At 35.5% G+C, this 121752-nt stretch overlaps 12 protein-coding genes across 15 annotated transcripts; 2 read left to right on the top strand and 10 right to left on the bottom strand.

Annotated features, from left to right (window-relative positions):
* Positions 1-24020: 24020 nt before the first annotated feature.
* Positions 24021-45035, bottom strand: LOC113504283 (growth arrest-specific protein 1-like). Of its 2 annotated transcripts, none has more exons than XM_026886526.1 (3): positions 43867-45035; positions 32733-32972; positions 24021-27134 (listed from the first exon to the last, which is right to left on the bottom strand). In XM_026886526.1, exons 2-3 carry the CDS (start codon positions 32967-32969, stop codon positions 26643-26645), a joined length of 729 nt encoding a protein of 242 aa, XP_026742327.1. In that variant the 5' UTR covers positions 32970-32972; positions 43867-45035; the 3' UTR covers positions 24021-26642. The 2 variants fall into 2 exon arrangements, with proteins under 2 accessions (XP_026742327.1, XP_026742335.1); XM_026886534.1 differs by lacking the exon at positions 43867-45035 and adding an exon at positions 42693-43847.
* A 2266-nt stretch (positions 45036-47301) lies between these two features.
* On the bottom strand, positions 47302-59821 carry LOC113504311 (peroxisomal multifunctional enzyme type 2-like). Its single transcript, XM_026886570.1, has 15 exons — positions 59718-59821; positions 59334-59524; positions 57511-57656; positions 56530-56681; positions 54905-55076; positions 54419-54525; positions 52810-52939; positions 51716-51812; positions 51234-51394; positions 50664-50790; positions 49403-49586; positions 49034-49156; positions 48706-48863; positions 48097-48300; positions 47302-47846 (listed from the first exon to the last, which is right to left on the bottom strand). The coding sequence occupies exons 2-15, from the start codon at positions 59521-59523 to the stop codon at positions 47632-47634; spliced, it is 2166 nt and encodes a 721-aa protein (XP_026742371.1). The 5' UTR covers position 59524; positions 59718-59821; the 3' UTR covers positions 47302-47631.
* Positions 59822-60280: 459 nt separating this feature from the next.
* Positions 60281-63073, top strand: LOC113504327. Its single transcript, XM_026886592.1, has 5 exons — positions 60281-60470; positions 60547-60755; positions 61139-61351; positions 61609-61763; positions 61967-63073. The coding sequence occupies exons 1-5, from the start codon at positions 60386-60388 to the stop codon at positions 62223-62225; spliced, it is 921 nt and encodes a 306-aa protein (XP_026742393.1). The 5' UTR covers positions 60281-60385; the 3' UTR covers positions 62226-63073.
* Positions 62312-72469, bottom strand: LOC113504336 (ras-related protein Rab-2A). The gene is made up of 6 exons (XM_026886601.1): positions 72269-72469; positions 71165-71324; positions 66949-67104; positions 65012-65192; positions 64337-64493; positions 62312-63687 (listed from the first exon to the last, which is right to left on the bottom strand). Exons 1-5 carry the CDS (start codon positions 72312-72314, stop codon positions 64392-64394), a joined length of 645 nt encoding a protein of 214 aa, XP_026742402.1. The 5' UTR covers positions 72315-72469; the 3' UTR covers positions 62312-63687; positions 64337-64391.
* A 332-nt stretch (positions 72470-72801) lies between these two features.
* On the top strand, positions 72802-82170 carry LOC113504293. 3 transcript variants are annotated; one of them, XM_026886562.1, is made up of 8 exons: positions 72802-73744; positions 73835-74377; positions 74581-74741; positions 75636-75785; positions 76055-76140; positions 76427-76584; positions 77315-77593; positions 78067-82170. In XM_026886562.1, the coding sequence occupies exons 1-8, from the start codon at positions 73090-73092 to the stop codon at positions 78258-78260; spliced, it is 2226 nt and encodes a 741-aa protein (XP_026742363.1). In that variant the 5' UTR covers positions 72802-73089; the 3' UTR covers positions 78261-82170. The 3 variants fall into 3 exon arrangements, with proteins under 3 accessions (XP_026742363.1, XP_026742350.1, XP_026742357.1); XM_026886556.1 differs by having other exon boundaries at positions 72804-72896; positions 72996-74377; XM_026886549.1 differs by having other exon boundaries at positions 72803-74377.
* Positions 82171-83358: 1188 nt separating this feature from the next.
* Positions 83359-87139, bottom strand: LOC113504320 (farnesyl pyrophosphate synthase 1-like). The gene is made up of 5 exons (XM_026886580.1): positions 85272-87139; positions 84927-85067; positions 84569-84772; positions 84011-84253; positions 83359-83836 (listed from the first exon to the last, which is right to left on the bottom strand). Exons 1-5 carry the CDS (start codon positions 85479-85481, stop codon positions 83501-83503), a joined length of 1134 nt encoding a protein of 377 aa, XP_026742381.1. The 5' UTR covers positions 85482-87139; the 3' UTR covers positions 83359-83500.
* Positions 87140-88986: 1847 nt separating this feature from the next.
* On the bottom strand, positions 88987-92021 carry LOC113501402 (farnesyl pyrophosphate synthase 1-like). Its single transcript, XM_026882536.1, has 5 exons — positions 91702-92021; positions 91128-91268; positions 90582-90785; positions 89896-90142; positions 88987-89441 (listed from the first exon to the last, which is right to left on the bottom strand). The coding sequence occupies exons 1-5, from the start codon at positions 91897-91899 to the stop codon at positions 89062-89064; spliced, it is 1170 nt and encodes a 389-aa protein (XP_026738337.1). The 5' UTR covers positions 91900-92021; the 3' UTR covers positions 88987-89061.
* A 2454-nt stretch (positions 92022-94475) lies between these two features.
* LOC113501412 (farnesyl pyrophosphate synthase 1, mitochondrial-like) lies at positions 94476-96498 on the bottom strand. The gene is made up of 5 exons (XM_026882544.1): positions 96258-96498; positions 95604-95855; positions 95343-95346; positions 95010-95134; positions 94476-94811 (listed from the first exon to the last, which is right to left on the bottom strand). Exons 1-5 carry the CDS (start codon positions 96420-96422, stop codon positions 94476-94478), a joined length of 882 nt encoding a protein of 293 aa, XP_026738345.1. The 5' UTR covers positions 96423-96498.
* A 972-nt stretch (positions 96499-97470) lies between these two features.
* LOC113501422 (farnesyl pyrophosphate synthase 1-like) lies at positions 97471-99132 on the bottom strand. Its single transcript, XM_026882554.1, has 3 exons — positions 98491-99132; positions 98032-98274; positions 97471-97950 (listed from the first exon to the last, which is right to left on the bottom strand). The coding sequence occupies exons 1-3, from the start codon at positions 98674-98676 to the stop codon at positions 97615-97617; spliced, it is 765 nt and encodes a 254-aa protein (XP_026738355.1). The 5' UTR covers positions 98677-99132; the 3' UTR covers positions 97471-97614.
* A 1483-nt stretch (positions 99133-100615) lies between these two features.
* LOC113504364 (farnesyl pyrophosphate synthase 1-like) lies at positions 100616-108932 on the bottom strand. Its single transcript, XM_026886623.1, has 6 exons — positions 108610-108932; positions 107907-108069; positions 107246-107386; positions 105904-106107; positions 104853-105092; positions 100616-103748 (listed from the first exon to the last, which is right to left on the bottom strand). Exons 1-6 carry the CDS (start codon positions 108681-108683, stop codon positions 103413-103415), a joined length of 1158 nt encoding a protein of 385 aa, XP_026742424.1. The 5' UTR covers positions 108684-108932; the 3' UTR covers positions 100616-103412.
* Positions 108933-109127: 195 nt separating this feature from the next.
* LOC113504348 (farnesyl pyrophosphate synthase-like) lies at positions 109128-114084 on the bottom strand. The gene is made up of 6 exons (XM_026886622.1): positions 112735-114084; positions 112210-112375; positions 111206-111346; positions 110441-110647; positions 109805-110041; positions 109128-109524 (listed from the first exon to the last, which is right to left on the bottom strand). Exons 1-6 carry the CDS (start codon positions 112809-112811, stop codon positions 109189-109191), a joined length of 1164 nt encoding a protein of 387 aa, XP_026742423.1. The 5' UTR covers positions 112812-114084; the 3' UTR covers positions 109128-109188.
* A 432-nt stretch (positions 114085-114516) lies between these two features.
* Positions 114517-121443, bottom strand: LOC113504341 (farnesyl pyrophosphate synthase-like). Its single transcript, XM_026886613.1, has 6 exons — positions 121090-121443; positions 120494-120662; positions 119573-119713; positions 117402-117605; positions 115535-115774; positions 114517-115123 (listed from the first exon to the last, which is right to left on the bottom strand). The coding sequence occupies exons 1-6, from the start codon at positions 121284-121286 to the stop codon at positions 114788-114790; spliced, it is 1287 nt and encodes a 428-aa protein (XP_026742414.1). The 5' UTR covers positions 121287-121443; the 3' UTR covers positions 114517-114787.
* Between the last annotated feature and the right edge of the window lie 309 nt (positions 121444-121752).

The following is a 121752-nucleotide window of genomic DNA, read 5'->3' on the forward strand; positions in this document are numbered from 1 at the left end:
ACTGAGAAATCTATGACACAGCATGCAAAGGGTACTGAACCGAAAAAGCAATTTTTAAGAACAATAGTATTTTGCACTGACATAACACGGTTTTACGGTGGAGGGAGGTGGGAATTAGTCGTTGTTAGTTAGAGCCGCGACTTTGTACGTGTCATTTCTCGTCAAAAATATGTCCAAAAAACATCCCGCACGAAAATTATATATATTAGGCTACGATTACCCGAAGTTGTGAAAAGGGAATCAGATTCATTCCCTTTCCCCAAGAATAATGAGGTTTTACCATGAATATGTAAGTCCAAAACCCAGTAAGGTTCAACAACCTCTATGAATCTTAACCTCAATTAAGAAGTATCATTGTTTGCAGATGACAATGTGTCTGCTCTCACAATGGACTCCTCAACGCCTACTCGTTTGGAGGGCTTGAGTAATAAGCAAAATAAGATTATCCGTCTTCGAAAGTATACATAATGTATACTTATGGGATGGGTTCTTTACATTTTTAAGTAGTAAGAACCCTTAAGGAGTATGGACTATCCTATAGGTCTGTTAATAACAGTCCGTATGAACATATGTACATGTATAGGTATGTGTCAGCGAATTCGCTACACCGATTAGAAGCTAAGTTTACCGTTCAAGTTTGATGTACAGTTAAAGATGCCTAAAATATAACTCGAATTATCTCTTTATTACAGTACACTTATTCACTATTAAAGGCTATAGATACTTACCCTTTAGATTAATGCAACTCCTTATAACGTCGCTTTATGTAATTACCATGTGCCTTATGTAAAGAGAAGTAGAGTTACATTAATCTATAGGATAAGTTTCATGGCAGCATTTTTAACGTTTTTGAGCCAAGAATTGCAGACTCCAGTCCGGTTTAGGGTTTGTATTCTTAGTGTATTATTTGTATTTACTTTCTTTGTTGCAAAAACAACAATATTACGAACACTTTCGCATATCGCGAAAAAACATGAATTCATTATCAGAAATGGTAAACATAATTGACAGAGGTAAAGAAACACCTTGCGTTTCAAATGGAATAAAATTTTACAATAACGGGCAAGGTGTACTATACAAATTGTAGATTATGATAATACTAAAGCACATTGTATAACTTACTGCAATAACCATACTATTTGGCGAAGACAGTAAAAGTTTTATTGTCCCTCTTAAAAAACTGTCAGAAGTTCAATGATGCCGCAGGTGAAATAATCAAGAATTGTAAGAACATTTCTTTAGTATACAAGTTTCTATTCACGATACAACGATGATAAGGTTGGTCTAATAGAATGATTAATCACTCCATCGGTAAGTCGGCTACGGCTTCGAGGTATACCATCGTATATTAAAGTGAGACTGAAGCAGGTGTGGAAGCGAGACAGCACGTTACATGACATAGAGCCGCGTCTCTTTTCCACAGCCGCAACAACCTTACTCTAAGAGTTGGTGTTGGCTCACTGGCCACCTTAAAAAAAAGCAATTTGTACTTTATTTTAAGAACGGCTGAGATTGTTCTTTTTTTATTATCTATCAATATATCGGTTGACTTGGACGTTCTTTTTTCATGTCCGTCACAATTTTAAATTTCAAATTCGAATTGTTAGATTGAGGTCGGATTAAAAGGCTTTTTATTTTCTTTTTTTGTAAGCGTTAATTATTATGTCATGGAATTACGAGCGTTTTGGAACCTCTTTCAAAAATCTGTCACAGTTTTCTAGTAAAGTACTTTGTGTTTTTGTGACTCTATATTTTTTACTAACTTAATTCTTAATTGGATATAATTTTAACCTAATTTTGTAGCTAATTTACTGGAACTAAAAAAATAATACTCACGTAATTATTTTAAACCAAATCTACGAATCAACTGTTCAGAAGACATCATATCCTGTATAAATAAGACTTAGAAATTCTTATCAAAATTAAAACCACATTCAGCATACTACAAACAATACCTAGCTCAAGTTATTTCCGGCTCTCCGTGAATAAGATAATCCGCCAGTCTCAACATGGCTCAGATTACTCTCCTGTTTGACTGCTACTTCACAAATATTTACACAGAGCTCTGTAAACTAAACTATAATATTACAAACTTATTTTGCCATGACTTTTCAACACTCAAAATCAAAGCAACCTTATGGTGCTAAACATAAAGTTGAATTTTAAATAAGGTAGAGTTCTGAGGTGTAAAAAGTTTTCTATCCTTATACAGGTTGACAGCTCCTGTTTTGGGAGCATTTCTTTGTTTTTCTCAGTAAGTCGCTAATCTGTATTTATTTTTTATGTTAGTATTGTTGACACAAGTACGTAAGTTTGAGTGATCGTGATGACACTATTGCATTTGTTTGCTTGCTACCGTAGATCATGGAAAGGTTTGTTTCGGGTTTTTTTTACTTCATAGAAAAGTAGACTATTAAAAAAAAATATGCTTTCATTAGCTGAAACCAAATTGTGAGTTTAAACTACTGCGACTCTCTTTATTTCATACATAAGACATATAATAAATATGCACTTATAAAAAAGCTCCATCTGAGCAACAGGCTCTGGCCTGTTGCTCAGATGGCTTTTTTATAAGGTGAAAAATAATGGGAGTATTTTCTTAAAAACCAGAGTTTTTAAGAAAATACTCCCATTATTTTTCACCTCACACCACAAAAAACTGAATAATCTAGCACCACTCATACAACTCAATAACACACTGGCATCTATTAAATACAAGACAACCTCATCTCTTGATATCCCATAAAAACACACACCTATAACATAACTTTCTTCCTCAAGGTTAGAGCCGAAGAAATAAACATATTTATTTGTAACTGCAGGAACTCGACAGAAATAAATAAAACCTTCAACAAAAAAAATGTTACAAACCTTACTAAGCTTTCCTACAGAGTCCACAAAAGGGAAAGAGATGGGGTTAAGGTTTAGTGTGGGTGCGAGCGAGAGGCATAGAGTGGGACCACGTGACACCTGCCGACCGCCAAATGAAGATATCGCAGCTGGATGCGAGAGGACCGCGCGCAGGTATCGTCAACATTTTTATGCTTTGAAATATTTATTGGAGTTAAAAATATATTTTTTTTAGTTTAATCTATAACTTTCTGGTATTAAATTTGACACAAATTTGTGTTTATGAAGTGATAACCTTGTTAGAGATAATACAGTAGAGTATTTAATGTGAAATAAAATCTGTCGCGGGGATTTCACAAAGTGATGCACTAAGAAATCAAGACTCAAGACAAGCATTCGTGTCTCACAGAAATGTTTATCCTATACGGGGATTGAACGGACATAACAAGCATCCACTAAAATATACCTCCAAGTTAACAAATAATTATTAAAACAAAAAATAATAATAAACATTATACAAATACAACCAAAGATTGAAAACCTGCGTACGCGCAACATGAAAACGTGTACAGATGCAACGACGGCACTAAGGCTGGCAGTGTTACCGGGACTTATAAAACGAACACAATAGTTTCTTCGCAGGATATAACTTTATGTTTTTATCGACGACACACAATGTTGCACCGCGTCGTAAAACTAGCCAGCTTCAATAGACCCCTTTAAGCTAAAACACACTACAAATATTTATTTCTAGTTATTCTGGTTTTCGTTTTCCTGCAATAAGGTCTTAACGAGCAACGTTTCCTAGTCTAATGAAAGTCCGTATTATATTGTGATTTAGATGTAAGCTGAGTTCGAAGCAACGAGCTTTGCAATTTGTACTGTCTGTGGACTATAATGTTACTTCTTGTAATTGCATTGTAACATAACACTGGGTACAAATACTCTATGTTTACGATGAGTTGTATACTTTGTAAGAAGCGTTTTTCATCACACGACTGAGTTAATCGTTTAAAATTTAAATATAAGCATATTTAAATTTGAAGAGTTTGTTTATTAAAACGCGCTTATCTCAACAATTAATAGTCCGATTTTTTTAAATATTTCAGTGTTAGATAGTTCATTTACTGGGGAAGGCTAGAGGATACATACTATCACACTATGACTAATACTAGCAGAGCTGTAATAAAACATGTTACGAAAACAAGCAGAATATGTATGCGTTTTAAAACTCTGATTCTAAACATTCTTTATTTATATTTTAATAGCGATCTAAAGATGTCGTACGCAACTGTTTTGTTAGTTGTAATTTTAGTGAAGCTTTTTATTTCAAATCGGGCTTACCTACATAAAATATATCTTTCACTAATTTATTGATACTCAAGATACCTTTTAGATGAACTAAAACTATTTTTAATCAATATCAATCACAACCACTCCAGTGACAAGAAAATGATTTTCCGAAATAACAACATAAATGAACAAAAATTTTAATTTTATGTTATTATTTTTATTGGAACACTTTTTTTCAAATAATGAAGACGTAACAAAAAAAGCAGTTCTGAGGTTTAAATATTATATGAGCCATACGTTACCATAAAACCGATTGGGGCAATTTAATGGCGAACGGTCGACGTCGTAAACAATCCTTCAAATAAAATGATTAAGCTATCAAACCAGTAATATTGGATGCGGCAATCAAATTTATTACTGTATCTTTTATTAGCAATATAATTATACAAAAATAAACCTTATTTTAAAAGCAGTAGATCACAAAGTATCATAAAAATAAATTAATGTAAAAGTGGGTATAATATTGTCCTTTAACGTTGAATTGTTATTCCCTATTTTGGTTGTCATTTATCGCTTAAGTTAATGAGAATAGTCATTAAGGAAGTTCATGTTTAGTCCTAAAATATACACTAAAAGAATCCGGTCTAACGAGATATTTTGACACTTAGTTGTCAGTCATGTAAAAAAATAGACTGGAAACATTAGTATCAATACTGAATATAACGTCGTTGCTCCTATGAAATTATGTAGAGCCAAGAAGACGTGAATCTCACTGGCGCAAAAAAATGTAAGAAACAAAATATTAAAACATCTAACCTACTGTTTTATGTATGTTAAAGTGAAGTATACCTTTATAATAAATAAGTACCTGTAGGTAGTTTTCTTGCTTCATCTTCTTCCTACTACCCTACTAATATTATAAACGCGAAAGTTTGTATGTATGAATGTTTGTTTCCCTTTCACGCAAAAACTACTGATCAGATTTTGACGAACCAGTTTATAACCAGGATTAACACATCCGATAGCTTTCACCCCGAATTCATAATCACGTCAGATCAGTTCGATTTGCAGCGAGCGCACCCGCGTGCACTAGTTAGTATCCTCATATTCTTGAAACTTGTTCTTACATCGATAAGCGGTAGACACTTAGAACTGGTCTGCGCTTCGTTAGGCCGAAGTTAAGTGTGAAGGAGATACACGCAACACCTAGGGCTTCACCAACATCTCTTAGAGCAAGAATGTTGCTATCGTGGAAATGAGTTCACGCGCTACATAGCGTAGAGCCTTGTCTCTCTCCCACAACTTGCTTTGAGGTAATGTTCTGTTGCTAGACTTGTTTGAGCACGTATTTAGTTGTTATTGTACTGTAAACTTAAGCTTTAACCCTAGAAATAGCGGCGGAAATCACAGCGGTATGTAATAAACTAGCTTTTTTATACACGTGTTTTTGCATTTACTCCTTCTGTCACGGGGGTTTCTCAAACATTCAAGTCACATGCACAAAGACACCCAGACTCAGAGAAAAGTATTCGTGGATCACACATACGCTTGACCTACGCGGGGAACGAACCGCGATACGTCGCGCTCAACGGGCTTAGCGAAGTGACCCCAACCACTCTGCCATCTGTGCAATGTCTGCTATATTTTCTTCAATCTGCCAGTTTGCCTACCGCCTCTACATTAAGCTATAAGGTAACCCTTATAATCTTACTAGACTTGGTACTACACAGTTTAGGTGAAAAAGTCGTTATCGAATCGTGTTACTGTGTACATAGCTCACAGTATATTACATGTAGCTATTAACATCCCATTGTTAAATGTACATTCGTATATGGCGTTACTTCGGATTTGGCAACTGTGTATTTGCGAATATATTATAGTGAATATGCGATACAATAACCCTAATGGAATCCACAAATACTTTTGTTGTCTAGTAGTATCTCATACTATTGTCTTTGCTTGTGATACTCTTTTTGAACTACACCAACCGTGTAGACAATAAGAAAAAAAAATTAAGATTTAGTTGTTAAAATTGAAATTTACTACGAATATACTTAAATTTTACTATAAAAAAAAATCTGCCTAGAAATATCACGATTCACATCTAAAGGTCCAACCAAACAAGCGCTCTTTAAGACGCTGGCTGAAAAACAACAAAAACCTAAACTCTCTATTTAACATACACGTACTAGCCCAACACATTAATTACAGAGCCACATTAATGAGAAAGCGGGACACATGATTTTTTTTTTCTTTTTTCTTAGTTTATAAAGCGGCTCCTAAGAACGGGTCGCTCGTTAGCGCCGATGAAGTTGTTATACGCGTCGGATCGCGCCTACTTTTTGTTCTACACCCTGTTTTTGTAAGCCAAGTTCAGGTAAGAGGAAAGCACGTCGTGTTTATACTTACTTCGTATCGGAAATTGTGCTGAGAAATGAGGTTTGTTCATTTGTTCGTGATTTTGTTTTCTGTGTTAACAAATGACTCATTTTAGAGCGGGGTCAAAGGCCCTTAACACGTTTAATATTCAAATTAAAAGTATCTCGCAATAATGTCGCCTCTTTCGCTGTCTTTCGATACCTTTATTAAATAACAACACGAAACTACTCGTGTGAATAAAAGCAAATTATAACAGCAATTAATTTAATTATTGTGAATATAACTGTGCCTTAATAAATGCTATATTTTACGCTTTACGTAATTATGATATTTTCTTCCGCAGTTTATGGACTTATAATAATTTCGTGGAAGCTTAGTACTTCGTTGTCTTGTAGGGAATGTTAATGCGGCCATGTTCGTGGGCCGAGCAAGGTAAGCCCATAAATGTTCAATACTGAACATGGCGAAAAGAGCACATTACTTGGTAAACTACAACTATTATAGAGTCCACTTAAGTTTACATACGGACCGAAAATAAAAGCAATTTTTCGGCACAAAATTCACAGATTTCAAATTATCCTGAAATGGAAACTAATATTTGGATTGTTAATATAAAAAAAACTACAAGATACCTAAATAAACTCTGCCTTAATTAGAAAATGGCGCCTCTATAAATATTTTCTAGCCACGAGGTTCTAAGAACTATTCATCAATTTAAATAAATTCTTTAATTCATAAGTCAGAGTGGATTACCAAAATATTGGTCACCGAACACGTAAACTATTGCCTCATTGTTTGTTAATTATTCTCTACCTTATTAAGGCGTACTAAATACAAGTCATATGATAGGTTTCCAATAAGATATTTAAAGTCATTGTGCGTTTGCCAATTTTGAAATTCTATACACTCCATATAGGACGATAGACGAATGACACGTGTCACTAATGCTTTTATGTAATAGAATTTTATTACGCATTAAATTAAACCTCCTGTATAAAGTAAACACGAGAACGCATCAGTCCAAGTACATAGATATCTAAGATCGAAGTTTTATCTTAAAGGAAGCTGGCGTATAAAAATAAAATAGTATTTTTTTATATACAACGACTCCCGGCCTAGGGAATCCTTATGTCGCAGGGGATTTCAGAAACACTCAAGTCACATGCACAAGGACTCAAGGTATTTGTGGATTACATAAACGCGTCCTACTCGCGACACCAGGTGTTACATAAAAATAATTCCATAACATAACATGTTACTTAGTTTATAAGATAACAGAAATTATAATAGGTGTAGCCTGTAAGGATATTTGTTAACTTTTGAATAATAATAAATTAACATTTTCTTGATTCTAAATACAGACGGTTTTCCCATAATAAAGGTACGCACACTCAGTTTAAACTCTATTTCTGCCATCAATGTGTAAGTTAATTTCACAGAAATATAAAACTAAGACAAATACAGTCACAGCAGAAAACAATTTTAAAAATATAGTTACATAAATCAGCAACCGGACTCCAACCACATTTCAAAGTAACACTTGCGGTTGTCGAAACGAGATAGCGCTCTACATCATGTAGAGCTCTATCTCACTCCCTCATCTACGACATTGTTAGCTAGGTTATGTTAGGTCCTTTGAACTATTACCGCAGCAGGAAATATTACTTGTTGTAGTTGTCGACTGGAAAGCCAATTTGCAACTATGTTGTAGGCGGGAGCATCGAGCATGCCCAGGTTCACGGCCTGACCTTTCAAATATAATTGCTGCAGCATTGTATCATGTTATTAAGCCATTTAGTGAAGTTCCTTTAGGGCTAATCATAGGCAACTGCCGCTATTTTTCTTTTGATCCTAAAACAAAAGAAAGCGGTCTAGTGTAAGTTGGTCTCGAGACCGGGGATTTCGTGTCATGGTTGCTTAACCTTCATCTTTATTTCTAGTATTTGTTGTTATAGCGACGGTAGAATTACATCACCTCTGAGAATTGCAACTGTAGCTATTACGTTTCATGAGATACGGCCTAGTGGTGGATGGACCGACGAATAGATAGCAGTTCCGTTTTCAACCTTTGTTTACGGAACCCTCCAAATATTGTATATAAGCTCTACCGAAGCTCTCATAATTACACGTATTTGAAAAGAAGGGACTTTTATTACATTTCAGCGATTTCCATGATCATTATCAAGGGCAGGCAGTGTAATTGTGTAATAAGTCTTTTCCTCCAACTTTCAATTATCTTGCAACTTTGGAGTCGACTCACTGGTGTCGACTGAATATTACTTTACATAATACTAACAAAATACTAATTGCCACAGCCTGTTAAAATGCCTGACCAAAACACCCAACTTAAAAAAAACTCGTGTAAACAATAAGCTCTACATCACGCAAATATCAGTCAAACTTTCTAATCACACAATCCCTTAATACCATAATCCAAGTCACAAGTACCCAACAGTTCAAAAAAAACTTCCAAACGATATCTGACCAACAAAAGGACCCATTTACATAAGTTTAAATCAATTGTGAGGGTTAACATCCGGCACACGTGTCAGATACGTATTACGTAGGCTGTTGTCCACCCACACTGTCCCTTCAAATGGTCCTAACTGAAACATAGAGACGACGCAATTGTATTTTAATTAGCCCGTGAGGCCAAGAAGCCTTATCTTCAGTATGGTAAGTGGTAAAGCTAAATAACTGTTTAATTATGTAGGTATATTCTATTGAGTCTGTTATTTAAAAGCTTTGAAACGAACTCTACATTACATTAGTATTTCAATTATTTTCAATACAAATTTTGATTTTAGTAAAATACTTGCCGACCCAGCAAACTTCTTTTCCGTGCTGCAGAAAAAGCATTATACACGAATGAAAAACGTGAAAAATTGATGTCTTATTGTTTTCAGACCTACCGAATATGTACATAAAATTTCCTGTTCGGAGGAGTTTAACTACAAATACCACGACACAGCAAATTTTAAGATCGAATTATGTTTTTCCAAACATTAAGTAAGATCTGAAGGAAAGATAATTAAGAATATATTATAGAGCTTTTCGTGTTTTAATCAAATGCACTGTATTGTAATGAAGGACAAAATGTAATTACTGCGCACGACTGTATAAAGTTCTTTACTATCCATTAGTGTTCGGTTACAAAGTATGCTAAAAAGACTCTACATTAAACCTGAACATACTTATCATTCCCAATTACTAGAACACGCAAGGCAATATTTTTACCAACCTTTGTAAATGACATCAGTTTCCGCTAAAATTACCAATTATCAATAGTCAAGTTGACCTTTATGGAAAGTCATTTTATATCGCACTCCAGCTAGATAGGAGAGCGGTAAAAAAGGCAGCCTCGAGCGAAGGCAGGAAGAAAATGATATACATTATGGTTGGGGGCAAACGTCCCCCCCGCCCGACAGGCTCGCGGCGCCCGCGCCCCGCGCGACGAGTTAATCAGCCAACCAATGGACTAAGGATCCCAAAGTCGGTATTTTGTTTTCCCTATGCAGTGTTGCATGTATCGTAATTTAAATATGGCCGCGGTCCGACTGAATAAGTTGTATACAGTTTAAAACTACAGTGTCCTTATTACGTTATCTCCGCTCTATATTTTGTTCATTACTTAGAATCCGTATGTAATGACTATTTGATGAACACTGTTCGTTTTTCATCGACAATTTCAGAGCACTTGGCGTCGTTTTGCATGTGCCATACTGCCATGAGTCCTTCGTCCTACCTCATTTCAAGGGTAGGTACCTACAGGGGCTGGTTTTTATAATATTCTGGAGGATAAACACATCAAAAAGTTTCTAAAAACTTCGAGTCTCATCTCATTTTCGTTATTTAAAAAGTTTCTCTTAACACCTCACAATTTCATCCATATTTAAATTTAAGTAGGTACTATGTAAATAAACAAGTGATAAATATTTAAAACAAGTAAGAAGAGAGTTCAGAAAGTTTGAGCTCCAGTGTAGAATAATGGAACATAATGACTCTATCGGCGGCGGCGAGGCGGCGCGCGGCGGGGCAGCGCTCGCGGCCGGCCTTACCTTTTTCTACTACCAATGAGTAAGTGCTTATTCTCAGAATAATGTGCCTGCCCTCAAAGTCCAGACTTCTGAATAGCGAAGCGCACGCAACGGGATTGTATGTTAAGTGCGTTTAGAGTTTCATATGAAACATTATAACTTGAAAGTAAGAAAATGTACTTTCAAAAAACACAATATTGTAAAATGGAAGTAAGCTTATATCGATTCCAATTAAGTTCCCACGAAATCATAAAAAAAACGAACACCAATTTACACATACTAACCAAAATAACCAAACATAATCGTACACCCAACACTCATTATAACCACATTCAGACAATTACCCAAACGTCAAATACAATAATACGAAGCGATCAAACACGTAACCGAATGACAGATCAAAGCTAAGCTTTTTAATGAAGACTTCATAGGCGCGGGCGGCTCTACAAAGGCATGCGGCGCTTTGATGTCGCCGACACGCCGCCGCGACAGCAGAGGCGATGATGCCTTTATAAAAACTGAATGATTTATTCCGACTTACCGAAGTTACCATTGAGTCTTTTGACGAGTCTATTGGCTGCGACTATCCGCACCCCTGAACTATAAATTATTGTTATAATCGTATGGCGGCAATCGCGATTTATGACACCAGTTCCTTTTACAACTAAAACGTGTCGAGGTGTTGCATCCAACGCCTTTGAGTTACAATTTATAGGATAGGTTCGAAGAAGCTTTATAGCTTTTAGGTTTATTTACTGAACTTCAATTGAGTTTTAGGTAAAGGAATGGATTAACAGAATTGACTCTACAATTGACATTAAATTCCATTTTAACGATACAAATTGAATTGAATTTATCGAGTCAAAACGTGGTTTTACAAACTTGGGATGGCTGAAGAGACACTACTGCGAATCAAAGTAATTAAACCTATTAATACCAACTTTTTACCTTCATACATAAATAAAATATCATTAGTTCCTTATAGCTGTTCTTATATTATAAATATAATCATTCGCCACGGTCATAAAACCAAATGTGCAGGAATTAAATTAATACAATTAAATTTAAGTTGTCTCTCGTTTTCTCATGAAATCACCTTTTAAAATAGTATTCTTGGGATTGTGGAAGCGTGACAGAGCACTACGTGAAATATAGCGGCTCTCTTTTCCACAATTTTAAGAATGTTACTTTAAGTCGTGGTGGAAGGTCTCAGTTAATTTGTATGCGATCCCATGTCCCATACTTGTTTTAGCAGCAACCAATAATCACCATTGGGGTTTATTAGTTTGCATAATTCAGTGCTAAAAGACAGGACATGTCATTAATGTCTCAAACCAGTTGTATTATGACGTTACCGCTGTCTTGATTCTTAATTGAGTTGTACGACTAACCTCGTGTACAAGTTTTTTGTATCTAGTTTAATTGCTCTTGAAAACTTACCCGTAGTTGAACATATTAAATAATTCAATTGGAGAACACAGTGTGTAAAAAACATTAAAGTAATAAGAAACGAGAAGTAAATAATAAATAAGAAACTTCATCAATAGGTACTTACACCTAGTATACTTTTTACAATGATCTGTTTTGTCTTTTGCTTAAAGCTTAATTTAACCGGTCATATAACAAAGCTAAAAACGAACTTTAAAATTTTGGAGATTAAAACTTTGATTGTTGTCATACGAATAATTCCATATCTGGAAAATAAATCTATCCAAAAAAAACACAAGAAAATATTATTCTACAACCTACAATAAAAACCAAACTCTCAGTTTTTATAACAACACAAACGGTCCGCAGATTATTGGTCTTAATTGTTTATTTTGTATTGTTAAACATTCTCGGAAGGGTGCACAAGATACTGACAACATTCTAGTGGCTCCTTATCACAACAACAGATGCAACCCCGTCTGTTTGGTAAATTGTTATTTTAGTTTTTTGAAGCTTCTTTTATTGGACAATAATAATAAATATAGTGATTTAGCAATGAAAAGAACAATGTTTTTGATTATGGCAAAAAAATTTTTTGGTCAAGCTGTAAATTATTATTTATAAATACTGTACAATCCATCGATCTACGAATTGTTAGGTTTTTCTCTAAAGAGTATAGATCGCCACGCCACTGCACTGTACGTAACGCAGGTTTTAATCCCCGTGATCACATTTGTGTGATCCACAAATGCGTGTTTTCAGTCTGAGTGATTTTGGGCATGTAACTTGAATGTTTGTGAAAACCCCCGCGCCACAAGGATAAATTCCTTAGTGTGGGATCTGACGATCAGAACATTTCTTCAACATTCGATTTTCTGCCAGTCTACCTATATCTATTTGTTTATTATGCCTACAAAAAATTATGCGCATCTACCATTCCAAAATTTGGTGTTTTAAGAGCTTACATTGTGTGTTGTTATCACTAGCGCTGAATACACGATTTGCGCTTCAAACATCGCAAACATAAACTTCATTGTTTGCAAGGATTACCATCCTCTGCCCTCAAAATTGCAAAGGACACATTTACAATGTTAAGTACTCAATTATAAACGTTAAGAGCCTCTACAAAAACTCTTTAGAACAATGCATTAAAACCTCTAAAGATTAAGCCGTAATCTTCAAAATCGTCGGCGTTTTGTAACAAAAAACAGGAAACAATATTGTTGTTAAGTGCAAGTTATAAAGGAGCATAACCCTCCTTTTTTCCGGCATTGGGTAATAAGTAACGCCGGTAGCCGGACAAGTCGGTAGCGGATTGAGGTCGAACGCCTAAGAACATCGTAATTTATTATCCGAAGATTATAGCCGGGAAGATGACATAAACGTATATAATTTTTGATTTTTATTAACATTTCTATGCATTCTTGGGTATTTTTTAGTGCCGGCTCTTTTTGTAAGATTATTTTTATTTGAATCATTGAATTAAAGATGCATTCCGCTTTCTAGTCGTTTGTCAACTTTAATTATGAGTAGGTACTATAAAGGAAAGCCAACGTTTGGTAATAGATTTACAGTTAAAGAAGGATACAGATTTTATTTTAAAGTGCGGTAGAAATAAAATCAATCAAGTGCGAGTTGGACTGGCAAATAAGAGATTTCCGTACAAATAGGCATACATATATACAAATCAGTTGTATGACAAATACATTTTGTGTGACTCGTCGCCAAATTTATTTGCCACCCATTAAAAAAACCTCTAATTCTGTGAATATATCAACTGTCCAGCTATTATCAGAGTTCATGAGATACAGCCTGGCGGCGGAAGGACAGACGGACAGACAGCGCCGCCTCAGTAATTGACTCCCGATATTTAACCTCCTTTGATATTAAGCACTAGCAGCGTCAAAATTCCTAATCCAATTTAAAGACTGATCTACCTACCTATCTATGCAGTACCGAATCTATCATGAATCCAATCTCCCTCTAGACAAAAAAAAACATGTTACAATCAATCTCAGCATGATGCATCGACACTACAGCTCGATCTATCAACCAAAGAGGTCTGATAACACATCCCTTACACGAAACTCGTCCAAGTTACGATGAAACTTTACTCCATCATAAAATCTGATGTAGACGGAGTGAGATGTATCATCAAGCTGCTATACGTTGCTGGCTTTGAAGTATCACTGTTGATACCAGTGCTGTCTGGCTACGCAATGTATTCCAACTCAAACGATATTTCATGCAACGTTAGAAAACACGTGAGTAGGTATCGTGTTTAAAAGTTCGAATAGGTAAATTTCTAGTACCTTTCTAAACGTTTTAGATTTGTATATGTGTGGAATCGTAATGTAGCAACGTAAAAAGCAGCTAAGTGTGCTTTAGTCTGTTTTATTTCAGTATGTAACAGGGTTGTCTAACATTAACTAAATAGTAAATGCTGTGTGAATGATTTCTTAAAAATATTTTCAATGTCTTGATTAATTTATTGCAGGTTCAAAGATTATAGGGAACTAGCTGTTGCCCGCGACTTCGTCCCCGTAGGTAAAAGATAAAAGTTATGATATATACCTGCCCTTTTCTTTCACATTTTCCATTGTATCTTCGCTCCTATTAGTCGCAGCGTGATGGTTTATAGCCTAAAGCCTTCCTCGATGAATGGTCTACTCAACACAAAAAGAATTTTTCAATTTGAACCAGTAGTTTCTGAGATTAGCGCGTTCAAACAAACTCTTCAGCTTTATATATTAGTATAGATTTGGCCTAAAGGTTTGGCAGGAGATACTAACACCTTGGATTAACACAGGTTACATTTATCCAGCTGCTTTAAAATAATTAGAGGCAGTAGAAATCCAGGCTGTCGAAGCCGCAAGCAAAAACGTTGGGAAAAATCTTTTTATAACAACTGTTAAACAAAACTCAACTAACTATGAAATCCTATATTTACATGATTATATTATTACTAGTTTTCCAATATCCTTGTGTTATGTTCCAATAAGGTACATGCCAATACTAATTCCTCTCTTAACTTGAAAAATTACAGGATTCAATTGACAAACTCCCATCCTTGGAAGCAAAAGAAATTCACAGTGGTCTGTGATTTAAGAAAACGATTCTAACATTTATTGCACCACTAAACACTGCTGTTAAGTACTACACGATAAATGATTGAGCGAATGTATCTGAACGTCTGGATATGTACGTGCACGTAAGAAGGTAATTAGAGAGGTAATTAACTTCAATTTATTTCGATTTTATTCGTTTCTGTTAGAATCGATAACATCTCTCTCCTGGTTTAAGTAGTACTTACAATGAAGTTCTAAATCGATTTATAAAAAGCTTACTTATTTTTGTTCAGGAGTATACAATTCTACGAAAGGCATTTGGAACTGGATTTCCTATCAGTTATATATATCTTAACACTTGACAGAGGTTCCTCCTAATCTCCCCTGTCGTCAGGGTGTTTACTATTGCTTGCAAAGTTTTATTTAAATTAGTACAGTAGTTTAGCTGTAAGTAACAAACAAGCAGCATTAGAAGTTTAATATTCCCATTATTTTAAATATTAGCACTTAAATTTTAAAGTTTATCCTGGTTCTCTTCCTCTTTTGTTTTTAATGGCTATCTTGTTTCACTTATACTTCACTTAATAGAAACAGGACATTTCGCAGTTCTTCCAAGAGAAGTTTCATTCCATTCTTTATCATTTTCATTTTTTGTTAAATTGTGTCAAATTAATTAATAAAAAGTTCCTTAAGAACACTTCATTTCTACCTACTAAAAAAGTGAAGAGTGTTATCTACACTGCGGACATACCGGATAATCTCAGCCCAGCTCATGGATTAAGTTTTATCCTCCTTTTGGAACTTGTTGATAGACTTTTATTATCACCAAGGCAGGATTCATACCTATATCCTAAAAAGTATGTATAAAAAGCAGACTCTCAAACAAGTCCGAATTGAAAATTCAAAATTGCTAGTGAACCAAAGCGTGAGTTCTCTTCCTTTTATCATTGTAATTAAGTCTTTCGCCTGAAAAGGATGAAAATGAAAATGGATGGGACAGCAAAGTGGACTTATCAAATCTGCAGTACGATGATATGATGCACGCATGATGTACCACTTCTCTATCTCCTTGATGACGGTACTCAACACAACCATCAAAACGTTCCTAATGTCCCAGTTCTGACCCACGCCACACACGGAGCACCAAACGGCGTAACCACGATCCACGTTACTATTCGTCCGGCATAATTACTGACAATATCATCAGAGGTCATTACACACTGGATAATGCACGGTGACGCTCCCAGACCACCCGCAAACGACCATCTCAAAATGACCTTTAATTGAAAAAAGTACATTATTGATTTCGCACAGTAAGAAAATGGAGACAGCTTGGACAAGTGACGTTTTAAATGTCGGCAGAGATAAAGTAATCTTCGTTACCAATAAATTAAAATAAAAACCCCATTTTCTTCTTCGATTGAAATCGTAATGAACACTAAGATTGACATTGGTCATTAGTTATTTAAACTATAATCGATTTGCGAATAAACTCTTAAATCGTTTCAAAATGCTTTACGATGAAATACGGAATATGGATTTTCGAAATGTATGTAAGAATTAACACCGCTGGTCTTATTCCCAACAATGACTAATACGCAAATATTAATAGAGACACGAAAATAGATGACCCATTTATGTTTCATAGTTCACAATTAACACTATTCATTCTATTGTTTAATACATAACACCAGACCATGCTTCAAAGAAAATTGTCCGTAAAACGAAGTACAAGTTCATGTTGTTGCAAGACAAGTGGACATTCAGAAAACGTCTCATTTAAACCCATGAAATATACATGAAAATACCGGCTCCATAGACCTTTGTATATTTTGCCCATTGAACATAAGAAACACTATTGATTATACAAAATGTTTCAACCATTTGAAATTACAAGTTGCGGAACTTATGTCATTGAGATGAATGCAAATTCCTTTGTGAAATAATTGTAAAGTAAGCAAATGTGCTTAAAAATGGCGGTAAGTTACAAAACGTTGGAGACGTGTGAAAGAATATATTTACATGTCAAGTGTTTGGCAAGCCTACGGAAATACCGATGTGGGTACTAATTGCGTTCCTAGTTGTATCTGGCTTGACAATTTAAGAGTTTGTGTAAATTTCTTTTGGCGTGTCAATGCAGGGTGAGCTGGCATTAATAATCTTTTTTTTACTTTTGAATTGAAAGTGGTTGTTGTTTTGTAAACAATAGGGAGGGTAGGGAAAAAGTGTATTCAGGGCAAAAATATTTTCTCTATTGGAAACCATATAATATACGCAGAAACGCAGAATGAACTCATTATTCAAGTGCCAGTTTTAAAACTTCACAAAAACAACGAAACCTATACAAGTAATACAAAAATACCATGACAAATAGATATTTTTCAAAGGAAAAGGAAAATATCAAAGGAAACCGGTACCATCTAACCCGATCATACGATCATTTTCTAACAAGAAATAACACATCCCTGACCAGATTAGAACACATTAACAAAAACACATTTCCACATACTCGTATACGTAAGTCCGCAAGTCCATCGACATCGTTCCCAAGCCTACAGGAAGCAGTAAAACTTACGGACATTGAAACTGGAACCGAGAAACAACATATAATTGAGATTACAAGATAAATACCAAACAAGTTTTAACATAAGGTATTTTTTATTTCATCATTAAGACTCGGATTGACATAAAAACTAGTTGATAACTCACTAAGGTTTTTTCTCTCGCTTCTAGTAAAGTGACAGGTAATCACGCAGTTTTAATGAGCTCATTCAGAGTCCATATTTATTGATGAAGCAAGTGTACCTACCTATCTAGTTTTTTTAATAATATTACCTGTTAATTTCGGGATTTTCTCATTTGAAGATATGGGAATAATTAATGTCTGTTTTCGACGAAAAATATCAGTTTGGATTAGTTTTAAGACAGTGCTGAAATTACAAAAAGCCCCACTAGATCTACATTAAAATAAACTTCGTATTATTTACATCTGTCTTAAAAATATTTATAGCCAAGTAACTTGAGCTTGAAAGTTACAAAACACCAAAACATTCGAGTCAATTTAGCTTATCCCGCGGTTAATACTTTTCCATCCAAAGTTATGAACATGTAAACGTCGCGTCGTGCATTGCGCAAGAGACGCGGATTAGAGGCGTGGACCGTTCGTGCGCCGGCGCGGGCGCAGCGGAGCGAGCGCGGTGGTCCGACGGCTCCATTGCACCACATTTTAATCTCGCTGATGATTCACTGCCTCTAAAAACTTTGATAGACATAGAACTGTAATTAAAGTAATATAGACATCAGCTTGTGTCCATAATGTATGTTTGGTGAATTAATTCGAGGTAACTTACGATTTGAGAACCGTTTAATAAGAGGTCTTCAAAATATGGATTTGTAATTTAAATTAAATCGATTACAGTAGTTAAATATCGATTTTGTTTTATTGGTTTAGATTAGTGTATTTAGAATTAAATAATGGTTCCAAAGTCAATAGAGTTTCGAGCTGGTTTGACGACGCAATGATGACGCGTTTATGAAATGTTTTTCTTTTACATTATTTATGTCATGATATTTCGCAGTTTTGACGTTGTTACATAGTAAATACCTTAGATTATATACCTACATCAATGTTACGTTAAATTTTACCTCTTACCAAATAGCTAAATAGTGTAAAATTAAATAACCAAAAAATACTTGAACACGTCAATGACCATATTGAGTTTATGAATAACCGCTAATGGCGGCGTAGCTTGTCATTCAACATTATTACAACATATTGATCGTTTTTCATAATATGCCAAGCAAACCTGAAGAAGACTCAAAAATAATTGACTATCGCCAAATAAGTACTCACTTTTTACCACCACTAATTGCTGGCTTGAAGCAATAACTACGCTTAATTATATACTATGCCCATCGATACGCTGACCAAAATAGGAGTGATTGAGCCGTTGTAAACATTAAATAAAGCTTCGGCATTTGAAAGAACCGTCGATAAGTTCAGATATGCCGTGAGCGAGGACTTTAGGAACTAATTTAGGAATTCTTTCAAATCGTCTAATCATTATATATCATAGAACACGCACAATTTTGGATGGTTTTTTGTCTACCGGCGTTCCATCTATACAAATGGTCATTTTTACTTGGAGTAGTAATAATTAAGGTTACGTAAGATGTACGTGGAAGGCACGCTACATGTAATTGGGACCACCCGTGAAGCCCTGGGGCCGCGCTGCCGGCTCCGAGGAAAACAATGCATTATGCGAATTTAGAGCGCGCTCTGATTAGATAATATCGTCATGAGCAATAACTGTTTCTGTTGAACTGTGTTTGAGTAATTTTCTGCTGTTAGATCTTGTAGTTGTGGATTAAGCTGCGTTTGATACAGTGGGTCCGAGAAAGGGTGACCATCTACGTCTAAAGGAGTTACTCTGTGTTTCGGAAAGCAAGTTGTTGCCGGCAATCCCGGCTGCTATTTATTATACATCTTTGATAGTCGTTACGGGTAGTTAGAAGATAGAAAGGCTGTCAACCAGATTATCGTGTTTCTCAGGTAGTTGGGTTGAGGACACAGTCGCTCCTTGCAAAACACTGTTACTCAGCTGCATCTGATTAGACTGGAATCAAACCAAAACATACTTGGGAAAAGGCTAGGCTGATGATGACTTCTTGTAGTTGTGGACTGATTAGTTGGCATTTTCTGATAAAAGGTATCTTAAGGTATGTCCTACGTAACCTGGAGTGACCCGTGCTCATTTTGGATGCGGTAACCATGCAATTATACTTTTTTCCAATACATTACTTTAGGTGTTAAAGTAAGACCACAAAACCACAGGATGTCAAGAACCACTCTGGCTTGAATTTAACGCAGTAATCGAAACTCGAATATCTCAAACCGCATGAGAAAAAAGAGTTGTAATATTATCTTTGGTGCTCTGTCAAATACATTGCGTGGTCTAGAGACTGAAAATTTACTATTTTTTTTTATATAAATTGGCTTTTTCGCGAAGACACGAAAATGTATAAAGGGATGGTACTTAGGTTCTTAAAGTGAAAAAAATAGAACCCCCAACAATAACTCACCACCAATTTACGCAAGTAATGAAACTAAGAAGTTCCTAGATTAATTCATCAATATTCTGTTTCTGTGAGCTATCATTTAAGTCCATACTCGAGTATAGTTGCAGGTCCTGCCTACTTACACCCCCATAACTTTTAAAGACTTCTCAACCGACTTGACTTTTTTATTAAACATCAAGAGCACATAATTAATATCCGATATATATTATAAGCTATTCTATGATGCCAAAGGTAGACGGACACGTCAAACTTCCTTCCTTTTGCGTAGGGGTTTAAAAATCGAACGAGTCGAACATAAAATCAAAACACATCATAAATTCGTACCACAGAATAAATAACAAAATATGATTTATCGGATCAATGACAATGAGTTTTTAATTATGTAATCACAACAATAAATAAGACTAGATCTCGTGTAGGAGTGGCCACCCAAACTGTTGTAGGTGTCGCAAGGTGTTGGCGAGACCTGATTTGGTATACTTTGATAACGCACATCAAACTCGAGCATTTGAATAACAGAATTATGTAAAACATAAAAAGACAATGTGGTTTAAAAGCAATCTTGTCGTTTTTAGGTGCGATTGAGACATAAAGACATGATTTAAATTATTTGAATTTAAATAAGTGGCTTTTTTTAAACAAATAACAGCCGATGCACAAGGTGTGGCATCAGTAGACTTACGTTATTGTAAATTGTATCTTTATGCAAATTAAATCAAGTTGTTTTTTGGTATTTTTTCTAATAAATACAACGACAGTGGGGTTCCATACTAACCTGAATTGTATCTAAAGGGTGAGTGGTAGAAAGTGTCTAAAAGTTACATCAAAAATGGCTACCAAACTTTTTTTAATTTAGTTAGTAAAGCCAGCAACCAACTTTACTGTAATCTAAAAATTTATTCTCATACTTTCTCACGCTCCTCATATCAGCGGACACATCCACTAAGGATGCACCCTCTACAGGAGTGCTAATCCGCAAGTACCTCTCGACACTACGCACCTCATTTTAGAACCTCTTTTGATTCAAAAAGGCCGAACGTGATCAAACCGACTTTACAAAACTCTTTGCTGGAGAACTCTTTCGCAAGCTTGGGAACGGAAGTGCTGAGTTGCGTAACACTGTTGGGGGTATTGCAAAAAATGTATCCGGTAGTTATGAGTCTGTGGGACCTTTGGCTTTGTAGTTTAGGAGACGTGATGCATTAAGAAGTGAGTATAGGTTGTAGAGTGGAGGGATCATTTGGGGCACTGACGATCTATGCAAAGCAAAAAGTGTGGTGGACATGTGTATGATTGTGTTGTTTGTTTACAGAACCAATAGTAATTAGTGAAAACAGTAAAGTACCCATACTATAATTAACCATTTAAATAATCAGGAGATACTACGGAGAATTTTACATTTTGACAACCAGGACCGCATATTCCACCATTTACAATTGCCGATGAAAGAATTCTATTAAAATGTCGCTATTGGTATTCCCTTAAGCATTTAGGAGCCAAAACAATAATTGGAAATTCATTATTCGATATTAGGCTCTTAGATAGATTTTTATTAATATCGGATACGTATTGTTTTCGGAAATATTTCCGTCCCATGCACAAAGACACCCAGACTCAGGACAATACTTCGCGGATCACAAAAATGCTTGTCCTACGCGGGGACCGAACCTGCGAAAACGTCGCGCTCAGTGTACTTAACGTGGAGGCTGCAACCACTAATAGTTAGGGCATGTACCTTACTATAGGATTATAGTAAGTAAGTATTTCTAACTTTTTTCATGACGTTATTTCCAATCTTATTTGTTACAGATTAAAACAACTGCATAAGTTGATCGATCACAGGTTAAGCTACGCCTGACACGGTCTATCTGTGGATGAGTGACTATTAATGTCATTACGAGTTTCTCCGTGCTTCGGGATGCGCCTTAAATTGTGGCTGTGATTTATTCATATTTTACAGACGTTTTGGGTCATCAGAGGCTAGCATGTTTGACAACTATTCCAACTACAATTACAATACGTTCAATCACACAATATGAGCTCCAACCGTCAGTTGCAATTTCATAAGTGTGTGAATATATACCGATGTAGTAGCAAAACAACTCTATTATGCCTCATAGGGCCTTAAGTGGCACGTATGCTGCAAATTTTTCTCACGGCCAACCGTATCGGTATGCCTATATAAAGGACATGACACCAGTTTGCATCACTTGTTTAAGACACAAGCATGACGCCTAATGCACTTATATGAGGTAATACAAGTATATAACACTCTCCTTCATTTGTTTTCCTCCAAGTTTGTTTGAAAATTTAGATCGTCATGTTTCGGAAATCTAGGTGTCGTCGTGTAAGAAAATTTGACTGTTTGGTCGACCTCATAAATGAATACCGTTCAGAGGCGTGCTTAATTAACATTGTAAATTATAAAAGTTTTGAGTTCGAAGCTGTATTCGAATTCTTAGTACCTATATTCCGAATTTAGTGATTTTTTGTGTGGGTTGAAATTTTGACTTCTGAAAAGATTTAACAAATTTTCTTACACAAATGTCCCTTGATTCGGCCCGTTTTGCTACACCAACTTATAAATACCTTTTCAACCGTCTTCAAAAAAGAGGAGGTTCTCAATTCAGCTGTTTTGCTTTTTAATATTTGTTACCTCTGTTCCAATAAACAAAATTTTGCTGATTCTGTTTTCTTTTAGCGTCTAATATCTGTCATTAACAAGGTACACACTCAGACACAAAACAGGACTTAACCTTCCATCATCCCGCTTAAAAATACATTCTACAAGTCCTCTGGTAATGTCTGTAAAAATTTATAATGTATTACCAGAAAATATGAGAAATGAAAAAAAACTCTATTTATTCGTCAATAAATTAAAAAAGCTATTACTAAAGAAATGCTATTATAGTGTAGAAGAATTGTAATATACCTATAATTTTAATTTTATCTAATGTTAATACTAATGTCTGTATTCTTAAAATAAGTTTAATTGTTTATGTTTCTTAAATGATAAGTCCTCTCCACTCACATTTATAATTATTATCTTTTGCTGTGCCCGACAGGGTCCACGATTGTTACCTACCTATCAAAAAATGTTTACCACCTAAGCCTACATTGTGGAATGCAATAAAGAATTGAGTATTGAATTGAGTCATTTAGTCCCATTAAATTGCATCAAGGTCGGCTCAGAAATTTTCCTTTTAAGTCGGGTGTATATTTTCCTAATCTTTTCTCCATAAAAGCTCGTACTAAGATGAACCTCATCTATTTTACAAGTCACTGTACTGGTCGATAGGCGACACCTGCAGACCCGACTTACAAGTTACACTAAACCAATGGGAATAGTTACGAAAAACCGTTGCGTTTACCGTTGAACCGTTTATGCTTGGTAACCAAATATTTTTCTCAGGTATACTCTGCTTCATATAGCGTTTTACTGGTTCAAGAAAATAATGTATAGTTAACTTAGGTAAGTCTCTTACTGATATATAGTTTGGAATTATAGAGAAAAACCGGTGAAGTGCAAGTCCAACTATTGACTCTTAGGGTTCCGTGCAAATAGGCTAAAAACGAAACACTTGCTTTCTGCATAATCTGTCTGTAAGGTTGGATAACGAAGAAAGAAAACAATACATTAGAAAACAGAAAATTTATTGCAATTTTGTAAAATAAATACAATTAAAATCCTTAAAATAATTGTACAAAACGAAACAAAATACAACAATACCTACAAACTAGATTTATGTAATTCAATAAATTATTCGTTTTTAATCTAAAATACTTTGTACGAATTCATAGTTAAACAATTATATTAAAACAATCATTAAAACTAATTACAAACTAAAGCTATTTACAATTCTTGTACTACTTCTAATAATCTCACTTTGGTAAACTGTGGTTAATGAGTTTCATCTCTTACAGTTAAACTTAACTTAGTCACCTAATTAACCTAACTGGAAATTTTGAAGAGAACTCAATTATCAAAACACTCGAAATTCGCATTTTACAATTTACGAGTGCTTTCAGAATCGACCTCTCGCTCTTTACACTTTAACACACACACGCAAACATATCTTGACAAGCTAATGAACACATACAAACATTTAGCAATGAGGTATAATCTATACTGAAAGGCATTAAAATTTAAGCTTAGAGATTACAGTGTAACACACAGGATGAATAAATACCTATACTAAAATGGTAAACTAATTGGTCAAAGCATAAGTTAGGCATAGGCTACAAGCGATAGACTCTTTAACTGTCTATCAATTCTTTAGACCAGTGGGCTTAGACAATCTGACATCTTAATAGAAAAGAAAGCGAGAGGAAAAATCTATGAAGATGTCATTCAATTTCGGCAAGTGACGTAACTGTCTTGTATCAAAACACACACGTGTCGGTACACGAAAAAATAACTTGTCGACAACAAACAATTAATGTAATTCTGTCAAAAACAAAGCACTAATCGATTTACCCAATTCGAACCACAAAAAACGAATCGTTTGAATGTGATCAAGTAACTACGAGTACATCACTAATTCTCGCTTGTTTCAGCATGTTACTGTAATGACTGCAATCCCAGCTAATGTAACGTGTTAACAATTTACAAACATGAACGGTTTTACAAACTCCGTATCGTATACAAAGTTAAATCTCGAGTAGTTCGTATTCCGCGCATTATCGTTGCATTATGCATAAGAACATGATTCGGGCGACGAAACATTAGTACGCCGTCGTTTGCGAGATGCATACAAAGTGTTGGCTGACACTTGTATGAGAAGATGTATGGCTGTGACGTCAGTATTTCTTGGATGACAGTTGAGCATCGAATGTAGTCCGTTTTATGCAAAGGAACTTGATTGATACACCGCTCTGTTGATATTTAGATCGTATCTAGTTATGAGAGTTCTGAATTGTATGGGAAAATGTACTCTGGGAATGTAGTGTCAATACTTGTTATACAATAATGTTTATAGAATAAGTATGATTGTAGAAAAAAAAACTAGAATGTTAGGTCAGAATAAGACTATTTAAAAGATTTTGAAATACGAAGAAAAATTACGATACGAGCAGATAAAATATGGTCAATGTACGTTTTAAATAAATGTTTTTTGCATAAGTGCTCTAAATTAACAACCCACATGAAATTAAAAATCCTCGCAAAAGCAAAGTACACTGGTACTAAAATGTTAACAAAACAAACTATACATTTAATAAAAACAGAGAGAAACTATTTCATTCACGTTGCTCTGATTTGATCTGTTGCTGGCGCTGGCCCGACCGGTTTCCTCGTCTTCATTACCGGTACCACGACACGGATTTACCAACAATACGCACATTTAACTTCGCACAACTTTACGAGTCACTCGACGGCTCTTAACATTTTAAATGAGATACTTCAAAAAACCAATGGCTTTGTGGCAAGAGAGACAGTAACTAAACCGAAAATAAGACTATTGTGGGTGTGGAAGCGGGACGTCGCTCTACACCTTGTAATGCACTATCTCCCTTCTACAATTGCAACTCTTATACTAAAAGCTAGTTGTAAGGCCACAAGCATCTCATTTTTAGTACGTTCTATTCTGTTGTACCCAGAAAAATGTATTGCTTTTTGGAATTTGTACGTTTAAGCTATTTTTATGTCTAGGATAAAGTTTCTTACGACATATTTGATGACGAAGTGTTGACCAGTTTACACTGTTTCTCTATTAACCTACTTAACCTCAAGACATTCAACTTTTTCTGACAAGCATACTATCAATTTAAGAGGAAACTGTATTCACAAAGATCACATATATTCTTCACTAGCTACAAATCTACTTATAAACGACACGCTATTTTAAACGGATGTCAAAGAAAGGGATCATAAGACTGCCTGAAAAAACTCTGGCATCGAATACCGCATATTTGTAAAACATTAACCGACGCCCTGCATCACCGGGGCGATTAGTGCCGCCCACCGGATTCAGCTTCTATGTCATTAGATCAGCCACTTCCCTAATTCACTACACATCTCATACTATTTCTCAACTCGCATTCCGTCCTTTTCAAATTGGTGCCAAAGAGAGAGATAAAAGAATTTCTCTTTGACGTAAATATGTGAGGATGATGGTGTAACCGGAACAGTCGTTAGATCAATCGGCGTGGCGCTACATCGGGAACAGGCCAGCATTTGTCACCGGACCACCGGCGCCGCCGTATTTATAGCGTCGCCTGCGCAGCCCGTGGGCGGCAACACATCCACTCTCATATTAAGACAATAGTTAAAATATAAACAACAATCTACGTAATTACCCTTGATTCCCTCACGTAAGCTTAAGTTAACTAATACTGTTTTTACATATGTACATTGGATTGTACTTTAATTTATCGCATACTTACACATCAACAATTCTACTTAAAAGCACTAGAAAAGTTTCACACGAATAGTCTCTTGTATGGCAGTGTCTTTAAGTCCTCGATATACACAATATGTAACTTTAATTTATGATGGAGTGGCCTTGTATCACGTGATGAAGCTGACGCTGGTCGCAGCCATCAGCGCTACGATGCTTGTAAGTTGTGCCACATTAGCACCACTGACGGGAACTTCTTCTACCGGCGCAGGTGGTTTCTTATGCCTCTCTCCGTGCCTATCATGATTCTTCGTATGATTCTTCATTTTATGATAGCAGAGCCTCGCTAGATTGTTCTGCATTCGAGGACAGTCGTAATCATTCCCGTCACACGTGCAAGCTGTGAGGGCGGCGGCTTTGTCCTGCTTTCTTAATATCTCTATGGAGTTGAGGCACTTGTTGGAGCATTTCCTTCCCCGGAACATGGACCGGCACAGGCGGTGGTAGTACTCCAGTGCGGTGGCACACTGGGCGTCCGCAAGACAGATCAGCTGCGACAGACTGCAGGAGGACGTCGCGTTGGCCGCCCCCCTCAGCACCAGAGGCCTACAGACGTCAATCTTCTGTTTCGCCTCCAAGCAGTACTTGTCCTCGCATTCGCACTGTAACAAAACAAAATATATTAGTTTTATTTGTTTCAAAATCAAAAGCAACCTTGAATACGAATGATAAATAGACGGGATACGGCATTTAAGTGGTATAAAAATAACGATCAATCAAAAATTATTCAATGTTTTCAATGACTATTCATGACAGTATGAACAATGAGCACGCATGACAGTATGTACGTACTCCGTATATTTGAAAACTTGTAAAGGAATATAATAAAACAGCGCAGCACCTAGTAAAAATACCTTAAGAGTTGTGTAAAAAAGTAAACTAACAGACGTGCACGCTCGCTACCAACGCTCTACGATAACCAACTGCATTCAATCGTGAAAAAATCTCTTCATACAGAAATTCTATTAATAATTCAATGTAATAAAGTTTTAGGGAAACTCGTAAATCCTCGCGGTCTATAGCGCATAATAATAACGTTGTACGGACGTAAAATACGGTTTACGACGCCAAACATTCCGGAATCTATCCGCTATCAAAACATGGTGTGATTTGTGAAATTTATAACTCGACCGTTTATACGTGAACATTAATTCAATATAAATAAATAGTCCATTAGTTAAGCTTACAAAGTTACATATTGAGTTATAATTCCAAGGCCCGTTCTCTTGTACAATGGGATGAGACACGCAAATTTAAATCTCGAATTTAAATTGCCAACATTACCAGTACATGTAACAAATAACAAGCTGAGTAACACTGGTCTCATAAGAATGCACTCATGAATAGGTAATGGCGTACAAAATCGCTAAATAATGTTACTCGCAGAGAAACGACCTCGAAAAATGGCAGTTCGTTAAGATGTTACCATCATCCACGCTCCAAAATTTAAGGTCAATTTACCGGATATCTAGCTCGGATTAATGAAGACACGGCCGCCCGTCTTACGCTTAGGTTTTTTTTGTGAGAACGCAGCAACACCTGCGCAAGAGTCGACGCTGCGGTAGGTCCCGATCAAGACGTCAAATCTCAAGGTTGTGCGCGGCCGCTCCTTTGCTCTGCCTTTCGATATACTTTGTCCACCGACCATCGTAGTACTCGTAATCACACTCGCTACTACAATATAATTAAAGGTCCGACCGGTTTTACTTCAAATTACTTATTTATCTAGAACTGGTTGTACAGAAAATATAGAAAATGTTTTACAAATCACAGCTGTTTGCGTTAGTGTAGAAGGCAACAGGAACTTAATGGAGATGTAATTTGTCAGTACGAAAGTGGCTCTTAAGATCGTTAAATTATAAGTGCAGCATGTAAATAAGTTCAAATATGGTGTAATGTTTTCTGTAATTTAGTCCGCGGAAAGCACCTGCGTGTCTGGGGGGTCCGGCTGTCAAGACTCAGTTTTTGTTGACACAATTGTTAATGGTGCTACAATTTCATTACAGACTTTAATGAAATACTTAACAAAGAAGGCAACGACTTCGACTTGAGTGTCATCGGCGTTTTTATAAATATTATTGATCTTTACAAACAAACAAATTACAGATGCACCTGCATAACAACTGTTCATTAAAAGAAAATAGCAAAAGTCTTAATTATTAAAAAAATAAAACTATACAACTGGCATTTTATGAGATAGCGTTCTTAGCTGACAGTTCATTAAAAAAACAATGTTGCGTTGAAACAAAGTAGTACTGATAACAGTCTAATGAGAACGTCTGCAGAAAACAATATGATTGCCTGAAAATCGTTTTATGATGAGCACTGAGTAAACAGTCTTATTGAATTAGGTGTAGGACGTCGTAATGTCGTAATTATGCTGTTTTAGTCTCTATTATCATTTATTTATCTCTCGAATTGTATTGCGGCAATGACGTACGTGTTTCGAGTTGTGTCAGGTGACTGCGGTTCGTTGTTACGTATGTTTTACATAATTTTAGGATTTGTGTATTGTCAAGATTACTTCACTGCATGGAGAGACGAGTGATATAAGTCGATGTGGGTTCGACCCCCCGCTTAAGTAAAGCATTTGTTAGTTTTGATTCTTGGTGTCTTTAAGACGTGAATGTTTGCGACACTCCCATTATAGATGAAGTAGGTATTTAGATATATTAATAATAAATGCTTTGGCTGCAATTACTAAAACCTTATACAAATTGGATATTAATTATACTTCCAGTGCATTAGCACCACTTAAGGCCAGACCAGTGATACGAATTATAGCTCAAACAGATCTCCACCTACGCAGTGCGCACAGCTGCAAGCCCTTACAGACGGACTACTATCACCTCTTAAAGTAAGACCGTAGTTGTGGAAGCAAGAGCACGCTCTATAGATTGTAGAGCGCTGTCTCGCTCGCACGTTCGTCTTGTTTCTATTAGACTTTGGGAGCCATCCTGATATGCGAAGCTGCCATGTAGCCACTAGACTAGCCATTCAGTAAACACGATTGACCTCTTTGTGCTTGTGTTGTTGTTTAATTAAGAGTTCTTTTACGCTGGTTCTTTTTTAACGCTTTGTAAATGATTGAATGAAAGTGTTTTGTTCTGATAAGTTGGTTGTTTTCAGGTTATATTTTTAGAATTAGTTGTAAAACCATCAATAATTTAATTAGCGAAATTATTGGGATCATAATTGGACAAGGAAGATACTTTGGACACATGTAAGAATTCAGATACTTCGTTTTCTTACCATCTATCAATAAAATCAACCCATATTTAGCAATTTCAACACAATACGATTCAAAGATTTGGCAAATCAGTTACATGGGTACGTTCCACAAACCTCAAATGTTAGTTTTGGCTACGTCAAACGGCGGAATGTTACACATTCGATACACAAACGTTCAATAAAGCTTCATGAAACAATAATAAAGGCAAAACTAGTCCTGTTTATCACGTGTAGTTCACACGTGAACCAAATCTCGGATACTTCAGACGTTCATCCCAGTTTATTCTCATGGAATTTTTATATTAAAATTTAAAGGTGATGATAGATGGATTCGGAAATATTTTATCGGAGAAAATCAGCCGTTTGTGATAGCGATACTTAGTTGAGTGACGTTTCAAAATTTATATTCCTTTCTTTTCTTCTAATGAAAATGATAAAGATAGCATGTCAATTGACACCTACCTAAGGGTGATATTTTTCTAAACGTTGTTTTTGTACACGGCTTGTATTATCTTAAAGGCAATTACAGTTAGTCGTAATGACTGCTCATGTACCCTTTGTTTCCAAAATTCGGACTGAAAGCAGACGTACCTGACAGTTATTTTTGAAACGGGTTTTTACCAAACCGTGGTAATTATTTTCGAACGGTAAATTATAATTTGTCTTGTTCTTACATTGTGATAAACATCAAATAAGATAACGTCAGTGATTTCGCGAATTGAATTCCGAAAAAATATAGCAAAAAGTACGAAAGTTCTACGAAAATAGATGTTATTGGTAATAGAACGAGAATACTTAACAATGAAAATTGGGCTTGGCACAGACTTCAATGTAATTAGCAAGAATATTGACTTCAAATTAGATAGTTACAGTTTTTTCGAAAAATATTATTTTCTGTCACCTCTTTCATAAGATATCTATAGTAGTTCAGTTTTTATTGGTCAATTGATCAAACTTGTCGTGTAATCCGGAGCGAGGTGCTAGCGTGGTCGTGCTAGGTACCAAGTTAGCTCGTCCGAGGTCGTCAACCGCGACCCCCGACGTTCCCTCGTGTCGGACAAATCTGCCCACAACGTCTAAATTAGATTTTATTGCGGGCCGTCTGCTGCATGCACCTAAACAACACCGAATAAGCAAGACCCTCACACACCTTCCTATTTGGCGAAAGAGTAGTTCTAAGTTATTGGTCACCTCCCCAATTGAGTGAGAGCCGTAAACAGCTGTTATGAGCAGTAATTGCGACAAGTCTCAACTGTGAAATATCAATCTGAATTGAATCCGAGTGCAGTTTATAAATAGATGATGATTGTGCGTTGGTGTTCGTGTAATTGGTTTATTAAGCTGAGATCTCAATTGTACCTCAGTAAACGGTATGTTCGTGACTTTAGCCCGTTTCTGTTAAGGTGAATGAATCAATTTTTACCAGATGAAGTCATTAAGAGAAGGCCAAGCAAGGTATTTTGTTTCGAAATGTTTTGTTAATTATGTAAAGACTGCAATTTTAACTTGAGTGCAATTTAATAACTATTCAATTTAAGTTTTCATCTATATGTTTAGTCTTGCGTTCCTTATAACAATAGCCAATTATTTATAAATGAAATCATAGATATTCAAGAACATGAGATTGTAAATAGCGTAACGTATTTAAATGCATGTTATATACCCTTCATAATAATATCGTGTAGCTAATAAGTATGTAAACAAGCGATGCATTTGTTATGGTCCACATATGCAAAATAATGCACGTATCTCTATGAAGGTTTTAAAGATAAAGGTTCTATACTTAGATGAAGGTTGTATACAGTTTATATCTATAGCATAAAAGTACCTATCATCGATGTAACACAATCGTCTAATTTTGTTTTTATTATAATGTTGGTAAGCACGTTATGAGGGAATTTGGGAAGCCTTTTTAGAGTACCGTCCCCAAATGGTAGAAACTGATTACTCTTATATTACTAAGATCCGCTGTCTACCTGCCCAACAGTCACCAGGCTGCATTTCATGAACTGTTATGAATAGACACATAGACAGTTGGTATTATTGTATACTATTAAACAATTACCAGAGACCATTTGGTTTAGAAATCTGATTGTCTTAAGACCTTTTTACTTTCAATGTTTTCACAGAATGAAAATCATGAAATAGCGTAAAACTAATACACTATTTACAAAGCGTCAAACAAGAAATCTTTATCCGAATAAAATGCGGGAAACGTAAAATATTATAAGCCTAAAATCTTTTGAATTAAAAAGGTGTAAAAAAGAGAGTTTATCACTAAATATTATCATTAACGCGGCTTATTCTAGTCATCATAAGACAGCTTCCTTATTTCACATTAAAACCCGTTAACCTACCAACTTGTCACTATAAAGTACCCTAAAGTGCACCAATCTGATCGTTAAACTGTATAATATATTGCTGGATGTCCGCCAAAGCTGCCCACGCGATTAAGAGCGCTATAATTTTAATTCAGCTCATAAAATTAGCTGATATGTAACGCAAATTAATTGGTTCATTCATTGGTTTTTACTAGCCTATATCATTTATAATATATATTCGTTATCTGTGTCGGCAACGATTGGGATAGGCGCCATATTATTTTAATATAAGAAATAATAGAAACACAGCAAAATAAATTATAGTATTAGTTGTAACGGATTCATTTTCACCAAGGAAATTAATGGGATATGACATTCTTTATAACCTTTCTGAAATTTGATGTATGAAACTGGAATAAAACCTATATTTCTTTAGGACTAATGATTTCCACGCGGTATTATAAAAAGCTAAAAAGTAGAGTCAGTACTTGTAACAAGACAAAGGAGTTCAAAATCGTCGTGCTATGATACCACATTATGTTACCGGAGTAAATAATCAAATACGAATACTGAATAGTCCTGACTTGAGAACCTTCAATAAAACATCAGCAGAGACCATTAAGACCATTGATACGACTCTGAACTTACATTCATAAGCTGTTTCCCTTCTTCAGTGGACGTGAGAGCTATCAACGCATTCCCGCACTCCCTGGGGCAGCTGGTCGGGGAGGCAGACTCCGCCAGCACCTCTTCACACATCATCATGTAGTTCCCGAGCGCGGCGCCGCAGCCGGTGCGGTAAGCGCAGCGCGTGCGCGCCTCGTTGCACGACATCGCGCCCGCCACCGCAGCGAACGCGGCTAGCCACGCCGCTGCCAGCCACATCACCTAGGGAACAAGAGAATATAGTTTAAAAAGATCTGCAGTATGTAACAGTATCATATTCTATAATTGGACGCGTAACTAACTACTAACGTAGCCTTTATGATTTAGATTATGTTTGTTTAAAAAGTGACGTTTTTTTCCACCTCAAAATATGGATATTTTGTACCATTTGAGCCTTATTAAAATCAATAATATTAAACTCCAATATTTTGATGTGTCCTAACGGTTCTTGTAACTGTCTGAAACTTAAAAAGTGCTACGCAAAAACAGCAAATAAGTAGAGTCGCTACGAAAAGGCACATTAACTTAGTTCTTGTTCAGTTTTTCATGTGGATTAATTTTAAAACACCTACTTAAATCATACCTATAGTTAAAATCTATTGCTACAAATATATAATATACTTGAATTACCTCAACCAACACAGCATGTTAAATAAATTAAGCCAACGACAAGCGCACTCGTGAAATGCAAATTAAGCTTTTCAAGCGCTGCCTACAATACAATGTTCATAATTAAGCAGTATTCTAGCATCTCATCTTCGGTAACAGTCGGTAAACTTCGGTAAAAGTCGGTAACTCTCGGGTGAGCTCGTGTGTTCTCGGAAGAGTTACGGCTCGAGTCGGTTCGTAAACAAACAGAATCGCGTCACGTCCACTCGTCACTCGCTACTAACTTACACGTTTACCGTAACATTGAGATAGGGTTGGTGATTATTTCTAGTTTGGAATTTTTATTATTATGGATCCTTCATCGTGAGTAAACTTATCACGAAACAAGTCATCATTAAACGCTTGGATAAGAGTCAAGCTTTTTAAATTTGACTTGAAAAAAAAGTAGTGAAATTTCATCTAGATTATTACTTTCTAAAGGCTTAACTAAAATGCTTACAGCTCCTTACAGCTGCGCAACATTACACTAAGCTTTTGAACTTAAGATCCGATTACACGCAAGATTTAATTTCAACAAATGCGGTATAAAAACGAAAGTAAATCTTGACACCCCTAATAGTAGGAGACAAGAGCATAAGGTCGTCGTCCGCCGAAGAGTTCCCGATGCAAAAAGAAAACAAACTGACAACTTAAGATGTCCACCACTCACTGAGTGTTACATTACAATAACAATTGTTACCTGCATTTAAACATCGCCCTTATTTACATTAGAATAAGGACGAACACGGTAGCTTAAGATAAACAGCGTAGCGTCTACGTGAGCTGTTTGCTTTGGTAATTGAATTATATAATAGAATTACTATCGAGTCCAATATTTGACTTGTCCTTAGCGTATAATTCCTAGAGACTGGGTTTAATTTGAAAAAACTTGGAGATGAAACCTTCAAGTGTTTTATGGTACTCGGTGATATTCTTTTATTCATACAGTCATAGCTCTTTTTATTTTCATGTTACATGACTTCATTCATTGTGCCATTACTTATGCATTTCGAACCGGCTCGGCCGGGAATGAAAGTGCCATTGCCTCAATAATCATGATTCGTTCAGCTGTAACTGGAAAACGCAAACAAATTCTGTCCATTTCTTGGTAAGAGATGTGTGAAGACAAGAATAATAGAGTAATGATAAAATCATGCGTCAATACACAGAACGAGTCGTGAAACCCCGTGGTCGTGACAACTGACAGATAAGTAAACCCACACCATATCTGTTTGGCACCGACCCCAGCGTGTTTAAACATTATCTAAATCGAAATCCGAGAAAGGCATCGCTGCGACATTTCTACCGGAGTAATCCAAAGCGAGCGGTTAGCGGGCACATGTGAAAAGCGCCGAGTAATGGCTCGCACACACTCGACCAAGCGGACAACCAATATGACAGTTAAAATGTTCAACTTTATTATGCAACTGACCACGCAACCGTACATCGACATGAGTACATTGTTGCGGCGAGATTCAAATCTGTCAAATAGAACAAAGACCTATAGTCTCTGATCTACACAAGCATCTTCATTCCATAATATTCAAAATGACGTTCTAAAAACAAAATACTAACGTGAATTAACAAAACGTACTAGGTCGTTTTAGCATAAACGGTGTATGATTTAGTGGGGCTGCGCGCGCCGCTCTAACCACTAACACAAACAAGTCGTGTTCCCGCGCAACTCATTATTGCATGTCGTTAGGCGCCAACGACGAGGACAAACAGCTACCGAACACATACAGACTTTACTGCATACTTTTTGAATACCAGTTTACGAAGGAAATTCCTTGAAGGCCTCACTTTGACATGCAAACTGCTTGCTTAGATTAGTTCACGGAATTTAGTTCAATCGGAAACAAGTTGGCAAGTTTAAGTCAAGTATCTAATTAGGGTAAGTATGCTGCATGCTGTCAGGTTTATTTCAAGCGAGATTTATATAGGTAAAAGTGTGTTGATTCAGTATATTTTTATTTTTTCTTATTTTAACGCCTGAAAAATGTTGATGGATGCAGCCTATATAAATACAGGTTTCGCAGCAAATCCAAAATAAACGTGACCAAAACAGCGTTGAGAATGTATTAAAATAAATAGCTCAAAATCCGGCAAACCAAGCCTCAGTACAAACATTATGATAAACTGTCTTAAGTTATGTGCAAAGCTCTAAACTAGCTTTGCTGGCCTCATAAATATGACATGGAAGTAATTTACTGCTTGTGCAAGTATTAATAGCGATTTCAACTGTTTGGACGGCTTCAGGACGCCTAACATAGCACTTCAAAGTAATATTATTGTAGTTGTGGAAGCGTGACAGCGCATTACACGATGTAGAGCGCTATCCCTCTCTTACCACGGCAATTTATAATATAACTTTGAATGGTGGTTGGTGGTACGCCCTCAAAATGGAATTGATCGGAATTCTATCAAAAGGAATGTTTTGAAGCTAATTAAGGATAAATTCCATCTAATGTATGTTGCCGTTAGTGAGTCATCGTGTTATAAATGCATTTTCTTCGACTTCGAAGTAGTTCTGACAGCTAATTAACGTTGAAGAATGTTTGTCTTGTCATTTTCCTTCACGTGGAACCTGGTGAACCAGTTTAGTTACAGAATCTGATGCGGTTTTGCGAATAAATGACATCAAGATTATAATGTACATTATCTGTTTTAAATTTAGACTTACAAAAACCGTAATACAGATAAAAATGTTCTTCAAACCAAGAGTAAGAAAATCTAATCTACAAATTACGTGTTTTATGTTCATTGATTGAAATATCGATGCGGACGATATTTGTAGTAATTCCTACCTTTCTTTAACGCTGACTCTACGTTTCTCTACGTCTAATTCAACTCAATGCTTTATTATAGAGCGACCAGCCTAGCTGACGTCTAGCCGACGGTTAGCCGAATGCTTTAAGTCACCAAAACCAAACCCCACTGGGTCCCCGCGCAGGAGAAGCATTTGTGTGATCCACGAATGCTTCTCCTAAGTCTGGGTGTCTTTGTGTGTAGGACTTGAATTTTTGTGCAATCACCACGACACAAGGATTAAATTCCTCGACTCCCCCATGGAGTCGTTTTATTTTTGAAACGCATTCTACCATTATCTCAAAATTTGCCCTCTTTTCATTACAATTACAGTTTAAGCTTTTAAGATCTATGACTTTACTTTATGAAGTACGAGATTTAACGGTACTATATAAGTACCATTTGATTTATTACAACAACACAGAAATTGATGATGGAGAATATACCATTATACCAATATCTGCTGATTTACGATTCCGGTTTCTATAGAGTCAGTTGTACGTTTTATTCGAATATAAATGGTTATATTAAACCTGCTTTCTAAACTTGGGAATCATCTATGGAAAATTGTAAATGTTTAATGCGTTGATGTTGGGCGTATTTAACCTGTAAATTGATTTCTCAAGTTGAGTTCACTAAGAGCTAAATGATGGTCGATATTTTTAAGTAAGTGATGAAAACATTTTAGTTGTCTACTGTTTTTCTCAAAAGTCCGTAACTGCCAACCTTCAGTAAGAATCTAAGCAAGTCTAGTGATTGATACGCAAACTATCTTCTTATAGCCAGTGCTTTTGTTCAACAGGGGGACTATTTCTGGCTCGTAAAAACTTACAGTCAGTGATTTTGCTTAAAATTAATTATATATTATATACATTTTAATGAATTAAGAAAACCGTAATATGACATAAAACAATGGTTCAATTAAGATATTACTGAACTAAATAATTAAAAACTATAAAAGTCCTCCCACGACATTTTAATTAAGTTGTTAATGAAATCGTATCGTCACTGTCTTATTTTAACTCCCTGTAATAAAAATATCCCCTTTATATTCCAACTAAACTAGATAATAAATATTTCTATTTTTGAACAGATAAAAAAACATTATTCATTATCAATATTAATAATGTTATATTCCTAAGAAAAACATGCGTTTACCATATTCATAAATAATTCATTAAGTAGAGACATGGATTAAGTCATTATTATGTAAAGAGTGATTTATGTATTGCAAGACAAAAAATGTTTTACTAAATCATTCAGTTCATTCATTCAATAACTGACAGAAACTTTGATTGCCAGTAACAATACGTCAAAGTAAACAATATATAACACTTGCTCTATCACTAATTGTCTTACAAATACTAAATCAAACTAAACGCACTTACGCAATACATTGTGGACTAATTACAAGAAAACAAGTGATTTAGATAAGGTATCACGAGTTTCCGATGTCTGCTAGTGTTATCAAACGACCAATATTGTAAGACCCTTGCAACGACCCGTGTGAAATTATCTCACTGAATAATAGGGCGCGTCAAGTGTCAATTAAGGTTAGAATTGCTTCTTCAGATTGACAGTTGTTACTGGCTGGTTTAGACTGTTGAAAGTTTGAATTTAGAACATTTTTTTTTTGTTTATTTTTTTTTTTATAAGTTTTAAGACATGTTACTAATATAAGCCTTCTTTATATCAATTTTTTTAAGTTTTATCAAGTTCTAGTTTTTTAATTATATAAAGAGGTTGGTAGTTTAAAATTAGTTATTTTTATCGCTTACTTTACAGACACGAGTCTTTATAGATAACCCAATAACCCGAAAATGTCTTCATTATTAGCTTTTTCCTCATCATATCTAAGATTGTGCACTGTTTTAAAATTATAATTATAGCCCTGATTTACGCATCCGTAGCTAACAAAAGAAATCGTTAAGCTGCTTTAATTAAAATAACCTTTAACTTCTTCATAATATTTCCATTATTATAAACAACTTTATCTTAACTGTTGTATAATTGAATTAAAATGCAGTAAGCGACCAGTAATATTATTTATACAAATATATATTAAAACAAAGCAATAAAAAAAAATACTTTTTAATTAAGTCACCATTTTTCCTCATTATTACATAAAACGTACACTTTTCCAGTACTTCATCAATGATAACATTTTCAGACAAAAGTGACCTAAATTGACACAAATCGTGAAGTAGCCAATAACTTGTGGTTTTCCCGAAATTAAGAATAACTACATCGTTCTTATGACAGGACCATAAGGTTGCTTTTCGTTAAATGATTGCCGCTGGCATGTTTGATAGTAAATATTTGACTAATGTTATAATTGTGTAAACTCTTTTGTAAGTAATAATGAGGTTATCGCAAACTTTGTCTTTGATTAACGCAATTATGTGCCTCGAAGATAAGGGCTATTGACTCAAAGACTTTAAAATTTATCAGTAATAGTTCTATCGTTACTGCAATCATGTCATATTAGATATTTTGGAGACTAAGTTCATAATTTTTACCTAAGTTTTGCTTGCAACTGTTATTACATAGGTACATGGGTGTTCATTGTTCTAGTTGGTGACAACACAGAATATCGCAAAACGTCAAAGGTTTTGATTAAAAGTGAGACGAAAATATTTTTTAAAATTTGAGGGATACAGTTAAAGGTAAATCTCTATTCAGCCCAAATAAACTTAATAAAAACTTGAAACCGAACCTAACAAAGCCTGGGGAAGATGAAATACCCAGATGAAACTTTCAGCTTTCAAACTTTACTACTCATAGCAGTTTTAACTAGTAGATACTAAAACCTAGGATTCCTTTGGATCAAATCCGTACCAAATATCATATGGCTAACGCAAAGTTGCGATATAAGTTGACTTGGTCACAATTCCTGGTAATAGTTCAAGATCGTCAGTCGTTCGAATGCCGCTAGCCTTGTTTCAGGGAACGCATAGCAACAGGACACCTATTACGGACGTACTCGTATAAAATGCAAGCATACCGACGCCTGCAGATAGTGTACAGTGCAACGTTGATAGCAAGTTTTATATTAAGTGGCTATAGCATCAAGTAGTTAATTAAACATAAATCATATTTAGGAAATTCCATAAAATTCGACGTCAAGGCAGGCAAAAAGGTTATATACATTAAATACTTTTTATTCGATTCGGGTCATAGACTCAAATATTTTTCTTTCTTAACAACAGTATGCCGGTCATGAAAGTTTAAATTTAGAATTCTCCGATCGTAATAAAGTATTAACCAGTCAATGCACCTATTTTTAAATTCCGAAGACTACAGAAACAACACTCGGATACAGACTATAAAGTTATTATTACTATAAATTATTGTGATAAAGATAATGATATTATTAAGAAATTGATTTATTAATAATTATTGCAGATTAGTTGCCTTTCACTATGAAATATGGATGTTAAAAGTATTTACGTACGTTCAATTACAAATTCTTTTTGCAATATTTTTCCAATACATTGCTTTAACAAACATCGTTGACAAGTGATTGATTTTTAAACCAACGTGATTAATGGCCCGTCTTCGACGAATGTCTTAAAACTAAAACTTCAATACAGTTCATTTTGGCTTCATTATTTTAGCCGAAACAAGGATAAAATAACTGACGGAATATGCGGGTCACACTAAAGAAGTTCGCTTTCACACAATTCTCGTGTTACCCTTATAATTCACACAAATCAATGAGGCTCTTAGCAAGGAGTACCTTTTATACTCAACTCAATAGTTGATAAGTGAGCGTAAGTATAGTAAAAAATATTTTATGAAGCCATTTACAGAATATAACTAAGCACCAAATATGAATATATGGATACTCATGTTTAATAATATTTAAACTCATACAAAAACAAATCCGTCACAAACAGCCAACACTCAATCCATTCAAAGAAATTTGAATTTTGTTTATTGTTACAGGAACGGAAGCGAACTGATTGGCTCCAATCCAAGGGACGTCCGGCTCAAAACGAATCCAACCACTTGAACTCTTGTTTTTGCGGAGAACTCCAAAACATGTCAGCATACATGAAACTTTACTACAGAAAACATCTGATTCTACTTATAACAGACATTTGAAAAAGAACAAATGTCTGCACACAACACATGTCGAATCCATTCGACATTTGAATTACTTAATCGTGGCAAAAAAATATAAAGCACATCTCACTCAAAACTTGCGTAACCTTAAGCAATAAAGGGACATCGTAATACTTATTTCACGCAGGTAAGATTCGCTTGATCTCTTCGACAGGACATGGTAAAAATAAAACTAAAAAAAATGAACAGTAGCAAGTAAAAAAGGACGAGTCAAAAGGGCCGCAGGTAACTTCTCTTAACACTTTATTATAATTGTCTATTTGTGCCTTCAACTAGAACATATTAGCTACTATTTCGGATTTAAAGATGGGATGAAAATCTTTGTTCTCTTTACTAAGTACCCAAGAGTACTCGAAAAGAGGTGCTTAAAGAACAATGCCTGCAAAATACAAAATCTGTAGACGAAACAAACTAAATAGCTCGGATTACCGAACTTCAAACAGTAAATATAAATCGTCTGTCTCAATTTGGAAACTGCCCGGCATCTACAAATTGAAGGGATTTCAGACGCAAAGACGAACCAAGTCGTCCATAAATCATCAAAAAGGTCGGTTTGGGAGACAAATTAAGACATGTGGCTTGCAGCTGCAGGGGTCAGAATAGTTAATGCACCACATTTTTTGTTTCTTAACATCGAAATGAATTTAGAAGTTCTAAATCAAGTGTGGAGATCATTCGCACGCGTGACCATAATGAAAACAACGTTTGTATAAGGCGATCGGTTTTGGTAAGGTTGCGATAAAACGGTCGTAACCGTTCAGACGTGTTACCGTTTCGCAACGAGACACCTCGTAAATACGTTTTGTTATTCTTATTCAAAATTTTTCACTCCACTTATTTTCGTTTTACAATTTAATATAAGGACAAAGGCGTCAATAAAAAACCTCATTTGGGTTTATGCTCTGTATTTCAATTGCTTTATAACCAGCCAGCAACTGTTTTTTTGGAATTTCTGATCCCGAATGTCTCACTACCCACGCCTATTAGTTTTAACCAGATTTTATGCATACTTTAGATGAAGTCTTCGACTAGGTATTTCTCAGTGTTCCAGTTTCGTTCTACATATGGCACGTTTTCAAACGAACGTATCAAAAGCCAAGTCAACTTCAGTTTTCTGAAGTAAACAACATTCAAATAAGTCAGAAATAACTCCATAGATCTAGATCCAGTTGTTTTCCACATGGTATACATTGTCGCCAACACTTATAATACCAAATAACACAAACATCTAAATGACTACTAATAACATGCGCCTTATTCTCGGGATCTCGGCTCATGTCATATCATGTCACTATCAAATCATATAAAGCTTAGACAAACAAAACTAAGATGAGATGAAGTACTGCCTGCAATACTAATCCAAATAAAAGCACGTTGGTAACACAATACTCTTGAAGACAAATCATCCTCGGTTAATTACGAAGGTAAACATAGGTTTGGGACATCTGACGCTGCAGATCCAATTTCTCGCATCGTCAAATGAAAATAAACATTCGTAGGAATTCATTGTCTTAGCTGAATATATGTTCGTGTGTTGAAATATTTGATGACAACAGTGAATGCTGATTCTGTGAAAAGTTGAACAAGATGGAAAGATTATTTTTTGACTTTGCCAATTTATTCTTATTCTTGGATGTCTGTTTTTTTACTAAGTAGATCTAGACTGATGGTTATATGATGATTTTCAGATGCAACCTAATAATGTTTAAATACTCTTTCAAATTTCATATTTTCTAGTAGCCAAACCCGTCCTCCTGCTTGACCAAACACAAGATGTCATTCGGTTCCTTGATTGGAATTCGCCAAAGGATCATTAATATTCTTATAGGTTCAGATTCTTTAAGATATAGATCTTCTTCTTGTAGATTTTATGATACCTAAATCCTTCTTCAAGATCGACGATAACAAATAATATTATAATTCAGTTGTAAATTATTCTGACATCTGCCACATCGCTCGTCTATTGTGGGATACCGAAAACGAAATTATCATAATTTTCCGCTCGCCACTCGTTCTGCGAAATCCACAGACGTTTCGGTCGTTAAAATAAAATACCTTTTTAAACTGTTGACGGGTTGCTCTGACATTTGTGTATTGTATTTTTAAATGGTCTAGATGTAGCTCACTCAAGTTGCGTTACAAATTGCGACTTATTGATGTTTTACAGCCGTAAGACTCCTTGAAGTTCTTTTAGAACTAATTACCGTCTAACTGCGTACTATGTCGGAATCGGTTCGTTTAAGTCCATTTGTCACATAGACTTCTATGCAAACTATTACACGTAAACTTACAGTAAAGTTAAAAGGTTCATCCGTTATTTCCCGCTAAAGAACATCGTCATCGTATCGTTATACTTACAAATGAACAAATATCCAAACAGTTTCGTTACTGGCTTGCTACACATTGCTGTTATTTATACATTTGTCCTTGAATGGCACCACTTTACAGGTAAGAAGGGAAGGAACATTACTATGGACAACGTACGGTAATAAATCAATCACAGGCCATGAATACAGCTTTATGTGCAGAACGTGCGTCCGTCTAGATTAGAAAATTGTCATGTAATGACTAATTCATACGCTGACAATTGTCTGACACCTAAGAACCATTCTTGACATAACACGGACATAAAATCTCAATCTTCTCATGCGTTTAGAATTTAAATTCTGTTTTGTTTGTAAGTACATTTTACGGACATCAACCGAAGTATTGTTGGAGCCGAGAAGTCAGTTATAGATATTCAGATAGAGATGGCCAACGGACAAATTTAGACACAGTAGAAGTGCAGTCCGACCGCAAGTCTTGAATCTTTTATTTTTGAAACGAAAACTTCACAAGCGCGAAAATAGAAGTCGCTAACATTACAATTCCGATTGCGATCGTGTACCTATGTCCAATTGTCAACTCGTAATCATGAAACGTCGGCAGGCTATTCTCAAGCGATATATTTACGTCAAACATTTAATAGACCATCTCATTAGTTCAATACACGTTCGTGCTACAGCTAAGGACACGGGAAAGGCGAGGACAATACTGTTTTGCCTTCCAGTACATACTTGATCAATTGGGTTATTTCTATGCGATATCACGAGTATGCAAATGTGTCTTACTATGCGATGAATTAAGTTGCGATCCCTGTTATTGGTGCTACGTACCGCATTCGTTGTGTAAATCATGACAAGTGTGACCTTAAACCTTACGGTAAACAATTGATTACAATTCGATATTACAGTGATCTAGATCATATTTTGAAATTATATTTGATATTGAAAATTATCATTGGAGATTTATTATAGGGCAGAATAATTAAATTATTTATGTACATAAATGTTAAATATAGGTATTTCGCAAATAATAAAATATGATTTATTTTAATTGAAGATAATCTTCTTAAGGCCTTGACATTAATCAATTACAGTTAAAACAAGCAAAACAATTGTATCAACAAACGAATAAGTGAACAAAAAATAAATCATTGTTCTCTATTATTAGAAACGTTACAATAAAGTTAAAATAAGATAAATGCACATACAAATCTTGCTTCGCCGTTCTCGCCGTAGTCACATGGCTTGTGTTCATTGGAAAGTTTAGAACTCCCTGTTTTTGTTAAACTTTTACGATCTTACACAAAAATATCACTGTATAACAACGTCACGGGGAACCATCACTGTTTTCTAGAATTAACACGTAGAGTTTAATTTACAAAACACCGTTTTCGAGTCCGCGTTATTACGATAACTTGTGTTGTATTTGTTTGCGTTTTGTTTATGCGGAACGCAAGGCCGAGCGAGTGGGTGCGTCCATGCGGTACGCGCGCGCGCCTCCGATTGAGTTGTGTTTAGAGCCGAGTCCCCGCCGGCCGCACCGGTCCCGCCACACCGCCAGATGACAGCTTCATATCTTCTTCCCTTCCCGACCCCACCCACTCCCACCTCTTGTGTCTCTTCGGAATAAACGTATCTCACTGAACGGAATAGACTTGTTGCATTTTTATTTTATTATAATATTCCACGGGCTCCGAGCGAGCGAGCCCGAGTGAACTGTCTTCGGCCCTGTCGGATCTGTAGAGTTAAGATGAATGATTAGGCTCTACATAAATTGTACTTGTCGAAAGGTGTTGTAATCGTTGGGTAGGCAAGTAAATTGACCAGTAATTTAAAATTAACTGTATTTCCGACGTAAGACCAGCATAGATTAAAACCATTACAATACAAAAATATTATAGCACCCGAGTGTATCTAATCATATATGTACTTATTTCGAATCTCATCCAAACTTCGAATTAATCTGTTACTGATTAAATTCATACACATAAGGTCGAGAATAGCCTGTTTCTTAAAGCTGCACATACGCCTTACCTACGCTGTCCATATGTAACAAGTTCTCGAGAAAGTCATTATTAAGACCTTCGCCGAGAAATATTTTTTGTTCAAGGCGGCCAGTGTTTGTACGGTATAAAAAAAAGTTTATTTTAAAATTGCGTTGATTGAGTTGTTATGGGTCGGCTTTGAGCATCGGAGTGATTTCATGCTTGCAGTCGCTTTATAAACGACTGATTACGTGTTGATGCGGATGGTATAATTGCGCTGGTAATCTGCCTTGAATATTTCTTTGGAGTGTGCTTTTAGTGAGTCATTAATTGGTACCAGTTGGATAGCATTGTTTTGGGAATCAGCGCAGTAAGTGCCTACATTAGCTGTAGTAAGGTTGAAACTATAGTGTAACTATTGAAATGTATATATTTAAGTAATAGAGTCATGTCATAAAGTCGTCTTGGATTTCTTTTTTTTTTTAAGGATTTTGCATTTCGGGAATATAGACAAACATTATAGTAACTTTGAAGTAGTCACATTTTTAATTTTCCGTACCCAAAACCAATTTTTTTCCAATTGAACCCTATCAGTAAGACTCCGATGTCTGTCCGTCTGTCACCTGGCTGTATCTAATAAAACGTGATGGCTAGAGAGTAGAAATGTCACAGATTAGGTCGTTTGTCGATTATGTATTTCAGTTGCGGAAACCATGAGGTTAAGCAATGCTTGGTATGGTTATAAATTTGATAAATTATCATTTTTTCTATTATTTTTGTACTTTCTTCTATTCGTACGTACCCTTAGCGTAACGTGTTCAACTTGAACTTGACTAGCTTTTATTACTGACTTCAATTCAAAATTGTAACCACATGCATATGTTAAAATCAAACCATTAAACCGCAACCATGACAGTATCAAAATGGCTCTACCTAAGCTCTGCCTTACTTCACCAAAATGCTAGAAAATTGTTTCTAGCATTTTGGTGAGGTATCTCAAAACTACCTACATATTCATACAATTATTTATCAAGTAGGTGCCTATTTACAGTTCTCCAAAAATGGTAGTTTGATTTAATTTTTAATAAACTTCTTGACCTTTGATAATATTATCATCAGCTTGCACAAATATAGAGCAAAACAGTCACGTAATGTTACAATTTTGTTGCAATTTGGTAGAGTCCATTTATCTCACAATTTCCTATAACATATGCAAGGGGAAGGTGTTTTTTTTTGTATTCCATAGAAACCAGTCATTCCGTTAAATAATCGGATGCAAGTTTTGAAATGAAAGTATGAATGTTACGTGAAACTTCGAATAAATCACTAATTTTTCTAGGCCTGAGTTCAAACCTATGCAAACCGGCATTGAACCACTGGAATCCCGACATTGATATTATGTTAACTGTAACTGTTAATTAATACCTAATATTTTTATCTGTCATTTCTATATTTTACGAAACCGACTGTGTTTGTTACTATTAACGGGCTAAAAAGTTTAAATAGAGATAGTGCGGTATAAAAAATAAATCTAGAATCCTACTTAAATAAAGAGCCGTTTCAGATTGAAATAATTCACAATTCCCGAGGGATATTCCACCCTGTGTCTCGTAAACTATAATAAATGTAAAACTGTTATAATTAAAGAGTAAGACAACTATAAGAACAAAAAGCTGAATATGTCACTACTTCGATGAATCCCCCTAATACAAACCTTAAAAAATTACAAAGTACATTTAAATATCAACCGCCTTTTCTAATTGGCAAAGTCCATGAAACAAAAATAGTAACATTTTAATGTTGATCAATTTTTAAGTTGGCAACACACAATGAATATTGTCATTGAAATGCCAGTGTCAAACAAAAAGTTGAGAGAATTTTGTCAAAACCAGTCAAAACAAAACTTTTGAGATGTATGTTTTGAGTTCGATTTCTTGTTATTAATAGTGTAAATGGCTACCAATATAAAAATATGGCTTTAAATCCTAGAAAGTATTTAATAAAAGATTTAGTTAATAAGCCTTGTCCGGTAGATGTTTGGTTACAAGGAACCATAGAACAAACAGTTGGCGCCGATATTTTGATAATATCTGATACTACCGGCCGAGCAAAAGTAACAAAATGTGAGACCGCACACGGTATTATAGACAAAACTTCCTTACGAAAAGGTAACTAGATATTAAATACCTTATTATACCGATCTCATCGTACAAATAAACTGAAATAATTAGTTGATTTTTTTATACGTGTGTGAATTTAAGTTTAAATGCTTTGAAGTAACATTTCAAATATAGAATCTAACTTTATTTGTTCCGGGGAGGAGTAGTTAATCTCATGATATTTTTTTATAATTTCTCTAATAATGGTCTAGTCTATTATTTTGTATGATCCGTTTTAATTGCTAATTAATTTAAAAAAATATTATGCCATTTGTACTTGCGTATAATAAATCATGAACTACATAATTCATTGCAGGTACTTATTGCTGCATATTAGGAACAGCTATAAGAACCAAAGGGTTGCCAGAAGTTCAAGCAAGCAAATTCATTGACTTAACCACACAACCTCATATGAAAATGGCTTGGGAAACTGAAGTAAAGGAAGCAAACTTGTTTTTGGAGGGGAAATTATTGCCAGAAATATAAATAAAAACTACAATTTATAAAATTGGTGTTTAATTCCATCACCATAAAATATATAATACATTCTCTCTATTGTGACAACAAAAATGCGAATGCCAGAAATTGCTGTCTGGTTGAACCATAAATAATTTCATATGTCTTCTTCATATCACAGATCGCCATCAAATATAACTTACAACATAAATGCAATTTCTGGCTGTTTGAAGTAAGTAAAAAAAGTATTTATTACATATTGCTTTTAATACTTGCAAGTTACGCTTATTACTGGTATTGCTTATACATTCTTCCATTACAGTAAATAATTAATTAATATATCCATTTCCATGACCATTACATGATATATAACTTAAATCTTGGCTGGGGACTTAAGGAGTGGGCCAAGTTTCTGTGCAAGCATGATGTTGCCAGCAATCTTGAGCTTTCCCTTCAAGTAAGCAACCTGGGGCTGAAGTGTGCCTGCTGCAATGTCTACTAAGTCTCCGTCAGAGACGGTCATAGTAGTGTCAGCCTTTCCACTCTTGGGTTGACCTTCGTATACGGCAGGAGTCTTGAGGTCCAAAGCTGAAGAGGAAGCAAAAGAATTACATCAGAAATGTTTTCTAATCTATAACGAAAACAAAAGGTGTAGAAATTTAAATGTTTCTGATAACTCAGTATGAATATGCTGCTAGCTCTACTTTTTGCCAAAATGGCTATATGTTACTAGCTGAGAAAACACTAATCTTTCATTGACTGTGTTACGACACAAAAAAACCTTTATCAAATCAAAGTAATAGCTTTTTTATTAAATTTAGTTTAAAGATTTACTTACTCCAAGATTTAACAGTCTTTCCGTTCTCAGTAATGTTGTAAACGAACACGCCGCCGACGCTCTTAGCCATGTCTTTGTTCTTGTTCACCTCTTCGGTGATCTTGGCGAAGAGAGCGTCGCTCTTGAGGGCACCAGAGGGTGCGGCCGCCGCGGGGGAAGAGCTCGCTCCACCCGATACTAAGTTCTTTAGGTCGACGTATGCACCTGGGATACGAAAGGCACGTTATAAAAGTGAAATTACCAGTAGAGTCAAAAGACTGAAATAGTGTTATAAAACGTTATGTGACAAAGGCTGCAAAGAGAAAATAAATAAGTCAGGAACTTGCAATAAACTGTAATATTTTTGTGGGGTGGTCATAATCTATATGATTTTTTTTAGACAAGTGCATGGGAATGAACACAATCTACCGAAACTATGTTTCTGTTTGTAACGTCGTAACTACGGAGTGAGTGAATCGATTTTGTTGTTTTTTTTTTCATTTAACGTGAAATATCTGCCGTGTAGACCCATAAAAATCGAAGCATGTTTGGCTTAGAGTTTTTAAGTCTATGATCTGTTTTTGTTGTTCAAAACATTATATGCCTTCTATCAGTCAACAATATATTTACCAGCGATAACAATGTTGCCGGTCTCCTTGGTCTTGGTCTGGAAGTGCACGCGCTTGCCCTCGAGCCACATCTCGGTGACGAGGGTCTGTCCGGGCAGCACGGGCTTCACGAAACGAGCCTTCAGCGCCTTGAAGTTGCTGGGGTCGTTGCCGGCGTACCTGGGATAATGGGGACATATTAAACATTGACCAGAGAGACGGTTAGAAGCTTAGAGCGAAACGTGGAATCATAAATGTTAAAAATGTTACGTTTTAGTAACAAGTTCTACAAATTTCGCGTGTAGTTTTCAACTGAATAGGGAGTTAATAAAATTCATCTATGAACTTACTTGGCGAGTACGTGTCTGGCGGAGAAACCGAGAGAGGCGAGTCCATGGAGAATGGGTTTCGGGTGACCGCTGACGGTGGCTACATTGGGGTCGATGTGCAGCGGGTTCAAGTCTCCGGACAGCCTGAAATAATCACGCAATGTTTAATTACAAAAAATATAATGCACTGACAAACAAAATGCGAAAATAAAAATTAATGAATTTTCTCGTCATAAATCTGGAAAAATACACTTTTTCAACGGCAACATATTTTACAGAGGTGCCATAAATCGAATTTGAACAAAATCCTAAACTGAACCCCATCACCTCCACTTATTTTATTCGTACAGCGAGCCTGCAAACATCAACTCAACTTGAAATACTCTATACCTGTAAAGTGCCGCCTGATCCTCAGCCGTCTGCTGTTCAACAACAGCATCGGGAGCCCTCTTGGGAGCGGGCTGGACGTCGACAGCTTGCTTGCTGTTGCGGGGGCCGCCGAACCCACCCTGACCGAGCACGAAGATGTGCTGCTGTGTGCGAGCTACCAACTGCTTGCCTTGGAAGATCTCGCCTAGGGAATAATACATTTACTGTAGATATTTAAAGATGAATGATGGGCGTGTCGGTCTAGTGGTTAGTGACCCTGACTGCTATACCGGAGGTCGTGGGTTCGATTCCCACCCAGGGCAAATGTTTATGTGATGAGTACGATCATTTGTTCTGTCTGCGTGTTATTTATCTATATTATGTATGTGTTTAGAAATATTTAAGTATGTTCATCAGTTGTCTAGTACTCACAATACAAGCTCAGCTTAGTTTGAGACTAGATGGCTTTGTGTAAAAGTTGTGGAGTATTATTATTATAATGGTTCATTTTGTTAGGAGTATTTGTATACAAAATTGATATGAAGTTATGTAACAAGTGGTTTATTTCTTATATAACTTTCTTATCGTAGTAAAGTATAAATTGAAATCTTTCGAAACCCCGTCAGTCGAAGCAAGAAACTTCGATCACTACTCCCTAAAATAAGATGCAAGGACTCAGAATCAAATCATGAATATGACATAAAATTATTATTATAAGAGGTTTAACTAAAATTAATATGCAATGCTGATGACAACCACCAGATTATATTACCACTAAAAGATATAACTACAAATGATTAACAGACTTAATGAAATTAATCATTTAAAACTAATAAGTTAAAACTGTCTTTAAAATAAATAAGATGTTTTGTTTGAATATACCTACACAAGCCCACAGATTCCAGAGCCGGTATTTAAAATGATAATTTACAAATCCAACATAATTACTTTGTAATCTAATCGATTATAAATGAATTATGACAGTATGCTTGGAGATATGAAAAAATATTTTTAGTAATAACATGAGTTATCTAGGTGCAAGTGCACTTAATATCGGTGCTTCTGCATAAGTCTAAATCACACAAGTGCAAAAGTCATCCTCCAATAAATTACAAACTCTAAATACATGACTTTAACGTTTCAATTTGCACGATAGATTATTCTAGCTGCTTCAGATAAAATGTCACAACATCTTATAGAAAACGTAAACAAATATAGACCTCAAACACTCAACTTTAAAGTTCAAATTCGCCTTTGTCATGCTTATTGTATAAATACTCACTGTTGACAATGGACACGGCGCTGGATCCCTTGTCCAAGACATCGGTGACGTAGCTACGGACGGTGAACTCTCCCTCGGTACCGGGGAAACTGTCCACGAACTCGATGTATTGTTCCCCGTGGAGGATCTAGAATAAACAAGTACCAACGTTATTGGATTTCCATTATAATTTGCTTACATTCCGCGACTCTATCGATTCTATAGGGAGATGATCGGGAATGTTTTTAGTTGGTGTAGGTGGGTAGTCTCTAGAGCTTTTCATTTAGAATTTATTGTCATTTTTGCAAAAGGCAAAGTTCATGTTTTTTAATTTGTTTTAAAGTTGTAATTATTTCTGATCAATTTCGTTGCGGGTTAAAAGGCAGTTAATTTTTTCCTCAAGGCCACATCGAACTTAAGCGTTTCAGTGGTTTTCGTGGATTTCATTGTAGATCCTGGCTTACCAGAGTTGCAATGACGGGCATGTATAGCGGGCTAGTCCCATAAAAAAGGCAAAGGAAGGAAAATTCTTCCACTTTTCTCCCACTTGTTTCTCATCTTTATAAACTAACAACTGTCCTGTGTACTCACGTTGGTGAAGTCGGCGTGCTTGCCGGGCGGCATGGAGTTGGCCACGAGCGGCGACTCCAGGCACATACCGGCGAGGATGAAGTAAGTCGGGAGGGCTGAGAAGTTCTCGTGGCTCTCGTACAAGAACTTCAGGTCGGTCTCGTTGTGGACTGACGCACCGACTGTGGGTAGGTTATGGTTCTTTAGATACTAGGTCAAGATTGGAGGATTTCGTTTGTAGTTCAATGTCAAAACAAAGTGTTAAAAATAATTTATGACTATGGACTTTGTTATTTTTGAAACCTTTATGGTTACATCATGCATAGAAATAATATGCAAAGAGCAAAATGGAAGTAAAAAGGGCAATGCAAAATAAAATAATAATAATATGCATATGCAAATAGAAAGCGATTTCGGGTCGGAATTCCGGTTCTACCATACCCGTAGAGAAAACAGGACTAAACTTATGTCTGTTAAGTATTGTGTACGTTTATGATACTTACTTCCGAGGGCATACAGAGCCAAATCTTTGGAGTTGTAGCTGTATTTGGACCAGTAGGATTCGCGGTCTCCATCCAACTTGGCACGCTCTTGGAACTCCTAGCAAAATAGACAAAAAAATGAACTTTAATAATATGAGGCATAAAGACTTAGAGAAAAAAGGATAGTCATGCGAGAACTTTATTCTCGCTGTTTTGAGTCAAAATTTATGGGAGTTGTCGGACTCAACAGAGAAAAATGTTCTAAAAGTTTTGCAAGCAAATATAAACATGAAGAAATTGTAATTAAAAACTGCATGCAAAAAATATCTCTACAATAATGCAATTACGATGAAAACCTACTGATAACCTTGAACATTTTAGGTTTGAGTATTATAGGTACATTATTTGACTAACTAAATTATCTATTCAAAAATCCATGGTTACATAACAATAACCATAACATTGGTATATCAAAAATTGAAATGTAACATCCCAAGATAAACAAAATAGCACGATTAAGAAAGTGTTTTCAATATAAACAACTTATACTTGAATATGTCAAACGTTTGCGCTCGATATCGTATCATCGCGTTACGTATTAAGATAACAGTTTATATACATAATATAGTACCCCTAACTGACAATTTGTGATAAGGTTATTGACGCAGGGCGTTAACGTAAGATAAATAAAATAATAAATAATGATTCGGTAGAAATTGTATGTATTATTTTACGTTCTACCACGGAATTACTGTGTTGCCCAACATAGTAGAGCGACTACTTTCTAACGTATGATATGGGTAGAGAGACGTTGCTAGGTCATGTAGGACGCCCTCTTGCTTATACAACTGCAAACTTCAGTGTTTTTACTTTAAAAATGACCATATTTAGGTGGAGGTGAACCTCTACATCCAGATCGCTCGAAAAGTTCAGCTTAATCCTTAAAAATGCAAGCCAAATCCAATATAACTTGAAAAAGGTTGCAGCGAAAGAGTACCATAATAAATACGAATCAACGAGGTTCATAGGCATCAAGTTTCATCATCTTTGTATTCATCACGTATACGATAAAAATAAGCAAGTATATAAAGTTTATAATATGCCTATGTACCCACCTGCAACTTCTCGACGAGGTCCAATGTGACGTCGGCCATTTTGTCGACGTGGACGGCGTCCTTCATGTTCACGGCCTTCGACCAGTGCTGCTGCACTGACTCCAGAGTCACGGGGTCAGAGGGCTTTGACCTGATAAGGTTGTTATAATTGGTTAATATTAAGAGTATTTGTTAGCTTGAGTCACTTTTCGAATATGAGTTTCGGAAAGTGACTGAAAAATAGAGTTATCTTACTTTGTTGCATGAAACAACATTATCTATATAAATATCTAAATAACTCTTATTTTTTCTTTCACTTTAAAGAAAAGCTTATTAGGCGACTCCCGCATTAATGCATTTAATCCTTGTGTCGCCAGCGACAGGAGTTTCACAAACAATCAAACCACATAGACAAAAACACCGAATTCATGACAAGCAATCGTGGATCACAAACGCATGTGTGTCGCGGGGATCGAACCTGCGACACGTCGCTCTCAGTGGGTTTGACGAGGTGGCATCAACTCGGCTACCCGTGCAATCATTTTTTTGTTGTTGTAGAACGTTATGTATACATTTTACTCATACAACACATTGCTAAATGGACACAAATATCAACAACGAATACATCGCAGCTATGAACCATTGTTCTCAAGCATTTATGAAAGAAGAATGAATAAAGGAGAATAAAGATATTTACAAGGTATATAAAAACCTTCGTATGACAAATTCTTACTGCTATAATTAACAATGAAAGAATAATACAGAATGGGAATCAACAAAACATTTCCTAACAGAAGTCGATTATTAAATGTGTTTATTATTTAGTTATCATTCAGACAATTAATTATAATATTGTGACTACTTGTTTTGACATAGCTGTGAACTAAGTTTTATCACGATAATGTAAAAGCTATGTGCATAATGCACAATATCAAATTATAATTGATGTAGAGTGTGATTGGCTTAAGGAATGAACAATTTGCTTCATGATAATTTATGAAATAATAAGAAATAGACAATTTATATTATATCGACCCGACTTAGATCAAAATCTACTCTCAAAATGATTATCCCAAAATTAAAGTTTAAATACTTTATTCATGCCCCATAGCATTCTAAACCGACTATTATTTATGGTATAGAAACAAAATTTATCAACGTAAGTTCTGATAGGCAAGATTATAATTTTATTTACAATATAAATTGTACATTGCCGATATGATAAACACGGTATTATAAATTACTGCAGATCCAATGAACAATAAAGTTTGATAGTAGAATATTTTATTGTTTTGCCCGTTGACCAGCTAATTGGGTTAGTAACGTCAGCAAGGATGATACGAAAAGTATTTTAGGTCTACGCGTGTTTTGAAATAGAGCAGTCTTGTTTCAAAACCTAATTCAGTGCACAGAATCTGTCAACTTTTTCATGGAGTTTCTTACTGGTTCTTATCCATAATATTTTAGAATTAATTATTACGTTTTCGAAAGTGCCTGAAAAAGGCCCACATTTTTCGAGTAAACTTAGTATTTTACCTTCATTTTTACTCATAACAATACGAATTTACACTCTTCTGTCAGCGTTGACCTTTTCAACATAAACATGTTTATTGTCTAAAACTTGTCTCACCTGAGTGGGGCACCATATCCTCTGACGAAGTGGGTTTTGGTGGCGAATCCCAGGGTGGAGTCGATGATGGCACCGGTTTCAGGGAAGGATTCGTGAGTCATGTATACCTAAACAATAGAGGGTTTAGTTAGAGTTAAAAAGTTAGTTAATAGTTAATAAAATTTTACATTTTTTTAGAGCAGATTGTCTCTATGAGTTCCTGTCAAAGTTGAGCAAAAACAAATCAACGATACATCAATACGAATTACGATGTACGAAGACCATGTCCCTAGACAGTAATTCATATGTATGTGTAGGAGTCTTAATAATTCGTAGTTCATAATATGTAAGTATTTCAAGAACCACGTAATTTTTTTGAACCTGCTCCATCTTCAACCACCAGGTGGCTCCACCAGCTAAGCGAAATGCAGCATTGACCTGCATTCCTGGCAACTCTGTATCTTACCCACTTGCAGTATAAATCATCTAAAAGTTACCAATACTTACAACAACGGGAGCAACGAGTTCGGGCTTCATTGCCTCGAACATCTCTGGGGGGAGGATGTCTTCGGTGAGACGTGACGCGGCGGTGGGCGCGATGGTGTTCACCTTGATGTTGTACTTAGCACCTTCAATAGCGAGGGTGTTGGCCAAACCGACCAGACCCAGTTTAGCAGCACTGTAAGAGAAAATATTGTTTATTTGGTGATCACGGGGCTTAGGAGAAGATAGCCAGCTAGAGACGCGCAGAGCGAACCCGTGGTTTTGGATCAAGCAGTGCCTAATGATATCATCCTAATTTTACTTATGTAAATAGATTTTTAGCTTAGTATTACTAAATACCACAACTGCTTTATGAGGTCGCGGTAGCCTTGTACTAAATAACCTTAAAAGCAGGATTGCTGCCATTATGCTGAAAGTAAAATGGCGCAGAACATTCTGTGCATCAGTCTTTCTTTACTACGCTTCTGTAGTTAACAGGAGCGCATACTTTAATATCCATTTTGTGGGCTTAGTTTGAATTTTCTTGATTGAATGGATTTGCTGTATTTAGTTTTCATCTTTAATAAAAACTTAGTTTTCTTTTGTAACATAGATGCTAAATACTGGGAAATTAGATGTGGTAAGTAAACTTTCCAATATTCGGTATTGAAATCATTTACACAAACGTCCTGTGTGGAGTTACTCAGAGAAGAAAATAAAAATATGTAGTCAATCATTCGAAGGAAACAGCAACTCGTTACTAAATACGATATAAAGTAGAAATGGTAGCGATTGAATGGGTGACCTTTAACCCCGAGCTTGTTATTTCCGTTGCCACCAGAATATTTATTAACAGTCTGTAGTGCATACGAACCGTACTTCTTTTATAAGTATTCTACCTTTATTAAAGTTGCAACTCATTTCTTTAAGATAGATCTCGCTTTCAATCATAATTCAAATATTATCAGAAGTCTGATAAAGACTACGATATTATGGATAAGTACTTGCGACATTAAGACCACACTTACGCTTTATCAGAATCTATAATAAAAAAATAGCGTGTAATCGCAACTATAAAATTCTTTGTACGTACTAAATTTAAAGGAGTTTAAAAAAAATCGAATATAGCAGTAGGTATGAATTTACATGTAATTTCTATACAATATTTTTTATTAGGAGCCCAGCCGTAGAAATTTAACAGACTAGACGATAACGTCGCACCAATATTATGAAAATACGTGAGTGTTTTAGTATGCATGCTTGTTAATGTAAGTTTAGCTTTTTTGTAATTGCATGCATTCTTTGCATGTAACATGAATTTAACGTTACGCAGAGTTGAAGTCAGAATAAAAAGGTTGATTGCAAATGTATGAGTGACTGGTTTCATGTTTCTTTAGCGCATGCAAAGAAGGGGGTATTTATAACCACAACCACACAATTATGTATTTTGCGCGAAATATTCGGCGCTCAGGCCGACAGCGTTAACGAGTATTCAGTATTTAGCAATATCACTATAAGTGCCAACTCTATTAGTACATTTAGTACTTCTTAAAGTACGGACATGCCTCGTAAAAAAACACACTACTAACACAAAATTAATCTACAGATCACTATAATCTTAAGTTTATTTTAACGATGTAGGTACTGACCTGTAGTTAGCCTGTCCGAAGTTACCAAAGATACCAGCGTTACTTGAGGTCATGATGACGCGGCCATACTTCTGTTTGCGGAAGTACTCCCATGCGGCATGTGTGGTTTTGAAGGCACCCTTCAAGTGCACCAAGTGGATAAGGTCCCAGTCCTATGGAAGATACAATGGTGCTATAATCTTCATATATGGTGTTACTAGCATTATTTTAGACTGTCATGGACTTACGAGTTTATTGCTATGGTAGCAAATAGAAATCCCCAGTGTAAACTATCGACCAGAAAAGAAATTCAAGCTAGATAGGTTTCGTTGAAAATTATCAAAAAAGCATCCATACCCCATAATAACAAATATTTCAGAATATAAGGCCGATATTTTTTAATTTAAAAACTAGTCAATCTTAACGTACGCAAGTACGGTAAATATAGGAATAGACTACACATGCATTCCGATGCTTATGCACATATAGAAATGTTCATACAAATTAAGAATTTGTTGTCTACTTTAGTCAACACAATAAGATGATAATACAAAACATCATTACTCATCGAGATTCATCGGATGTCATTGTTTACTATAGGGGAAATTCATTGTTTGTGATTATTTTAAAGCATCGTGTTTATTTATAAACTGTATACAAGGGTTGTGTATACAAACTGTATACAAACTTTGTCACTGTGTTTCTGTACTTTACATTGTTGTATTTTATGGGATATTTCCTATAAACAGGTTTTAAACATAATAAAACCTATTTATTAACTATGAAATCATAAACCCCTGTTGGACATCGCCCATCAAGGATCAAGGATCTATTTCTATTATCTGTGCACCATAAATTCAACAGATTAAAAAAAGTACAATCATAGACAAAACCATAATCAAATCATAAATAAATAAAAACGTATAATCATCTAAATTTCCGTGGTTTTACTGCAGGGCTTAAGTGTACCTAGTAACCTAGAGATAATTTATGTAATAGTACCTGGTCGGACATTTTTGTGAAGCTCTTATCACGCAGAATGCCAGCATTGTTGATAAGGATATCGATTCTGCCAAAGTTATCGATGGCTGTTTTAATAATCTTCTCTCCTTCAACTACATTGTTGTAATCCGCTACTGCGATACCACCTGTGACAAAACATATGTTTATTAGTATGTATTTTTATGCATACAAGTTTCTGTACATTTTTACGGCCTTTAAAATGAATGATTTGGATAAAACTTGAGTTATCGCCTATGGGCTATTGCTGGACACTAAAATATGCTCGGAAAAAATATTTATCAAGACTCACACTCTTACTACCCTTACCTCTAAATATGTAACAACATTTATATGGTATAGAACGGAAGAGGTTTCAATAAAGAAGTTGTAATGGTCAACCTACTATTGTTTTGCATACTGAATTTAAACACTTGCAATGAAGAACATAGCAGGCAAAATCTTTAACAGCTTAACTTATTTTATATTTATTTATATCATCCTATATCACTACTGTAACATGTATGACCCAATTCAATAGAGGTTGTACAATTTTTTTGTGGACCTGGATTGTTCCTCATTTTCTATTTCAACAGTCTCTCCTTGTACTGTTGTACTGGCCTGTTGGTCTAGTGGTTTGTAGTTCTTTTTTGTTAAGGAGGTGTAATCCTCATGGACACCCAATCTCTCGGGGGAGGAAATGCGTAGTGTCAGACTGTTACTGACTAAACCTGAACCGCTGTGCTACGTCATCCGCGTTTTTGTGTTGATGTATGGCAATGCCTTGCAATCCTTCATACTAGTGGTTAGTAGTCATGCCTACTATACTAGAGCTCATGGGTTCGAATCCCACTCAAGACAAAATGTTGTGTGAATGAGCATGATCATTTGTCTGGATGTATGTTAGCTATAATAAGTATTTTTATCAGTTGTCTAGTGGGTGGTAGGTACTCATTACACAAGCTCTGCTTAGTTTGAGACTAGATAGCATTGTGTGAAAGATGTGAATATTACTATTATTCTAATACTTTTTTTCTCATCTGATTATACATTACTAAGGTCTTACAAGTTTATGAAACAGTATAAAGATCATGTACATCTTACTGTCCTCTTTCATCACATGCACTCAATATTGTTTGTTACTTTCCTTTTTCAAATGTTTTGTATATTTTGAAAGTTAAATAACCCATTAATCTTCTCATAAGCGATAAATGTAAAAAAAACTCTAATTCAACGTCATGAGATCAAATAAAGCATTAACAAATATTATTATTTTCATGCATAACTAAAATATAACTTAACAAAATCCTTGTTAAGTATTACACGTAAATAATAGCTTTCCTACACACATACACTTTTTACTGTAGAACCATAAAGAATTAAAACTTAAAAAAATATGTTTTCTAATAACAAATAAAAACAGCATTTTTAGGTAACTTATTTGTTTTTGTAATAAGTACATCTTAAACTTTACATATAATTCCAAATTATATTTTTCTTCGTTAGAAATATTGTTCAAATCTGAACTAACACAGAAACAATAGAGTAGATAATTTATAGATAACATTGCACAAACATGTAAATTTTATTCAACTTTGCCCTAAGTTCAAAGTTACAATAAGCTAGAGTTCAAAGTCAAATTATAAAAACAATTATTTTACTCTTTACCCAAAATAAACTGATGACTGACAAAATTATATGCTAAATAACTATATTAAGTCAAAATGTTTAGTATAAATATATTCACTGAACAATAACTAACTAATTAAGTATTTTAATTATATTACTAAGTAAATTACCATAAAAGTATGAATTGCATTATTTACCTTTGTCCTTGATCTCTTTAACAACGGCATCAGCAAAGTTTGATTTTCCGACGCCATCGCGAGCGCCTCCGAGGTCGTTGACGACCACCTTAGCGCCCCTCGCTCCCAGGAGCAGAGCGTACGCCTTGCCGAGACCGCCACCGGCACCGGTCACAACCGCAACACGACCGTCAAAACGTAGCTGCTCCATCCTTCACGACGAACGAATCGTAAATGAAACAAAATCGAGTCTTAACTCACTAACATTAATTATCAGTATCAAAGTCCAGCTTAAACTCGACTTTCCAATAAACAAGTTACGTGCGTTCTACAAAAGATAAAGTTTGATAATATTGATCATTCGTTCAATTGTTGTTGTTCGATCCAACACAAACTACAACATACCTTCACGCTGTCTGAAAACTTTCTTTTGGCGATACACAAGCAATTACTGACCCGTAGAATTTCTTACTAGAGTCAAACTATTCACAATGAACAATCTGTATATTATTATGAGGTAAGAACAGAAAACAGACAGTCACAGAACAACAAGTTTTGTATGGGGCTACGTCACACAATCACTTTGACAGTGTCAAACTGTCAATCAGCTGTTTGACACATTAATTTAAGAATTGCCAGTAGTGTTTTTAGTTTTTCTATCATGAAATAGAATACATCTTTGCTATTTTTCAAATTCTGTAAATGTAATAATTTAAAAACTTACAAATCCAAAGCCACTTTATTTCATCTTACTGAACGTCATGGTTGGCGTGATGCCAAAATTTTCATTCGTTTACCGCCATTGTACGCTAACACTCTATGTTTTGAGAATCACTGCTGTAATTCCATGGTGAACAACAAAGAATATTCTAATCTAATCTTATCTTATCCCTAGCATGTTTATTCTTACCATCGATCGAATAAGCACTTTAAAAATTTCTAACTGATTGTAACTGGTAACCCTGATCACTTGTCCAACCGTCAGTTTCTTTGAAAGTTATAAGTCCGTGTTCATTGCGTGTTTATTTTCTGAATAAACAAACAATAAACTACAGAATATATCAAATCAAACGATGTCTCGTTTTCGTACAGATTCTTCGTGGCAGCGGAATAACAATTCAACCTCAAAAAATATCGTTACGGGCGATCCATTGGCCAGTAAGTTATTGCAAACAGTGTTGTTTACTATTTTTGTTTTCGTAGTAATTTTACTAAATATTTAATAATTCTCCAGCAATATACAATGAAGGCTTGTGGCGACTAAGCAAAGTGTCTCCTCTATACGACTTACAGTACGGAACGGTAAAACTGAAGCAGTATGCTTCGAAAATTCGACAAGCTGTTGTAAGCGCAGTGACGGCTAATTCATCTACAAAGTATGTTGTACAGATCGAAGAACACGCTAACTTGAAATATTCTGAGGATGACGCTAGTGCCTTGATCGTGAGTATTTCTGTTAATAATATTTTTGTTAGAATTTCACTTTTTAGTTAACGAAGGAAGCTTGATAAACTGTTTTCGGCATAAACTGCATATACAAGAGATATTTCTTTAGAAACCCGAAGCAATGCGACATGCATTGCTTCGGTTTTTTGTCCAGTAATGAGAGATGCCAGTCTACAAGCAACTGTTACCGTGAATAGGATATTATGATCATAAGGTAACCATTGAGGTTCATTCATATACTAACCATAGTTAGTATAGGAAAGAGTGGTGCCATGTTCGAGGTACTCCACTCCTAAGATGACTCACTGACTTGTTCTCCTTTTAATTGTAAAGATATCCATCTTAACTTTACTTCTACTAAATTGTTAAATCTGTTTTAGATTAATGTATTATCAACAAGTCAAGAAAACAGTAGTAAGAGTAAAGTATCATACTCTGCAATTCTTTTATCATGGGGTGTAAGCATAAGCCTCGATAATGCAACACATCTGCCATACATGCTGGAGAGAGGTGAACAGAGACTCGGCACTGCCGTGAAGGCTACACTACAGACCATGTTTGACTGCCAGATCAAACAGTTTTGTTTTACACAGGTATTGTTCAAAGTTTATTTTTTAAAATATTAGGGATATACTTCTGAAAATTCAATCAATGCTCAAATTCAGGAAAAGATTTGTGCCCAGCAGTAGGGCTAAATAGTAAGTGACTCAAAAAAGGCATTTTTTTCATTTTGATTAAGCCAGCATTTCGTTAAGTAATAGAGTTTTATCAATTACACTACACAAAATTGTAATAAAACTGTTTCTTTTTTACTTGATAACTCTTAATTGACATTATTTTTTGTTTCCAGCAACACCTCCTATATTTTGGTTTTAGTTTTGTGGAGAATGACTCGTCTCGGAACACAGATCCCTTTACACTCATGTACAGGACACCACAAGTTGACCACAAGGATAAATTAAATTTATCCTTTGAAGTTGGAGACATCCAAATTATATGGAATAGGTATGATACAAATCATATTGTTTATTGTTTTTAATAGCAATCACTAGACTAAATATTTTTTTAGACCCAAATGTAGGAATTGAAAGACTTATTTGACCAATGAAATTGACAACAGCTTGAATGAAGGACAATACATAAGAAAGGGAGTTTCTTGTTGACCGTTTGTTGGTCTCATATATCAACAAGTGTTCTTTCTATTTCAGAATAAATGACGAAGATGGCAAGAAATCAGATTTAGTAACACTAGCATATCAGATACTGCAAAACCAAATTTTCTACATGATCAAATTGGACATCACAGTTTTTGATCTGTGTGAAGTGACATTGCCCAGAGCAGAGGTAAAAAGTAATGGAGTTGTCAAAATGAAAACACCAGAGATAGTCAACTCTGTGTTCACTGTCCTAAATGAAATAAGTAACATTTACACCAGTAACAATACAAGCAGTGCTTCAGATACATAACAGTATTTAACATAGTTGAAGTATGATTTCATTTGTTTTAAAATGTTGAACATGTAAATAAAGGAGTTAAATAAAAAACAACAATATTGTTTTTCAACATTTACTCTCATGAATTACACCTTACAAATGTGTCTGCATATTGTAACCTTACAAAATATTATATCATTACAATGTGCTAAACTTAAAAATAACCTATTTTGTAATCATGTCTTTCAGTACCTTGCAAGCAGTCCTTTTTTAAGTTTACAATTTCATCATTTCCGAACCATTCCAAAATTGGTATCTTGTGCATAACTATTTATATTAGGCCACCACCTAAAAGCATACTTGGTATTTTGATCTAACAGCTGACAAATTGGTCTCAATTCTTCGATGCAAGGTAAAGAAGGTACCAGAAATCATTTATAATTAGATGAAATCTAAAAATATACAACATGTTCACCTTGATTCACTTAACAGGATCAAATTTTCCCAATTTGTACAGATGAATCTCCATAAACTAAAATGTTGACATAAATAATAAAAATATTTTCTAATATACCAATATATTATGTAAACCTAAATATATAATGTATGTACCAGTTAAACATTGTAGCTCAGGCTACAAAATATAATACAAGTGAATGTTTTGTCGCATACTGTGGCAAACATTCAGTCGCTACCGATCGACGAGGCGTTGGTTTACTGCTGTTTCTATACCAAGATCTGTGGCGCATACACTCCATCCATCGAGTGCCATTTACTCATACTCGTCACTAAAACCCATAGGCATGACCATACCCAGTGCAGTACTTCGTATAGAAACCGTAGCATGATAAACTTGCCTGTCGAATACCACAATTGGCCAACACAGACAATAATGAGACTACGATGATATACAACATATAACACGATCTTTTAAATAAATGCCAGATTACAAGATAATTGTGAAATATTATTTATGAAATTTGCAAATTAAATATACACAGAATTACATACACAAAATTACATAAAAGCTTAGAAAATCGTATGAAGGATCTATTTTATTATTACAATATTACATACGACTATTTAATTTCTCACATCTGGTCCATTCGACGTAACCATTATCTTCCATATTTGAACGCGTTCGAATAAAACTTATGTGTACAGTAAATAGATGCCTATTAATAAAGAGATTAAATTTTAATTGCCATCGTCTTTGGGGGACCTAATATACTGCAAACGGGAATAGTAAATGGATTGAATGCTAGAATTTGATCTGTATTTATTGTTGTTCATTTACAAATCAAGTTTTTTTGAAAGATGGCATTAATTTAAGGTAATTGAATATTTCCTACTAAGTATAGAGGTGCCTTAGCGGCGTATTATATTATAACGTGAGTCAGACGCAAGCTATTCTGTAGCATATATAAAATAATCCTATTAATCCGGCATGCGTAAGTTTCGTACCAATGTTCGTTGCACACAGCTGCACCTCCTCCTGCAACAAAACAAACATTTGCATTATTCTTTCTCTTATTTTAACGTTACGTAAAGCTTTTGTCTAAAAGCCCGTTTAAATACCCGTTTTCCCACACGAGATAGTCTATCACAACGTAGTAAGTGTAGTGCTTGTGGAAGCGTGACAGCACACTCGCAATAATATTACTTTAAAACGTGGCGGTTGGCCCCAAGATATTCTATAGTCCTGCAGTAAGGAATTTGATCCCTGGGTCGCGGCCCGGGGTTCACAAACATTTACATAAAACTATGTTGGGGTCGTCTTCCAGTCTAAACGGCTTCAGCTTAGTACTAAAGTTTTGCAAGGAACAACTGCTTATCTGAACTCCTCAACCCAGTTACCTGGGCAACACGATACATCCTCGTTAGACTCTCAAGCTTGACTACCTGTAACGACTGTCAAAAGTGTAGGAATAATAGCCTGGACCCACAATTTAACTTCCTTCCAAAACACGGAGGAACTCTTGATGACAAAGATGGTCACCCATCTGCGGACCAGTTGCGTCATGCGAAGCTTAACCTGTGATCGATTCACTTTTGCGGTTATAGCAAGCTACTCCTCTTGTCTCATATATGTACATATAATGATCCCGTTTCGAATATATCAGTAGTACATGTAGATGTGTCACCTCGTGAGCCCGGTGTGGGGGCCGCGCGCCCTCCTCAGTGTGTGCAGTGCAGCACCTAACAGCAGCCGCCGCCGGCCGCGCCGCCCGCGCCCGCGCCGCCCGCGCCCGCCGCGCCGCCCGCCGTCGAGTGCTGGGGACCGATCTTGATGCCGTTCGCCTAAACAGATGTACTATGTATTAGTGTCTATATCATTTTTCTTCTTAGCTTTTCGATATACCAACTATTTCATATGCAATTATGATTTGTTGTGCTTCAGAATTTACGGAGAACAAAATGTACTAAAGAGGAGTTGGATGAAATTTTGTACGAGAATTTCCACCACTGACAAAGTTTTGTAAAGCTTGATGATGATAATTATTTTTTCATTTATTGGACATGCATCATAATTATCACCATCATCTCAGCCTGTAGCTGTCCACTGCTGGAAATAGGCCTCTCCAAAGTTTCCCAGCGCGACCAGTTCATGCATGGGAACTTTAATTATAAATTTATGCGTTCATTGCAATTATAGGTTGTAAAACTTAAAACACTCATTAGTAAACTTTTCGAACATTTTCGCATACAATGTTATCACACAAAAAATCCCCAAACAATACCATTCCCATCACCCCATTCAATGGTAAACTCCCATTCGAACATAGTATCGATTATAAGATAAGCGAATCGCATCTGACCTCATTGTTGATATCGAACACGCCCTCCTGTATTTTCTCGTAGATCTCTTTGGCAGTGTTGATGAACGCCTCCTCGACGTTGGCCGCGGTCTTGGCCGAAGTCTCCATGAAGACCAGTCCGTGCTCGCGGGCGAAGGCTTCACCCTCCTCCTTCTTTACTTCACGTCGTGATTCCAAGTCACTGGATAAAAAAAGGTTGTAAATCATGAGAGTCAACTGGAAGAAAGTGGAGTGGTCTTTGGAAACTTTAGGATACTAAAAAAAATGCATTATGAGGCCAAATTATCACCAACTCTACACGTTATGGTTCACTACAATCGAGCATAGACTTCCTCAAGTAGCACCATCTTCCCGTCTTCCGCCTTCCGCATTTAGACCGACCAGTAACATTATTTAAAGCAGACTTATAATTTTAACAAAGGGCCGGTGTTGTTAGTTTATATCTGAGTACTGGTTACGCAATATCTCTTACTATATAATTTAAAATAAGTGCTTGCGACAGTACCCTTCAATGCTCATCCAAATGTAAATTTCCATGTGGGTGCTTTACATACCATTAAGAATCTATTTTAAACCAATAACAATCCGCAAGTAACTTAAAACAACGCTCATTATCATAAAATAATACGTATCAATTAAAACAATAAATAATATAGATTCTTGAAGCCCTTCATTTTATACACAAACAATCTATACTAATATATAAAGCTGAAGAGTTTGTTTGTTTGTTTGTTTGTTTGTTTGAACGCGCTAATCTCGGGAACCACTGGTTCGATTTGAAAAATTCTTTTTGTGTTGAATAGACCATTTATCGAGGAAGGCTATAGGCTATATAACATCACGCTGCGACTAATAGGAGCGAAGATACAATGGAAAATGGGGAAAATTCTAACCACGTGGACGAAGTCGCGGGCAACAGCTAGTTGAATATAATTATCTATGCGCTGAATTCTATGACCCAAGGATGAATAATAAACAAACTACGGTAACTTACAAACAATAACCCGTCCGTTTCGAGTTTCCGTTCAACTATAACGGTGAACTAGCTAAGGAGAAACATTAACAAACTGCTAAGTCACAAAAGATAACGGCTGCTACACAATGCACTTTGTTCACACAGTTAGCATAATATGACGAGCACGAAATTCAAATGTTTCGGACGGAAAAGCGGAGCCTACTACCATATCACGGAATATTATTGCAGTTGTTGAAGAGTGAGAGCGCACTACACGGGATAGAGCGGCGTCTCTTTCGAAACTAAAATAATAGTCCTTTAAGATGTGGTAGTACCCCCCCCCAGGAATATTTCACAGAAACTTTACATACAAATGTTTAACGTATTTCGTTCCACATGTCATGTTTATTTTACATGCTACGGTTTAACAAGAATAGGTTTTTACGCCTTAATAGTGGAAAGCGTTTTGTAACTCTGTTTCGTATTACAGGCGAAATTGGTTGCTAGTATGTAAAAATAGCCTCAAGTGTGAATGTGAATTTGAAATTAGGCTCGTTTTCGATTACAGCTGAACAAATATCTACAATTTCTCAGGAAGTAAATAGTAACTTGTCATTTCATGCGGTTTATACTATACAAATAACTTATTTAAATGCCGGTTAAAATTGAAAGAGTACTAATGGGATCATTAACATTTATATAGATACGGAAATCCCAAAAGTGATATGAATAAATGTACCCAATGACGCACATAGTTTCCCTAGTGCCTAAAACCCATTGAGAAGATACCTATATTAGACCTAGTTTAGAGCTATATTGCAACAACCTTCTATTAGTGTAAAAGATGTCAGCCATAAGACTCCAAGAGCCAATTTTTGCGCATCCGTGAATTTAAGTCTACCATCTGTAATAGCTGAGACAACTCATAAAATTACGACAGCTTGTGTCAACATTCAAGTGGTAAATGACTGCGAACCCTTACCTCTTATTTCCAATCAACATGATGACCATGTTGGAGTTAGAGTGCTGGCGCGCATCCTCGAGCCAGGTGGTGAGGTGGTTGAATGTGTCCCGCCTGGTGATGTCGTACACGAGCAAGGCGCCCGCCGCGCCCCTGTAGTACGACCGCGTGATCGATCTGGAAGAGACATATATTATTTAGTTTGGAAGCTTAAGCAGGGACGTATGATTACTTCTTAAAGGAAGTACGACTGTCAACGTTGTGGACGTAGGATGACGCTTCAAGCCGAGCATTGCGCCGTCGCTGGCGGCCATACGTCATCAAAGTCGCCTCTCGACACTCTCTAAGGAAGAAGTCGGCATCTACTGGCCGACGGTGCCAGACGGTCGGGGCGCGTTGAATTGCTATGTATTGCCGAGCACCGATTAAATGCGGGGACGCTGTTTAGCGATTCAGGTTTAGTCAGTAAGAGTCTGACACTACCCGCTTCCTCCCCCGAGGAGGTGGGTGTCCATGAGGATTCCCACGCCTAACCAAAAAGCTTCTTAAAGGAAGTAGGACTGTCACCGTTGTGGCTGTAAGACGAGGCTTCAAGCCGAGCATTGCTAGGTCGCTGGCCGCCATACGCCATCTAAGTCAATAGTTTTAATGTCTGTCGAGATAGATTTACACGTAAAAGTAGGGCTGGCTAATATTTCAAGGCAATTTTGGCCTATATAGCTTTAGTTTTGGTAACAAAAACCTACGGCAGCGATTAAGTTTATTCGAGAGTCCAGGAATCATAAACACGATACTTATGCATTATATCAGATGATCGAAATACAATAATATTGTGATTCATATAACACGAGACGACAAAACAATGGCGTATATTATATTACCTTATGTATTGCGCCCATAAAAGGCCAAGACAAATCTATGAGGAAACATAGGCAACATAAGTAATTAACTGGATTAAGCCGATGCACGATGATATAGAAATACGATGTAAGCAGCTTTCTTTAAGCTTTATCTCAAAACTAAATATAGACGTGTTTTATTTCCCAGCGGAACAAAATGATTGAAATAGAAATAATAAAGGATCCGGATACCTCAAGGAAGCTTAAGATGGATAGTAAATAAAAATATACCTTTATAAAAGAAAAATTCTTTTTATGGACAGAAAAACGAAATAAATTTGGTGTGGGTAGATCTTATTATATTTACGTTTTTCCTTAAGCTTGATTGTGTTATACCGAGAACTTCCTTTTCACGTAAATAATGTAGAATGTTGTTTATTTAGGGGAATTACAGCTTAGTTTGTAAATCCCTATTGGTACAAGTCTTCGAAGCATAACTTTTTCCCATACCCTGTTTGGCCCGGTACCTAGTTTTAATCCAAATCTGACATCAACAAACCATCTGATTGGAAAATATAGCCAATACTAGCTTTAAAGTACTAGTGTTGATTTCATCCTTCTAGTTTTAAACGGGGAAAAGCCTATTGCAAGTCCTTTATTCAAAATTGTAATTAGGTGACAGTAAACCAAACTGGATATTGGACATCTACTTACGTTATCGTTCTCTTATCAGTATATCCGATCTATCACCTCATCTACAAATTATTCTACTTTGACCCATAGATACATGTGTAAGTAAGTGTTTAATTCAAATTTAAAAAAAGCAACCGACTCCAAAAAAATATACTAAAGAGAAAACTTGTTTAAATTTTATGAGACCGAATTGCAGCTATTTCAGGTTATGAAAAAAGAATCATCAAAATCTGAATCCGAATTTCTGAAGTAAGAAATATAAAGACTGAGACTGAGAAAACAGAATGATTTGTTTCTAATTTATCGTTACCGCAACTTAGGTTCGGTATTGAGTAGGTGGTAATATTAAAGGTTAAAAAGGGTCTCATCTATATACGCTGTAACGAACAAAGCTTCTCATAAAATGAGAGTATCGTATATGCGTGAATTAATTATGTGGTATCAAGGTTAATCGGAGTAACAATAATGTTCACAACTGATAACATGACCGATATGAATTTAGGTGAATACATGGTCTGATTCAGATATTAGGTACTTTTGCCGACTAAGTATAGGATGTCGATTATCGCTAAATATGTCTTGTATGAATACAGGACTTCACGATGTCTACAGTTGGGGTGCAGATAAAGTTCCATTCTATCTGACCTTTGACTTGAATGGACTATCCGAATGTTCTATCTGAATAGTAAAAAAAAATCCCAAGCAAACTAGGTAAATGAAGAGTGTTTGACAGCTTTTGTCATTAGAAACCGCTGAGATAAGAGTATATTACCGTTTCCAGATTTTCCAGACGGTAAATAAATTAGTTTCTAGTGCAAAAAATACGTGCTAGGTCATTCATTCGATTACCCCTCTTGAGTTGAAAGCTAAAACACTCATTCACGCGCCTAGTTAAGCACGAAATCGTTGGCTATAGTTGTATTTAAATATATTCTTGTTAACCAACTGAATTAACTGTATCTAGGTTAGTAGCACAATGGATCAAAGTTAGGACTTTATTCTTGCTCTAAATTGCTCAATGCTAGAGCAGATGCTGAATGTATATTTTACCCTTGAACGATTAGCGAGCAATACTCATTTGTGGTTATACTTAACTAGCTGACTCATAGGGACCAGAGTACATGAGGGAAATATTCGATCGTATTGTCAGCCTGTAGTTTAGGAGCTGTATTTAATTTTCTAGGATGGAAATAGGTAAAAACTTTCTTCAAGAAAGTAACGAAGTATGGTAATTATGCAACATGTAAAAAGCTAATGCCGACTAGTGACGTGGTAAGTGTGTGCGATATTGTTATGTTATAAGTATGTTGTATGTTGAAGTGGAAACAAGCACTTCACTGGTCTCTATAAAGAACATTCTTACAGAATGTTTTTTATTTCCAGTCAAAGTATCGGGTGGTTTTTTTTTATTACCTATGCTTAATGTTGAACCATGCGAAATAGTTCAGTCATTTTTGTGGACTACCTGCACATAAGTCATTCCTTACGAAAGAAGTCTATACAAGGGTTGTCTGTAAAAATAAAACCGCCCATCGTGGCACCATGCCCATATTAATAGGTATTTGTTAAATCCTCATCATATGGTGTGAGTAGGTACACCTCACATTAATATTCTACTTAAATACTTAAAGTTCAATGAATGGAAGTGACATTTCAACAAGTTAATCTACTTTAATCCAATGTAAAGAATTACATGCAACCATTGTGTAACTATGTATGAGTACCAAAATGGCACAAGAATGAAATTATTCTGTAACATTAAAAGTTGACCACAGATCCAGTCTCTACAGACATTACTTAAAGTGAGCTACAGAGCATACATAATGTATGAAAACCACAGAGCACATTAAGTCTCTAGACATTCCATTTGGATGTATGATAAGGGACTATGTATGCATGAATGAAATGAATGTTTGATGAGTTGTCTAGGCAGTCAACCTTCACTAATTGCTCTTGCTACATTTGTCAGGGTTAAATAAAGTTAGATCTCAGATATTTATGAAGACAACTCGTTTATTTTCTGACTTCTCATCTCAATGAAGATATAAATAAATGAGTAAGGATGGATAAGTATAATAATGACTTATTTTATTAAAAATTTATACTGTCAACTATGGCATTTAAATTTTATTAAAATACAGAATATAAACAGTAGTAAGACACTAGATTAGTTAAAGCTGATTAGTTGTGAATTACGAGGGTAAAACCACACATTCTAATAGTTGAAACTATTTTTAGAATGACCACTCACATCAAGATTACTTAGCTAATAATTACTCCTTAAGAACCATGTTACTATGGTTTCAATAACACCAGTCTTCATTTTTAAACACTCACTGAATACATAACATCAATTCTGTCTCAATTGGATTTAAAAACAATGTCGGTCTCTTTTAAATAAATATTTTAAAATGTTCACCACAAATGACCTTTTCTTTAAATATGCTTATTTTGTTATAAATGCAGTTTTTGTGTTTATTTTTCACAGACCACTGTTTTTTTTGACGATTCAATAGTAGAATAAAATTCATTAAATGACTATTACAAAATGTGTATGTAAATAACACTGTTCCCTCAATTTCTTGATTTGTCTTATTGCAGGTCCACTTGAAGTTATTTTTTAACTAGCAACACCTTTTTACTACTATATGTAGTGCTGTCATCATCCCTTTATTTATGTAGCATCTACTGTAACAAGGACTTACCGGAATGCCTCCTGACCAGCCGTGTCCCATATTTGGAGTTTGATCTGCTTGCCGTCAATGGTGATCATGCGAGCACCAAACTCTACACCGATTGTGAGATCATGCACGGGCTGGAATCTTTTGTCAGTGAACTGGAGTAGTAAGCATGACTTGCCTACACCTGAGAAAAAAAAGTTAATTTAATTTTCTGTTAGCTATGGATAGCATTTAATGTTTTCGTAGGATCTCTCATTGACCTCACAGCTAAACAGCAACCTAAAGCTTTCCTGAGTCTAATCATTCATTAACAATAATTATATCAGTATATTACTCTACAAACATTTTTTTTAATCCTTTTTTTTCAATCAATATTTCTGCTTGTTTTCTAATCATTCAGTCTTAAAGTATTGTTCCTTATCCTTAATAAGCAATTTAAAATATTTTATTTATTCTTTTTTTGTTTAAAAACATGTGTTTTAAGTCATAAAAACAGCATTAACAATAAATTTAATATAGTTTATCTACTAAGAGGAACTGTCACAAAATGAGGTCATATAATAAAATGAGACAAAGGAAAACAGGTGATGTCTGTATAAACAGATCATTAAGTAGACACAGGAGCTTTGAACCCTTATCTTGTGAACTAATCAGCAAATTCAGACCACAACAACAAAGAATATACTATACAATATAATATGTTTACATGTTAACTATTTATAACTATGAAATAGGTACATATAATTAATAGACCATTAGACACGTTTTATGAATTAAACCTCTCAAAAACAAAGCAAGACCTTGAACTAGGTCTATTCAACAGACATTTGTATTTTTGTTTACTATAAATTAATCCTCGATAACACAATGATTACACTGAGAATTAAGCACACAATATCTGATGTTGTGCGCATTAGTCCTTACTTGACGTAGTTCCCAAACAGCGTAGGTGGAAAAATATATTATCACAAACATTAATTTTCACGACAATTAGACGAGTAGCGACAAACTTCGTCGATGTGATTGAAGTTTATCGAAATCATAACATCCATTGCACAATAATAACGTAATGCACTACACAGAAACTCAAAAAAGTCTAAATAAAATATCAGGAAATAAAATCAATACCTGTGTCGCCGATGATGATGTATTTGAACAAGTAGGCGTATGCCATTTTATCCGCAGTTCTTCGTAACTATTGCAAATTACAATAAATAACGATTGCAAATAAAGGTTCAAGGAATTAATTTATATTATTACAAATAAGACGCAATTTTTAGAAATCACACAGCTGGTTGAATCAATTTGTCATTGTGAAATGTATGAAAGAAAATTTGACAATCATAGCCCATACTTTTAAGGCATAGTACATACTAGTTAAAGGAAACACGAAAACATGTCATCGATTTTTATTATGGGAATCCACATATGAAAACCAAAACTATGTTATTTAAATAAAGTGCATTCATAACACGGATTTGCAGCATAGTGAGGTTCAAAACATTTTTTCGGGATAAATGGGAATCGTCGAGGAAATCAAACGGAGTTCGTGTATTAATAGCTTTACTACAACGAAAAAGCAAGAATATCGCGCCATAAATACGAGTGTTGCCAACTAATAAAACAAATATCTTTGTTTACTTACAGATAAAAACAGAAACCGAATGAAACTGGACTCTACTCGGCACTGTTTTCTCTTAAACTGTCAAGTCTGTCATATGTCAAATTAGGATTTTGATCTGAATATTGCGAATTGGTTTGTTATTATTTCCTTTTACAGACTGTGCCCTGTATATTCAATGTTTTACCTTTTCCGTTAAGTTGTTGTTTGTATAATGTCTTAAATTTATTTTAGAGCCTTCTTTGTCACCTCTATTCACATCAACAAGCCGTTGGTAACCTTAAAAATTCAAGCGAACAATGCCGACTTTTACGATGTATTTGTAATCATGGATTCTTCTAAAGATTCTCAGTCTACGAAGAATTCTGGTAAACTTGATGGTGACGGTGAGAAAAATAAAAACATTAAAAGCGCTCCTACCCAGGCAGGGCAACGGGATAGCGCTGAAAATCTATTTACATCGACATCGAATCCGGGGTCGAGCTTTGTTCCTTTAAATGGACCTCGAACAAATCTCACGAACTCATTAGCTGGTAATGAATCAGGCTCGCAGAGCAGCAAATGTAGTGATAATAAATCTGAATCTAATAAAAATTCATGTAATTCTATACCATCACAAATGTGTAATAACAAAATAACTAATTCTAATTCGGATCAAGCGGATTCTCCAGTTGCAGGCAACAGTAGATCTATACCTTTACTGTGTGATAATGGCACAGAATCAAGTCAAGACAAACAGACAAAAGAAACATGCCAGAGGCATAAAGTGTATGAAAAAGCAGGAAGTAGTAGTCTACCCTCCACCAGTGGGACAAGCAGAGCATCTGATAACCCAGACAATAGCTCTTTTAGGGAAAACAGGAAGAGGCCTTCAAGTTTAAAGTTAAATAGACCAAATTTGGATGACGACAGCTCAAGTGATACGGGGAATGATGACTACTCATTAGGGTCAGAAGATGGATGTATTTACACATATAGAGGTGGTGAGCATTTAGCAGATTTACCTAGTTCATTTTTCAGTCTGGACATGGGTTTACCTATAGAAAAACACTTACCAATGCCTAATTATCAAGGGCCTCAGCAAGGAGCACCTGCAGCTGTAAGGGAACCAGTTTCAAGGGCATCCAGTCCTGACATGGATTTTCTAGAAATGGATTTTGACCCAGGGCCGTCATGTGAAGTGGACACCGGTGATGAATCATCTCCAGATGCTGACTTAGAATCTGCTAGTAATATGCCAGAAGAAATTGAGGTAGTGCCTAGAGGGACATCACCAGAATATGTTCCTGCTGTAAGATATAACGTGCCAGTGGTAGCTGTTCCCACTGTACCCACAAGTACAGCGTCTGGGTCACATGGAGAAGCTGATCCGTACGCATATAGTGTGCCATCAACAAGTCGAGGAGTGGTTATGGGGCATGGTGATGCCTCAGAGAGTACCAGCAGTCAGAACTATGTGGATCAAAACTACAGTTTCGGGCCATACATCACTCATGTGAACTCCAGAGGAGAACAGCTGATTGTTAGAAGGACTATGTCACATGGACCGGTATCAATACCTGTCAGTCTACATGTCTCAAGTGGAGACTTGGTGTCACCAAGGGAGATATTAAATTGTAAGTAAAAATCTTTCATTATCCTTTCTGAAATGACAAAGCTAATTCTGTTTCTTTTAGCTTGTTAAAATGTCTTGTTGTGTAAACCAATTTGACCTAGAAACTAAATACATTAGTAATCTTTCTCATGTTTACTTTAGCAATAAAATAATGAAGAATGATACAAAAAAAAATACGATTCTTATAATTATTCTTATTTCTAGATGAGGAAGAGCATGTGGAAGGTCCATTTGCATACCAAATTAACCAGGGGGCGTCACTTGACACAGCAAATCTGTCATCAGCATTATACCATGTCTCCATGGCTAAGAAGCTGATTGCTGACAAAGTTAGGTTTGATGTGGAAACCCAGGGTGCTGCTAAGGTAACTGACTTATATATTTATTTAGTTATTTGTCTATGTTACTATAAATAATGTTGACACAATTTTTACTCGAAGAATTTCTATCTGAATTGACAATGACTAATTAGGAATGTATGTCTTTAAAATTGTGGAATGTGTGGATATTGTGCATTGTAATTGCTGCCTACCTACATGTGGCTGTACCTGTAGTCTGTAAACACAAAATGTTTATTTAAGTAGACCATGTTTAAAAAATCATTTATTTGTCAAAAGCAATAAGCATAAGATGTCTTGGTTAAATGTTGTTGTTATTACTTACTTCTCAATACACAAAAAGTTAGATAACTGATTCCTTTCAATCGTGCCACATCTAATTGTTATGCAAATATTTGAGTTTATCATCATTTAAGTAAAATTAGAGGTCACTGTCTACACAATTCCTGTTTCCTTTAGTGCACAATTGTTATCAATACAATACAGGTTATCTCTACATTTCTGAATCCTATAAATCGACTGTACTCAGTAAGGACATAATTAGTATGTAAATTGATTTGTATCAAACGGACATAGTAATAATGAGTTCTTCACACTTTGGTATCATGTGACTAACAGGGGGATTAACACAATGTTTCTAAGTAATATTTCTACTCATGTGGAAGAGAGATGCCGCTCTACACCGTGTATTGAAATGAAATTACTTTAGAATGTGGAGATAGGCCCTCGTTCATCACACGAAACCTACGTCTGAAAAGCTCATAAATAGGAGGTCTGTTTGATACCGTGTCTATTTAGATACAATAGATATTCTGGATGTGGCCCTGGACACGATACTTCTTTGCCCTTTCCTCTCTTCATTCTTTTTATCAATTGTTTCTGCCCAGATAACACAAACCTAAAATTTTAATTTTTGTCAAGGTTGGTGAAGCAACCGCGAGCAGTTCGACTGCAGCAGCCTGTGTGGAACCACCTCGTTGCATGATCTGGTCGGAGTGCGAGGCCTGCGAGAGACAGGTCACGCAGATCAGCACCTCGGCCTGCGGGGCCACCGCTGTTGTTAATGTTTTTGTTAGTATTTGTTATATTTATACTATTTTGCTCATATAATGTCTGCGAGTTGACAGAAAATGTTAAAAAATAACAAAATTCGCTCTCGCGGGTTTTGAGTAATGCTGCAAAAAACCTACCTTGAATGTATCTCTCGGACTCCACTGCTCATATACTAAATTTTATCAAAAACAACCAGGTCTATTCTTGTCAAGAAGTAATTCACGAATTTATGTGATTAAAATGTATTACATTGAATTGTAGTAATCATTAACTTAATTTTGTTTCAGAATGCCTTAGGTGTGCCTGTCAATTTAGAAAAGATAACCTCATCTGTTGGAGCACGACAAAGAGCAAATAATGCGCCGTTACCTAGGTAAATATTATGATACAAATATAATTTTTATAGTAAGTACCAAACTTGCTACCTTGAATAAGAATCACTCTTCTGCAACATAACAATACTATTTATAGACATAGGTAAACACTTTGTTTTGTCCTCTTCTGTACTGCTTCGTGTTACATTTACATATTATTATTTGCAATGTTACTTAACACAGCTATTATAATATTAGAAAAAAACAACATTCTCATGTTCCTATTTCTTCTTAATAGATACATAAACTACTTAATACTAAATGCCTAAAATGATGTTTTCAAAGGTATCTGCTGTCGAGAGCGGTGGCAGGCTGTACAGCCGCCGACCTGGTCTCCGGTATCCACAGGGCGTCTGACGGCCTAGTCACTGCGAGGTTCTTTCCGACGCATCCTGAACGAGCGGTGTCGCTGTCTCACTGGCTTGCTGACTGGATCACACTAGGTTTCTGTGGGGATTATTAAAATATGCGCGCGATTATGAGATATTTTGAGTAAGATTACTGAAGATTACTGTGTGAAATTTGTTGCTGTATAATTAAAAACATTGACCTTCCAATATGCTTACTAGCGAATAGACAGTATGTATGTATACGTTTTCGAGTAATTTGCACTCAAGCCACTCAGAAACCTATGATTAACGATAAAGTTTAAAAATGAATAGCACCTTTATCTTATAGCTGTAAATTTTTGTATGGTTAACAGAAAGGTTAATAAAATGGGCTATCGGGCTAATAGACTTGCGTGTATATGCCACTTTTAAGTAAAGGGAGGACACAAAAATTAAATATAAAGATGAATTGAACATTGATCAATTGGTCACTGCGCGTTGGCGATACTATATTTTATAATATCTTTTTTCTACATACTCCACCATTACCGCATGTAATTAGCGATTTGATAATGAAATACTTATTTTATACACTAGCATTTTGCCCGCGGCTTCGCCTACGTCGAGGTCGGTTATATCGCGTTTCCAAGAGACTCTTCAAAAGTCCGGGATAAAATCTATCCTATGTTCTTTCTCAAGGTCAACTCTATCTCTGTACCAAATTTCATTAAAATCGGTTCAGTGGTTTAGACGGGAAAGCGTAACCGACAGACACGGTTACTTTATTAGTAAGGATTATTTGTTAGTCCACAAGCTTTATTTGACACGATTGTTTGTTCTCCAGGCGCAGTACCAATCCTGACCCTGAACCTGCAAGCGGGCTGCGAGGGCGACATCCCGGACGCGTGGCACCACCAGATGGTGTTCGGCGTGTCGCCGCGCGGCGTGTACGTGTGCAACCCGGTGGAGTGCGTGCGCGAGCCCGCGCTGTGGCCGCACCTCACGGCGCCCTCCGAGCTGCTGGTCCGGACCAAGGACGTGCTGTCGAGGTTTACGGCGAATACGGATCTGACGCCGCTCATGGTCGTGCCTGATCGACGGTTTCATACGTTTAATGTTTTAGGTAAGTTAGTTTTTATCTATTTTGGGAATTACTTGTGATTATCTACAGTAATATTAGAAATTATTAGTATTGTTGTAGCGGAAGCAACACAATTTTTCTCATAATTTGGGTTATAGGAGAGCATCAAATATTTAGAGTGTAGATAGCTTTAATCCTCTGTTACGATCTTCTCCTGAACCAGTATTGCTGCTGTTTTGCAAGAGAGACCGCGATTCACACAATGTAGTTCGCCGTCTCGATAAAAGATAGTTCCCCGTAAGATATATTTTCTGGAAATACTGACAGAAGCCAATGTTACTGAACTTTCTGTACTTCTGTAACGAATTGTGGTGGCAACAGCCGGCTTCAAAACCCTATTACGAATAACGAAGTAACAGAAACCTACATAAAGGCAAGGCCGCTCACTAACAAAAAAAAATGTGAGCTTTGCTAGTATTACTAAAAATAATGAATATAATAAATCTGTATTACAGGGCAAGTAGTAAACGTGATCCGCGAGTGGCGCGCTATCGGGTGGGGCGAGTACGGGACGCGCACGCGCCACATCCGCGTGCCGGCCTCGTACGAGGCGGGCGTCACCGTGGCCGCGCTCACCGGCTCCGAGGCCCACCGCCGCCTCATGCTCAGCCCGCAGCTGCCCGTACTCACGCAGACCGACCCCGCATGAGAACCATGGAATTACCACGTTTTATATAGTTTCTGAACTCAACTTCACTCAAATGTGACGTTAATGACAGGTGCGTTTTGTTTCTCGCGCATTTTTAGTGTTCATTCAAGGACGGTTGTTTCGATTCAGGAATGTTTCGGCTGTATGGTGTTCTGTGTAAATTTTTGTTTCGATTCGAAAGCGGTCTGTTAGTGTTTTCTAAAATATTGGTGATAGTTTAAGGCGGATGATAGGTAGGCTTTTATTTCGCTAGACGAAATATTTAGTCACAATACACAGCGGAGTAACATAATATGGACTGAATTTGTAGCACTATCATAAAATACGTTGTATTTTTCTCTCAAGTAAAGACAGTAGAAATAATTCGCTTGTGACTGTTTGGTATTGAAAATGCCAAATTGTGGACACCGATTAGATAACGTACTAGGTTATAATGTAACCATATTTAGATGTATTTTATTCTATATTCGTGTACAAAGCATAATTACATGAACATAACATACATAATATAGTTTTAAACTGTTTATTGTAATGGGAAGCAGAATTTTTGATGTAGTCTGAGGCTCTTCGTATGCTAGGCAACTTAAGTCTTCGACGGTTGATATAAATCGCTGACCTGTTGCCCAGTGTACAAAGAGACTTTCGTCCCTTTTCAAGAACTACACTATGACATGCTGTCTTTATCACTCTCACCCGGACAGAGAAGGACATAACAGAGTGGTTTAATAATGTTGTTCTTGAATATGGACGTAGCTATGCTGTTTCACTGAGCTTTACACATCATTGGTTAATAAAAGGTACAATTTGTACGAAAACCAATGGAACAACTACTTTTATGATTTTAAATCAATATGTATTAATATTTTATATTTCACTATTCGATATAAACATCAATTGAACACAGTTGCAGTGCTTGTGTATTCAATAACATCGTCATGAGTCGTGACATATAGCGATGACGTTTGTTTTGTATACATCTCAGTTATAGGACCTCCGAAATTGCATGTTGTATTAATTAGCATCTACCGTTTGCCGATCAATAATATGATTTTGATAACGTATTGACACATACTGTAAAAAAATATTTCCATGTTTCAGTGGATTGCGAATTAAGTCAAGTTTAACTTGTAATTGGTATGACACTAACCATTTACTACAAAAACGAATTCATTTGCTTACTTTTTAACTTTCTATTGTTTATTTTTCATGCAAAAATGGTCGAAAAGCTAATTTTGTAACATACCCGAATGCATCTTCATTCGTAACCCTACCTTAATTTGTTATTGCTGCCGTTTATTATCCGTTTTTCAGTATTGTAACCATGTTATTCCATTATTTAAATATTCAGTGGCAACACCAGCTTCACGCTCCAGTGCTGCCATCTTCAATATTGAAGTTTCCCTAATGAAAGACATGTTTTTTGTTACTGTCCCCCTATGTTAAATAACACAATAATTAAGTTAGTCGTCTATCCTACTAACATGTTATTTAAAGGCCTATGTACACGTGGTAACACAATTCTCTGAGTTTTGCCGAATTAGTCTGAAGATGTGATTTGTGCGAACCTTTTTGATTTCATGTAGCAGTTGTGTTATGTGGATTTGATACTTACATTCTCGGTTATCGGCTAATTACGTTGCAACGTGTATAGCGGCCTGATAATTACTCTTTTAACAAATATGCACAAATAACGTATTTCTTTTCTTTATGTTAAAGTGATTTGTTTACGTTTACTAGGGTTGCACTAAATGTCGCTCAAACGTTTATTTGATATTCTCGCTGTATAAAAATAGTGTTATCTATTTAGTATTTAAAGGTTTTCGTGTAACTAAAGCTGTGTGATTGGCTAAATTTTATTAGCCATATAAGATTGTACATAGATTTTGTAAGAAATAATTATTATTAGTCCATTGGTGCTTACTAGTCAAAATTATATTAGCACGTACTGTAGTTTGCTATTTTAGTGGGAAACACAAAATTATGTTTTTTTTTCTTTTCGCATTTGGCTGTAATATAAATTGTATATGTATTAACCCACTCACTCGGAATACGACTATTTAATTTGCTTTTAATGTTGAACCGAATTAAAATAGTTATAGCTTTTGAATAGATAGAATTACACAACCGTTGATGTTGATTAGGTATGCTGTAAATATTTATTTTTATTTTATTGTTTATTGATTGGTCAATTAAAACGAGTTAAGATACTTTATACAGGTGTTAAATGATGATAAGATGCAAGTTTTGTGTTTCTTATTTCTATAGTAGACGCCTTGTAGTCAGTTCAACACAATACTTTTGTAAAAGTTATCGCACTTGATAAATGATAAGTTTCGAGGCCGAATTCTTAAGTTTTAAAGCTACTTTAGGTTCCGTTGAATACAAGATATATGCTATATAAGATTCCAATATGAAAACTGTTTATTCCTTAAGATATGTATAAAAAATAATAGACACTTTTTTCGTATATAAAAATACCTACTACTCCTATACAGCGAATTGAACTTGGGTTCATGACGTCATTAGCCAGTATAACAAACTACGGCTACTCGAACAAAATAACAGAGATTAAGCCAGTCCTGATTTTATATTTTCTTCTTACATTAGTCAATATCAGGTATCTAATTTATTCATACCACTATCCGAAAAAGAAATTAAGATGACATCTCTATTGATGTCGTATTCGTCTTGTGTCACTGGAACCTTGGTACTGAAACGTCAGAATACGACCTCTGTAATCTATATTCGGTATATTAACTGTTAATATGTTAGTGTCATGTTGTGGAATGTTACTGAATGTTTTAAAAAATTCTATACTTGTTTCTTCGTATTTATTAATAGTATTAAGTATTTTAAACTATTTAACAACTCAACATCATCAGCCTAGCCTTTTCCAAATGTTAGAGTCGGCTTCCAGTCTTATGGGAGCGCAGTCTGTCAAGCGTAGTTTATTCTTTGATCCATAAACTTGTGCTGTGATAAAAAAAATTAAAACAATTACAGGCATTATTAAAAGGCTTCGTCATATGATTTTATTGCAACAGGTCATTAATTATAAATTGACAGTAATTGATAATAAATAATAATTGTTTATTGCTCTGGAAGAAACCATTCGTAACAACACTGAAAATAACAATTTTCTATCATTAACTGGATCACATTGCAATAGCCATGCGGCTAGCCTCATTTTAATATACTTGCTCTGGCTAAAGACTCCGTGGTAGTGGAATAAAGAAGCTCCTGAGTCGTTTTTTTTTGTATGCTTGGTCTACAACATGGTATCACAGTTTTTTAACACCTGGTTGGCTACTCACGAGTTTTTAACCACACCCTTTCCAAATATAAATTCCTTATTCTTAAGTATGTACTTTTAGAGCATATTCTTTCTCTATTGTAATCCACATAATTATTATTATTTCCAATAGGTGAATTTAATGCTCCATGTGTGGATGCACCTTTATGTACTCTGTTTAACCTGTGTAAAAGACCAGTAGACGAATTAATTTATGTACGCTGTCTTAAAGGCGACTATTGTTTTTTAATAATAATAATTTTCTTAGAACGTTATTCAGATCTGTCGGGTTCAACTCGCGTCCACGCCGCGTCAGCTCATGATCACGAATCATTGGATCCGAAACTAGTCTGGTCGTCACTATAAATATGCATGAGTATGTATATAGTTCTTTGACAATGAGTATTGTTTTGTTAATTAATATTAAAACATTTCGCAACATTCCGCAACACACACAAAGTATAGTGTACTATATTTTGCAAAAGTGGTTTAAGTTAATATTATGCATTTTACTTTAAGTACTGTTTAAGGGTCGCTAGGGACCCCTTGTACTCGATTATATAAAGCAACGTCATGTATAACATTATATTTTTGGAATATACTATGATAGAACTCGTATTTTGTTGTTATTTGAATATATTCTTAGTTTTTCTTTTTTACGTGTTGGCTTACTTGAGTGAGTACTTTACTTTGAGTTCAGACTTATAGGTATATTCTTTTTTATTTATAAGGAAGAGGTAAGATATGATTAATTACCCTCTTCAAAAACCTCATGTAGTCTATATCTGTGTCCTCAATAACAATTTCGGTATGTCCAATGTGATGCACTTGGTCGTCGAAGCAAACCATCGCCAGGTTATTAAGTGAGTACCTACTTTTTTTTAAAGTGTAAGTATAATTGTATAAAACAATATACGTATAAAATAACTATTGTTTTTGTTCTAGTGTGGAGGGCGTAAAGAGTGCTTGAATATTTGTACCTGAAGCGAAACTCGACAGCAAAATAATGTGGTAAGAGATTACTTACCACTATTCTGACATTTTATATAAATATGTTTTTGTTATATTCTTTATTCTCATTGGACAGTCTCTTTTGGACAAACATCGGATTGGAGACTGAAGACATCAGGTATCAGGTACGTGTTATACCTCCTACATTATTATGGCATACTAATATTGTCATCGACCTTATTTCGAACCCGTAAGGTGTGTTCGATGTGTTCTAAAACCTTGATTCTGCAAAATGCATTGTTGGTTTAAATCTCAGATTCCAATAAGTTTTTAATTTATCGAATTACAACCAAGAAGAAAAAAAAACTAACTGTTTAATGCAAATAATTTATTCATCATAATTTATGCTAGTTTCTATTTTATACCATCATCAGACACTTAAACGGGTCCTGCCCTTACAACAACCATTTATCATACTAAACACTACATAATCAGCTTCCGTGTTCGAAAGTCTGATCAACGGAAAACATTAACTGTTATTTAAAATGAAAATAAATACGTTTTCACATCCCACGTAACTTTTTACAATAGGGATGACGATTGGGTATAAAAAGAAAAAATCTCATTAGTCCCTCAGTTAGATAATTGAAAAGTATTGGACACGTATTTTTTCCTTTTTCAGAAAAACTAGAATTGACAAAGATTAACTGTTTTAAAGTTTAGGAGAGGGGGCTTGTGACGTAACGATATGGTAAAATTTATACACAATCGTGACGTCACGCGTAAGTTTCATTCACTGTAATTTGGTCAATTTATGTTTGCGGGACAAATTAAAAAATACGTATCCATTATTATACAAAAAACTACAAGACGGACACTGCAAAAACAAATTGTCGTCATCCCTATTTCTGCCTCCGTCGATCTACGCTCTACTTGTTCATAAATTGCCTATAAATATTTACAAACAAGCTTATACTAAGAAAACTACTGCAGTTTCTTACAGGACTCTTTTATACCACTTATTCAAAAGATTCAGGAAGAACTTCGATTCACCTTCAGTTGGTAAAGCATTAATTTTGTTCACCAAATCGTTATACACCTTGCTTTCATGGACTTCGTATAGTTGAGGTATCTTCAACTCTTTGAAAACTTCCTTTATTTTATTAACGTGGTTCGGATCGTCGCTTCCATAAAATCCTTTGAATATCTCTCGTTGTTGGTCGTTGCACAGTTGAAGGGTTGTTACTGCTACCCAAGTCAGTTTTCCTTCTTGGATGTCTGAGCCTGCCTTTCCTGTGACGCTTTCTGGCCCAAACGAGTCGATGTAGTCATTCTGGAGTTTTAAATAATTTAACATTGGAGGGTACAATTTGTTGCTAGGGTTTACGAAAAAAAAAAATTGTATATAGATTTTTTAGAAGAAAATTAAAAAAGTAATTATTGCGGGCATTTCGCAAACATTAAAGAAATATGTACAATTGCTAAATAAATGAACTCGTAGACTTACCTGAAGTTGCAGAAGGATCCCTAGATTGTAGCAAATTTCGCTCCATTCTTTCCTCGGCTTAAGGTGTCCATCCTTCACCAATAATAATCCCAGGTACAACGGGAATCTCATGGTATAGTACGAGGTCTTCTTTATAGCAATCGTATTAAAGAGTTCCATTGTAAAACCGTCTAGGTTGTTCTTCTTTTTGTTGTATGATGAATTACAGTCTAAATATTGCCCTATGGAGGTGATGTAAATGGTCTGGAAAAAAATGCTCCATATCACTCACGGCAAAACACATAACATAGTTTCCACGTAATTTCCTTAGTAAGGGATTTTATCCTGTGATTTTATCCCTTGGTGGCTGGACGCGTGGGGGCAATTTGGGTTCACAAAACTCCAAAAAACATTTCCAAAACATCCAGAACATTTCCACAAGCATTCGTGGATCACAAAGCTTCGCGGCGATCGAACCCGAAGTTTGGCGTGGCCTATACCCGGCCTATATCAGGATCCCGTCTCCAGCTCGGTAGGACTTCCAAAGTATAGTTACTTGATAGTAAATAACATAATTACCTCGTTAATAAGTTTCACCATTTCCATATACTCTGGCGTTTTCCCGAACTGCGTACTTAATAACTCCATCAAAGCCTGGTACATCAGACTGGAGTCGTTCACCGCGTTTATGCCGACATGAGGCTGTCTGTGCCAACACAATTTGCCTCGTCGTGTCGTTGAATAGTCTATAATATCGTCTACTATCACTAAATATGCATGTGTCTGTTTTGAGAAAAATAAAAGGATAACTAAAATATTGATACATGAATTAAATAGTAGGTAAAATAACAATTGGAACCTTAAAAGCCAACTTCGCTAATAGTGTAGTAGTGTGTAACCAAAAAACTTGTGTCGAAAGAATTCTATATCCACTTACCATTTCAGCACACCAGCCCAAAATTCGAGCTGAGTGGAGTTTATTCTCCGTAATATTTTCAGGGGCTTCTAAAAACTGATACGCTGCGGTTACAGCGAGTCCTCTATCTAGTTTACCTCCAGTCACCATGTAATCTACCATCTGTAAATCACGATTAATTTTCAAATCACTTATTTATCAAGAACAACGACAACAGAACATAGAATTTAAAGCCGATCGTTTGATTTATTACTCGACCTTTTTGAGAAGGTAAGTTTAAAGATATGTTTTCTTTTTAGGATACTCAAGTCCGGAAAATGACGGAGGTGTTAAACACGAAATAAAAAAAAGTAACAAAATACGAACCTCTTTCACCCAGTTTGTAGCTGAAGTTGGCCCTTGTTCCAAGATCGGACCCTTACCCACGTATTGTATAACCTCAGGCAAAACATTTAGCAACGCTTTTCTATCCTTTTTATTAAATTCTGCCATCTCAGTCGACATCATCGCAAAACCCTTGTGTACGTGTTTGAAGTTACTCAAAAATAATTTGTTGCGGAGAACTAAAGTGGCCATAACTTAGAACTTTAATAAACAATAACAATAATTTACTGGGATATAAGTTAGAGTATTTACGTCATGGAAAACGTCGAAGAATCACAATGAAGTATCATTTGTTTTAAATTTCCGCTTCTTTTAAGGCGGGAGCATACGATGATAATGACGGAAATATATTTATTATTGATATATTGATGACTTTAGGTAGGCACAATATTTATATTTCTATCTATTATCTATAAAAGTGAAAGGTCACCTACTTATCTTGACAATTGCAATTAAACAAGTTGATCAGCTGAGCATTTGAGAATTCCCGACCATTCAAGCACCTAAACGCATACCGAAACATTATATATGTAATCGCCTTGCCGTTAAAAAAGGAATTTAATTAAGATCGTAATATGTATAAAGATATACGTATATAGTTTATAATTTATTATTAAACAAACCCTAGCTAATATCTGCACTTGTAATGAGTAACTGCAGTAAGATACAATTGACAAAGTTGACTACTTTGTCGCTTGTTAAATTTAGTGAAGGAACAAGGATTTTTTTAGCTAAAAAGACAACAGATTTTTTTTCCAGAATGAGTAAAGCCGCATCAGAAGCCTGATGGCTACCTTGGACTTTCGGCTTAAACTCTGACACCAGGTGGTCCATAAGAAAAGAAATCTAAAAACGATTTTTGGAAATTCCACCCCTAAATGGGTGAAATGATAGTCCACGGTTAAATCGAAAGCGTAAAGTTTTGGTTGACTGCATGAATTTTTTGGATACGACTCTCTGCATGAAAATTTAGACACTTTCTGGATAGATGTTAAAACATATGAGATTTATAAACAAAAACTTAATGGAGGTTGAAAGTCAGGATTGAATACAAAGTCAAATCAAGTTCATAGTAAGAAACAAGTTCGTGATTTGTAAAGAAAGGCGTTATGAAATTCCACATCTGGTATATACATATATATTTTTAAAGAAGAATAGAAAATTTTCTTCCTAAAGGACAAACATGGCATTACTAGTTTTTCTGGAGTTTAGAAAGAAGTGATAAAGAGTTAAAAATGTATTCATTTTTTTCCAGTAAGGGATGAAATAAGTCATTAAATTAAATATTTCTTGAAGAAGTAGGGGTTAAAGGTTTTGTAATTATATTTCTCACGTTGCCAGATTTTATGCCAAGAACAGGGGCATTCAGCCAGGTCTAAAAGTACTGAGTTGTGAAAATGTGAGAATGCATTACAAAACGTCGCGCGTCCAAAACTGCACTGTCTAAATTTGACATAGCGTACAGTATTCTAGTTAAGTAGTACAAAATTAGTCAAGCTCTTTCATTTAATTAACACCCAGGTATCAGGGCGTCCGCTACTTTGTGGTGTCATCTTGGACCGATATTCATGTAATATATTAAGAACTCTCACGACTACTTCCCCTTTCAAGCTAAAAAACAAAATCAAAATCGGTTCACTCGTTCAAGAGGTTGAATCGCTCGGATTCCAGTTATTTTTTTTAATAATATATATTATTATGCTGGTAGGCCCTCAGGCTGTTTTAGTCCTTTTAAATTGCATTGCATTTTGATTATCGTTACGTCTTTTTCAGGAAATATTATGTCAATTTATGGTAATTGAGTCTATAAATAACTTACCACATTACGTGTTAATTTTTTTTTATTTTGTATTCCGTATTTTTGTTTACTTATATGTTTGTATAGTTATGTTGTTCTTTATATTTATTTATAAATACAGTTACTAACGTCACCCTTCTTTTTTATTTATTTTGTAAAACCTTACTACAGCCAAATTGTATAAGCGGTAGAGTACTTAGAAGATGCACTTTTATTTAAAGAACTCAGTAGTTAGTGTGACCCGCTCAATATTTTCGTCTCGGGAAGCCTATACATAAATTGATAAATTGCCATTATATCTGAGATGATTTGAGACAAATCTGTGCAGTTATAATTTCAATAGAAATTCAAAAAAGTCTTAAAAAGTTTCGTCGGACTTGCCTCCGTTCGGATCGAACCTGAACTGAGCATTCAAATTTAGACATAGAACCAGAGCATAGAACTGCTTACATAGAAAAAGTTGCTTGTTTTCAAAATTTGACTTCATAGGTGAAAAATAGAAAGACTTTTTTTTAATCTTTATTTATTTAGGGGCTTCTATCTCCATGGACATAGAAAGACTAACTTGAAAGGCCAATATGTGATTTATCGTTAGTCATTGGCAGTCATAAAACATTAATGATATTATTGACACCTATAAAATTTTCTTTATGATGTTAATAAATTATATTTCGAAAATGGCCATGAGAATCGGTAGCTAAATATTATCAAAACCTCATTTGTAGTAAATAGGCTGGAATCTCATGAAATTCATTGTTACTATCCGTGTTGGTAAATGGAAAACGGGAGTATTCGAAACAGTGGAAGCACAAGACAGTTAAGAAAGGAAGTTAGTGTTTGAAATATTTCTTGATAATTTGAATTGGTTCATTAGGCAGGATAATCCAATCCATGCCATCACAACTTTCTTTTTCGTTTTTACATTCTGTCTTCATATAGACAATGTAATGTAGTGATTTATTTTTTAGAATGTGTAGCAGGTTGATACAGATGGCTAGCATATTTTGCTGAGGGCCTACCATTAACTTATAGTTGTGGAATCGTGAATTGTTAATAATTTACTCGTACATACTTTCGTATTGATTCTAAAACGCCACTCATAAAGGAACCTTGCTTCTAAAATCGCCAAGTCGACAAGCGCGTGAGCAACAAGTATGATAATCTGTCTTCGTTCTCTGTACGAACTGTAGACGTTTACAGGCCAGTACTATAGCCGTGAAAGTGTTGAAAAAGAAAACATGCTCATTTTAAGAAACGCTCATGTTAACTGCATCATACTTAAAAACATTTTTTATATTGGTGCGCTCCCTTGATTACCTAATTTAATTATTATTTTTGAGAAATGTGAGGTAAAGGGCAGCGTCTTGTAGTTTTTGGTGCGTCATTTCTAATTCAAAACTAGAGCACTTAGGAGTGTGAAGGACGTGCGATACGTGGTGTTGTCCACATACTTATTCATGTAGGTAAAATAGGTTCATTATCGCACAAATATTTGCTACTCGGGAACATTAAATCTATTTAAAAACTATAATATGTGTTAATACTGATTTGAAACTCTCTGTGTACCAGTTTTCGTCTAAATCCGTTTAGTTGTTTTTGCATGAAGAGGAACATCCATACATTCAAACTTTTGAATTTAAAATTCGTATTTGTAGGATTAAATGAGAATTATAAGCGAGTGTTTGATAAATGTCGGCAGAGCCGTTTAAAAGTTGTAAAGGTGAATGTAAGGAAAAAATCCCGGATGTATCTTGTATACACGAGTGTGGACTCAAATGAAAGCGCATTGATGAGAAAGTTTGTGAGGGGAAATGGGATATGGAGATCCGATTAGCTAAATATAATTTGCAATGTAGGATTTTATCGGGGGTTATTTCAATTTGAAATTTTTAATCATTATTAATAGGAATCTACATTTTTATTCATCGAAGGCACTACAGTTTACAAGGGCCCATCAAAATTGCTGATAAACAATTAATACCCAGCTTTATACCACTCTCCCAAAAGATTCAAGAAAAACTTTCTCTCGGGTTCAGTTGGCAACGCTCTAATTCTTCCCAGCAATTCATTGTACATTTTACTTTCAGACTCTTCGTAAAGTTTCGGCAATTTTAAGTCGTCATAGATTTGCTTGATCTGTTTTACGTGTTCAGGGTCAGGGCTTCCATAGAATTCCTTGAATGTAGCGAGTTGTTGCTCGTTGCAGCGCGGTAAAGCTGTTAGTGCAAGCCACGTCAGTTTTCCTTCCTGAATGTCGTTGCCCGTTTTGCCCGACTCGCTTTCCTTCTCATAGACGTCTGAGTAGTCATTCTGGTAACAGAAATGCAGGTTGATTAGTAAATTAGTAACGTAGTATTAGTAAATCAGTGTGTCGAGTTCCTATACAAGGTTTATGATCTAGGCTTTTACGGCGAAATGGGTTGAAATGGAGAAAGATCACATCATCTATCAATATCTATCTGTCTATTTCTATGAAAACAGAGATAGATCGAAGGAGGCTATTTCGGAAGGCACGTTAATTTGTGGTTCTCGGCTGTTCATAATACGTTCTTTCGCAGTCATTATAGGTACTCAGAAGCTAGAGAGTCTGACAACCAGTCTAACTAAGGGGTATCGTGTTGCTCAGGTAACTGGGTCGAAAAGGTCAGATAGGCCTTCGCTCCTTGTAAAACACTATTACTTAGCTGCATCCAGTTAGATTTCAAGCTGACCCACATAACAACATAGTTCTGAAAAGGCTAAGGCGGAGGAGGCTAGTAGTACTTTTGAAAAAGAAATTATAAGATTTTAGAGAATGTTACTAAGAACTTGCATGTATTTGATAAAGCGGCCCGATATCGAGGCATATATCGATCCATTCTTTCTTGGCTTTCTTCTGTCTATCCTTCATCAACGTGAGGCCCAGTAGTAATGGGTATTTCGTAGTGGCGTAGGCTGCCTTGCGTATGGCAATATTCTTGAAATTCTCGAAAGTAAAACAATCGAGATTGTTCCTCTTTTTGGTGTACACTGTGAAGTTTTCTAATTGTTGTCCAATCCCGAAGACGTAAATGGCCTGAAAAATATTGTATTAACATAAATTTGTGAAGGGAGAAGTGATAAACAGGGCGTCATACCAAATATGACGCTAAAGATCTCTGCAGGGTGGTAATTATTTGGACAAAAGAGGGCAAATTTGTCTCAATATACTATCATAAATAATAAACATTCTCAAGCTAGTTCACTAACTAATATAATTTTCTGGGTCAGGTTAAGCTTTTGAATAATCAAGTTAGCTCTGGCCCCGTTCAGTGTAAACTTAATGCGTCTTTTTCAAGAAGCAATGCCCTGACTTTTTTCTAGGCGAAAACCAGCCGTAAAAATTACTAAACCAAAAGGACTCCCTCTACCGCTTAAGGTAAATTACAGCTTTTTTAACAGAGGCACGACTTTCCTTCTTGTTATGTATTATACAACTTAAAATTGCGTTTTTTTAGGAGGAGGCAGTTTCTTACATTATTAACTATTTTTACTAAATCAGTATATTCGGGTGTATGCCCAAACTTGATCTCCAGTATCTCCAAGATCGCCTGATGTAACAGAATGGTGTCGTTCACCGCATTTACGCCAACATTTGGCCGTCTGTACCAACAAAGTTTGTTGCGACGTAAACTTGCCGAGTCCATGATATCATCTACGATGCATCCGAAAGCGTATGTCTAAAAGACAGAAAAATATGTACGTTAAATCTGAAATTAGTCTTATTTTTCATAATATTGCTTGAATTGTTTTGTGTTAGTTTGTGAAGGTAGATCTGAAAATGAATGTATGGTATATATATGTATATAGCTCCTCAATAAAAATTGCATACGTATTTTTTCGTTTAATATTTTCAAAACAAAATTATTGCGATATTTGGACGATGTATGTATACCTACGTTCAGAGTTTCTTATAAACTTCGCCTTACAACGATGCCCTGAGGGCAGTTTCAATATTGGATGTATCAATGAGTTAGTGATTAGATTCTAGTTAGCAACTTTTTTTAATTAAATTAGAATACCATTTCTGTACACCAGCCCAGGATGTGTGATGAATGAATTTTCTCCTCAGTGATGTTTTCGGGGGATTCGAACATGACGTAAGCAGCTGTGACGTCGTTTGCTCTCCTAAGACTCGCCCCAAGTAATATGTACTCCAACATCTGTAAAGCAGAAAGATTTCTTTTCTATAAATAATAATATTTTAGGTAACAGCAAATACGCACATTTTTTTTTACCAGCTTCCAAGCGACTTAAATGCAAAACAATGAAGTGTTTTACAGAAATATTGAAAGTCAAAAAAGTGAATTATTCAATATGTAAGAAACCACGGAAAATTTTAAAAATCTCAAAATTTGGCACGGGGGAACTCGTTGTCATAGATAGTCACCCATCTACGGACAATCTATCCGTAATTATCAAGTATCATAATCTATCAAGTATTAACTTGTTCAGTTGTAGCATAGCCATGAACTTTTCAATGCAATGGTAGGTACATATATAGAAGAAGAAGAAAAAAATATACGTTTCATGATATCTTTTAGAAATCTCTCCTTAGAATGGACGGAGATACTGTGACAAATAAACTGTACTCACGTCTTTCACCCAATTCGCAACTTTCGGCTGTGTTGACAAAGTTGGTCCCTTGCAGACAGTATCTATAACTTCTGGGAGAACTTTCAATAGCGCTTCCTTATTCTTAACTTTAAAAGCTGATGTATCAGTCAAAGCTAAATGCCTGTGGTATTGCCTGATATTGTTAAGAACTAAAGTCTTACGTAGAATGAAAGCCATTTTGTATTTTTTACGATTTTCCAAAAGCTATGCCAGATGCGACTATTCTCACTATTTCAATTCGAATGAGTGATTTGAAACTGAATAATTATGTTAGATAGTTATAAATAATTGTTTTACTAGTGATTGCATCGAGTTCGATTATCAAAACCGGTACTTTTATAGCTAGCTTTATTGCGGTTTATACATCGATTGGTATGCATGGTGTGCAGGTTCGATCCCAACGCAGGCAAAGTACCAATGTTGCTTTTCAAAGTTTACTTGTACTTTCTTAATATTTAAAACGCCATTGACAAAACGGTAAAACGGTAGAACATCCTGATCAAACCTGGATTAAAAATATTAGTATCTGAAATCGCCACAAGCAGTGAGCTAGCGTGGGTGACATATCTCATATTTTTATCGATAAAACATTTTTCAACTTTCGCTTTTATAATAGATATTAGTAGGATGTATCTGTCTGTTTTAATTGTGTTGCAAAAATTTTGGATTATATTGGAAGTTTTCTTCACGGGGAATAATATAATTAGATTGGTTATCGATTTACGTTTATTAAGAAAAACAACTCTATCATTTTTTAGTTCTATATGACCTTGTACATGAGTAAGCGTCATAGATACTATTGAAAAACGATAAAATATTTTTAGGACTTAAAAAGTTTGTTTAAAGTGTTATTTTTTAAATTTACAATGTTTTTATTCCACTTCAAATAACTTGAGATGAAACTGACTCGTAAACCATACAAAAATCATAAAAGCGAAAGCAGTGCCGGCGTTAGGGGGGGGGCGTGATGGGGTGATGGCCCAGGGAGACAAATTCTGGGGGGCGCCAAGGTCTGAAGTTGGAGTCTCTTGCCTCTCCTGGCGCAAACCCTGTGCTGCAAGAACTGTGCTCTACGCTAGAGGTGGAATACTTCCACAGCCGTTAAACGTCGACGTTAAACGAGGGTATTGTTTTTGCAGCAACGAGCACTATCTCTAGTACGAATTTTATTTTTAGTTGCTTATAATTCGGAAAGTACTTGACCCCTCTTCTTTTTTTATTTTTCTGGTTAGGTAGCAGTAGTTTACTCGAGGGGCACCAGACGTATTAAAAAACTGGTTTAATATCGTTTAGGGTTCCGTCGTCGCATCACTCGAAATTACATACCTATGTAAAATAATTGATTTATGATTTCTGATTTCATTTTATAGGCTATTCAATCGGAAAATTATAGCTTATACCTATAGTATTTTCTGGGTTTTATTATTTTCTAATCATTATAATTTTTTATGTTGATAATTATTTATTCAATATTCATAGTTAATTTATTGACTATTACAAATTATTAGCACGTTAAAACCACTAACACTAATAAAGGAAACTGTAGTTAACACACTTACATTAAATTCATAAATAGGAAAATAAAACATAAAAGCTTCCGTCAGACATGCCATCCTCTCACAATACAAGAGCAATCGGACAACAATACCTTCAACTTATAAAAAATTGACTTAAAATGATACTTCGTATTCTCTTAAGCATTTTTCCTACACAATAATTCAGTACGGGACGCTACCTACTAGTACTGCAGTAATCAGCAATCAGGCTCCCAGGAAGGTTAGTATAACGGGAGAGTTTCCACCAGAGGTTGCCTTAGATACTAGATCGAATGCCACGGACAGTACCAAGAAATACGCATAATCAAGTAGTTTCTTTGCTGAAAAGTAATGGACGGTATGCTTGCTGGTTGTTTCAGGCGATAAATCTGCATTAAACACAAAAACAGCGCTATGTAGATTGTGATAAGTATTTATGCAACTGCCTCTAAATCAGGCTGTCCAAAAAAGGGCTCATCCTGCTCATGAGCATCTTGGACATCTTTATTCCAAACCTATTTTATTATATTTTCTGCACTGAAATTGACTTTTGTAACTCGCAGTTGCAGCCTCTCCATTAATACCAACAAAATTACTGAATTACATTACGTTAGTGCGATGCCACAGCACTTCAGAGGAAAAGTTAATGGGTTCTCTACCTGGTCCTCCATTTGGTTCCTTAAGTATAAACACTGCATCCACTCCAATACTCTCAATTAACGCATTTATATCACTTAGGCCGTCTACGAATTCACTATGATTCGGTTCTGCTATATAAAGCGGAAATACCTACTACAAACGATCTGTGTCTACGCCTACACATATTTAAATAGCAAAACGACGCTGACTCTTATTACTTAAGACCTATAGGGACTAATAAAGATTATTAAGCCAACAGTATCGCAAATCCATCGTACGGATGCCATCGCAGAAAGCGTGCTGATGCTCTGACGTAGTCAAAGCTGGGGTTAATGCCATCGAATACAGAAATGTCGTCTGGCGTCAACCAGGTCTCCTACTAATAAGCGATGGAGTACAGTTGGTTTAAAGACGGTACAGCTGGTTTGTAACAAGATTATTTATTACAAATTCATTTTATTTGGAATAAATTATAATACGTAAAAGGCATATTCATGCCTTCATCAGATAGTAAATCTAGGGCTTCGTGGAAGGCACTTCTGTCTATACCTAAAGGTGTATAGTAATTGTTTAAAACAATTAATATCCACATTTATACGATTCTCCCAAAAGGTTTAAGAAATACTTTCTTTCGGGTTCAGTTGGCAGCGCTCTAATTCTGCCCAGCACTATATAATACAGTTTACTTTCATACTTTTCATAAAGTTCAGGCATTTTTAAATCATCATAGATTTGCTTGATCTGTTTTGCATGATCAGGAACAGGGCTTCCATAGAATTCCTTGAATGCGGCGAGTTGTTGCTCTTTGCAGCGTGGGACAGCTGTTAGAGCAAGCCACGTTAGTTTTCCTTCTTGGATGTCGTAGCCCACCTTGCCTGATTCGCTCTCTTCCTCATATAAGTCGGCGTAGTCATTCTAAGAGCAGAAAATACAGGTTGATAAGTAACATAATAAGAATCAGGATGTTCGACTAAAATGTAATAAGACATACAGGACCAGTAATTCAAAAAATGGGAGCGATTGAAGGAGGCTGGTGGTTAACCTTTGGAACACAGGCAGCGATCGAAAATAAGAAATTACAATAATTGATCGGATATGTCACCAAGAACTTACATGTATTTGGAAAAGCAGACCAATATCGAAGCATATATCGATCCATTCTTTCGTGACTTTCTTCTGACCATCCTTGATTAACATAAGACCCAGTAGTAATGAGATTTCGTAGTGCCATAGGCTGTCTTGTGTATGGCGGTATTCTTAAACGTCTCTATAGTAAAATGATCAAGATGATTCCTCTTCTTCGAGTACACTGTGAAGTTGTCTAAGTTTTGTCCAATCCCAAAGAAGAATAAGGTTTGAAAAATATTGTTTTTAATCAGGTAGGTGCGGAACTAACTGTTTTTTATTGATAGACGTAATTTTTGGAGAACTTCTGGGAAAAGCAGCATTGCTGTTAAAAGGGTATTTAGGTAATTTAATTTTAATTTCAATTCATTTATTTATACACACACAACAAACAGAGTAAAACACGTATAAAAAGAAAAACATCGAAGGTACAAAGGTATTGCTTATTTCTCAAGAAATTTCTTCCAGCTTCCAGGGTATTTTAGTCTCACGGGGTGAAAAATACACGTGATAAATTTTACACGACCAAAGGGCTTGTGGAAAAGGCTTCGCAACGGAAGTTGTGGTATACAGGACCTATGCTTTTTGAGTGGAAGCGAAAGTTCTCCTTACTAGGCTGAATGTGCTTACCTTATTTACTACATTAACTATATCAAGATATTCAGGTGTATGCCTAAACTTGATCCCTAGTAACTCCAAGATCACCTGATATAATAGAGTGGCGTCATTCACCGCAGTGATGCCAACATTTGGCTGTCTGTGCCAACACAGTTTGTTGCGACGTGTGGTAGATGAGTCCATGAGATCGTCTAATATGTATGCGTATGCATATGTCTGAGGAATAGAATTTAGCAAATTAATTGTAATCAAAAATACTGAATGACATTTGATATTTGATTATGAAGATATATTTTTTTAGTGGAGGTAAATACTAGTTTGACTCTCTAAGCTTCGATTGAAACGGTGTCTAGATAATGAAAGACAATGCATGTAGTTTCTGACTTTCTTTAAAAAAATATGTCAAACCGTTAAAACCGTAAATTGGAGCGGTATACCATTACGCCTTTTAAAAAATAATCTTTTTCAAATTACTGTGGTTGTGGAAGAGAGGTGTACCTCTACACCATCCTATGCGGTGAGGTTCTTCTACAACTGCAATAAATAAATAAAACCTACTCACTAAGATTTTTAGAAGCACATTACTATATGAAACTATATGTAACAGTGATAGCATACCATTTCTGCACACCAGCCCAGAATGTGTGATGAGTGAATTTTCTCTTCCGTTATGTTTTCAGGTTTTTCAAACATGACGTATGCAGCGGTGACGTCATTTGCTCTCCTGAGTCTTCCTCCAGTTAATACGTACTCCAGCATCTGTAAGTAACACACAAATTCCATTAAGTAAATTATTAATTTGAATTATCCCCATAGTTGGATTGGAAAACCATCTTGTTTGAAGGGAATTATAAGTGTAGGTCAGAGTCATTTTCACATTACACACATTATACCTACCATTTCATATTTAACTTTAGCAGTATCGTAAATAATCAATACGTAGATATCTATCTACTAACCTCTTTCACCCAATTCGCAACTTTCGGCTGTGTTGACAAAGTAGGTCCCTTGCAGACTGTGTCTATCACTTCTGGGAGAGCTTTCAATAGCGCTTCCTTATTCTTAACGCTAAATGTCGTTGGATCAGTCAATTAGCTGTGGAATTGCCTGACATTGTTGAAAAATAACATTTTACGTAGAATAAAAGCCATTTTGTATTTTTCGATTTTTCTAAAGCAAGCAGTGCAAAAGACGGCTACACCCGGCTTTGTACTCAAGAAGTGATTGATAAATGTTAAGGCTATATATATTTAAATGATGCTAGTTACCACATAATTAGTTTGTCATTGATCTTATAGAGTTGATTTTTAAAAGCCATAACATTTTTTATAGTTAAGCGTTAAGCCAGAGTAGTATTTATAATGCAGTAAATGTTAAATAGGTACGGGTTCTCTGAAGATAGGTTAAAGAAATAAACTAAGAAATTTTAGGTAACAGACGTATATAGTAAAAATAAAACTATTAAAAAATCAGTTTATGAAATTTTGATTTAAAAACTGTTTACCAAAGCTATCTTCTTCCTAGCTCGCTAGCTCCCTTAACACAAGTGTAGTAGGTCGGGTAGGTCCTGTGTTTATGCACCAATCAATCAATGAAAACTCTTTGTAAGAGTGTATTTTGGGTACATAATAGATACTATTTTATTATTCTTCTTTAAATTCTAAAATTTTTGCTCCTAAAAACCTATACCAAAGCAGTCTGAATATTTGCTTCTATCTCCAAACCTACTTAATATTATCTAATCCATAATGTAGCGAAATATCACTACGTGCCAAAAGTGGCTGCAGATTTAGGTATAAAGTGTAGATATATTATAAATAATAGATAGGTATCGTATAAAATTATTTAATTTAGTAATATTTTATTACGTTTATATTCACCAGATCGAATAGTTTCTGTAGGTAAACTAGTGCTACGCGAAAGCTAGGTACTCAAATATATATCTTCAACACACGAGTACATTATTGAATACCAATCAATACGCATGTTTATACCACTCTCCCAAAAGATTCAAGAAAAACTTTCTTTCAGGTTCAGTTGGCAGCGCCCTAATTCTGCCCAGTACTTCTCTGTACAGCTTACTTTCATATTCTTCGTAAAGATCAGGAATTTTTAAATCGTCATAGATTTGCTTGATTTGTTTCGCGTGATCAGGATCAGGGCTTCCATAGAATTCCTTAAAAGCGGCGAGTTGTTGCTGGTTGCAGCGTGGGACAGCTGTTAGTGCAAGCCACGTGAGTTTTCCTTCTTGGATGTCGTAGCCCGCTTTACCCGACTCGCTTTCTTTCACATATACGTCCGAGTAGTCATTCTAATAACAGACAATGCAGAAACATAAAAAATCAGGGATAGAAATGAAAATAATTGAGAGACGGTGTTAATATTAACTTACATGTAGTTGGAAAAGCTGGCCAATATCAAAGCCAATATCTATCAATTCTTTCCTGGCTTTCTTCTGTCCATCCTTGATCAAACTTAGACCAAGAAGCAGCGGGAATCTCATAGTGGAGTAAGCTGTCTTGAGTGTGACAGTATTCTTAAAAGCGTCCAAAGTAAAACAATCGAGATTGTTCCTCTTCTTGGAGTAGACTGTCAAATTATCTAACTGTTGTCCAACCGCAGTGAAGTAAATGGTCTACAAAATTTTAAATAGGATAAAATGGTGAAAAATGTGCAAGAAACTCATCAAAAAGCAATACGGTTTTTAGGAGTAGACTAAACTCCTGGAGAATGCTGGATGGCATTTTATTTTCTGCACAGCTCTAGACAAGTAGAAGTAGAAGCGTCCGTTTATTTTCTGGGATACGATAAAGCTACAAAACATTCTACAAGAAAGGTTGTACCTTCTTACCTCATTAACTAGCTTGACTATATCAATATATTCGGGTATATGCCTAAAATTGATCTCCAGTATCTCCAAGATCGCCTGATGTAACAGAGTGGTATCGTTCACAGCATTGATGCCAACATTTGGCTGTCTGTGCCAACACAGTTTGTTTCGACGTGTGGTTGAGGAGTCCATGAAGTCGTCTATCATGTATATATGTGCAAACGTCTGAGGAATAGAATTTCGGCAAATAAGTTCTGGTCAATAGTGGAACAATTTTTAGAGTAAATTAGTGAGAGGGTGGGGAAATTTACTTAGATAACACTGTTATGGTTTTATTGGCAATGAGACGAGACAACACATATTTTGTCCATCATTAGAAAAAGATAAAGAATCATCATTAGATAAATAAAATTCATTTCAGGGCCACGTAGTGTCTGACATATTCTTGAAATAGAACTGCCATGTAACCGTGGAACAGGGGGTTCTGCGCGACGTTTTAAAAATATAACAGATTCGAAGTTGTGGAAAAGAGATGTATCTATATCAGAGCACTTAGATGCTTCTATAACTCTAATTACATCACTTTATGACGTGGCAGTAGGACCTGAAGACCTTATGTGAAAGTTTTGGAAGCGCCTTAAAAAGGTCGAAAAAAAATTTCAATTTTGTAACGAAGATTATAAACTTATTATGAACTTGTAGATATGCAATACCATTTCTGCACACCAGCCCAGAATGTGGGATGAGTGAATTTTCTCTTCCGTTATGTTTTCAGGCTTTTCAAACATGACGTATGCAGCGGTGACGTCATTTGCTCTCCTGAGTCTTCCTCCAGTTAAAATGTACTCGAGCATCTGTAAGTAGCGCACAAATGTCACTGAATTAGTTATTAATTTTATCTGAGTGAAAAAAAACATTTCAACACTTGCGTTTTCAGGGGGATAGAGATTATGCTATGTTAGATAAGTTACCTCTTTGATTTTAAAAAGTTGATAAAATATTTTACTATCTAAAGAAAACATAAAATTTCCACTTTTTAAAAGTTCAATCACTAGGCTAATATATGAGCGATTAAGTAAAGTGACGAATTAAAATGTACTTACTTCTTTGACCCATTTCGCAACCGTGGGCTGGGTGGACAAAGTAGGACCCTTGTAAACGGTATCTATAACTTCTGGTAACACTTTCAATAACGCTTCCTTATTCTTAACGCTAAATGCTGGTGTATCAGTTAAAGCTAAATGCTTATGAAATTGTCTGACATTGTTAAAAAATAACTTTTTACGTAGAATGAAAGCCATTTTTTTATTTTACGATCTAACAGTAGCTACCTGTGCAAGATACGTCTACAGAATACGCTGAAAAGTAGGTATAAATATTTACTTGCATAAGAATTTCTAATTCAATCATATGTAATTTATTATTCGGTATTTGTTTTCTTTACGAAATAATTTTAATTCTACAATTTATAGCTTGATTTTCATAAATAATGGGACTTGACGTCATTTTGCATAATTTTATCATAAGTGGGAAGTTAAGGTCATGTTCTTGGGGTCTTGGATATAATACATACTTTTTTTTTGGTTAGACGGGGGAATCCTCGTGGACACCCACCACCTTGGGGGAGGAAGTGGGTAGTGTCAGACTCTTACCGACTAAACCTGAACCGCCGTACAGCGTCCCCGTATTTAGTAGGTGCGCGGGCATGCATAGCATTTCAACACGCACCGACTGCGGGGCACCGTCGGCTAATAGACGCCGACGGCATCCTTCGTTTCCACCTATACACGTCTAAACATACCTACATAATATGTGAATCTTGCACCTCCATCTAGTTGTATACATTCTCAGCGTCAGTTGTATACATTCTCATCTGTTATTTTCACGCATCTGATTTATGTCTACCAGTCAGCTATAGGCCAGTATTTAAAGTAAATTTTCCATTTTCCAAAAACCCGCACACATTCCATATACTTGTTATATTTAATTATTTTGCTGTTTTCAACGTGTCCATCTCTTGAACAAATTTTATCATTTTTCAACACTAATTTCAATGAGCTTGTAAATATTTTTTTCTGATCTCATACACACAGGAATAGCTATGATTAAATGCCTTTAATGTCGAAAGTATTAATAAAATAACAGATTATGTAATAAAACCATTTATTTATTTACAATATCTATGTACTTTTATCATATGATAAACTAAACATGAAATGTACTTTTTCTGTGGGGAAACGCTTCATAGCTCATTATTATTTACTTAGGCAGTGTCATTTGGCGTTGGTATGAAACAATAATGGTTCGAAATTGACATTATATAGGATGAACAGGGTTTGCGTGCTCATATTTTTAAAAATTGCACCTCTCGTTACAATTACTAATTCTAAGAAAGCTGTTGCCAATTCTTTAATAATACGCCATGTGTAGAATTGGATTTAATGGAACTTAATTAAAGATATGAATACAAAAAAGTAATTCTCTTATACAAGGCGTTCCTAAAGCGGTCTTAAAAATGTCAATGCTATATAATCATAAGCTATGAAGTCATATCACCATGACAAATAAATATACAATAAATTATAATTCCAATAACATAGCCCATATCAATTTTCATGAGCAAATAATAAACATTCTTTCCGTGATGCCAAACTAACTCTTTACTTAAATGTATGATAAACATTTTGATAGAGAACAAACTCTATATTATTTTTTTCATTACAGATTATTAATAATTGGTAATTAGAGCCAAGGTTTTTGGCTATTCAAGTATGACGTAATTTTATTATTTACGACTAAAGCACCATAGGTTACATATTCCCATTACATGTTGGTTACATATAAATTTATACAAATCCAGTTACAAAATTAGATACCTCTGTTTCTGAAGATTAATAATTATGAGAATACATCCGAAACTAGTCGGGCGATCCTGATGTAATCAATATCCATCCTGTATGTATCCAATCACCAACACAACTTTAACACTGGTCATTAATAAGGGTTAAGGTTGTGGGCTAGAAGATTTTCAGAAACTGAGAGCTAATTTTATGTAGCTTACTGCACTAGAGATAAAGTCTACATCATTGAAGACACTTTTATGTAGTGTAAATTTATAAAAAAAGTTTCCATTTAGTAGCATTTTGATAATATTGGCACATTTTTGCGAATGTTCTCATAAATCTTATTTATAAAAATAAACCTTAAGCTATGGCCTTAAGGTTTATTTTCTAATTTGTTTGTGACATATGTGGCGTACTACACTACAGTCTTGCTTAAGTGAAATAATGGTAGAATGAAAACTAAGTTTAAAAAGTATGAATTACAAGAACAAAATTTTTTATACTATTAGAAAAAAGCTTCGATTTTGACACAATCCTGAGTCTATCTCACTATAAACAAAAATTACTTACACTCAATTTTAGATACTTATACAAAGGTTAACAATATTGGTGTATCTTTTTACTCAAACACACATTTAATGAATAAACGATATTTGGTATTTTTAATCTTCATTGTTGTTTCACACTGTTTCGTACTCACGTTTATATTTTGAAACTGGATGTTTAGACATACCAACATTGTGAGTTTTTTTAGGCATCTAAACACATTTAGTGCAGTTGTTATTTCAGTCAATGTTATAAGAATGATAACTCCGTATTAACAGAAAAGACTGATTTACCGAGTAAATAAACTCCTATCAATATATAGGTACTTTAGCTATAAAGACATAATACTCCTGTTGGGCAGTCGTACAATGGAAGGAATGATGGGGTCACCTATAATCCTCGCAAATTGGTAAAGGACATGAATCTTGTCACCTTAAGGATAAATAACGTCATCCAGCCTTAAAAAGCAGCTTTTAATATTATTATCAATTTACGTCATCAAAATAGTAGTCATGTATTTTAGCAATTTGCGGAGATTACAACTGACTACACAATATGTGAAATTTTAATTAAGCACTAGCCCAAATAATTTATTCAGTAACAATATTGTCTTGTCATAAGATTATCCTTACTCAACGTAAATCAATCTTTTCTTTCACAACAGAGAGAGACGGAGATATAAAGATAGTTCCTAATAATATTTAAACCATAACAATAGGAATACTTATCAGTATTATTAAAGAAAATAAACAATAAATTGAGTTCACACGGTTTTATTGAAGAGTATTAAATATCTATTCTATATTGTTTTATGAGTAACAATAACGGTGTTATTTCAAGTTGCTATAGAACTAAATATACCTTAGTGTATAATTATTAGGTTATTATAATCGAGGTAGCACACGATAAAATAAAATATTAATTGTATTGTCATGACTTTAAGCCACAATATTCGAACAGGTATTGTATGCCCATTATATGCCGTGTGGCTTCGGCAGCGAATGGCAACTCGGCTCTTGCAGGTGCCATGAAAGGCGCATAAGGTACCTCAAACCAGATAATGGGGTGCATCATCCTTCTGAGTATTATCCTTGTGTGATCGTTCACCCACATGCCAAGCTTGGCGATTATGACAAATATCCCATGAAATGAACGGTACATGGTCATTAGTTCGTCCTGGCAACGGTGGAGTGGTTGGTCCCCGGAGGAGTTCGGCTACCAAAACTCGGCAGCTCGGGACTCGGTCTATATGTGCCTATGGCTTTCGAATGATGGTGATGATGACATACGTAATATTATGAACGTTACTTTATTGCTATTTATACAAGATACAATAGTTTTAATAAAGCGAATGTGAACTTATTTTTCAAATAATTACCAAAACTTTTTGCTCCCGTTGAAATTAATTCTGACCGGCAGAAAATAACGTTCTTGTTTTACATCAAGAACTTTAAAATAGCTGCCTAGCTAGAGTAAACTGAAATTTTTAACCAAAATTTATTCTGAAAGTCCTAAGTTCACACCTACTTAGATGCCAACAATAGCTGTATCCTACTAATGTTTCCTTTTATAGATTGTTTCTAGAAGTTTAAAGAAGAAACCGGGAGCGGTTTCTGAAGGCAACGCCCTTACCCTTTGGACAATATCTTCGTAAATTTCCGTTTCCTTCTCTTTGTATAACTCTGGTAGTTTTAGATCCTCGTATAGTTGCTTGATAGAAGCTACATGCTCGGGTTCTTTGCTTGCGTAGTACTTTGCGAAGAGGTGTTTCTGTGCCTCGTTGGAATGTTCTAGAGCTGTGACTGCGAGCCACGAACACTTGCCTTCCTGGATGTCAGTACCGGCTTTACCTGTTACCGATTCGTCTCCGTAACAGTCTATGTAGTCATCCTAGAGAAAAAAAAGTCAGTCAGTGTAAAGTTTCGACGCTCAGAAGTTGTAGTAGGGCACTCATGTACCTACTCATTTACACTTGTCATTTTGGGTATTTGATAACTTAGTGATTTAATTAATTTGAACAGTGCAGCGCTTTGAAGTAGCTTGCTGCTATTCTCAGCAAGGAGGCACTAATCTCTGCTTACTATCAATCATTTTAAATATGGAGTCGTCCTTTGGAGGAATAGTACGGACAAAGAGATTTCGTTTTAAGCACAAAAAGTTGCTTCGATCAATGGTTAGACTGCAAACAACTGAAATCTTATTTTATAGAACGTAAAATGAAGAGCCCTTATAAGACATCCTAGAAACGGTGATATTTATTAAATGAAACAGACGTGTTAACTTTAAACTCTGCTTCCAGCCTCTTAAAAAACTCTCAGGCAAGTGCTCTTGTTTTGCACGAACTTTGTTTTTTTAACAAATAACTGAACATAAATACATATTAGATTAGAACTGAATTGACTTCAAAATTTCTAGTCATTAAAATAATTTTACATTTTGGCACTTGGATAAGCGCCATCTAAGGGCGTGTAGTAGAACTCCATCAAAACATGATATAGTGATCGATACTCATGCCGCTGCTTTATATTTACCTCAACCACTAGAGGTCACTGATGGCAAATAACATTAGACCACAACGGACGAAAAAAATATATAGAAATATTGATTAAAAATTATGCTGAAATAAAAAAAGAATCGAAAATTTGATCGACGTCGACAAAAACCCTCAGAAGCTTTTTATATTTAACAATTGCCATCTAGTCTAAAAGCTGAGCACTACTCAACTGATGAACATACTTATAAACTAAACTTCTAAATACATACATATTATAGTAAATTTCGCCCAGATACAGAACAAGTGATCGTACTATACCATTGTTCGATTCCCACCCAGGTAACCGAAGTAAATTTTCAAATTCTTGAATTAAATACTCATGAACACCCAGCCCAGTAGAGAAAAAAAGGCTGTGCTGAAGCGACTCCGTTCAAGACGAATTTATAATTATCATCATCTTTTGCTGTTGACTTTACAGTATAAATATAGTCACTTCTCACCTGAATTTGGAACAGCCTTCCTAACTTGAAACATATCTCATCGATATCCGCATACATTCGCTTATCGACGTCTTGTACTAAGGCTAGCCCCAGCAACACGGGCAGGCGGAAGGTGTAGCAGCTCGTCTTGTACTGGACGATGGACTCGTACCGGTCTATCGTGAACAGACTGTAGTCTTGCTTCGTGTGTTGAGCTGTTGTGTAGTCTAAGTGCTGGCCCATTGAGGTGTAGAGGAGCGCCTGGAAATTTAAGGAGTTTTCATAAAAACTTTTTGCTTAAACAAATGCCTCTCGATAGATTCAATGTGTTGCGGGGGTTTCCCAATATTCAAGCCACATGCACAAACACCCAGACGTAGAACAAAACATTCGTAGATCATACAAACGATTGTCTCACGCGGGGGGACCGAACCCGCGAAACGTCACGCGTGGCTCGACTTTAAAATAAACTACTAAGCTAATAATAATAAAAGAATCATCAAAATTAGGTTATAAACATAAAAAAGAACAAATTACAGACGAATTGAGAACCTTTGCCTTATGAATTCAAGACAAGAGACAAAAAACTTAAAATATTCATAATTAACGTTCATAGAAACAGTACGGCTATTAGTTAGCAAACTCAATGAGCTTATTAAGAGGTTTCACATTGACCCACAAAATATATTCTGGTCTTACTAAACGTAGGGTGTATATTAATTTAAAAATAAATACAAAAAAGGTATACTTATTTTTGTATTTGTATTTATTTTTCTGCTGACTATACCCGTGACTTTGTCCGCGTAGAATTTTTCAATACTAACTTTAATGTTTAAAATATAAATCGCGTACGTTACTCCTTATTTCATCAGCTAACTTCCAATAAGAGTTCTGTCAAAATTGTTTCACCCATTTCAGAGATTAGCCGGAACAAACAGATAGAGAGAGAAAGACGCGCGTACGCGTAGTAAAAACGGTTATTTTAGTATTGCAAACGGACACTCCAATTTAATACATATCTATAGATTGTATTTGAGAAAACTTAAAGATCCTTAAAAAATTTGAAACAAACCTCATTGAACAGCCGAATAACATCAACAAAGTGCCTTGTTTTGCCGAAGTACGTCTCCAATGTTTCCATAACAGCGCAGTGGATGAGAATAGAGTCGTTGATTGCTCCCAGACCGACGTTCGGCATCCGGTACCAGCAGGGCACGCCGCGACGGGTCGTCGAACCATCCATTATGTCATCAACCACTATGAAGTATGCTTGAAGCTGTGGAATGAAACTAATATTAGACGAGCAAAGTTTGTAGAGTTTGTTTTATTTGTATGCTATGGCTGGATAATTTTTGGAAAAGGGAACATTCGTATAGGCAACGATCATTGGAACGGTTGACGAAAAAAGATCATGGAGCACGTAAGGTATAGGAAGATATTATCATTGTTTAGGATGTTATTTCCCATAAGAAAACACTATTGCCTTTATCTGGCTGGAAGTTATTGTTACCCTAAAAGGGCATAGGAAGGGACATGTGTTTTTAGTATCGTTTACGGAGGGCTAGGCTATTTTTTAGGCTTCAAGTATTAGAATCGACCTATATTTCAATCGACTTGAAATTGAGTTGGTACTGTGGACACTAACGCTAATTCTTGCAATGGTACGGGTTAAATCTACTTTCGGTCGACAGCTAATGCTGATAACACTGGCGACTGCTAATCGATATTACATAGTTCCAGTATCATATCGAAAACCGAATCAAATCCAAGTAAAAATAGCACGGAGAATAGTTTCGGCAGCTTACAGATCATACGTTAATATACATTCGGCGGAATAAACAGCCTTCAGCTATTCGTTGCTGAAAAACGGAAAAATAGACACACCATAATTTCTAAAGAGTTTGTTTATAAACTCTTGATGGGTGTTTATTTATTTGCGTGTTCCTTTGCATCTGGTATCTATCAGGTTAAGTGTATGTAGATTATAGATAAAACATCGGGTAACTTATACCTTTTCTAAATCAACGGGTGATCTTATTATAATGTTTTTCTTTGAAGTGAATACTGATTACTTAGAGAATCTTTCGTGTGTAACATAGTAGTGAATTTTAAATAACAGGTTATATTTGCTTTTCAGAGCTATATTATGATAAGATAAGAATGAAATAGATCATCACAAAATGAAGAGACTTGCAAAAAAATATTGGATATTTTTTCTATGGGACCTTGTTGGGAAAAATGTGGTGTGGAAGTTACATAACAAAGAAAAAGTTTAAATAGTTAAATGGACATAATAATATATGGTACTATGATTTCTGACATGCTTGATCATGAAATACCTTATTCCTTAGCATTTAAAGTTTAAATTTCACTACTCTGAATAATTACAACATTAGAAAAAATTGCTAGCTAACCATTTCTACACACCAGCCTAGGACTCTGGATTGTTTCAGCTTCTCATCAGTCAGATTTTCTGGCTTTTCAAGCATTTCATATGCAAACATAGTCATCAATCCTCTCGAATGTTTGCCACCACTTAAATTACTTTCAAGAACCTGTAAAATAAAACCACAAATTAGTATACAACCTTTTGTAAAGAACTTTAAAATTCTCTGCAAATTACAGTTTTAAATTATCGAAATTTGCATAATATGGTTTTTATAATAGCAAAAATATGCAAAGTAAGTATAATTACCATATCCCTAAATCATTATTTTTTGAGAGCTAATTGTATTCATTTAGGCAAATATTAGGTTTAACTGTATAATTATTAAAACTATAGGTATAAAAATAATAACTAACTTAAACAGTATTCATAGGCAATAGATCAAGTGAAGGGATGAAGGTACATGGATTTTTATGAAAATCTGTTTATTAATCTCAACTAATTTGTAAGACACAAGCTTTTAGAAACTGAATGAGGCAGTCTTATTTATAAAGTGGCACATTTTTGGCTGTTGTATGGTTTACTCTGCAATATTATATTTGCATGACCATTTTTTTTCTCTTTCCTCTTAAACAAAGGGCATTATTATAGATTTCAAATTGAAAAAATGATAATAGACAATTGCTTACCTTTTTAATCCAGCTAGCAAGTTCGGGTAGTTGTGATATCTTACGGCTAGCCTGCAGATTGTCTATGATGCCAGGCAACACATCATGGAATATCTCCTTTTCCTTCATAATTTGAGATATAGACACACTTGTTGATGATGACCTATTGACTAGCTTTTTTAATCTGTAAAATATATTTCATCAATTATTGAATATTGTTTTTAGAACACAATTTAAACATCATGATTGACACATTTGTTTAAAACTTTTTTTTTCATTAAGCACAGTAGCTTTGTTTAAAAATGGTATGTCACTTACAGTTACTAACTGCACAGCATGTGTGTACACTACAGTCAGTCAAAAGTGAATACTTGATGGCAATTGGTTAACAAACGGACCTTGATGACCTCAATAGATAACAAGAAAAATTTTGACCTAAGAGATGCTTAATATATTCTCTCATTTACAAATAGGTATTATGTTTCAGTTGGTATGTTTAACATTATGCCATCAAAATACTGGCCGTCTAACTAACTTTCTAATCCATAAATTATTTTGTTATTCAAATATCTTTTAACTGACCCTCATTATTTTAGTCTAAGACTGAATTTTTACTATTTATATTGAATGAGAGTTCAAGAGCATAACTATTTCTATATAGAAGGATTTAGAAGTTTAGAAACCTGATTCACACTTATCACACAAAAAATTGAGATTAACTTACCCCGGATATTTGTCATAACTGCCACAAAGTAATCGTGACTTACTCACAAGTCGGAGGAATTTTATGTTATTCATGTTTAATTAACAAATAGCTACGTGCCAACTTTCTCTGACCGAATTTTATATTTTTATGTATGAAAATTATAAGTTAAAGACTTGAACGTCTAACGATTTACTTTGAACGTCTAAAATGATGAATTATTGTTTACGTCTTATCAAATACTTGTAGTAAATACTCATTAAACTGATAGAATTAGACAATCGTAATTCGTAACGCACTACACTGACAAAACACTGGTCATTGACTTGACTTTGACATAGTTTTGGCATTGACACTGACACACTGTCAGGTAGGTCCCACAGACGTTTAATACTCAATACGTTCCATTTCACTAGCTACACTCCTTAAACAAATTGAGAATAGTGATGATAACGTCAACGTCATTTATTCCAAAAGAAAGTAGGTGTATTTAATAAATTTTAGAACAAAAGTATAGTACAAACTATTTATTTCACAAAAATAAAAAATTGTACTGATAGAACAAAAACCACTTGACAATCATTTAAGTATATCAAAGTATTAACGTTTTCGCCCGTACAATTCATTTAGAATTACTTGGTAAAGTGCACGTTCTGATGCTAAGGGAAGATTATTTATTTTCTGTATAATAAAGTTATAAATTTCGTTTTCTTCTTGTTTGAAAACTTGTGGAATATTAAGTTCTACGTAAAGTTGCTTGATTCTCTCTACGTGCGCTGGCTCCTTGCTACCATAACACACTTTAAATACTTTTCGGTGTTTGTCACTGCAGCGGTTCAGGGCATTCACAGCCAGCCATGTGCATTTCCCTTCTTGGATGTCATTGCCCAACTTTCCGGTTAGACTTTTGTCTCCGAAGCAATCAATGTAGTCATCCTGAAAATTAAGAATTGTGTTAAATTATGTCTAACTTTTTCACCTTTTCAGCCTTTCAACTAGTCTACTCGCTGTTTTAGGGCTCTAAGACCAGATTCAACCATGTGCGATTGATCCTGTGACTCTAGAGTGTATTCAGTAAAAGGGGTGCAGTGTTTTTTTGGTGGGAGTTTGACTTAGCCCAATGTCGTTCCTTCGGCGTGGGTCGCGAAAAAAAGTGGTTCTTAAGTAGTCATTAAATGTCCTTATCCTGTCCTTACCCTGGAAAGATTAAACTTACCTGCATTTGAAAAAGTTTACCCAATAACAAAGAAATATTTTCCACGTTTTTATGAGTTTCTTCATTGAATCTGTTGGACAAAATCATTCCGAGCATTAGAGGTAGTTTGTACGTGTAATACGCTGATTTGTTTATTATAATACTTTCGTAATGTTCTCTTGTAAAAAGGTTGTAATCCTTTTTCTGTTGTCCTGTCATGATGTCCAAATGTTGCCCAATACATGTATAGAATAGTACCTGCAAAAACGGACTGCAGTGATGGATCAGAAAGCTTGAAAGGAAATAGAGTCAAGTCTGCTGAATACACCGTAACAGCATATAATTATGAGTTATACCACGAACGCTATTTTTATTTCTATAATCCATTGGTTTGGGTGGCAAACACTAAACAAATAAAAACCTACTTGGTGTCTTTTACAAACACAACAGGTGATATACAATTCAGTTGTTTATTTGATTTAGTCTTTATTGTTTCTTTACATAGTAGGTATTTATTTTGCTTTTTAAACAAAGAGACACACCAAGATTGTTTATCATTTTAAGCACCTAGACAAATGGGAAGTATAATTATAATTTGCTTGATTCATAAATTGGATACATGACTGACCATAACACAGTAGGTTCATGAATACATACCTCATTAAAATTATGGACATAGGCCAAATAATGGGGAGAGTTTTCGAAATTAGCTCTTAATAACTGCTGTAGACAGTAGTATATAAGAATAGCGTCATTGATTGCATGGCCAATACCAACGTCAGCCCTCAGATACCAACAGGGCTGGCCGCGACGAGACACAGAGCCGTCCATCATGTCGTCTAACACCACCAAGAATGCCTGCAGCTATGGAAAAAAAAGAAGTAATTAACCTAACACTCTAAAATCTGGTCGAATAAATCGTAAAAGTGTTTTTATCGAAAGGTTTATTTTAGTTTCGTAGAGTAGCCACTGAAAGCTGTATTTGTCATCTTGTCCTTTTAGTTGCCATTTTTATAATATCGTTTATGCAATTTACTTCAGAATAACACAAATCGTTTACATAATATACTAATCGTTTCTTACAAGTAAAAAGATGGAGTAAAAGGAGCAGCCAAAGCCAGCATCAACGTTTAATACGTACGCACGTATAGAAATCTTAACTTAAGTCTCTGACAATAATACTCGCCCCAAAACTAAATATGTCTAAGCACTCGCACTAACAACTCGCACATAATTCATGTTTGGTAAAAAAAATCTGAATTGAAGTCAGTCAACGTATAACACCCCCAAAACAACTGGTAGGTGAAGTCCATTTATATCGTGTGCTACTGTCGTGCTATCACAACTAACATCTGATCGTCTAGAGTCCACTTAAGAGCTGGTAGTAACCAAGTTAATACCATATATAAGTTAGGGACTTACAATTTCAGCGCACCATCCCAAAGTTCGAGCTTGCCGTAATGTCTCTTCGTTGATTTTCTCTGGACTCTCGAACATTCTATAGGATATCACTGTATTTAATCCTCTAGCGTTTTTGCCTCCAGTGACAGTACCATTTATTACCTGCAATAGTAAAGTGTCGTGTCCTTTTCAGAACTACAATTCAATAATTATACTTTCAGTCGGTCGGTTCGTGATGAATTGCTATGCATCGTCATGTACCGACCACAAGCGGAATACGTAGCACGGCGGTCTAAGTTTAGGTACTAAGAGTCTGACAATACCAACTCCCTTTACCGAGGAGGGATTGGTACATGACTCCATGAGAATGGCCTCGCTTTACAAAAAAAAAACACCGTTAGGGCACGAATTTCGGCCTTTAAATACCTATTACTTCTTCGTACGGTTTCTGTCTGTGTACATTGCCAAAACATATCCTTACACCAAATTAATTAGTATGTTCCTGCTTGCGAATCGATGAAGCCAAATAACAGCACAATGCACTGTTCTATCGTTATGTGGGAAGCCCCAAAAATTTGTTGTGAAGTTATTTCTATTGACATAACAAGATCACGTTTTAGGATCACAAATAGAAACAAGATATTTGCATTATAGTTTTGCAGTATGCAAAATCCTAGTCTCTATGTATTTAGTAAGGTTAAGATAATGATTATTTCGTGCTCTACCAAAATATTTGTGACGTCAAAAATGTTTTTCTCGGTGGGTGTGTCAAGCTGTGTCGTAACTTTCCACAGGCCTGTTTACTGGGCGTTGTCCATGATAATTGTATTAGCAACTTGTTGTATAAGGGTTACGCTACTGCTATTAAAATTTGTAAGGCGAAATAATATAAATACTGACTAAACTGAATTGAAAGTGCACGATGTTTTTGCTTATTTTTTTGTGCATTGGTCTGCTTTCTGTCATTTATTTTTTTACCGAAGATATACATTCGACGGGATTTCTTGGTTTCCAGTTTTACTTACTTTTCTCATCCATTCTTCAGCCAATGGAATTTCTTTAAACTTTGGGTGTTTTGCTATCACGTCGATAACGCCAGGCAAAGCGTTGAGAAATTCTTCTCTTTCTTTTTTCAGATCAAGATTATTTGTTACAGTGCTGCAAAAGCGTGGCACCGTCCTACAAAGAAAACTGTAGGACAAAATTAAAATTGACCTAAAAGCGAGAAAGCACTTTATATGGCATAGGGCGGCTTCTCTCTTCCACAATAGAAACAGTTCTGTATCTTCTCGCAAAACTGAGAAGAGGTGGCCGACTTGTAGACTTTTTCTTTCAAAGTGTTATTGGGCCCGTATATTTATTTTTGCTGCCCGTGGGGAAATGCTGATGACTTCAACCTAGGCTGCGGCGTGGGAATTTTTCGGATTATTGCCGAATAGAAACACCCCAGGCTACAACAAAATTGTTTCACGGGATCGCTCATGAGTACTCTGCGAGACTCTGGCAAGTCTGGCGACCCTTTTAAAAACTATTACAAACAAAAGTCTTACCTATCGCAGAACTCGTTGGTTGCCATTGAAAATCCTTTTCCGAATACATTGCCCGCAAGTTTTCTACAAATATTCATTGCTAAATGTCTCACTAGCAAACTCTAGGGGAATATTGACAGGAATACTCAACAGGAAGCCGTAGTCTTGTTATATATGACGGAAATGGTATTTTATCTGATTAAACTCTACTCTTGTAAGTTTATGGGTTACGGGAGATAATAGATCCCTGCTTTTATTATTGAAATCGGGTTTTGCATGACAAAAGTGTAATTTATACGCATTGATCATACTCGTAGAGTACCTATTGATTTTTTTCGACTTGAAGAAGGTTATCATTTTGACCTACTTGTATTTTATTTAGTGGTACTCTGTGTTTCCTTTTTTGTCCTTTTCTGTCTTTTGAGGTAACAGAAGGTTGATAGATTCTCAGAGGTCAATAAACTCGTAGGTATAAGATAGAAACCATGGGTCAGTGAATAAATTATCTCCATATTGTGGTCTCCTAAAAATTTGAAGATATGAGCTACTTTTATGAATTGGATTGCTATAATCTAAATATTATAGTTCAGTTGATATTCTAAATTACAAACCTTCTGCCATAGATAGGTGAAGCTTCCGAGCCTTAAAGTTGAATGAATACGAATGCTGTACTGCTATTATAAGTCCTAATACATTAATGTAATAAATAGTCATTGACGAGTTAAGGTATTGCAATATTCAGTCAGTTTCGTAGCCAGAGGGTTTATGGGTACCTCTCAAAAGAACACCTGGTGGTTAGATGCCCTGATTGCTATGCCGGAGGTCGAGGGTTCGATTCTGGCAAAATAAATGTTTGTGTTATGATTGTGATCAAGTGTGTAATTTATCAATAATATGTATGCATTTAGAAGTACATAATGTACATACTATATACATAGGTATGTATATCAGTCGCCTTGTAGTCATAGTACAAGCATAGGCTAGATGGCCATGTGTGAATGTTGTGGACTATTATTATTGTCACTCTTTTCATTCACGGGTTAACTTCATGAGAAGAGACCGGTCCTTATTATTACACACCTTTAAAAATTATACTTTAAAAGGTGGAGACAGACTTTCCATTCCTACTGTTTCTTGTAAGTCTGATAATTATAATTGACCTCTACCATAACAAGTTCTGAAGTGTTTTGAGACGGCGAGAGTCCGAATATTCCCCACGCGGTCCCCTCGGCGTGTGTTGAAGTCATTAGCCTATCATTTTTTGGTTCTTTATTTTTTTATGGAATTATCAACAAGTCAATCGCTCGTCAAGAAAATATAAGTATCTTAAAATTTATTAAATGATGTAACCGGAGTCCTTAATCATGAGCAGACGCGGCGTCTGCTCATGATTAAGGACTCCGGTTGGGTCCGAAACTAGTCTAGTCTAGTAGTTACATCATTTAATAATGAATCATTCTCACGACAGTTACTATCAAAATCTCAAAATTTTCTTGGAATGTTTGTCAGGAAAAATGAAAAAGGTTTTATAGCAATCCATGTTTTAATATCATCATCGAGAGAAATACAAGTTTATTTAAATCCAGTTAATCTTATTAAAACATTATTGTATAGTACAGTTAATTAGACCATTACGTAAGCATAGGATTAAGTATAATTTATTTATAATTTCTACTACATGCATCCTTGACTACCGTAAATGGCTATAATATTGATTATTCATAAAGATTTCGAATGTGAGTAATATCTAAAAATGAATCTAAATATTACGTTTAAAGTTAGAAGTAGATCTATTTTTTTCGTTTTTTTTTTTCCTCCCGATGTTCATTTCTTTGACTCTCATCTCACATTTTCGAGGCATTTGAGTTTAATATATTCAGCCCCTCACTCTTAATTATAAAAATCTTATCTAAAATGCAAATCACACAGCGCTCAAGACTCACGTACATACAGCGACACATCGCTAACTTTATTCTTCGTGTGTCTGTCTATCACGTACTCGGCTACAGCAACACAAATATACATCAAGATTTTGCACCGATTAACTACGACTATCTTAATTCTATAAATAAGTTTAGATGCTTCGCCTGAAGATGTTATCTAAGATTTTGAAGAATAAATCGTGTGGTAGGCCCCTTGTGACTTGTTGGATTTGTGTCCTTAGGAGATCGTAGGTTGCTTCTTCGAAGACTGAATATGTGTGTGGGAGTTGGAGTTCCTCATAGAGATCCTTGATTTTGGCGACGGCTGATGGGTCCGAGCTGCCATAGTTCTCCTCCATGAACTGCCTCTGTTTGGGAGTTGCCCTCTGCAGAGCGACGACTGCTAACCAGGTGCATTTGCCTTCTTGAATGTCTGTTCCGTTCTTGCCAGTGACTGCTGGATCGCCGAAGCAATCTAAGAAGTCATCCTATAAAGAAGGAAAAATGATGTTAAAGATATAATGAGCTTTTAAGAATAATTCTTACCTCAAGTTTGGCTATGAATTACAGTAGTCAGAGCAATTATTGTTTTAACTAATGACATTTGATAATATATTCTGTATAAACTGGTTTTATTTTTTTTGGTGATTAGTTTTTAATCATGTGTAGCAGCTAAACGCATAGGTGATTATAATTAACCGGTTCAATAGCGACACAGTGACCAAAGTCATTATAGTCCATTAACAGCATTCACACACGAATTGATATGTCTCACAAAAGACGCTAAGGGTATGAAAGATTTAGGAGACAAAATTATCCAAGGCCAAAAAATTACTGAACGCAAGTAAACCCCTATATTATTCGGGTAAATTTTATGAGCCAGCTTATTGATCAAGTACCTGAATTTGGAAGAACTCTCCCATCTCCAAAAGGATGGTCTTGGCTTGTCTGTGCGTCTCTGGGTCCTCAACACCAGTCATCAGCAGAGCCAATGTCACCGGCATTTGGAAGGTGTGGTATGAGGTCTTGTACTTCGTGATCGCTTCATATTTGTCCATGGTGAACTGAGATAAGTCTGGCTTATCTGTCTTCAACATTAATTTCTCCAGATGATGGCCGATCGAGCATTTTAGTAACATCTGTAAAGAAAATAACTTTTATTATAATATTGTTTTAACAACAAAACATACAACGTAGTTCAAATAATGAACTAGTGAACCATGATGTAATATGGGACCAAATGACAGCTATTTCACGTTAAATGACAAAAAGTGGCAACAAAATCGAATATCTTAATATAAATAAATTGAGAACCTACGCTTTTTTAAAGTGCGTTGAAAATAGGTTTACGAACTGACAATAAATACGCGGAAAACGTGAATAATTATTTATTTTAAACCTACAAGGATTATTTTTATATTTTTATGTATTAACGATGCTTCCTGTCATTGAGATTTCAATAAATTAACACTATAAATAAATCGGATGCAGTTTTCCTTCGCTTCTGTTCTTAAAATAAATATTGAACTTGTGGAAGTAAACAAAGGTCATGCGAATGTAGTAGCTGGCAGGTTTAGCCGCAAAACAAAACAATGAGAGAAAAAAGAAAGCTTCGTTGCAACGGTAGAACCGGTTTGGCATCGGTTTGCACTTTGCACGATGCATTAGCGTGCTGAGGACATGTAAATGTCTTGATGATCTGAATACGAATAAGGAACCCTACAAAAATTCTAAAATTCATCCTTATGATACTTGTATCCGGAATTATCATTATGGTCTAAACTCAAAAATAAACTGAATATTTTTTAATTGATCATTCAGCCACAATATTTATAAAAGGTAAAAAAGTACTAGATCATTGATTGATGATATCCTTAACATCCTTGTTACACAAAACAAGGCTTTATAAATTTAGAAGTAATCACAAAAGCATAAATTAAAATATTTGTTTGATAAGCAAGAATGTATTGACGGGTAATCTCTTTTGTATATACTTTATCACCACGCTGTAAATAACGAAACGATTGCAATTCGGTCAATTAAATGATAAAACAAACAACACGTTTGTTCGAAATTCAAAAACAGTTTTTACATCATATTGTTTTGTCTACACTGATAATTCTTACAGGCACACGATGAGTGATAATTAGACTAAAATTTAAAAAAACAATTGCTAACGTTACTTGCGTCTGTTTTTATAATTGTTTGGACGTCACAGTCAAGATGCATGGTAGTGTTTTGTTCGCGATAATTGCACGTAAACTGTGGCATTATATATTTATGACACATCCTATAACAAAGCTCGTAATTGCCTCTGTCATTCAGGTTATTTTAAAGACCACACGATATTATTGTACCGAGTACCTACCACGTGTTTGTTTCGTGCATGATAAGGTAAAAGTAGTGATAATATTAGCGTTCTCGTCAAATGTTGACACTGAATGAATAATTAATTGTACTTAGAATTCTTTGTTGACCTTTTGTTGTATTCTTTACTGGTTGCTTTGCAACTTTTTGCTTCGGACTTTTTGTTAAAAGCAATTTTCAGTCTGCTTCTGCCTAACTACCAAAATACACAAAAAAGTTGCACACGCAACCATTAAGTCTGATTATGTTTTAAAGCATTCTTTTAACTATTGCCTTTGCTAGCTAGACGTAAAGAAAAAAAAATGAGTTCATGTTCAGATATCAAAACTTCAAAGACCGTTCCAAATATCTGGTAATCAAAGCGGTCATTGTTCGATTATCAAAAACAACTCTACCAACCTCATTGAAGGTTTCCAGTACAGTTTGATAGTAAGATTTGCTGTTGAAGTGTCGTTTGAGTGTGGAGAACATGGCGGCTTGGACGAGCGAGGCGTCGTTGATGCCGCTGAGGCCCACGTCGGGGCGGCGGTACCAGCACGGGGCGCCGCGACGCATCTCCGAACCGTCCATGATGTCGTTAAGAAGGAGTTGGTGGGTGTGGAACTGTGGACGAAAAATAAAGCTTAATGTTATAGTATATAAGGTAGAAGGCTAAAGACTGGATAGGAGACGAGTCTAAGAAAGGGGTATCGTGTTGCCCAGGTAAGGGTTGAGCAGGTCAGATAGGCAGTCGCTCCTTGTTAACTGGTACTAAGCTCAATCCGGTTAGATTGCAAGCCGACCCGGACATAGTTGGGAAAAGGCTAGAATCATGATAACGTAGAATTTATGCAAATTGGAAGGCTGATGACTAAAAATAGGAGACGGGGTGCTCTGTCTTGCAGAGCACGATACAAATATCACTCTTCAGTTATAAATAGTCGATTCTAAAATAGCTTAGATATTAATTTCCGAAGTATTTCCTCAAGATATTGAACAAACATACCATAATAGGCGATCAATCAATGTGACATTCATGATTTGAGAAAATTACTATTTAATAAACACGCTTGTTTACAGCTCTTGAATGTATACACCATAACTTTGCTTGTTTCTTCTTTCATAAATCATATATATTTTAGAAATTCTAAAGGAAAGTGATGGAAATAGTCGTTCTCAAAAAAAGACAGCTAAAAGTGATGAAATATCTGATATGCCCGAAAATGACTGAAAAAAAGACTGAAAAATTTAGAAGAAGGGCGAGGCCTTTACAAGCGGTGGGGCCTTGAATTTTGTTTTGGATTTTTTTATATCAGCTGAAAATACCTTATATTTTTCAATATAATATATGGAACATAAGGACTAGTTAAACTAACAACTAAACGTAGAGGAAGACTTGATAAGTGTAGGTAATTATCTAGATCTTATTCTCAAGTAATTTGTAGCGATACAAACAGGTAAATTAATAATAACTTAAGAACATAGTAATTCAGTTAAAGGCGTAAACAAAAACTGAACGACGCAATACATCGATAGTTATTTAACATTAAAAACATTTCGATACGGCAGCTATGTAAACTAACGAAACTCATTCAATAAGCAAATGTGTTTCAGACTATGTAAATATTGTTTAAGGTTTATAGGTATGATGCAGTAAAAAAATATGGAATCATGTCAATTTATAGTTGATAGTTGATAATGGTGCTTAATTCTGGGATCCTACACCTTCTAAATTAAAAGCGCTGTGGCTCTCTCATAACTGCATTTTTAACCCCCAACGTAAAAAAGTTCGGGTGTCAGGAGTTTTATAATTTTCAATTTTTCTTAGTGTTGGTTGATTCAGGCAATAAGTAAAAACATAAGCTCAAAGTATTAAAATTCACTAAGACCTCCATCTAGAAAACCTGTATTCAAAATGACTATTTGAAGAACATCATTTTAAATTCCATATTACCAAGTGACAGAATCATATTTCATAACTGTTTGTAAGAAACCGTTTAGTGGATACTGATAATGCTTAAGTTACGCCACGTTTATTTAAATAATGAGTACTTGGTCAATACAAACTCGGTTGGCACTTAAGTACTTACAAGGCAATGGATAAACAATGGTTACGTGTAAGGAGGTAGATTTGTCTGTCGCATAGATATGAGTAGAATACGAATGAGTATATATGTAAATACTGCATTGGAATACGGCGTCAAAACTGGATATTTTGTACCCATGGGTATAGATAAGACTTGCCAAACATTTGAAGGCCACGCCCCAAGCGAACTCGATAAACCTGTATTATTGTTATCTAGTTTTGGCCGGATTTACATATTAATATTCGGATTACATACTGTTTTGATCTGAAGTTGTTTTTTGTTTGCATACAATTTTGGACTCGCCGAAGCGTGGTCCTAAGTTTTTTAAGCTACTCTACTTACATTTGTGTGTTTTTGTCGTATTTCTATTTTAGTTAAATCTTTTGTGGACATTTCCACGTGTGGTTGAAGTTCTGTTCAACAATCATCCCAAAGTAAAGTTTTGTAGATGTCCTAATCTCAATTTCGGGCACTTATACAGTTTTGATGTAATTTCTAACTTACCATTTCAACGCACCATCCCATCATGTTTGCCAGGTGAATATTCTCTGGCGTCAAATTCTCCTTCTTCTCCAACATTTTGTACGCCAGAATCGTTGCGAGACCCCTGTTCTTCTTCCCGTTTGGCACATTGTATTGCAACAGCTGTAACAAACATTTATATTAACTTCACGCTTCAAAAAAACAATAAAATTGCGTTACCGGGTTAGGCTTTGTTTAGTTATATTTACTTTATGTCAACTTTTGTTTATATCTTGTACACAATGATTTCATCGACAAACGTGCTTTTTGGGCACCCATAAAAAATGAACTCGGCAAAACAGCCTTGAGAAACAACGCATTAAGTTTTTACCGGCGAACCAGTGTTGAGAATTTGCACTATTTAATAATAACAAGTCGTCGTTTCAATGTAGCGCAGTTGATATTGCGACATGGGTAGTTAAATGCTAGTTTTAGTCTTATAAGTAGGTGAATACTTCGATTCGATGTGCAATCAACGGGTATGCGAGATTAAACCAATCATATCAGCACAGCTAGGTTTGTTGTTATTCCAAGTGATTGAGATTGTTTACATTTTGTGCAGATTAAGTGCACCTACATACGTCTAGGTTAACACCTTGACGTCAGAACGTCGTTTGTTTACGAACAAATATAGGACACAAATCAGCAATTCGATAAGTGTTAGCATGACAATAATACATTATTAAAACAAAAGCCTAACTGTGAAAATATGAGGAGAAACTGAACTGAAATAAAAACTGCTAGATTGAAGGAATTAGAGACGATAGCGTACATTAAAGCATTGCGATAATTCAATATTTATGTCTTAAGGCCACCAAGACGCGACGGACAAGTTTCTAGTCAGTTTTCATAACAGGTTTGTACAACGCACTTCACTTACGACCGCAGCTACATGTAACGTACCTTAGCCAACCACTTGCTGGCTTCTGGCACATCAATGTGCTTGCCAGTCTTAGTGAGGTCCCTCACGATGTCCGGGAAGCAAGCCATGAACTCCCGGGACTGGTCCTTCGACACGGCCAGTCCACGGGTAGCCATCGGCATTTCCTGGGTCGTCAGGGTTGACAGGAATCTACACATCAAAAGATATACCCTCGTCAATTCTCATCGACCGACTTAAACAAATTCATTTACAATCACAAATTGATTAATTAGTATCAGGATAAGTTATCGGTGTTCTAATTTTAGAAAATTTAAAAAAAAATCAGTTGCCATGGCAATATTTTGAAGACTTAAAAATTAACACGAGATTGCTACATGTGTTTTCTTTTGTTTTCAACTAAGTAAGTGGGTAACTTGAAGCTTTATCACGCAGTATTCACATGGTTTTCACATGTTAACATCACCTATCAGCGGATCGAATTCGCTCTCATAATGTGACATACGGGTCGAGTTATTTTTAGTGTGTTACATTACATTAATAATATAAACTGAATGCATGATACGGCTTCGACGGTTACGCAAACTTTATGTCGTAGAGTTCAAATGAGTTCACTGACCTGTGATATTTTTGCAGTTTCAAAAGCTTCTTGGGCAGTCCGGTGTCGTCGATCTGCGGCGACTTGGCCGCGGGCTGGTCCAGCCTGGGTGCCATGGCATCGGAGTTGGTGACGCTGGTCGTCTTGCTGATCTGCCGGCGGATCTCCTTCTTGTACGTCTGCAGGAATCTATCCAAACTTTTCTTCGTCGAAAACATTTTCGAAACTCTTAAGATTCTCTTCTTCCAAATACTTAAATGTTCTAGGAAGTTTTATTTAACTTTACAAGTGTTTGATTCAATGAACTCAAGATTTCTTTTTAAGTTGCGTGTGTAGCGTCTGTTCGCGTTGGTTGTGTTAAACCGACTGATTCTTTGTTGTGTTTTGCTCCTTACGAACTCCGCTGAGTGATACGCTAGCGCCGTTCGCAATGTTTACATGTTGTTTATCGATATCGATGTTCATATCGGACCGGTTCATTAAGTATTTGATAACGACGTTGATATCTATGCTTTATGAACACGCACATTGTGTGCGTGAATCAATAGCCGTTTTGTTGATTAATTATATTTTAATCAATTTGTCGATGTATTCGTATTCAATGAAACTTCTTTACTGAACAGTAGAACGCGTAAATAAAACATCACTAGATATAACACGCAATTTTTTTACGTCATTTAAAAT

This window comes from Trichoplusia ni, chromosome 2 (genome assembly GCF_003590095.1).
Source record: "Trichoplusia ni isolate ovarian cell line Hi5 chromosome 2, tn1, whole genome shotgun sequence".
Classification (NCBI taxonomy): domain Eukaryota; kingdom Metazoa; phylum Arthropoda; class Insecta; order Lepidoptera; family Noctuidae; genus Trichoplusia; species Trichoplusia ni.

Bases quoted from the DNA above. Each gene is read 5' to 3' on its own strand.
- LOC113504327 (XM_026886592.1), top strand. From the start codon at position 60,386: ATGTCTCGTTTTCGTACAGATTCTTCGTGGCAGCGGAATAACAATTCA. The intron at 60,471-60,546 runs GTAAGTTATTGC...ATAATTCTCCAG, and splicing joins TACGGGCGATCCATTGGCCA to CAATATACAATGAAGGCTTG. The intron at 60,756-61,138 runs GTGAGTATTTCT...AATCTGTTTTAG, and splicing joins ATGACGCTAGTGCCTTGATC to ATTAATGTATTATCAACAAG.
- LOC113504283 (XM_026886526.1), bottom strand. From the start codon at position 32,969: ATGTGGCTGGCAGCGGCGTGGCTAGCCGCGTTCGCTGCGGTGGCGGGC. The intron at 27,135-32,732 runs GTAAGTTCAGAG...GTTTTGTTACAG, and splicing joins AAGGGAAACAGCTTATGAAT to TGCGAATGCGAGGACAAGTA.
- LOC113501402 (XM_026882536.1), bottom strand. From the start codon at position 91,899: ATGGCTTTCATTCTACGTAAGACTTTAGTTCTTAACAATATCAGGCAA. The intron at 90,786-91,127 runs GTATTCTAATTT...TCTGTCTTTTAG, and splicing joins TGGGCTGGTGTACAGAAATG to ACATACGCTTTCGGATGCAT. The intron at 89,442-89,895 runs GTTCTTAGTAAC...TGATTTACTAAT, and splicing joins GCTTTATCAAATACATGCAA to ACTACGTTACTAATTTACTA.
- LOC113504348 (XM_026886622.1), bottom strand. From the start codon at position 112,811: ATGAATATTTGTAGAAAACTTGCGGGCAATGTATTCGGAAAAGGATTT. The intron at 111,347-112,209 runs GTAAGTAAAACT...TTACTATTGCAG, and splicing joins CTGAAGAATGGATGAGAAAA to GTAATAAATGGTACTGTCAC. The intron at 109,525-109,804 runs GTAAGTTTAATC...CTTAATTTTCAG, and splicing joins GTAAACTTTTTCAAATGCAG to GATGACTACATTGATTGCTT.
- LOC113504364 (XM_026886623.1), bottom strand. From the start codon at position 108,683: ATGAATAACATAAAATTCCTCCGACTTGTGAGTAAGTCACGATTACTT. The intron at 107,387-107,906 runs GTAAGCAATTGT...TTTATTTTACAG, and splicing joins TTGCTAGCTGGATTAAAAAG to GTTCTTGAAAGTAATTTAAG. The intron at 106,108-107,245 runs GTTAGCTAGCAA...TTCATTCCACAG, and splicing joins TAGGCTGGTGTGTAGAAATG to CTTCAAGCATACTTCATAGT.
- LOC113504293 (XM_026886549.1), top strand. From the start codon at position 73,090: ATGGATTCTTCTAAAGATTCTCAGTCTACGAAGAATTCTGGTAAACTT. The intron at 74,378-74,580 runs GTAAGTAAAAAT...TCTTATTTCTAG, and splicing joins ACCAAGGGAGATATTAAATT to ATGAGGAAGAGCATGTGGAA. The intron at 76,585-77,314 runs GTTTCTGTGGGG...TTTGTTCTCCAG, and splicing joins TGCTGACTGGATCACACTAG to GCGCAGTACCAATCCTGACC.
- LOC113501412 (XM_026882544.1), bottom strand. From the start codon at position 96,422: ATGGAATTTGTGTGTTACTTACAGATGCTGGAGTACGTATTAACTGGA. The intron at 95,856-96,257 runs GTATGCTATCAC...TCTATTCCTCAG, and splicing joins TGGGCTGGTGTGCAGAAATG to ACATATGCATACGCATACAT. The intron at 94,812-95,009 runs GTAAGTTCTTGG...TTCTGCTCTTAG, and splicing joins GTCTGCTTTTCCAAATACAT to AATGACTACGCCGACTTATA.
- LOC113504311 (XM_026886570.1), bottom strand. From the start codon at position 59,523: ATGGAGCAGCTACGTTTTGACGGTCGTGTTGCGGTTGTGACCGGTGCC. The intron at 55,077-56,529 runs GTCAGTACCTAC...TTTCTCTTACAG, and splicing joins TTCGGACAGGCTAACTACAG to TGCTGCTAAACTGGGTCTGG. The intron at 49,587-50,663 runs GTGAGTATTTAT...ATTATTCCCTAG, and splicing joins CGCCGTGTCCATTGTCAACA to GCGAGATCTTCCAAGGCAAG.
- LOC113504336 (XM_026886601.1), bottom strand. From the start codon at position 72,314: ATGGCATACGCCTACTTGTTCAAATACATCATCATCGGCGACACAG. The intron at 71,325-72,268 runs GTATTGATTTTA...TTTTTTTCTCAG, and splicing joins CATCATCATCGGCGACACAG to GTGTAGGCAAGTCATGCTTA. The intron at 64,494-65,011 runs GTCAGATGCGAT...ACATCTGTTTAG, and splicing joins TGTTCGATATCAACAATGAG to GCGAACGGCATCAAGATCGG.
- LOC113504320 (XM_026886580.1), bottom strand. From the start codon at position 85,481: ATGGCCACTTTAGTTCTCCGCAACAAATTATTTTTGAGTAACTTCAAA. The intron at 85,068-85,271 runs GTTCGTATTTTG...CGTGATTTACAG, and splicing joins CTACAAACTGGGTGAAAGAG to ATGGTAGATTACATGGTGAC. The intron at 83,837-84,010 runs GTAAGTCTACGA...TTAAAACTCCAG, and splicing joins GGATCCTTCTGCAACTTCAG to AATGACTACATCGACTCGTT.
- LOC113501422 (XM_026882554.1), bottom strand. From the start codon at position 98,676: ATGATAGACGACTTCATGGACTCCTCAACCACACGTCGAAACAAACTG. The intron at 98,275-98,490 runs GTAAGAAGGTAC...AAAATTTTGTAG, and splicing joins TAGTCAAGCTAGTTAATGAG to ACCATTTACTTCACTGCGGT. The intron at 97,951-98,031 runs GTAAGTTAATAT...GTCTGTTATTAG, and splicing joins GCCAGCTTTTCCAACTACAT to AATGACTACTCGGACGTATA.
- LOC113504341 (XM_026886613.1), bottom strand. From the start codon at position 121,286: ATGTTTTCGACGAAGAAAAGTTTGGATAGATTCCTGCAGACGTACAAG. The intron at 120,663-121,089 runs GTCAGTGAACTC...TTTGATGTGTAG, and splicing joins AAACTGCAAAAATATCACAG to ATTCCTGTCAACCCTGACGA. The intron at 117,606-119,572 runs GTAAGTTAGAAA...TTTCGTCCACAG, and splicing joins TGGGATGGTGCGTTGAAATG to TTCCACACCCACCAACTCCT.